We start from the raw sequence: 144179 nt of genomic DNA, 5'->3' as shown, positions 1-144179 counted from the left end.
CTTAAATAGGAGACAGAAACAAGATAATGAACTAAACGCATCTGAACAGAACTTAACTAACGAGGGTAACCTAGGAATAAAAAAAGGCCTAACCGGACTGGAGACGGAAGGCGGAGCCCACTCTGGACTGGAGACGGGAGGCAAAGCCCCCACTGGACACTGGTTGCAGGCTGGAGCCCTCACTGGACTCCGGTCGTGGACAAGGGTCGTCACTGGGCTCTGGACAGAGATAGGAGGACTTTCTGGGCACCAAGACATCCCCTCAAATTCAATCCGTACCCCTAGGGGTATCTGTACAGTAGGACACTCAACAGAGACGTCATGGGACTCTGTATGGAGACAGGAGATGTCAAAGGACTAAGGAGGAGGACTGAACATACTGGTGCCAACCAAAAGTCTAATAAACAGTTTTCCTCTGCTGGTTTCTTCACATCTGGTGACGTTGCTGCAGGCATGGCGGCGGCCATCTTGGCTGAAGTGCAATGGGGCGACTGAGGCTGAGTGGTCTTCTCAATGTCGTATGTGGAGGGTGCAGGTTTAGGGTGAGTTGGAGCGCCCAAGCACCCTTGAGATGGGACTGGATGAAGGATGTTATGTTCTTTAATTTCTTTAACAACGAAATCAGAACCATTAAGCCAGAGGATGAAATTAATGGACTCGACCAAGGACAAACAAGTCTCAGGAGACGGAAAACAAATAACTTCCTCATCCAGTCCCATTTGATAGTAAGCAGTGAGCGTAGAATCGCTCCAACTCACCAGATGGGAAAACTTTACAAACTCCTCCACATACTGTTCCAGAGAACGACCACCCTGCTGGAGGGAGAAGAGAAATTCTTCAGCCAGTTTTGGCGTGGGTCTAGTCATCTGTAACGGTTGGTGTGCACAGGAACAGGCTGAAGACTCAGGAGATAAGCAAACATAAACTTTAATCCAAACTTCTCAAAGAACTCAAACAAGACGACAGGAATCCAACTTAAACAGGTTAACACAACAGTGACTAGACAAAGACTGAAGGTGAAAAAGAGGAACTTAAATAGGAGACAGAAACAAGATAATTAACTAAACACATCTGAACAGAACTTAATTAATGAGGGTAACCTAGGAATCAAAACACAACTGAAAGACCTAACAAACAGACAGACATGTGACAATAGCAAAGCTGATGCACGTTTTTTCGGATTCTTTAATGAATAAAAAGTAAAAAAATAAATAAAAAAAAAACATATGAAGAGTTCAGATGCAAAAGCCTCTAATAGCCACTTCCGTCAAAAATGAGATAAAGATAATGAGTGAATGCTTTCTGCATATAGTATACCTTCATAAAATACTTTCACTTCAAACCCAGTAAATCCCAGCCTCAGCCCATTCAGAAGTACCAAAAATGCTTATTTTAAAGAAAAACGTACATATTGGAGTATATATAGGAAGTTGATCTGTTTATTGCATCCTTGCTGAAAAGTATTAATTCATTTAACAGTAGTATATAAACAGTACAAATTATATGATCTATAAGTTGACAACATATGTTCTTTTTTTACATTACTTTAACTCATTAAAATAAGCTTAGCAATTTTCAACTTTTTAAAAGTTAGACAAGATTCAACTCTTTTTTTAAAAGTCAGTTGAATGTAATTTCAGTTGAAATAACTATATATATATATATATATAGTATGGTATATATACTATATAGTATATAGTATATATATTTATTGTTTCCATCAAAATATGTATATCTGCCACATAGTAAGTGTGCATTCAGCAAGGAGAAGTGAAAACACCGAAGGCCAAAAAACATACATTATTTGAAAAGAATGGCTAACAAGTGGAAGTTGACATCTGCTTTTTGTTGTAAAGCCATTTTTCACACATATTTTTGTGAAGGACACAAATGGCTCCCGTTTTGTAGAGTGACCCGAATATGTTAAGGCTTTGCTGCATTTTTATGACTGACAAAACAGCACAAACCCGACCATTGCCAGATGGTGACATATTGAATGTGAATGTTTTTCCGTGCTTGTTGAAATCCAGGCGGAGGGAAATACCATGTCTCCGACCGAAGCTCAGATAGAGTGTGTCAGAGACTTGACAGAGGGACAGGAACCTTGTTTGTGTCTCGCCGGCTGATCAGCATGTGTTTTTACACAGCTGTGGGTCCCCAAGGTGGAAGAGTAGAGAGGTGTGCCCTTCATGCATCGCGGCGCACGTCTTTCTGGAGAACCTGCCTTGACTCCTGAATGGGTCTTTCCGTAAATCGCCTAAAACAAAATGGGTGTTAAGAGCAAACAAAAGCTATTCGATTTGGGATTTGTGAGTTTTATTTGTTATACTGTTGTATTCCAGTGTCGTTTTATAGATGTGCTTACGGCGGTTATGTCTGGGATTTCAGACGTCCCGATTCTAGTCGTCATAGCTTATGCGCTGATGTCTGGAGAGAAGAAAGCAAATCTCATTTGAGCTTTGAGTGGAGTGGAATCGGATTGGTTGCAGTGGTCTACACACGGGGAGTATGTCTGAGAGAGGGCACCAAATCCTTATGATTAATGTCACACCATAATATTTATCCCTTAGGTATGCGCCTCTGACTGCCACAGCTGAAAAGCGTGTTTGGTGTGACCGGGTAATGTAGATAAGCTACAGTTGGGGGGAAAACTCAATGTGGAAGTAGGTGCTATTGAATCTTTCCCAAAAGAATATAGCTTTCATTTGTTTTTATGGATTCTGGTCCTTCTTTAATAGAATTCTTATCGCTTTAGTAGCGCATTGAGTCCCAGCGATTGTACGGTTGATCTTTAGCAAAGACCTAACCCAACATCGCCTTAAAGACAATGTTTACCCGGGTAAAAACTGCCCCACTGTCAATTGTTCATTGACCGGTTTTAACCTTAGTATTGTTGTGATATGAATTTAATGACGGCCAGATGAGGTGTCTTTGTTGGCTGACAAACCGAGCTCTCCCTCAGCCTGCATGGTATCCGTAATACTGAAGTAGATGTGTTTGATTTGATCCTGAAAGTACTAAAGTTAGTTTGCTCAATTTGCAATTCAAATAAATTCAGTCTCTGGGAATGCACTCACCCTATATATAATATGAAGGGGCAAATGGGAAGACTTATAACTTCTTTCAGATTTACATTTATACATTTAATTATTTCCTGTTCATAATGTTCTGTATTTGTGTATGTATTTAGATTAATATAGTTCTTATGAATATACTATATGGATGTATTATAATTTCAGTTAATTTTAATCCACCCAATTATCCATAGATCCATCCATCCATCCGTTCACCCATTTATCCATCCATCCACTTATCCATCCATCCATCCACTTATCTACCCATCCATCCACTTATCAATCCATTCATCCATCCATCATCCATTCATCCACTTATCCATCAATCCATCCACTTATTCATCCATCCACTTTTCTATCCACTTATCCATCCATCATCCACTTACCCATCCATCCACTTATTCATCCATCCACTTTTCTATCCACTTATCCATCATCCATCCACTTTTCTATCCACTTATCCCCCCATGCACTTTTACATCCATTCATTCATCTACCTATTCATCCATCCATCCATACATCACTCCATCCATTTATCCCTCACTTATCCATCCATCCATCATCCATTCCTCCGGCCAGCCATCCATCCACTTATACATCCATCCATCCAGTTATCCATCCACTTATGCATCCATCCATACACTTATCCATCCATTCATCCAACATATCGTCTTCTCTAGGGTCGCAGGGTTGCTGGAGCCTATCCCAGCATCTCGGCCCCCAGGTGCGAAACACCCTGGGCAGATGGCCAGTTCAATTCTGCTTCTTTCCAATCGATTTTGAATTGCAGTTCTGCACCCTGTTTTCTTCAAATTCATGAATTTAAAGGCATTCTCAATTCACTTCTAAATGACGCACAACCCTTCCATTGATCTTTGTAGAGATCTTATCACACATTGCTTTAAAGACAGTGTTTACACAGTTGAATCTGCACCACCGTTAAATGTCCATTGACCCATATTGTCTCAATACTGGAGTGATGCACGGTTAATGACTCTGAGATGAGGTGTGCTGTTTGCAGACAAACCGAGTTGTCTGGAATCTCGTAAAGACGACCGAGGGGGGCGAGTTAGAGCGGGAAAGCTAAAAGAATTCATCGAGAGAGGTAAAGAGTGCGGGTCAAAGGAAAAGACGTGTCTGAAGGCGTCTACAGCGTGTTTCTAATTGAGCGGCTTGTAGTTAATTGTTTGTACGTAGGAGGGGAGAAATCAATCTGTTTTCTCACTGCTGTGACTCCTGGGCCCCGAGGTGATAGACTAGAGCTGGCAGACACTAGGACGGAGCGCTGCCAAATACAGCCCCGAAAGCAAAGACTTCCCCTTTCTGCACACACTCGAGGCTGACGCGTATGCTTGCACGCTCTTCACCTACACGCGCGCACACACATGCATGCAGAACAGGGTTCACGGGATAGCTTCAATGTCACGTTGAAGGCGGATTAATCGATCCATCCTCTGTTTGTGGAAGAGTAAGGCATACCAGGTCAGAGAGTGGAGTGCTAAAGAGAGAGGGAAACAGCGAGAGCATCTCGAGACGGGCAAAGAGAGAGTTTAGAGAGATGCAATAGAAATGTTTTCTAGGTTAAACCCCTCCAGCTTTTGACAAAGTCTGGCTGCTGTGTATGAGGCAGCGATATTAAATAAAGGAGAATATTGCATTAGTCCCAGCTCTCGCCGTCAGTCGAATCCTCTCCCACACAACCAGCTGCAACTTTCTGCTGTTGCAGATTTTTAATTTAGCATCAAGCCTGGAGTAAATCCTTTTGAACTTTAATACATCAGCATAGCAAAGTCAATGAATCACGTACATTAGCATGGAATGAATGACCGTTGTCTTAATTAGTACATAAACACAACCCATTAATAATTTGCAGTCAAATTCGTTCATTTAACGAATTGATTTGCATTTGTTTACTCACAACAGACGCTGCAAAACTGCATCTTAGCCACGCTGCCCTCGTTTTTAATATTTTGTCTTCCCAACCAGACTTCCTCAGTTCCCGGGCCTCAATGCGCAGCCAAAAGGAGGCGTGGCCAGGCCTCGTTTTTGCTTTCAAAGCATGTCCTCTAAATTATTCATCTCCCATTTTTAACAGAGATCAGAGCGGCCCGGTCTTTTGATCATCGCAGTTGTCCCTCGCTCCACCCTGATTGGTTTTGCTGCACTCACTCCCACATGTGAGCGCCACTCGTGTTTGCTGGCAATATATATTCCTTCCAGCTTTGTCCGCATCGCATCGCACCGCATTCATTATTTATTTAAACGAAGGAGTAAAGAGGTTGAGTGAGGATAGGAAGAGGGAGGATTAGATGAAGCTGTCAGGATGCAGTATGGGTGGGCGTAATATCTAAAATCTTGTATCACAGTATGAATCATTTTATCTCATGCTAATGTGTACTGTATTATTCACTATCATTCAAAAGTTTAGCAACAGTGATATTATAAGAAATTAATGCTTTCAGAAAGGGCATTACATTGATTAAAAGTGATGGTAAACATTTATTACGTTAGATAACATTTCTATTTCAAACAAATACTGTTCTTTTCAACATTCTAGTCAAAGAAGCCTGAAAAACACGGTTTACACAGAAATATGAAGCAGCAACTGTTTTCAACATTAATAATAATAAGAAATGTTTCTTGAGCATCAAATCAGCATATTGGAGTGATTTCTGAAGGATCGTGTGACACTGAAGACTGGAGGAATGATGCTGGAAATTCAGCTTTGCATAATAAATTTCACTTTGTGCCATGTGCCATACAAATCTTCTCGTTGCTATATTTTGAAGAAGAAAAGTGTAAGTTAGTTACTGTGATTTTATGTTTTATTTGGAGCCAGTGGAATTCAGTTCTTGAGTCATAAATGTGTTGCTGCTGTCTGGCAGGGACTGTTCAAGGATCTCTTCAAAGACGCTATTTTCTTTTGAAAGAGATTAAACCAAGTTTGACCTGCATGATTTTTGTCTTGGCATTTAAAAGCAATATTTGAAGAGACATATTGAACACACTGCCTGAGTGACACTTGCAACGATGCAGTAGAACAACAAAATGAATAAAGACTGTTGATAACCTTATTGAACGAAAACCTTTTTAGAAACTTCTAGAGTCGAAATAAGATTTAATGCTTCGTCTGTAATTATAAGCCAGAAATATAACTTTTTATGTTGGCTCTATTGAGCACTCTTGTTCCTATTAGACCCAGCAAGCTCAGAACACATTTATCCTCTTGAAAACAGCTTTAATGGAATTAATTATTTCGTTTTAATTATAAACTGATCGTTTGAATCAGGCACATATGAAACAGGGAGATACACTATATTGCCAAAAGTATTGGGACACCCCTCCAAATCATTGAATGCAGGTGTTCCAATCACTTCCATGGCCACATGTGTATAAAACCAAGCACCTAGGCATGCAGACTCTTCTACAAACATTTGTGAAAGAATGGGTCTCTCTCCGGAGCTCAGTGAATTCAAGCGTGGTACTGTGATAGGTTGCCATCTGTGCAATAAGTCCATTCGGGAAATTTCCTCACTACTAAATATTCCACGGTCAACTGTTAGTGGTATTATAACAAAGTGGAAGCAATTGAGAACAACAGCAACTCAGAAGTTCTGAGGAAATTTAATGAATTAACTTATTGCACAGGTGGCAACCTATTTGTAGAAGTGTTTGTGTGCCTAGGTGCTTGACTTTATACACCTGGGGCAATGGAAGTGATTGGAACACCTGAATTCAATGATTTGGAGGGGTGTCCTGATACTTGTGGCAATATAGTGTACCTGTTTTAATTTCCAGTCTCTCATTGCTTGTATACCATTATACCAGCAGCCATAGGAAGCAGGTTCAGGGTGGGCTGCACACAATGTTCACCGACAGGCCCTCAGGAGGAATAAGCACAAATTCTTTCTCTATCTGCTACCATCCTTTTCTTTCAGTTATTTGGTGACAAAGGCGACAGAGCAGTCTCGTCAGACTGCCCGCTCTGAAAGACCACAAGAAAAAGGTCACCTGAAACACGAAGACTGCTGGCCAAAAAAGATCGCGTGGATGAAGCAATGCGCTCACTCCCCTGGGGGGGACGGGGAAAGATAGAAAGAAAATGAGAAATAGACAGAGCGAGCGGAGTGTAACTGTGTGTGTGTGTTTTCCTATTGTAAGTAGCCTAACAGACCCTCTGGATTCACTCTATGCTCTAATGACCAGTCACAAGGCAGCGGCCACGCTAAGCCAGAGTCTTCCTGTAGCAGACTGTTCCTAATTAACAGATGCAGCGAGTGGAAAGCAGCACCTGCTAAGGTATAACTGCAGGTTTGAGCCAGGGGCTTTTTCACACGCTTGTACACACACACATGCGCGGCTACTTTATAAGGACTCGTATCGTTATGACATCCTTCTCTGGGGAGCAAGTGTTTGTGGGAGAGTGTGTTAGCTCAGAAAGAGTAATGTGTGGTGTGGAAAATATCCTGTCTGTGCTCTGGGGCGGTATGGTTGTAAAGTAATTGTGTGTGTCCGTGAGTTGTGCGCTGCTGTAGTTTTATGAGGCGGCTAATGTTCATCCTTCAGGTTCCAGCTTAAAGCGATAGTTCGCTCAAAAATGAAAAGTCTGTCATTATTTAGTCTTCTGCATGTTGTTCCAAACATGTATGACGTTGGTTCATCTTCGAAATACAAGTTAAGATATTTTTGAATGAAACCTGAGAGGTTTCTGTCCCTCCATTGAAAGGTAACCAAAACTTAGATGATCTAAAAAAAAGTCATGAAGGCATTGTAAAACGAATCCATATGAATCGAGTGACTTAACCCAAGTCTTGTGAAGAGATTCAATCAATTTGGAGAACAGATTTAATTTAGGCTTTTATTCAGATATAAACACATAGAGCACAGCAAATGGTCTATGTATGTGTCAATGGTGTGCGGTGGTGTTTTAAAATGAGGAGGCAAATTCCTCATAGATATATATATAGATATATATATATATATATATGTGTGTGTGTGTAAAATGTAAATGTCCCTGAAACACTTAATTTTCATGGTTAAATGAACATTACATACAAAAAGAGACCAAATTCAATTCTATTTTGCATTTTTACACTATGTAATGTTCTATTAAAAGTATGCATTTCATCAAGTTAGTGTTTTTACGCATTTTTACATCCATTCCATTTTAATAACTAAAGGCAGTAACAATTTAAACAATATATTTTATTTGTGAACTAATGTTCAGCTTTTCTTTTTAATAGTCTACTTATTTTCAAATCATCAGCCATCAAGCTTGTACACACTGGTCACAGACGCGAAGATGTACATTTAATTTCTCCAAGCTGATTGGTCACTAAAAACCCCTACAATCATCATGTTTTCAGGCTATTTCAAGTTTGATTTTGACGTGACATAAAGCAATGATATCTTAATGGCTGAGTTGCTTTGAGCTTCACGATTAATCGAAATTAAAAAATCGAAATTATTTCAGGCGAGGTTCAAAGATAATACAAAGTTTTTCATTAAAATTTATTTAAACCCACAAAACTTTTTTAACAGTATGAACATTTGGAAAATAATATATTAATAACGAAAATAATAATAAAAAAATTAAATCACATTCATAACGGAAAAGACGGGGCACGGATTAGATTATAGCTTACTCACCAAAATAGGCTATGATTATTTGTACACAAAACATGCCAATGCGTGCAGCTGACCCATGCTCTCAAATAAATCAAGGAGATCCGCGGGACTTCAAAATCAGTGATGGCAGTTCATTCATTTTTAGCCGGGAGAGATCAAATAGCGTTCCGTGACTGTGCGATAAGCTGGAGAAGGCTGTATGCTGCAATTTTGAAATGGCTTTGTAAGTATGTTAATTAATAGATTCCTTTATTCTCCTCTGTCAGCCATTGGGGTTTGAAAAAAACGCTATTAAAACTACAGATTTTTTATCTTGTGCAGTTTGCTAGTTATTCTGACTAGGCCACTAGTTATAGTAAACTCTCTTACCATCCAATCAAAGGACCAAATGCCAACGTTAATGTACGCCTGCTAGATGCCCCCGGTCTCGTCAAGTCAAAATCTGATTGGCTGTTTAAATCTGAGTGATTATCTGATTGGTTAAAGCGCACAGTTTCATTGCCATTCATTTTAACCTAGAGGTGCCCGCAATATTGATTCTGAAGGCCTCAAGGCAGATTTATTTGACCCTGGCAAGATATGATGCCTGAAATATGATTGGATAAAAGCTCTAACATAAATAAACACTACTGGAAGCAGCGCAACCAAGAGAAAAGCTATGAAATTAAGAAATTAGACTATTGGGAATAATTTAACACACATTCATGGAAAAAATATATAAACATTTTAAGTCAGAGATTCTGATAGTGATTAGGCCAGCAGAGAAGGCCTTGCTGGCCCTGACTCCCCACCAGTGACTTTAATGGTAATCGGCATAGCCTTTATCAAACTCGCAGTGATTTCAGATGGAGCAGAATTTACTACTGATCACAGAGCCGTGCTTCACTGACAAGCTGTGCATAAAAATAAATGCAATAAGCCAAATCGGTTTAACCGCAATTTCAGGTTAATTGGGATTAATCGTGCAGTCCTAGTTGTTTACTTACTTTTTCATTAGTCTTCCCATTAATGACATCATTGTCTTCATTCAGGCCAATTCGAGAACACGCACAAAAACAAGAGGCGAGATTTATCGCACAAACCAATCATATCCAATCATAACTAGCCATAGCTCGAGGCATTACCTCATCTCACGTGACTTCCCCCCATTAATTCTAAATTACCCAACACCAAACCCACCGCACACTTTAGGGGGTCTGTTAAAAGTCAATGGGCTCAGGGGAGGCAAGAGAGGCCCTGTGTCCCGCTGTAACTTTACCTGCTGGTGTCGCTGTTGGACAGTGTTACTTTAGAAAAACAAGTGACTTTTACACTTTTTAATGTCACATTTTGTAATGTGTGTTGATCACTGTTTAGATGTAAATAAAAGCCTTAATTAAAACTATTCATCATATAAAGCAACCATATCTCTTCACAAAACTTAACCAAAGTCTCACAGGTTAGAAACGACTTGAGGGTGAGTAAACAATGAAATAACGCTCTTGTTTGGGTGAACTATCCCTTTAAACCTGCAGGTCACATGCATGTAGGCTAAAGAGATGGATCTCACGTTGTCCATTTCCGACCGGCTTTGTTTTAATCCTTTTTATGTGCCTTGGATCAGGGATATGGATTTGTATCTCTGTAACAATATGGTGCATATTGTTATTGACATAATGATGCTCCGCGCTTTAATATTCTAATCTTGTATCTTCTTTCAGAGGTAAAAATGCGAGTCAGCGAAACTCTCCGCTTGCAGCTGGAAGGGAGATTATGCCCGTTGTGACATTACTGCCCTTCTTCTTCTGTGTAAAGCTTGACTGATCGTTGGCCGTTGTGCTCAGGGATGTTTTCGTGTGTGTGTGTGAGAGAGAGGCTGGGTGAGTAGCAGGCGTGTGGGAGTTCAAGCCTGGAGATTTGGAGACCCTTCGAGACTTGGCCCATCTCGTCGTTGGGTAACCGCAGACGGCAGAATGGGGTCACTGCCATCAAACTCAATACATCACATTTGAGCACGTGCTCGTACGTTTATGTGTGCACGTAGGTCTATAATGTTGTGTTCGGTCGTCTTGGCTTTCACTTTGTGGAACTAATCAGACGCGGGGTGCAGCCTGGCAGGCCAATTTAATGGAGAAGTCATGCATCTATTTGTTTGTAAGGGGGCACCAGTTATGGTGCCTTTGGTGAGATAAGACGTGATCCCAGCATAAGATGTGCTATTGTGGTGGTATAGAGTGTAATGTACATTTATAAATCAGTTGAAAAAGACATTCTCACATTGTGTTTAGAAAGTTTTAAATTGATCGCACCAATGACATAATTGTCATATTTAAGTGAACTATTCCTTAACTCCTTTACATGTACAGCTACATGTTTATGACAGTTAATATGTGTCCAGAGTAACATTACACTCATTCAAACAGCTATATTCAAATCGAGTATCGCATTGAATCGAAGAGATGTGCGTATATCATAGTTAAGCTTATGATAATGATACATTTTATGTCGCAGACATCCAAATAATCACATAATTACCATAACATTCAAATGTTTGAGGTTGGTAAGATTTAAAAGACGATAATTTTGTATGCATTTATTGGATCAAAAATACATTTATACCTAGAATTGTGAAGAATTATGCATTTAAAATAACTGTTTTCTATTTATATATATTTTAAAATGCCATTTATTTCTGTGATTTGAATTTTCAGCATCATTACTCTTCAGTGTCACATGATCCTTCAGAAATCATTCTAATTATGATTTGCTGCTCAAGAAACATTTCTGATTATTGTTGTTTAAAACAGCTGTGCTGATTAATATTTTTGTTTAAACCGTGATACAATCAGGATTCTTTCTTAAACAGAAAGTTTAAAGGAACATTGGTTATTTAGAATACAAATCTTTGGTAATATTATTAATTTCTTTACTCTCACTTTTGATCAATTTAATATTAATATTAATTTCAAATCAATCTTACTGACCCCAAACCTGAGAATGGTAGTGTGTGTACACACAAACTAAAAATGTATTATTGTAAATTAATGTATTAACTTTCAGGTTGTTCTGACATTACCATTTAGCAGTGGTATTAATTGAACAGATTATGCTTCTTTTTTGTATTTTTATATATATACTTGAAACTGAAAACACGTTGGAATTTAAGTGTAAAATGAATATTTCCATGTGAAGCCAAGTAATCAGAAGGTAAAAAATAAGACTTGATTTTATCACTTGGAATTATAGGAATGCTACAATACTTTGGCCAACATTAATTTCCCTGCTCACACATGATTAAATTTAGTTTTTTTTTTTTCTTAAACACTTTTAATTATTCTGCTTGAAACTCTCTTCACATCCTGATAGATATCTAAATATTTTATATATTATATTCTGTGGAAGTCACAATGATTGGAATGTTCGTCCAATCACTGTGTTCGGTCATGTTCAGTCATTCAATAAAAGGTTATGGAAACTCTTTGTTGCTTAGAATAGTATGCGTTGATGCGTTGTGCATAATCAAATGAGGGACATTTGTTAAGAAACTAAATAGGGATCAATTTTAATCATGTGTGAAGTACCATTTTGAAGTACCTGCACGTGATTTATGTTTATGTGGCATCAATAACCTGCATATCAAAATGCCCTTTAATGTCATATGCATTACATCTGCTATACACACACAAACAAACATGCGTTTACGAGTCTTGATGTGCGCGTAATGAAGATGAATCTGTCAAGGTCTGGCTCGGTCAGGGCACACAACGTGGCAGTCTGCCAGTCTGAGCCATCCTGTGTCTCCTGTTAAAGTGCAGGTAGCACACAAACAGAGACCTCGCGATTCATTTCATTATTATGTCTTCACCATCTATTGTTGCTGGCACATAAGATTAATGTCAGGGTGACTACTGCACAGCTTACTTATATACGTGGTAAATTAAGATGCTGCCGCGATGTGCTCTAGCATAGATGTTTACAAACACATCTCTAATTTGAATTAAGTGAGTGTCAAGCAAAGGAAGTGTGACAGAGAGACAATGACAGTGACAAAGCAGGGGAGAGAGAGACAGTTTACCGACTCAATGAGCAGTAAATTTACTCACGGGCCTCCAGTGGAGATACCAGCAGGGCCAGTCACTACAATTCATGGAGGCTGAGATAAAAAGTTTATAGGTGGGCCCCTTTTTTTTCCCATGGACCAATGAGTAGGCTATATACCATAGAGGACATTAGCGGGGCCCTCATCGTGGGGCCAAGGACAACGGCCCTGGGTACAGTAAATAGACTTTTCCTTAAGTTTCTTTCTTCTCAGATACAAAAAATCTGAATGTGCCACATTTTCCCTGTGCAATTCACTGTAGTATAGTACCAATCATATATTATTATAGAATGTATTCATATTTTGAATTATAATTTTTTCATTCAATTATATTTTCATTGCTACTGCTATTCCTGCAGTTCCCAGATGTGAACTGTTGAATTTTCTGTCGAATTTGAACCACTGAATTTGTGGAAGCGAATTTGTAAAGCGAAATAAAATGGACCAAAAATTGCCTGTCGAATATTATAGGCTGTATTTTTAAACAAAAATGAATATTTTGGAAGTGAAATCTGAGAGTTGAATATGGATTATTGAATTTGTAATAATGAAAATGTGTGTGAAATGTTTTGAATTGAAATATTAACATCTTAAATATACAACCATGTTGAATTTCAGCCCGTAAAAATGCAATGCATTAAAATGCAAGCACGGTTAATGCAATGCATATTTTTTCAAGTTGTGCAATTCGGTTGTTTCAAAAACATTTGGCATTATTTTACTTTCATACCATTACATTATTCCTTGTTTACAAAAACACAAATGCTTTGACCAAACATAAAATCCTCAGACGCAATGTTGGTATCCTTCTGAAGTCATGTACAGAGACGCAAGTGAGCTGTTTAAACTGGAATGCTCTTTCACTCTTCCATTTGCCCTGATGTCGACGGCAGCGTGTGGAGTCATATAAACTGAACGCACATCTGTATCCAGTGTAGACAGCGTCAGTGATTATAATGGGTTTCATTTGCTCATTTGACGCAACCGGTGTAGGCAAGTGCCAGCCGTTAAGTGACTGAATGCCAGTGGGTGGGGCCTATGGTGTGATAATATATAAATATTCCTCGATGTCTTGTTGGAGGCAGTCATATGAAAATGTATTTGCATGTGACGTCACAAATCATACAATATCCAAACAAGTCATTTTTTTTAGCTTTTAATGCTTTGTACCATTGATGAACATCCTGATTCATAGCTTAAAATGTCCTCCTCATTATGAACAAATACCTCTAAAATGTCAAAAGATTTGATTGGATTTTGCATGTCAATTTAAATGAAACGCATCTGATAATAATAATAATAATGGCAAACAATCCTTAAAATAAATCTCATCACTCAATGGTGCTGAGACAAATGGCAAGTCAGTAAAACATTCTTAGATGGCAAACATTTTGATGAAGCAATAAAAAATGTATATGCCATTACAACGAAAGTAATTGTGTGGAGCACTGAGCTAATAATGAAACTGAAATGCAAATAAATTAGTATGTTATACGAGTCTAAAGAGAAAAGAACTAGGGCTACTAGACAACTCGGGTTGTCAGAGCTGCAGAATAGAGACAGATCCGAGTGCAGGGTCAGTGACCATAGGCTAGCCATTGAAAAGGGCAGACACAAACAGACCAGATTATCAGGATAAAAAAGTTTGTGGTCGCTGTATGACAGGTAAGGTTGAGACGGTGACAGTTGAGAGGTGAACTTTCTTCTCGGCTGTGAAGAATTTCCTGCAAATGGAGACATTTTCTAAAGGCTAACTCTAGGAAGCCCAGTTTAACCAGATGACAGATAAGATATAACAGGATGTAGCTCTGGAAAAAAAATGTTATTAGAGCTGTTATATAAGCACGATGCTACAGTATGGGTTACATGCTTTAGCACTCAAGTTAATGAATATATTCAGAGGGAAATGTTATTACTCAGCTGTTGCTCTTTCATAGCTCAGGAGACTTAATGAAGATCTTAGTTTCATTCGAATGTAAACTTTGTCTCAATCATTTCCGCTAAAGTTCAGAGGAGAAATAAAGACACAAATGAGCCATTTGTTGGCAAGGTAAGAGTATGTTTGAGATCATATTGGGACCTCTGACTTTGGGTTACAGACAATCTCGTTGAGATCTTTTTGAAAGCGCTAGTGGAGAGAGGAGAGGTGTAACTACACTCTTAAAGGGTTCTATATATTTAGTGACCCGTGACGTCATTCACTACTTTCATCCTCATTCATTTTTTAAAGTTAGACATCAACCTTCTTAGTATTCCTTAATAAATTCATTATAAACAATATAGCAAGAAAAAATAATATATAATTATAAAATAATGCCTATTTTCCCATTTATTTTTAGTAAAAAATGTATGTAGGGTCGCTAACGACCCGATGTGGGAACAGTGTAAGTATATTTTTTTCTGCACAACAATAATTGAATCTTTGATGACTGAATAAGTGCAATTCACCTTTATTCCTCAAGGTGGCAATGTCTGATACACAATGATGAAGCGACGTTTCACTCATAGTTACCGCAGGCAGAAAACAAAAGAATTGGAAGAATCATCAGCACAACTTGAAATGACTCTGCAAAATGATTTACTGCAGAGCAAGAACTGAACGCAATCAAATATTACTGTCACTGTCACTTGATGCTGGATCTGGTCAAGAAACTGTCTGCGTTCAAAACATTGATTTTGAAGATGTTGAAAATGATAGTTTTGAGAATATGTTTGAGAAGGTGAATATGAGGCAGATGCTGAATGTACTGGGAAATTAGCTCTGACGAGGACAGAGATGATGGTATAAAACATTTGCTCAAACTGAACCCTTACAAGCTCAAAGGTAACAAAATATGCTTTCATTTATTCTTCTATAATTGTTACTGTAATATCAGGAGCGTTTTATATTAGCGCGACAGGTAGAGATCCATCCATGTTAGATATAGATCCGGGTCGCTAAAGGCCCGAATATGTATTAATGATTAGTGAAACATTCATACATTTAAGGGTTAAAGGGCACTTCATTTAAGGGGCTTTTGCACCGAGTAGTTAAAGGAACTAAGTTATAGGAATTAGCCAATATGGTGGGCAATACCGCTAGCTGAGCATAAATACTTTGACTTTGTCCTTATTTTCACCTCTGTGGCAAAAAGGTTGAGAAGTGCCTGGACTTTGGCGTCGGCCCATCTATTGCTGTTTTCCATTTTTGTGGAGTTAGTTAGTGGAGTAAGTATATGTAAACTGTGTGTTTACACTGCTTTTTAAAAATGGCGTACTTGTGTTTCGTAACGTATGTGTTCGGCCAATCAGCGTACACTTACATCACTGGTAGTTCCTATTATGCTGGATTAGCCCCTACTCTGAAGTAGGATCTAATTTATTCCCCCAAAAGGCGTTCCTAGAACTAAAATCATTCCCAGTTCCAGCGGTGCGATCAGCGAGTACTTCCGCCAGTAGTTATGGGAACTATGAAAACGTTCCTCTGGTGCGAAAGCCCCTATATAGAGCCATTTTATAGATTTAGTTTTAATTAATTCATTTAAAATTGAGTTAAGGACCCCTGGTGTTCAATATAGATCTTTTACGCAAGAGAAAAAAACTCTTCAATCGCTCTCAATGTTACCTCATTTCTATCTTGGAGAAGAAATTGAGATTTTAAAGAGATCTCAACCGTGATTTTTCTTTCTTACAAGTATGATTGCTCATCTTTATGTTCTCTCATTGCTGTCTAGAAGAAGTAATTGAGATATTAAAGAGATCTCATTTATTTTTTCCTCCCTTTTTCCATTGTACATTAATGATTGCTCATCTTCATTTGCTCGCCATGCTGTCTAGGAGAAACAGTTTCTATATTAAAGACTTATCCACCATGATTTTTCTTTCCTATATTGCTATGATTGCTCATGAGCATTTGCTCTCCATTTCTTCTTAAAGCTTTCTGGGAGAAACAGCGAAGACATTTCTTCTTTTGTTTTCGGGTGTATTTGCTCTATTTGTTCCTCATAGAGTTAACTTTGTTCTGTCATATTTTTCACACACGTATTAGTTATTAACTGCTGCCATCACTGTCGGTGTAGTAATTAGTGTTACCTTAATCTAATTTTAATGTGCTCATAACCTTTTCCAAGAATGTGTTCTCAGATTACCGGGGTATGTGTTGTGGTAAGATTGTGCTATGCATACTATGCAGTTATGTTCTAATAGAGCAGAATCTATGATGAATTTCAAGAGGGAGAGAGGTGACAGAACGCAAACAGAGCCACATGTTAGCGAGACGAGACAGCAGGGTGAGGTAAGGTGACTGGCGCTCTTGCACTTTGGGCCGTACAGGGCCGCCAGTGATGGCTGATGCCGTGGCCCCCTGTTGCATCAGTAAAATAAGCAGTGACAAGCTCGCTTCCCTCATACGATGAATTACCACACACCCCCATCCCTCACACGCACACATAAATTGGGCTCATTTCAAATCACATGTAATTCCCTGCTAGCATGTAGACTCCCTGTGTGACTTCTTATTTGCTTGAGCCTGGTGAGAAAATTGAGATGCAGTAGTGAGTGAAGGACACTAGGGAACGCGTTCATTGGAAAGACTTCATAATTAACGCAGTGATGCTGGATGTCAGACCTCCTCCCTCAACGGGAGCACAGGTGAAGGAGTGTGTTTATGATTATGTGACATTCTCAAGAGAAGAGGATATACTGCAGAGGATATATGATAATACACTCCGCCGTGACTGACCTTCATAAACAAGTGAAAACATGGCCAGGTCACAGGTCATTTTAGTTTTTTTGTTGTCATTCTTACATATTGCTGAAATGCTTTAATTTTAAAGAAATGCTTTTTTATCACTCACATTAGTCAGAATAGTACGTTGTATAAATACATTATACTATATATATATATATATATATATATATATATATATATATATATATATATATACACACTGAACAAAATTATAAATGCAACACTTTTGTTTTTGCCCCCATTTTTCATGAGCTGAACTCAAAGATCTAAGACTTTTTCTATGTACACAAAAGGCCTATTTTTCTCGAATATTGTTCACAAATCTGTCTAAATCTGTGTTAGTGAGCACTTCTCTTTTGCAGAGATAATCCATCCACCTCACAGGTGTGGCATCAAGATGCTGATTAGACAGCATGATTATTGCACAGGTGTGCCTTAGGCTGGCCACAATAAAAGAACACTCTAAAATGTGTTTTATTACACAGCACAATGCCGCAGATGTCACAAGTTTTGAGGAAGCGTGTAATTGGCATGCTGACTGCAGGAATGTCCACCAGAGCTGTTGCCCATGAATTGAATGTTCATTTCTCTACCTGGTAGAGTCTACCATAAGCCGTCTCCAAAGGCGTTTCAGAGAATTTGGTTGTACATCCAACTGGCCTCACAACCGCAGACCACGGGTAACCACACCAGCCCAGGACCTCCACATCCAGCATCTTGACCTCCAAGATCGTCTGAGACCAGCCACCGGGACTGCTGCTGCAAAAATCGGTTTGCATAACCAAATAATTTCTGCACAAACTGTCTCAGGGAAGCTCATCTGCATGCTCTTTGTCCTCATCGGGGTCTCGACCTGACTGCAGTTCGTCGTCGTAACCGAATTGAGGGGGGAAATGCTCACATTCGATGGTGTCTGGCACTTTGGAGAGGTGTTCTCTTCATGGATGAATCCTGATTTTTCACAGACAGTGTGTGTGGTGTTGTGTGGGTGAGCGGTTTGCTGATGTCAACGTTGTGGATCGAGTGGCTCATGGTGGCGGTGGGGTTATGGTATGGGCAGCCGTATGTACAGGCCACAATCGACAACCTGATCAACTCTATGCGAAGGAGATGTGTTGCACTGTGTGAGGCAAATGGTGGTCACACCAGATACTGACTGGTTTTCGGAACCCCCCGGACCCCCCAATACAGTAAAACTGCACATTTTAGAGTGTCCTTTTATAGTGGCCAGCCTAAGGCACACCTGTGCAATAATCATGCTGTCTAATCAGCATCTTGATATGCCACACCTGTGAGGTGGATGGATTATCTCGGCAAAGGAGAAGTGCTCACTAACACAGATTTAGACAGATTTGTGAACAATATTTGAGAGAAATAGGCCTTTTGTGTACATAGAAAAAGTCTTAGATCTTTGAGTTCAGCTCATAAAAAATGGGGACAAAAACAAAAGTGTTGCGTTTATAATTTTGTTCAGTGTATTATACGTTTTTACTGTCTGATCTCTTTCTACAGTATGTCCATTATAAAAATGATCAGGGTGGTACCATGGTACCATTATGATCAGTTGGTTTTACCTTGATACTTTACAAACTATGGTATATCCATGGTACTGCAGTGTACCTGAGAGAACACACAAACTTGGTTTTGTGAGATTCACTCATTCGTCTTGATTCTCCTCAGCCCCTCATTTGCATTCACTTTAAGTACTGGTAAAACCAACTGATCATAATTGTACCATGGTAACACCTTGATCGTTTTTGTAACAGACATACTACAAACCAATAAGCAGCTAATTAGGAGTTTGTTGAGGGAAAACTCCTAGTTAATAGTGAAGATGTGTACCCTAATCTAAAGTGTGACCGCACTCTTTTCTTAATTTTTTTTTTGTATCCCTGTTCCTACTCCCTGCTCTTTCTAATGTCTTTCTTCTGCTTTTTTCTCTTCTGTGCGGTTTGAGATGAGCTCGTGTTTGCTCTCGGCTGCACCTCTCTCTCAGACCCAGTAATCAAACACATTCTGCCTGATACATGGCCCATTACAGCCACTCTCATGTTCCATTTGCCCACCGCTCGCACAATGGTGTCATTATGATGGTAGAAAACTAGCAGCGCTACTGTAGCCGCACACAGTGCTTAACACAGTCAGCACCCTGAAATGAAGGATGCGGTAGAATTATTGGCACTGAGCATAAAGCAGTGCTCATCTTAGCTGAGCAGCATACGCTTGTGTCAATATGCGCTACACAGTTAGCGTAGCTAGCATAGAGAGTGAGACATTAGAAAATGTTTGTTCAAGCACAAATGGTTCATAATTTTGTTTGTGTGAAGAGTCAGATGTGTTAACTTAGCTGTGTGGAATAATGTATGATTTGCGATTTGCTTGAGTTGGATGTGTGATGTTGTATTAATGTTGTGGATTATAGTTTTTCAGTCATCAAAGAAAAAGAAAACAAGGGCTGAATGTAACATGAAGCATGCTGAAATTAACTATTGTTGTTTTCAGATTGAGTGCGGATTTCTACCCTGTGTTGATTGAAACAGGAAGTGGAGGCAGTGTATATTGAAGGCCTCTGCTATAGTTACGTAGTATAGTTGGTAGTAGTTGGAGACATGCTCATTCTAGAGAGTATTTTATTAGCCAGACATTGGGGTAATCCTGTCATTACAATGTGAGTCATCAGTATTTGTGTATTGTTGTGTTGGAAGAGTTTACATGTAAAATGCATGTATTTGCTAAGTGTGTATTATTTTTTTATTTTTTTTAACTACACTACATGAACTCAACACTTACAAAAATTTATTAAAAGTCACTAACATCTAATTTTAAGTTAATTTAAAGATGGTCAGTTATTATTTGTTTTACCTAGTTAACGTTAATTTAAGTAGTTACGTTTTGAAAGCTAACTCTAAGTTAAGCAAATTTCAACTTTTTTATGTTATACAAGATTCAACTCATTCTTTAAGTTTAATGTAATTTAAGTTGAATGTACTTAAAAATTTAAGGCAGCAACTTTTTTTTTTTACTGTCTAACTTCACACAATGCTCTCTGTGTCCTCTGTGGATGCATGCATGAAAGCTTTTTAATGCAGTCATATCATACGATTTTCCTTGATCTTGTAAAAGATTTTTGAAACATTCAGAACTCAAAACTGTCTCCCCAGTCTGCCGGTTTCATTTATTAATGCCAAACTGCAGAAGTGGCTCGTTCTGAAATCAGTGGATTTCTTGTCTGCAGCTCTTATTCAGGGTTTCATGACATGAAGTGAAAATGGCTCATAAAAATAAATTATGACTGCTTTCGGCACAAATAAACCGTAGGCATGCAAAAAATGCAATAGAAAATAATAAATAATAAAATGTATAATGTTGTTTCATTTCAATTTAGATTTGAGATTTTGATTCAGATTCCGTGTTTATAATTTTAACAGATTATAATTATTTAATTAAATATCTGATGAAAAGTGTTATTTGGGAACTGCATTTTCAAATAACATGTATCTACTTTTTAAATGAAATGGCAAAACTGAGCAGTTCTTTCTCAGCACATTAAGTACCTCAAAAGGGAAAAGGAAATAGAATTTAGCTATGGTAAATCATGTAAATGTTAGATTTTTATTCATTTGTGGATTGGCTTCTGGCAAACTGGTGTTTATTTTAATTATGACAATGTAGTCTTCAAGAAATAACAGTGTTTTTGTATAACTCTTTATCAATTATGTAAATATTAAAATTTTCTTGAAAAATATAAACATAGATAAACGCAAACAGTAACATTATAAATGATGTTCTACTTCTTATTTTGTGGAAATTAAAGTCTAGTCAGTTCTTCTTGTGTATATGAATAAGGTGACTTACATTAAACTGTTGGTTGCGTTTCTTATTATTAATATAATTTAAGTCCTAAGCTAAGTCCTGTTGAGAATAATGAGGCTGGTAAGGACAAGTGGAACAGCATTCACATACCATTATAACAATTACTGCATTTCATCATAATTATAAATTATATATTTGCAGTGCTCCAAATGTTTAGAAATTTGCAAACGATTATGAAGTCTACAGTGTTGCTTAATTTTTTGTCACCGCAAAATCATAAATAAATGTATTGTGAATATTCAATATTTCCACAAAGTAAATCAAATGTTACTTGAGGAAATTTTTTTTGACATTAAGCGCAATATATTTTCCTATATTCAGGTCGTTCAAATGAATGCCTATTCTTTATAGCTATGGCACGTGCATGTTTCTTTATGTAAGTAATGTTGTCCAATGAATTGTTTGCATTGTTTATGCATTTATTGTCAGGCAATAGATGGTTTATATATTTACAAAGTAAGTTGGCTTTAGAAATGTAAGATCATTTTAAAAGTTAAGGGTTCAAAGCAGGGTACATTTGAGATTTTGGGATCTCTTTCTGTGAAAAGAAATTATGTTTTCTTTGCAGTTTGTTTGTTTTCTCTATTTTTGGTTTAATCTGAAGTTTTGGGGCTCACAAATCATATATCAAGGCTTAGATTTATTTGCCAATATATCAGTTATCAGCTTCCAAATATAAAGACTTATTGATTATCCTTTCGTCCAAAAAAAATGGCGTTATTGTTCTGATCCGCTTTGCCATGAGTTGCATGAGTAACACTGCAGCACCGAGCTCACGGAAAATCCGTTTCACCACACTTTTGAGGGTTTCTCTTCCCATACACCTCATAACTAAATAAACAGGCAGTGTGCAACAGTTAAGAGGCAGATGCAATGCAAAATGCACAATAACAACATGTAATATTAATCTCTCCCGCTCTCTTTCAGCTCACGTACCAATGATTATCCCTCCGTCCACCATTGTCCTCCATTGGCACGTGCACCAAAGGTTGCCGAGCCCTGTGTTAAACCATTGCTGTTCCCCAGGGAAGGGTCTGAGGCTTTCAGAAGTGCAATTTATTGTGGATTATGCAGAGGAATTATTGAGCCCCACTCCATAAAGGAAAGCTTAGTGACAAATGAGACACTGTCGGCTGGAGTGCCAATGTAAATTGCACCTCCACAACAGAGCAGGGGACCGCGATGCTCGCTTATGGGAGAATTAGAGTAATACGTCTCCAGAAGCTTTGTGTCATGCTCAGTGTAAGAAACAGGGAGTATTATTACCATTAAGAGAGCATGTGAGCTTGCCGTGTGAGGACACATTCATAGGCGGCGTCTATAAGATGCGCCACGAAGGACACGCTTTATTACTCTTGATGTAAATGGCAGTACGACGAACCACAGTGTCAGAGTAGATTTACAGATCAATTATGGAGATCAGGAGCTAATTCGGGGCAATGCACCAGTCCACCACACCAGTCTGCTGAGCTTTAACTGAATCACCTTGCGCATTAGACAGGATGAATACATTGGACACAGATAAAGCCCTCTGTCAAATTCGGTGGAAAGATTGAGGCTAACACACCCTCATTATTCAGTAATCCGATTCATAGGCGTCTGCTAATGAGGGATTTTTGACATGCATAACGACATCAACCTGAGCGGCCCAAATTGTCCTTTTACCAAATTTGCATCTCATTAAATTGAATTTACCGGTGACTGTCATAATTTGGTCTGGTAAAACAGGAGTTTGATGGTAAAGGGCATAGAACGATACGGAGACTTGCGGTGGCAGAGGTGTGCTGGAGACAATGGTAATGATATTTCACGGCATGTCTCCGGATTTTAAAAAGGAGGAATGTGCCGATTATCTCCATTTGAGAGGCGATTACTTTAAAGGGGTCAAGAGGCTAATAAATGAATTACATCTCTGGAAGCTCAGTTCCCAGTCATGAGCTAACGGCTCGAACGACGAATTGTTGGAATTTAATCTAGGGTTCCTGGTTGGTCCGAGTGAACGATCCAGCTCTCTCTGCTCTCTAAGAGATGAAGCTGCTGTCATTATTCTTGCACTGTGCTTGCCTGAAACCCAAATAACCACAAAATGCCTGACCGCCAAACTAGATAAGCATTAGCTAACTTTACGTAGCGCTAATGTAGCCGCTGATAACCACAAACAGGGAGCCACAACATTACTCAAAAGCAAACAAGAAAAAAAATTCACTAAAAATGAATTGGTAAAGCTGATAGCGTTGTTTATTTTCACACGCTGTTTACATTAGTGCCCGAATTGAATTAGCGCTACATGAATTATGCTAATAGGGTAACAGTGCGTTATGTTGTTACGATGCTATATGCTTTCATATATTAGGGTGAACTAACCCTTTAAGCCATACAATTCCCTTAATTGTTGATATTGTATTTTCCATGTTGTATTTCACCATGTGATTTTGCGATAAAAATAGGCATTGTTTTTCTGCTGATCTTATCAGGCATAATTTCCTGCTTTATTTTTGTCAGACGAGAGCTTGCTATGTATTGGGCAATTGCCTCTTGCCTCAAAATAAATGAACATACATTATCGAACGAAGCAGTGAGTGGTTCTGAGCAACCTGCGGCATGTGTAAAATAGATGTATGGCGCGTCGTGCTAGATGAGTGTGTCTGCTAAGCAAATAGATAATAATGATCGTGGTGATTATAGTAATGATTTAATGTAACTGGATAATTAGGTTATTTGCCTTGGATCAAGGCTGTCTCCAGATAAATAGATGTTCAAATGCACATCGTTCATACAGCTCATGTTCCTCTCTTAGTTTCTTTTTTTCCTTTATCCATTTTATAATGAAGAGGTTGTTTTGTAGCTCAGGAGTCTTTAAGAACTCTGAAATCTGAAATCTGAAATCTCTTTTATAGCCTATATATATATATAATATTATTATTATTATTATTATTACCCTTATTATGCATGAATGTTTTGCCAATCATTATTACATATTCGGGTCTTTAGCGACCCGAGTCTATATCTAACAATATAGATAATATAAAACTCTCTTTATAGTAGAGCAACAATTACAGAAAAATAAAATAAAGCATGTTTTGTTATCTTTTGGAGCTTGTAAGGGTTCAGTTTGAGCAGATGTTTTATACCATCATCACTGTCCTCGTCAGAGCTAATTTCTCAGTACATTTAGCATCTGCCTCATATTCAGCATCTTAAACATTTTCTCAAAACTATAATTTTCAGCATCTTCAAAATCAATATTTTGAGCGCTGTCAGCTTCTTCACCAGATCCACCATCGAGTGACAGTGACAGTAATATTTGATTGCATTCAGTTCTTGCTCTGCAGTAAATCTCTGAGCCATTTCAAGTTTTGATGTCGAATTAAAAATAAATAAATAAATAAATGAGGAGGGTAGTGAATGACGTCCCGGGTCACTAAAGACCCGAGGTATGCGTTTAAGGGTTAAACGTTGAAACTTCTCTCTAGTGATGTTTACCAGACTTCTCCAGTCATTTTGTTCTGTTTAAACCCGCCCCATTCTTTCATTCAACTATAAGCTCACATTAAAAACGGCCTCCATCCAAACAGCTGGTGGAGTGAACCAAGTACCCGCCCTACATTTTTTCAATAATTTGTTTCACTTTGATGTGTCACAATATGTAAGAAAATATCTGTCGCTACTTACGTTTCATCGCAACTTTAAGAAGGAACTTTCATTTCACGTCTAGGGGAAACATTCATATTAAAGAGATTACATAAGTGATTTTTTCTTTCCCATGGGATCCTCTGTATAAGAGCAAGAGCTTATCTTCCTATCTCTCTGTACTGGGAGAAATATTACCATCCTCTTCACTGGAACAGCAACACTGATGATAATGGCAGATCAGATCAGAGCAAAAGGTCAGTCACTGCCCTAAGGCAAGCTTATAGTGAATACCCACGCTGCACTGCTCCCCTCTCAACCAGCACAGCCTCCCAAGACCGCCTGCTGTACCTCTTTCTTTTGCTCTCTACCTTTCTCCCTCTCTTTCCCATCCATCCTCTATCAGCTGGGACCGCGAGAGAGCCATTGTGCCGAGTGCAGACGGAGGCAAGATCAAAAGAGAGAGGTTGAAAGACATTTTTTTTTCTTATTAACAGCTACAAAAGTGAGGAGGAAAAAATAGAGACGGTGGAGCCTCCCAGGAGGGGAGTATTTTTTGACCATTAGTAACATGCAGACAGCAGGAGGAAGGGCTCTGTGCATACTTCCATGTTTGTTTTCCCTATTTTACCTCCTGGACTTTGATGCTTTGACTTGACCGCATGCATTTTATTGGTCACTCTCTTCTCTTGTGCCAGTGGCTATGGGTTTTTGCTGTGCCACAGGAGAGGAGGGTAAATATCAGAGAAGGTCATGGGGAGGAGAGAGGGAGGATGGAGTGATGGCTGGAATAACGAAGGAGAGGGTAGGAAGAGAGAACAGAATGGATGGGAGCTGGGAGGAATCAAAGGGTGTGCGAACGGCTGCCAAGCTTGATGTTCGACGGGGACTGCAAGAACACGAAAAAATTGTCCAATTAACTCTTAAATGCATGAATGTTTCGCCAAATCATTATTACATATTCGGGTCTTTAGCGACCCAGATCTATATCTAACATGGATGGATGTTTACCTGTCGCGATAGTATAAAACTCTCCACTGTCCTCGTCAGAGCTCATTTCCCAGTACATTCAGCATCTGCCTCATATTCACCATCTCAAACATATTCTCAAAACTATCATTTTCAACATCTTCAAAATCAATATTTTGATCGCTGGCAGCTTCTTCAACAGATCCAAGTGACAGTGACAGTAATATTTGATTGCATTCAGTTCTTGCTCTGCAGTAAATCTCTGAGCCATTTCAAGTTGTGCTGATGATTCTTCATATTCTTTTGTTTTCTGCCTGCGGTAACTATGAGTGAAACATCACTCCATCATTGTGTATCAGACATTGCCACCTTGACGAATAAAGGTGAATTGCACTTATTCAGTCATCAAAGATTCAATTATTGCTGTGCAGCAAATAAATATACTTACATCAGGGGTGTCCAACCCTGGTCTTGGAGAGCTACCACCCTGCAGATGTTAGCTCCAATCATGGTGTTCAGGGTGCTAGATAATTACAGACAGGTGTGTTGGAGCAGGGTTGGAACTGAAATCTGCAGGACAGAAGCTCTCCAGGAGCAGGGTTGGACACCCCTTACTTACATATGACCCGAGGTTACACACCTACATAGCGACCCTGTACAATTTTTATATTGTACATAATTAATTGATTGAGGAATAGAAGGTTGTCTTACTTTAAAAAAAATAATAATAATGAGGAGGAGGAGGGTAGTGGATGACGTCCTGGGTCACTAAAGACCAGAGAAATCTGTTTAATAAATTACATTTTAAAACATATTAAAATAGAAAACATTTATTTTAAATTATAATAATATTTCACAATATTAAAGTTTTAACTGTATTTTAATCAAATAAATGCAGCCTTGTTGAGCATAAGAGACTTTTCTCAAAGACTTTCAAAATCAAAATGTCCATGGTCTAATCATGCATGATTCATCAGAACAATATATTCCTTTTTTTTCTTTTCTTTCCTTTTCTTTTTTTACTCTAACCACTTTTTCTGCCTGTAAATTGATTTTCTGATGTAACCAAGGCCGTGCAGGAGAGTAATTAACAAAACTATATTATTTATCTACTTTCAATGATCCAGTGAAATTCTAATGAATAAAATCAAGTGCCGCATTACTTTGTTTCCCACTGAATATTCTGTTTTAATTGGAAGTTTGTCCAATTATGAAAGTTAAATAGATTGCAAGCTTGGCTCAACCTCGTTTTGCCATACACAGTCATTGTATCTGAAAAAATGTGTGTACTGGTTTGGCCAACATTATGGGGCCAAAATTGTTCGAACACTTTCCCACGTGAGGGGGAAAGCACATAAAGTTTTCTGTGAGGGTTAAGTTTAACGGTTTATATAGGGTTATGGGATAGTAAATATCATCAGCTCAGTATTAAAATGATTTTGCTAATGGAAAGTCACTGTAATGTTTGGAGTTCCATTGTGCGAGTGGACATCCTTGTTTCAATAATATCCCTGTATTATTGGCCATCTATTTTTCACATCTATGACTAGGAAGATCAATGAAAAGAGAGGGTTATGAGGATCAAAGCAAATCCCCTTGAAGAGACACACATGCACACACACACACACACACACACACACACACACACACACACACACACACACACACACACACACACACACAGTTTCTCCTCCCAATAAATACGCAGTACGGTCTGTCTGTTCTTTCTGAACGCACAGCAGGGGCAGCATTAGCTCTAATAATTCAACGCATTTCTGTCGTTTTTTCCTTTCAGCCCTGAAGGAAGAGCAGCCTCCAAGAACAAATGAAAGAAACTTCTAGACTGTGATTTATTTCATTAGGCAAATGAGATGTGTGAGCCCTCTGGCAGTACTGACTCGAAACTGTCCACTCTCTCGCTCTTTCTCTCTCACTCTCTCTCTCTCTCTCACTCACTCACTCTCACTTCCTGAGCCTCTTTATACCTTTGCATCTCTCTCTCATCTAAATGTGCATAGAATTGCCACTCTTGGTGTTTGCATGGTGCATGTCCTGCGGTGGGCCGTACGTTCACATCCATGCATATGTAGCATGTCACGTCCAATCAAGCTCTGGAATGACTGGAACTGAAGTGTTTGCCAGGGAACAGCTGTTGCTGTGTTAGTGCAGAACAAAATGGCCGCCGTTCAGCTCTAGCCGGCTAACTGTACTTGACCGCCGTCAAGTGTGCGCCGAGAGCTCCTCTCAATTATTTTGACTAAGTGTGATGTGAAATAGGACGTGTAGAGCCAGAAAACATGGATCTGGTCAAAGCAACAGTGGGCATCTGGCTTCAAAGGAATAGGTATATTTATAGTACTGCTGGTAGTTTACCTGAATGAGAAAAAGTTTTTTTTGACACATTTTGGAATATAACAACATGTGAAATAGATCTTTCCTAGTTAGAAGGGTTTGTTTTCAAGTAATTGCATAGAGTATGTTTTGGGCCTCAATCCAAACAATTCATTTGAATTCACAGAACAGCATACGTTTTGCTTTTGTTTACTTGGTTACTACTGAATTATTGGCGAACAACAACACCAGGGAACAGATGTTGATGTGTTAGCGCAGAACAAAATGGCCACCCTTCAGCTCTAACAGACTCCACCTGACCGCCACCAAGTTGCACATCTCAGGTATTTTGAATAAGTGATATAAAATGGGGAAAGACAGGCCACTACTGCTTTTCTATTTACCTCAAATTATCTTCAAACGATGGCTCCACCATTACAATAGTCAACCTAAAAGAGTAAATTGACCGTAGGCGGGGACAGATTACACTAATACCTGGTAATGGATTGTATTTGGACACATTTTGAAATGCAGCAGCTTGTGTGAAAAATCAAGATTGCTTATCATTTGGATGTTTCTGGCTTCAGTTTGAAAAATTCATTTGAGTTCTTATAACAGCATATGTTTTGATTTGTTTACTTACTACTAATTTATTGGCAAACAGCAACACAGGATAGTTGTGTTGGGCAGGGAACAGATGTTGTCATGTTAGTTCAAGAACAAAATGGCCACCATTCAGCTCTAGTCATCTAACTCCACATGACAGCTGCCAAGTTTGCACCTAGAGAAAAGTTATTTTGACTTAGACTGATATAAAATGGGCATCTTGTGTAGACAGAATTACATGAAACCTACTGTTTTTCTATATTACCCATGATCTCTTCAAACCATCCCAGCAAGCAATTTTGTCTTTAAAAGATGTCTAATAGCCGTCCAAACACAGCCCCCCGACATCTAGGCTAAAATTTGGGCTTTCAGTGAAAATTTAGACGTCTAACCATAGCCCAAGCATAGACCAGTCATCAAACATCTTTTAATCACTGTTGACTTTGCTTACATGATGGAATATCATACATTGGTTATTTTGGCTAGAAGTGGGTTACTCATAGCCGGACTGTATCGGGTCTAGTTAACTGAGACAGTGAAATGACGGCTATTGATTGCTGGTATTGCTCCAACATGACAAACGTCGCCCTAAAAGAGTAAACTGACCATAAACGGGGATGGGTTACTCTAACACCTGTTAATGAATTGCATTTGGACTCATTTAACAACACATGAAATCGAACTAGTATTGTATTGTTTGCATGTTTCTGGGCTCAGTCTGGAAAATGTTTCGGAATTTATATTCAAACAGCATGTTTTGCTTTTGTTTACCTGGTTACTACTAAATTATTGGCAAACAGCAACACAGAATATTTTTGTTGAACAGGGAACAGATGTTGATGTGTTAGCGAAATAACAAAATGGCCGCTCTAGCACGTCTAACTCCACCTAACCTGCGCCAAGTGTGTGCCTAGAGCTCCACTCAATTATGTTGAATAAGTGCGACATGAAAAGGGCCTTGCTGAGCCAGAAAACATGGAACTGATTGGAGCAACAGTGGGCATCTCTCTTTGACAGAATGAACAGAATTACAGGCCACAGAAGGGAAAGGCAGACAGTAAGAATTTAGGTCCTGCTATTAGTATTGATCTCTCTTTCTCATTTGTCTCTCTGGTTCTCTTCTCACCAGGTTCTCCATCAGTGAGAGGGCGTGAGGGAAGGAGTGCCCCACATTCAAGCGCCCGCTGACCGCACTCCCCCCACCACCCTTCGCTCCATCCACAGCATGGCTCTCTCTCTCTGGATCCTCTTTACGTGCACCATCGCCCTGAGCAACATCAGCCCCTCTGCACAGGGTTTGTACACTACCTACATCTCTTCAGATCATTGCAAAGCGAGCTGCTGAATTTGTTGTTGCTGTTGTCTAATGTAGTTGCAGACATGGTGCATTTACATAAGGCCAGGCGAGTACACCAAGGTAGATTCAGATGTTTGGCCGTCACATTGGAAGCTTACATTCTCATTGTGCATACATTTTCTGTTACAATGGAGGTAAAGTCCGTACTCAAGGGGCCAGTCTATTGTGTTTGCCATTGAGCCAGATGTGTTATCATTGAGGTAGAAAGAGTCTTAAAAAGATTGGCTGCGTTTAATTCCACTTTTAGACAAACTTCCCTAAGCACTTCCCCTCGGGGGAATCCCCGGCGCCATTTTGGGTTCAACTTCGTTCCTATAAAATAATAAATCAATGCCGGTAACCAATCAGTAATCAATAACTATTGATTTCGGTATTGCATTCACATCAACAACTTGAGTGTGATCCCATGGTACTTACCTGAGCTAAAAACATAACTTTAAATAAAGAAACGTCATGGTCAAAATGTAATCAATAGCAGTACAGGATTGCATTCACATCAACATCAAATCCAATAGGGCTGGGTCGATAATAGTAATTAATCGATTTCTATCTTCATTTTGATGAACAAATATTGAATCTTAAATTCCAAAATCAACCTTTTAGTCTTTGCTAATGTCTGCTGATGCAAAAAAAAAAAAACAAGCACTTCACTTAACATTATTTGTAGCATGCATACCTACTAATAATCACAATAAGCTTTGTGCTTTAATACGTTTGATATGAACTCTGAGCTTTCAAATTCTGTCCAGTTTTGATTGTTATATCTAAAAACAAGTAGCAATTGAATTTTGACTTTGTTGTTAAATTTAACCTTTAATACTAAACTAAATTAACCAACTTACAGGTATATTTACCCTGTATATTTACAGCATTAAAGGGGGCATATTATGCCCCTTTTCACAATGTTATATAAATCTCTGGGGTCCCCAGAATGTGTCTGTGAAGTTTCAGCTCAAAATACCCCCAGATCATTTTGTTCTCACTCAGACAAAATGTCAGAAATAACCAGTCGTGGAGTGCAGTTACATGTTTGAACCAGAGTCGGACATAGATGAGAGACTCGAGAAGAGGTTGAAACTTTTAGACTGCATTTGGACATTTCTAAATGGTTAGTGGATATATTTATGTAACGTTAGTTGTTGCAGAGTTGCCTTGATTCAACTCATCGACTAGCATGTACCGTCATGTTAATCTATAAATTGTTGTATAGTCGCTTGTGTAGAATTGCAACATCCATCAACCAACTATACGATTCATAATAAATGTGTGTTTATGAATTACGCAGATGTTGGTGATGCAGTCATGCGTAAAGATATTTGCACAAAAATATATTTTATAGACATTCTTTGGCACATTTCCTTCAAAAAATACATTTAACCATGGTGTCCTCAGTGGCTCAGATACCAGGAGTCTATGGAGACTCGTATGTTCGTTGGTACATACAGCAAAAGAACATTTGTAATGTTTTTATGGCACAGACATTGTAATACTCTAACTGATACAGCGAGTAAACAGAGATGACGTTCTCTGTGCTTCTCACTCAGGGGTGTGTCTATGATAAAAGGGCAGATCATGTCAGGATCTCTGAGAGAGGACTCAAATGCTGAAAGAGTGTTAACGGGTTTATTGATAAAACAGCAGACACGACAAGAGATTGAGGGAGAGAAGGTGATAACAGTCCAAACGATAGGCAGGGACAATGCACGATGACAGGCAAGCTGAGGGAAACTTTTGCAATATTTTCTAAATGTCGATAAAAAACTATTGCGAAATAACTGCGTTTCCTTTAACCGATGTAATGCAACTAAAACTTATTTTTAGAATTATGCCCTGTATGTTGGTAGGTTTATGTATATCCCAGCTACCACACTCGATATTATTTTTAATCAAAAGAGACGTAGGCTTGTTATCCAAGCATTTTTGGCAAGGAAAGCCCCTTATACTTGGGAGTGGGGCGGTGCTTCTGGGTGCTTCTCTCTCATATCTGCTTCGAGGTCTTGATAAATTGTGGCATTTCTTTGTTGCTTAGAATCCAGTATTCCCACAATTTTGTCTCTTATGATTTTAATAAAGAACTCTCTCGTGTTCTGTCCAAACAAACAAGCGTCATCTGTAAAGAATGATATGTGACTTTTACGTACGCCAGGTGACCTGTAAATGTGAAAAAAAAGGTTTCCATTGCAGTTTTGCGAAAATTTACTTTTTTCAAATTGCCTGAAAAACCACCTCATGCGAACGTAAAAACTTTTTTTGTGATATATGGGAGTTTCCGCGAAATTGACGCATTTCCATTGGGCATATTTTCAATTTCAATTTGCGCAATTTGAAGGGTAATGGAAACGCGGCAAGTCATGGGAAGGGTTTCCCTACTCTTACGTAGGAGTAGGGGTAAATAAGAAACTATTATTGAGAGATAATGAGATTATGCATTATGAGATGATTATTTGGGATTATAAAATAATCAGTAAAAAAACTCAATACCCAGCTCTATAATCAAACTTGAGCATGTTTCTTTGGTGTGGACCTCAGTTTGTAACACAACTTTCGCACAAAAAAAACAACAACAACAACTAAAAACTTTATGGTCTTATCTTTTACCAATAAACCAGTTATTAAAACAATAATATTATTGACTACAGACACAGATACTTTTAAGTTATAAGTGCCATTTGAAGTTATACTGGTATGTACTGGTCTCCTCTCCCTCTGTAAACGGGCCAGTGTGGATGTGTGTGAGTTGACCGTGTGCGGTGGATGAAGGGACCCGTGTGGCAATAAAGCTGGTGTAAATGCGATGGGCCTGAGGTCTGTGGACGGGGGATGTAGCGGGGGTCTGTCCAGCTAGTGCCCTTCCACTCCGACACCACCGCACCATCTGCTGCTCTGCGGGACCCGGGCCAGGCCTAGAGAGCAGGGAAGCGTGCAGCGTTTGCTTGTCCAGGTGTATTTGGTGGCTGCTGTATTTCCTGTGTTTAATTTGCCTGGTTCTGCCGCTGTGAATTGATGTGATGTACTCAGTGTTCCATTGGACACGTTTTGGCCCCGAGCTCGGAGCTGCTTCATCAATGTGTTGTACGCGTGCGTGTGTGTGTGTGTGTGTGTGTGTGCATGAGTGCCTCCAGCTGTCTCTGTGACCTGGCTCTGGATTAATAATGCATTAATAATCAATTGAATGTTATCAAGGTTGTGCTGCTAGTGCAGGCAATTTGGAGAAATAAGGAAGCCTTCGTTCCTCTATGGGCTCATTGATCGCCTTGTGTTGCCATTAAAGCGTGCCACAAATAACACACACTCACACACAACACATAATTCTGTTTCTCATTTCTGCTGTTCTCGCCTTCTTTGTGCGTGTGCGTGTGTGTGCATGTGCGTGAATGTGTGTGTATGTGTGTGTGTGTGTGTGTGTGTGTGGTAAATGTCCCCACAAAGATAGTAATACCAGTACATTTTGAGAAAAAATTGCTTTACATAAAGTTTTCTGTTGTGTGTGTGTGATTGTGGATGGATGCATACTGTTTATATAAGGGAGACTGAAGCTAATTATCATAACTTTATACTCACAGATTACAGATCACAGTTTCAACAAATACATTCTGTTCTTTTGAACGCAAAAATACTAAGCATCACAACTATTTTCAACATTGATAATAATAAGACAATTTTGTTTCTTGAGCATCAAATCATCATAGAATGATTTTTGAAGGATCATGTGACACTGAAGTACTGGAGTAATGGTGCTGAAAATTCAGCTTTGACGTCACATGAATAAAATATTTGAAAAATATTTAATATATTTAAATAGTAAACTGTTATTTTACATTTTAACAATATTTCACAATATTATTGTTGTACTATATTGGTGAGCATGAGAGACTTCTTTAAAAATAATAATAATAAAAAACAGCCCCAAAGTTTCGAATGGTATTGAGATAGAAATCAATAAATATGTACACATTTTGGATTTGATTCATTGGTTCAAGTACTTATTCAAATTCGGTGTCTGTAGGTTAGTTATAGTATACTACATATTATGTTCTAATTTGTGGTCACTAATCAAATGTTAATTTGCAATATTAGATGATCATGTGAACTCCTTTGTAAAGTTTTTCTCTGCTTCATTTGAAGCTACAAGATAATTACGTATATATATTATGAAATTCACATTAATTTGATAAATTATGATAATTTATTGGTGATGGAAAAAAAAACAAGCCTTTCTGACCCTACTGTATATATGTAGTTGTCAAATACATACACTATATATATATATACTGATATACTGTATATATGTTTTTTTTAATTACTGTTTATTTTGTCAGAATGTTTTTTTTTTTTTTAATGGGTGTTGACATGCCCTTATTAAAAAGATCAACACATACTCTAATTAATGCACATAATCAAAACTTGAGTCAGTAGATTGGATATGAGTGTTTTCTTATTCGATTATTTTAATCATTTTTGTTTTGCTTGTTTGTTTACTTATTTTTCCTCCCCTCAATTTTTACAGATTATATCATCTGTCACTTGTATGACAATTTCAGGGTTTCACCTTGGGAAATGTGACAAATTAGATTTGAAATGCTAAGTAAAAAATTATTATATATATTTTCTAAGTATTGACTCAAATTCATGGAATAGTTACATGATTTTATGTTACATTTTTTTCACCCCAACTTCCAGTGTTTAAATGTCAAAACTAATGATCATAAATTGCTCGTAGGCATGCTTGTGGGACGGTGTTTGTGTGTGTGTGTTTGGACCGAACACATTCTGGTTCCCTTAATACTTCCTTTTGTCCACATTTTCACAGTCTAATTTCTTCCTTTCGTCTAACACCGTCTGGTACTCTAACAGCTCACTGAAACATTCTCCAGCGTGTATCATTCTTTTAACTCAGTCTAATACTCTGACGCCTCCATCTAACACTCTCACATCTCGCATAAAATCACTTCTCAGTCTCACCCCTTGATCTCACACTCCTGAATTCCCACTCTGTAGCCTAGTATTGTCACTCTTCACTCTAATGCTCACTCATTTGTCAAATATTCTCCCTCAAAGACTTAATTTATGGCTTTTCGATTGAGTGAGACCTTGAGATGTTGAGTGACACAAATTAATGTTGAACATCGCTCACCGTTGATGCCGGCAGCGTAGATGGTTTCATTCCGCTCTGAAATGTCGTAGGGTAAGCAGCACTGCCAGTGATTGCCGTACCGTTTGATTGGTTCGCTGACAGGAAGGATTTTTATTGTACTTTCTAACGGTGTAATCAGTTTGAAGTCAACACAAAGTGCTTTTTGCATCCCATTTTACTTTTGAAATCTGATGTGTTTCTGAGTGAAACAGGATGTTCAACAACAGTAGAAAATGTAGCGTAAGACATCAAACCCTTCAGTTATTGATTTGATGGTGAAAAATTGGTATTACTCATGTGCCTTAATGAGCACCACGGCTCAATGTGTCAGAGAATATACTAACGAGTGACAGTCATTTAGCGTTTCAAGTTCTGTTTTGTATATTAATGTTTTAAAGGGTTAGTTCACCCAAAAATGAAAATTCTGTCATTAATTACTTACCCTCATGTCGTTCGACACCCGTCAGACCTCCGTTCATCTTCGGAACAGAAATGAAGATATTTTAGTTGAAATCTGATGGCTCTGAAAGGCCTCCATTGACACAATGGCACGGTTCACTCTCAAGACCCTTAAAAGGTACTAAAGACGTCGTTACAAAGTCCATCTCACTACAGTGTTTCTAAAATAACTTTATGAATCGGCGACAATAGTTTTTGTGCGCAAAAAAACACTAAATAACGACTTACATAGTGATGACGATTTCAAAACACGGCCTCATGAAGCTTCGAAGCGTTATGAATCAGTGAGCCGAATGATGATTCGGATCGCGTGTCAAACCGCCAAACTGCTGAAATTTGGCGATTCAAACTGCTGAATCGACTCGCTGATTCATAACGCTTCGAAGCTTCATGATGCCTTGTTTTGAAATCGTCATCACTAAGTAAGTCGTTATTTAGGTTTTTTTTGCGCACAAAAACTATTGTCGCCGATTCATAAAGTTATTTTAGAACCACTGTAGTGAGATGGACTTTGTAACGACGTCTTTAGTACCTTTTAGGGGTCTTGAGAGTGAACCGTGCCATTGTGTCAATGGAGGCCTTTCAGAGCCATCAGATTTCAACTAAAATATCTTAATTTCTGTTCCGAAGATGAACGGAGGTCTGACGGGTGTCGAACGACATGAGGGTAAGTAATTAATGACAGCATTTTCATTTTTGGGTGAACTAACCCTTTAACTCTTAAATGCATGAATGTTTCGCCAATCATTATTACATATTTGGTTCTTTAGCGACCCAGATCCATATCTAACACGGATGAATCTCTACCTGTCGCGGTAGACAGTAAGAATTACATAAGAATAAAATAAAGCATATTTTGTTTCCTTTTAGAGCTTGTAAGGGTTCAGTTTGAGCAGATGTTTTACACCATCATCACTGTCCTCGTCAGAGCTCATTTCCCAGTACATTCAGCATCTGCCTCATATTCACCATCTCAAACATATTCTCAAAACTATCATTTTCAACATCTTCAAAATCAATATTTTGAGCTCTGACAGCTTCTTCACCAGATCCAGCATCAAGTGACAGTGACAGTAATATTTGATTGCGTTCAGTTCTTGCTCTGCAGTAAATCTCTGAGCCATTTAAAGTTTTGCAGATGATTCTTCCTATTCTTTTGTTTTCTGCCTGCGGTAACTATGAGTGAAACGTCACTTCATCATTGTGTATCAGACATTGCCACCTTGAGGAATAAAGGTGAATTGCACTTATTCAGTCATCAAAAATTCAATTATTGTTTTGCAGATAAAAATATACTTACACTGTTACACACCACGGGTCGTTAGCAACCCTGTACAAAAAAAAAGACACAAGAAAATGAATGGGAAAACAGGCATTCTTTTATAATGTTTTTCTTGTTATATTGTATATAATTAATTGATTGAGGAATAGAAGATTGTCTAACTTAAAGATAATAATAATAATGAGGAGGAGGAGGAGGGTAGTGAATGATGTCCCGGGTCACTAAAGACATGAGGTATGCATTTAAGGGTTAAATATGAATTTTCTGATCATAAGCGGATGGTTGAACCAACTGCAGGGCATTTCTAAGGAGATACACTTCCCATTTAAATATTTCCTTGAAATTGTTTAAAGTTACTTGTCACCACACAAACTACACATCCCAACATACACACTGCTGATAAATTATTTGTTAATAATGCATCTACGTTCACAATTTAACAGATTACATACTGTATGCAGGATTTGGCTTGGCAGAAAGCATGCAAGAGTGTTCCCTTTATAATCACTAAAAAGCTCACTCATCTTAATTCATCGCAATCTCAAGAAGTTCTGTTACAATAAATGAAGCTGACTGCACAATGAATCTCTTATTTGCATAATTGTTTGATATAATGAGGGGATATTTGCAAGTGTGCAGAACTTAGAATCCACTCACTGCTCAAAACACTAGAGTTTTTGTTCAGTGCTAACTTAAACACCTCTGATTGGTCATTGTGTTAAAGAAATCAACAGATATGTTCGTGATTGCCTACATTGCTCAACACTGCAAAAACACGTTGCAAACATGGATACTCACTGGATTGTTTGCCAAAAATGTTCGCCAATTTGCTATTATTGCGATGAAAATTGATCCTAGACCAGTAGTTATGGGCAGATTTTTCCTCTAAAAGCATTCAGAAGCGGCAAGTTTCACACTAGTCTCAAGTCCGTGGCCATGGGAAGGTAAGCCTTGCCCAGCCTTACACACACTCTGCCTAAATTATGAGATAATATGTTATTTAAAGGTACCGTTGTAGAGATTAGTTCCTGTGAGCTAAATGCTGCTGAAGACATTTGGTTAAGGAATACGTGAATCCACAGAAATAAGGTTTTTGCTCTCAATCATAAGTTTGGGGGGGGGGGGTTACCATACGAATAGGGGGGCACGTTGTGTCATCTTGGGGAACACTGCCCCCCAATGATGACGGACCTGTAACCACTACATTACAGCCCTGACAGACACATTTGCCTAGTATCTTTAGCCTAGCTGCCTATAATAGATGTCACAATGGATTTATTGATTTGGCAGTAGTGTTCAAGTATCACTCTCTGTGGCTTTTCCATCATCCACTCAAGAAACATGACTTAGACTTGGTACTCAGCACAGTCCAAAGGAATTATTTCTCAGATTTGTACTTTTTAAAGCTGCTGCGTCATGTTTGATGCTAAAATGCAAAAACATGCAGTTTATTGTGCAGAGACAACTATAAAAAAGCCAGCTTTACTTTCTGAAACACTGTGGCATTTTTAAAGATCACCCTTGAGAGAGACGTCAACTTCTGGTTCAACCAATAGCAATAGGTAGTCTGACTACCCCTCAAAACCAAGTGTCAAAGACATGTCTTTCTCAATTGATGACCATTAATACATCAGCTGTGCATTCTGACAAAACAAAATGTTTGGAATCTGCATATAAATCACAAATATCTACACTGTAAAAAAAGTTGCTGCCTTAAACTTTTAAAGGGGGCATAAGACAGTTTCTGCCAATCTCATGTTAAGTACCTATAGAGTAATATCCTTCATATGTCTGACGAGGCTTTAGTTTTATCATATTTATAAATATACAGATACGTTGTACCGAAAATAGCAAACTTGTGAAGGCGTGCAGTGGGCGGAGCAAAATAATCTTGAGCACACACACACACTCCCTGGATAACTTTCGACTCACTATGCGTTCGTGTTGATGACATTATTCGCATTTATGCTCGCCGATTGCCAACAAAACAGACATTTGATGAAGTTTCACTCATTGCCTGTGGTTTCGAAACAAAATGAAAAACAAAATGATCGTGGTCTAAAAACAAAATGATAGCACTGCCGACGGCTCCCGTAACCTGAACAAAGCTTGTGGATGGGCGTGCTTTCGCTCTCGCTCTGGTTGATGTGCGCATGCGCTCATCCGGGAAAAGTGCCCATACAAGGAATTCCGCCCTTTATGACGTCACACAGGGCCACACTCGACCTGTGTGTATTTGGGACAGAAATACTAAAAAATAATGTAATTTTAGCATGAAAATCAAACTCTTTAACAGTGTAAATAAGTCACGATGCATGAAATAGCATTAGACCCCTCCTTTAAGTACAATCAACTTCAGACGTTTAAGTCATCTCAACTTAAATTTCATTAAACTGACTTGTAAATAACTTCTAAATTTTTTTTTTTGAAAATTGTTATTTAAAAACTTATTTTGATGAGTTGCGTTGTCATAACTTATTGATCATATAAGTTTTTACAGTGTAATTATAATGTAGTAGATGTTTTACCAGTATTAAAAAAGTAGTATCATTACTTTTGTAGAAGAGAATTAAAAAGTGTTATGTCCCCCCCCAAAAAAAGAAAAACAAGTTATGATTTGCCACAAGAATGTTTTGGTTATTGAGGTGGAAGAACTCAGAGATTTCTGGAACGTAGCATGACTGAAACACTTTGAAGTCAGATGAGGGAAATCTCAAGCATTCCCACCTTTGTCTGGAATGCAGCATTAGTCACATTGCTTTTATGGCTCAGGTAATTGACTAAAAAGCCTAGCCGCAGAACTGAACACCCATGAGCAAACATGACAGATTTCACATCATATGGTCCTGTGGCACTCGAACAACTGCTGTTGAGATGAATGGGAATGCTAACGGATAGCTTTCTTCAGGTATAATACGCCTCCTTCATCTGAACATTGGTAGACGGGGAAGTGTTTGGGAAACCTCTTCAGAGACAGCCATTATTTCTGCGATTCCATTTGGTGACTTTACACACTGCAACTTTAAATAGCCTCATTCGGCTCAGGTAATGCTGTTCAACAACATCACACTGCAATACAGCACTTTGTAGTCAAGAACGTAGTCGTTGAGTTGCATTAATGTCTCATCTGGAGCATGTCTCAGATTCAGCCTGCAGATTCTCAAAGACACAGACACACACCTCTCGTAAACAGACAGCCAAAGTAGCCCCTTCCTTTGCTGCTTGTAAATGTGCAGATAGGCTGTGAAACAGCATTAGTGCTCTTTAATGGGCTGGTGTATTGACCACTCATGGGTGCATGATGAAGTCTTGACATAGCGGCTTCATTTAGTGCGTGTGTGTTTATTTATCTGTGTGTGTGTGTGTGTGTGTGTGTGTTTGTGTGTGATTGCAGCAGCAGCCCTCTGACTGCTCCAATCTGTCCTAATCTTACACACACTTAAGTCCTCACTTCATGGTCGCTCTTGTGGAAAGACCTGCGGTCTTGAAGTGCGCACATGCACACTTTTTCTCTCTTTCTTTCTTTTTCCTCCTCTTCTTGAGTTCTCATTCAGCTCTAGAGGACCAGCTGTTTTGCCTTATTTTTCTCCGAGCTCTTTCCTGCCTGAATGTTTAATGAGATAGGAATTTGTTTGGGCTGCATGGATGCAGCATTCATGGGCTTTTGAAGCAGTGAGGATTGAATTCATGCATGTATTGGCTGATTTTAATGCATAAATAAAGCCGCAGCTCTGGCGCTTAATCAGAGCCGGGATGCAGTTGGAAGGGGAGTCTTACTGTTTGCTCAAAGTGTGATGTTTGTATTTATTTATTTATTTTCACATTTTTGATGTTAACTTTTAGTCTGATGCTGTTGCTATGATCCACACCACTCATCTCTAGCGTATGCAGTTACAGTATATACTCTTTTTTCTCTTCCTATTGTTTTCGAATGCATTCCATCTATCATCACATTTACATTTTGTTATATTTTTGTTTTTTTCTCTCATCTCGCCTAGTGTCTTGTTTCTCCTTTCCTACCCTCCTCTTGTTTCTCCTCTCCTCTCATTTCTCCTCACCTCTCCTACTCTCCTCTTTCTCCTCTATTCTCCTCTTGTTTCTCCTCTCATTTCTACTCTCCTCTCATTTATCTCCTCTCCTCCCATTTCTCCTCTATTCGCCCCTCCTCTTGTTTCTCCTCTCCTACTCTCCTCGTTTCTCATCTCTTCTTGTTTCTCCTCTCCTCTTGTTTCTCCTTTCCTCTTGTTTTTCCTCTCCTCTCCTCTCCTCTCATCTTGTTTCTCCTCTCCTCTCCTCTCATTTCTCCTCTCCTCTCCTCTCATCTTGTTTCTCCTCTCCTCTCATTTCTCCTCTCCTCTCCTCTTGTTTCTCCTCTATTCTCCTCTCCTCTTGTTTCTCCTCTCGTCTCCTCTCCTCTTGTTTCTCCCCTCCTCTTGTTTCTCCTCTCCTACTCTCCTCGTTTCTCCTTTTCTCTTGTTTCTCCTCTCTTCTCCTCTCCTCTCTTCTTGTTTCTCCTCTCCTCTTGTTTCTCCTCTCCTCTCCTCTCCTCTCCTCTCCTCTCCTCTCCTCTCCTCTCCTCTCCTCTCCTCTCCTCTCCTCTCCTCTCCTCTCCTCTCCTCTCCTCTCCTCTTGTTTATCCCCTCCTGTTTCCCCTCTCCTCTTCTACTCCCCTCTGGTTTCTCCCCTCTCCTCTCCTCTCCTCTCCTCTCCTCTCCTCTCCTCTCCTCTCCTCTCCTCTCCTCTCCTCTCCTCTCCTCTCCTCTCCTCTCCTCTTGTTTCTCCTCTCCTCTCATTTCTCTCCTCTCATGTATCCTCTCCTTTCCTCTTGTTTCTCCTCTCTCCTCTCCTCTCCTCTCCTCTCCTCTCCTCTCCTCTCCTCTCCTCTCCTCTTGTTTCTCCCCTCCTCTTGTTTCTCCTCTCTTCTCCTACTCTCCTCTTGTTTCTCCTCTCTTCTTGTTTCTCATCTCCTCTTGTTTCTCCTCTCCTACTCTCCTCTTGTTTCTCCTCTCTTCTTGTTTCTCCTCTCCTTTCCTCTTGTTTCTCCTCTCTTCTCCTCTCATTTCTCCTCTCCTATCCTACTCTCCTCTCCTACTCTCCTCTTGTTTCTCCTCTCCTCTCATTTATCTCACCTCCTCTCATCTACTCTCCTCTCCTTTTGTTTATCCTCTCCTCTCCTTTCTCCTCTCTTCTTGTTTCTCCCCTCCTCTTGTTTCTCCTCTCCTCTTGTTTCTCCCCTCTTGTTTCTCTCCTCTTGTTTCTCCTCTCCTCTCCTACTCTCCTCTTGTTTCTCCTCTCTTCTTGTTTCTCCTCTACTGTCCTCTTGTTTCTCCTCTCCTCTCATACTCTCTCCTTGTTTCTCCTCTCCTCTCCACTTGTTTCTCCTCTCCTCTTGTTTCTCCTCTCCTACTCTCCTCTTGTTTCTCCTCTCTTGTTGTTTCTCATCTCCTCTCCTACTTTCCTCTTGTTTCTCCTCTCCTCCCCTCTTGCTTCTCCTCTCCTCTCAACTCCTCTCATTTCTCCTCTACTCTCCTCTCCTCTTGTTTCTCCTCTCCTCTTGTTTCTCCTCTCCTCTCCTTTCTCCTCTCTTCTTGTTTCTCCCCTCCTCTTGTTTCTCCTCTCCTCTTGTTTATCCTCTCCTCTCCTCTTGTTTCTCCCCTCCTCTTGTTTATCCTCTCCTCTCCTACTCTCCTCTTGTTTATCCTCTCTTCTTGTTTCTCCTCTACTCTCCCTTTGTTTATCCTCTCCACTTGTTTCTCCCCTCCTCTTGTTTCTCCTCTCATCTCCTCTTGCTTCTCATCTCATTTCTCCTCTTGTTTCTCCTCTCTTCTTGTTTCTCCTCTCCTACTCTCCTCTTGTTTCTCCTATCTTCTTGTTTCTCCTCTCATCTCCTCTTGTTTCTCCTCTCCTCTCCTACTCTCCTTTTGTTTCTCCTCTCCTTTCTCCTCTCATTTCTCTCCTCTCACCTCCTCTCATTTCTCATCTCCTCTTGTTTCTCCTCTCCTTTTGTTTATCCTCTCCTCTCCTACTCTCCTCTTGTTTCTCCTCCCTTTCTCCTTTCTCCTCTCATTTCTCTCCTCTCACCTCCTCTCATTTCTCATCTCCTCTTGTTTCTCCTCTCCTTTTGTTTATCCTCTCCTCTCCTTTCTCCTCTCTTCTTGTTTCTCCCCTCCTCTTGTTTCTCCTCTCCTCTTGTTTATCCTCTCCTCTTGTTTCTCCCCTCCTCTTGTTTCTCTCCTCCTGTTGTTTCTCCTCTCCTCTTGTTTCTCCTCTCCTCTCCTACTATCCCCTTGTTTCTCCTCTCCTCTCCTCTCCTATCCACTTGTTTCTCCCCTCCTCTTGTTTCTCCTACTCTCCTCTTGTTTCTCCTCTCTTCTTGTTTCTCATCTCCTCTCCTAATTTTCTCTTGTTTCTCCTCTCCTCTCCTCTTGCTTCTCCTCTCCTCTCATTTCTCCTCTCCTCTCCTCTCCTCTCCTCTCCTCTCCTCTCCTCTCCTCTCCTCTCCTCTCCTCTCCTCTCCTCTCCTCTCCTCTCCTCTCCTCTCCTCTCCTCTCCTCTCCTCTCCTCTCCTCTCCTCTCCTCTCCTCTCCTCTCCTCTCCTCTCCCCTCATACTCTCCTCTTGTTTCTCCTCTCCTCTTTCATGGCTGTTGGTGGTGCCGTGTTCTTCAAAGTGTGAGCTGAGAGCAGTAGATCACAGACAGGTCTGTGCGAGTGAAAGGTTAATGGATGGCCTTTGAATATATATTGGGAGTGTGGGAGGAGGGGGAGGGAGCGAGAGTGGCGGCGGTGTGTTCTTTCAAATGGGCCTTTGAAGATGCTTCTCTCTCCTGTCTGTGTGTCTGTGTGTGTGTGTCTCCACTGATGAGAGACAGAGGCAGTGTCTGAAGCCCTGAATTATCTACTGTCTGGTCTGGTCTGGCACATTTTCTTTTATTCATTTTGTGCGTGTGTGTGTTGTGGGATGGACATTATGGAGACATCTGGTTTTTACACCAGTGTGTGATTGTGTCATCACTTTGTACTGGTATGTACTGATGTTGCATTTCCACATGTGCACATGTGTTCATTGAGTGTGTGTCTGCGTGTGTGTGCGTGTGTGTTGTCACCTTGAAGCACAGTTATTTGGGACAGGAGTAAACAAGAGACACTTTTGTGAACACACGTGCATTACCTAGATTGTTTGTGCAAGAGTGCATTTTCTGGTGCATTACAGTATTTTTTTTTTTACACTTCATAGGTGCAGTAAAAGGTATTATACCTAAATAAATATATAATACTTTTGATAGAGATATTTAAATGTATGTACACTCTCATAAGATGAAGACTAGAGTCATATCAGTGACCTAGTATTTTATTCTATATAAGGCAGGGTGGATCACATGGCTGGCTGATGCTACTGCATTTATCTTTGTAACCCTCTATTATCAGACACATTTAAAATAATAATACGAATAAACTACTTATGAGTGACAATTGCATAGGATATCTTTACAATGGCATTGGTACTAGAAACATTCAGTATACAATTCAGTATAAAATCCAAGACCTCCATTTTACTTTGTACAAAAATACTTTGTGCATGTTAAGTGTCATATTTGTGTACAAATAGCTGACGCAAATACAGCATCAAAGAACCCTGCAAATCCTTTTTTTTTATTTTCAATGTGAATGGTGCTTCACAATTTACAGAGATTTGTGAAAGTAACATAACTTTCATCTAGTAGTTATCACATCTGGGTGCTAGCCACATTCAAATGACTGCTTACTGATTCTGCATTCATTAGCCTCAGATTGGTTTTACATGTTTTTTCCCCAAGCAAAGTGAAGATCTTGATTATTCCTCCCAAAATGGGGGAAAGAACATAGACATTTCTAAAAGCCTTTGCTCCGTTTATCTTATATAGAGTCCCTTAAAAAGATCGGATTTGTATGCATTTTAATCACGAATGTTACAAAAACTGCTGAATGTCATTCAGACAACAGACAGAGAATGTTTTACAAATGGCTTACAGATTTCACTCAACAACAATGGCATCTAGATGAAAACGCAAGTGTCAAATAGGCATTGTGGCATTGTAGCTACTTCTGCTTTCAGGGTTAGAGAGTGGAGAAACAACTCTATTTAAAGACATGGATTTGATGAATCCAACTTTATTTCTCCTTGACTTACACACTCCACTCTCCCCTCTTGGCCTACTTGCTCCCTCCCTCTCCTCTTTTTGATTAGGGAAGGCAGTATTGAGTTTCCATTTATATCCGTTTATAATGCGGCTGCCATTAGCTTATGACAGGTCGGACTAACCAAAGTCTCTGGTGGCATTATGCCGCTGGTTTTATCCTTTGCCCTATGAAGTAGTTTTATTACCGCTACACAAATGAAATCACAAGACTCAGAGACTGTAGAGTTCCCTGAATTACTCTCTCTCTCACACACACACACACACACACACACACACACTCTCTCACACTGGCTATTTGAAGAAAAAGAAAAAAAACACTGAGGCACTGGTCTCTGAAAGGCTTTAGTCTCAAGGTGAGACATTGTTTGGGATAAATGTATTTTAACACAAGGTTAGGTCGACAAAGCATGTTGCGTCAGTCATGTTGCGCGAGTTGCATCCTATCCTCAACGGGCAACGCATGGAGCTCTGTGTGGTCGGCCGATTCTCATTAGTCTCTCGCTCTGACTGAGTCCTAATCTTAATCCTAGTCGTTCCAATCGTCATTCTCTCTCAGCCTGGCCATGAGGCTGATGGAGTGTGCAGAGACGCTGAGTGTGGGGTGTGATGTGTCGCGCCGGGAGAGGCGTGTGGTGTGATGTGGACACATGGGTGTGTGAGTGAGACGTGGGATGCAGTGCTGGGCTGTAATTGGGTTCGGTGCGGGTGGTTGTGATAGCCGGAGAGCTGGGGACAGACTGTAGAGAGAGAAACAGGCGTCGATTGGGGAGGAGAGACACAAAGTGACCTTCAGCCTTTTCTGCTCAAGGTAAAAGTTTTTGTTGTTTGTTTTTAAATTTGTTTTCTCAGCTTCTATCCATCAGATTCACTATGGAATATGCATGCATAGGCCTCTGCTTCTATTTGACTTTCTCTTCATGTGTTTTGGGGCATTTGCCATGTTTATCAATAGAACAGAAGAGAGGAGACGGGTCACTAGTTTTTTAAGTTTTCTGAAGAAAATGTGAATGGTGATTTTCTCTCCAAAACTCTCTGCCATGATTCTAGGATGATAGCCATGGTGTTTTGCTAAGCTGGTGGCTTTCTAGCTCCTCCTCTTTACACAAATATTTTCACCTTTTGACGTGTATGATGACGGTCACGTGATTAGCACTTAGCCAGAGACGAACGTTCTCAACAGTCGGGTTCCGGAAGTAAAAACGTCTCGGTTACGCATGCAACCCTTGTTCCCTGAAGGAGGGAATGGAGACGTACGTCGAACGTGACTGACTGAAGGGGTGCTCATTTTCTCTATAGGGAAATTGATTTTTAATGAGAACTTATAAACCTTTAAAGACAAACCTACTGTAGGTTATGAGGCTGTTAATCAATGGTATTTGCTTCCATCAGACTGCATTATTTAAACTTATTTTTAAAATTATTGTTTTACAGTGGAATTCCTGGTGAAAAACTACATTACCCATGATGCTGTACAGAAAATTATACCAATCAGAGAGTCGAAAAAAGCAACAGGCTCTAAAACCTCTTGTTAGCTCCGCCCACTCACATGAAGCACTGCTAAAGACGTAACCGAGTCGATCTCCCTATGCTCTCAAAATACTGAAATGTTAGTGTATTTGTGTATCAGTTGATTATGATGTTTGCAATGTTTCATGGGATTGTAGTTAGTGAGTCCCTCACTAACGCCATTAAGTAGACAGTCTTAAACATTAGTATTTTCGTTCGATTTTCAAAAACTTTTTTTCTGCAAATCAAAGTTTGTAGTGTTGTGATTCATGTCTTAAGCCGGGTGCACACTGTGCGATTTTGGCCACGATTTGGCCGTCTGAGACAAATTTTGAAATCCTAAAAGATTTCTCTGATCCTAGGCTAAAATCGGAAGTCTTTGATCCTTAGTTTGACATGTGCACCGACAACAGATTAATGACCGTTGCGATCAAATTTTACCTCGGACAAAATTCTGGCAGTGTCAGAAGATTTGAGGCACAATCCTGCATTGTGACTTCTCCTTGGACGACCGTCAAATCAAGAACCAATAAGAGCGCAGAACCTGATGACGCATTTCGTGCGACAACATCAAATCACAACAGGGAACATGTCGAAAAGAGTCAGGTGAATGAAAAATGCCACCACTTGTTTTTGTTGTTTGTTGAATGCTACCATTGTGTCTGTGAATGCGGCTCACCGTTACCGAACGTGTCACGGATTGATGACGTAAAACTCAGTCCGTGAGTTTCTTGCTTGCGTCCGTTTTTTCCGCGTCTGACTGTCGTACAGTCTGACATAATGACAACTGAGATCCTATAGTGTGACATGTATTACATCGGGGATCATGTTCATACAGTCTGACAAGCAACATTCGCAGAGGATTTTGAAAAATCGCACCGTGTGCAGGACCCTTTAGCTGTTTGTCTTGCTTCATGTCTTATAACTATTTAACCAAGACTATTTTAAAATCCTTATGGGAGAAATGAATTGAAAGCTTAATCTGTCGCCATTTAAATATTATGGTGATACAGTCTAAAATAACAGTTGCCTCAAAAAAATTATTTTAAACTTGCATGTGAAAGGGTTAAATTGTTGTATAAACACCTGTCAAAATAACTGTGCAAAAATGCTATCAAACCAATTGCAATGCATGTTAAAAACATGCTACGAAAAGTAATACATGATAAAGACATGGAGTGGGAGTCAAACTCAATTTAGATTTACAAACTCGATTAAATGTATTGCTCTAGATTATTGATAGGCTTATGCTCTGTGATATTCAGTGGCACAGTAATAAAATATAATGGAGCAATTATTTGATATATGATTAATTGCATATTTTGAATTATTAATCAGTATATTGTAAGTAATTTGTAATTGACTGTCCTAATATTAATGTTTTATTCAAATACAGTTGCTTTAGTTACAGTAATCGCTACAGTCTTGGAAAAGTTTGTTACTGAATGTTCATTTGGCCATTTAAACGGACTAAAGAAGTGGACTGATTAGAATTGTTTGGTTGTATACAACTCATTTAAGAGAGGCCAAACTTGCTGACACATGGGCACTGGTCCACTCTCTGAACTCTTCACATCACTGAAGTGGCGTTTCCAAAGCTTGAGCCATGTGCTAATGAGCAACTGAGTGATTAAGTGGTGCCTTGAGATGCACTGAAAGAGGAAGAAGAAGCTAATGGCGTCCACACTCAACCCTTTATCCCTCACAACCTGCTTCACAGACCTGCCTCTCACTGTTAGAGCTCCTAATTGCTTAATCAATCATTGCTTCATTAATTGATAGGCAGCTCTGATAATCAGGTATTTTAAGCTCAATTCAATTGATTGACTTGAATTTTTTTTAAAGCTTTTGGAGTTCACCGGCAGATGAATTATTTAGTGGGAATCGTTCCTTGTCATAGAGCAAAGCACAGAGGACTCATGTGACACGTGACAAATGAATGATCTGTGCGTAGATGAGTGCTAATGTATCACACATAATTAGAAGACAGTTGTATTGTATCTCTTTCTCATTCTTGTTTGAGTTTTTTATATATGTAAATGTTAAGCGGTTTCTGAACGCATTTGTTTTCAATATTAATATATTTATTCATTGAAATATTTGTTTTTATAAATTTTTATTTAAACTTGCAGACTTTTCAGGATCTGAATATGCCGTTCCTACTATATAGTAGGTGAGAAACGGTACATGAAAAGAGTAGTATGCTTGAATTCATAGTATTCATAAAACAGTAGGCAAAAATTACCCAGATGACCTACTACTTACAATGAGATTCTAAAGTATGCATTTGATGGACCCGTTACTATCCCATGAGGACACGGGTAGAGGATTCGTGAATGGAGGTGAAGTGACACAAATGATACTGCAGGTCCCATGGTGGAGGTGGTATGCCTGGTTTCATTCATACTACATACTTTTATTTATCAAATGTAGTAGCTATTCAGACAGTATGCAATTGTTTGTAGTTTCTCATGAAAATTAGATCACATTAGAACACAAGATTAGATCAGGTTATAAATATTGTGGTGTGACTGGCCAAAAATGGTATAATATGAATTTGATTTATTATTATTTTTAAATAATATATGATAGCCTGACGTCGTCATACCCTGAAGTAATGCGTTACTTTTAAATTTACAATAAAATATCTGAGTTTTCAAATTTTCAAATTTTCAAATAAGTTACGCAACTTACTTTGTTTGCCCATTGTTTGACTGACAGTTCTCCTGTCCCCATGTTGAGAGAAACTGGGAGTAAGTGCAGATGTGTTGTGTGTGAACATGATGGTTATTGTAGTTCTAGACTAAATGTGAACATGCATTTACTCATCTCACTTGCACAAAAACAGATTCAGTATTCCTCAAAATGAATAAAAACAAAGCAATGCAAACTCAGACTATTTCACAAACCTGCAATAATTAAATGTTAAATTCAACAAATGACCTACCTTATGTATTTATTATCACTTTATTAACACTAGAATCGCCAGAGGTCGCTGTATACCTAAAACCCCCAGTGGGTAAAATTTACCCATGCAGATTAATACTGTCTTGATATGGCTAAAACACGTAATATGTCACTGTATTATGCCACTGTCTTCACAAAGTAATGTATAGAGTCATGAAATTATTATTTTTAGTCATCAACTATGTTTTTGTCCCGTTGTTTTATGCTATTTTAAGCAGGCTACACTAATCACTTTTTGGTGGCTATAGGCTAAACCACAATGACGACGAGAATTAGATGGAAATAAATACATTTGGGTGGTGTAATATTATAATAAAATGTCATTAATCCCATATTAAGATAACCCATGTTATTTAAATTACTAAAATACCCTAAATAGACAATGAAGAGCAATAATAATTCACAGCACTGCATAAGATGTATGACAACTTACGATAAGGATAACATACGAATTAAAGTGCACAGTTTGACCTAATTAATTATTCATTTGTATAGTTATATCATTTATAATTTGAATACGAGAACAACAGCAATAAACTTGGGATAATCATGAAAATTGTTTTATTCATTCCATCATATCAGATTTTTTTTTTCAGGAAACGGGCAGACTTGAATAAATAGCAACACAGTTGCAAACAATACTCAATACAAAATTGCAAAACAAAAATTTATAATTATTCCAAAGTTTGAACATTTATAAATAGGCCAAAACATCTTTATTTGACCGTGCGTTGTGTGACTGTTTACAGTAAGCCGACGCGTTGCTCAAACACAGTGTGAAAATAGAGGAATTATATAGGGGTAAATTTGACCCGCTGGGACTTATAGGTATAAATGCCCCGTTTTTAAATCTGGTTTTATCTAAACAATTTTTAACAACAGGGGATTGTAAAGAACACAGTTTTAGTAAAAGTCAGTGACTGGGAGACTTGGATATTTTATTGGAAATCTGTTATGTACATTTGAAAAACAGCCATGGGTAAATTTTACCCCGTGGCGGTTCTAGTGTCTTTGCTGCTAACCTTCGATTATCCAATTCAACTATACTTATAAGCAAAAATGACTTAAGTTAGATAAGCAAGCCCAGCCCCAGGTGAGAAAAAGTAATACAAATGTAATGTGACAAATTACTTTCCATTAAAAAGTAACTAAGTAATGCACTTAGTTACTTTTTTAGGGCGTTACACAATATTGTTACACATGACTTTTAAAAGTTACTTTCCCCAGCGCTGATGAACACAGAGAGTACAAAGAACTTCTGGTTTTTTTTATCTTAGACACTGAGTGTGTTTACATGCACGTTCTTAAACCTATTATGCTTAATAAGCCGACAATGCGCATTAAACCATTTTCCTTTATCAGCGTCCTAAATGGCTTAATAATAAACTGATCGACAGAGCAAGATTTTTGCCCCTTATCCTGATTTTGCCCAGCATGTAAACTGCGTTCTGTCTGCTTATTGAAGTGCGCATGTGTGACATGTGACAGGAAAGTGTCCTTGTACGGCAGATTTAAGCACATCCAGCAACAGCGAATGTTTTGCAGTATGGGAGGTGAAATATATTGCAAACTCTTGACTTTTTCTTGACCCAAGAAATATCTCGTGTTCTCATCTTGAGCAGTCCAAGGACAAGTGGTACAGTTGTAGAAACTTCAAATATGAGAGGAGAGTCTGTGCAAGTTTTCCGCTGACATTTTGAAACACTCTGGGGTTTTTAATGCTTTATTTAACATCACAACTCACATAATGAATATAGAATACTCTAAGTGAAATACATGGATGCTTTAGTTTAGACAGCACCACCAGGGAATAACATGTTTTTTATGTCTTGTAACGGTTTACTTGCATTTCAAGGTTATTGATTCACATGTAAACCGGTAAATCGGGTTATTTCAATAAACTGATTCTTGGTAGTTATCAGCGTTTTGATGTGCATGTAAATGTACTCACTGTTATGTGGTTTCCGACCAGGCTGTACAGATGCGGCCCGATATGTTTCTCTTTTTCTCCTTATTTCTATTGGCTCTTGAGTAATTGTGAAGCACTTGAAATAGTGTTGGAACCCTGTGGACCTTTAATGAGCCAATCAATGGCATATTTGACCATCTACAAGACTAGATACGAGTGTCTCCATTTCTTTTTCCCTGCTGAGTTCATTCCACCCTTCTTTCCAACTGTCTCACCCCATTTGCGTCTTGCCTGTCCTGTCTACCTCTGTCCGTGTCCTTGTCTGTCTGTGTCGGTCAGTGTGCGTGTGTGTGTGTGTGTGTTCAAGACTGAGGGCACGGCCTCTCTTCTCTGCTCTCTAAACCTCCCCCAGGCTTTAATTACTGCATTTGGATAATGAGTCAAATCCAATCACTCTTCTCCACTGTTCTGAATTAGTATACAGTTCCTATTATGGCAGCACCAGCCCCAGTTTCTTCACACCAGCTGCCCCTCAGTGACACGTCTTCATTTCTCGCCCCTCTTTCTTTCACTTCACTTAGAGAAAGACAGAGGATGGTATGAGGAAACAAGAGGGAAAGAATGTGATGGAAAAATCATTCAAGGGGGGAAATATGAATATGGAGCAGAAGGACCTGTTGATAGGGAAAAAGAAGGTTACGCACGGTACACATGCATAGGTGCTTTTTGAATGAAAGACAGTGATATTGAAATGATATTTCCATTTCATGCAGTGTATTATATTTATAAAGTCAGAGAAGTGGCGTACAGGCAATGCTGAGGGAGGTGCTTTAATAGCCTGTCATACAAGCTACTTATCTTTTAGATTACAATAAACTACAATTTATAAAAAGTAGTTAGATATGACAGGTTACAATGAAGAAATAGAAAAATTGCATGGAAACCCTTTAAAAAAAAAAAGAGCACTTAATTTAATGTGTGCTTTGTGTCTTAAAAGTCAATTAAAAAAAATTGTTCTTGCATTTTAAATTATTGTTTTAATAATCTTTTGTCATTTTAAAGAAGTACACTTATTTGTATGTGTTGACTTACATGCTAAAGCACATGACAAGTACTTGATTATAATTTGTACTTTAGTGTGTTATTTGATATTACAACTATTTTAAATATAATTGTTTCTGTCATGTCTGTATGAACTCTCGTTTGTTACTATGGTTTTTGATTTGTTCATCTTCTTCCAGCTGTTTCTGTTTAATTCCCTCATTTACTATGTGTATTTATACTCCCTGTTCGGTTCAATCCGTTGTCGGCTATTGTTTCGTGTATGTGGAGTCCTTCTTGTGAGTTACCAGTAAAGTCTACTTTGATGTGTTTATCTTCTTCATTCCTCTACTAACCATGCCAGTACTAAATTATAAATTCACTCTGTAAACTAGAGGTCTTCACGGGTCCAAAAATTAGTACCCGAACCCGAAGAGAACCGTAATGTGCTAAACGGAACCGACCCGGACCCGTCTATTATTTCAAAAACTGGACCCGGACCCGTGCAGATCCGAGAAATGGCAAAAATGTAGTACCCGGAACCGACCTGGACCCGTCTATTATTTAAAAGCTGGAACCGAACCCGGCGTGAAGACACAGACCCGACTGGACCCGATTGTCACATATTCCATAATAAACTGATATTAACAAGTCAATGAACAAGTTGCGAAAAATATAACTTTTTGTCTTACCTAACGTTATAACGTTAGCCGTCGTCTCCCTTCCTTGTAACGTAACTTGATTGTGAAGCATTACATAAAAAGTTAAATCCATGTTATCCCTCTCTTGTTATTCCAAGCATGCTTAATTCACTCATCATTTCAGCTTTAAAAGTCCACTTTATGTCACGGTGACGGATGACAAATGCGTCTTTGCAGATTTGCATTTCGACTCTAGTTAACTCGCATAATAACTTTGACTGTTTGCCTTTTTGAACTATAATAACGATTGCTCGTTCGGTGGCCGCTGACGTCAGCATTATTAATTTGCTATAATCTCTGTGAGCCGAGTCTGTTCACCAAAACTTTAAGATTAAATAAGACGGTTCATTCATATTATTATTAAAGTCAGTCACACTCACAGCGGAAGCTCGGGTTGCCATAGAAACATGACGCACTTGAGACCGCACATGCGTGTTAGCTGGAGCAACCTGAAATATTAGCTTTTTTACGCAATTTGAACGTCATAGAAAACATTTATGTGACAGTTTACCTGAGATTTTGTTGCTGATTTGAAATATATTATTTAAATATAAATTCAAATCAAACTTCAACAGTGCGTCACACGTAGGCTAATACACTTGACAGCACTTACTTTTTTTCTCATGTTTGTCCACAATATGCATGAATGATGCCCAGACAGAAGATGTGCCCGTGGGTTTAACTTCTTTATATTCGTTGTTTTTTAGCTTTTTTCACACATCATTCATGAAGGGAACCATTATTACTGTGTGCTTGCAACGTCTGAGAGCGAGCGCGAGCGCGAGCGAGAGAGAGAGATTGCTCGTGTTTTTCTTCTTTCTTTTTTTTAAACCTTATTTCCCGGCTCACACTTTTCTTATCCTAATTTTACAAGTTGCAAGTTACAAAAAACACACAAGCAGTGCTGACTGACTCTGATCACGGGCAGGTGTTCTCCGAGTCCGGATCGACTCGGGTATTACACACAAATGTTAAACAGACCCAGGACCTGAAGTAATAGATTAGGACCCGGCCCGGACCCGGCTGATCATTTGAAATATAGACCCTAACCCGTACGGGTCCTGGGTCGGGTCCCGGGTCTACGGATCTCGGGGGTTCCATGAAGACCTCTACTGTAAACCCTAATGTTTAAATTAATTATTCGGTTTAAGAAGGATAAACTTAAATTAAACAAATTAGTTCAATCAAATGAACTTTTATGAGTATTTAAAACTTCCTTTTCCTGTTAAGTTCACAAAACTGACATATTTAAGTAATTTGAAGTTTGTTCATTATTTTGTGTTTTGTGAACTTCTTTTATTTAGACAAACTTAAATATAACTGAAACTGGGCTGGGATTTCTATTTCCCAGCATGTTTTGCCATGACATTCGAAAAGGAGAAAAAATGCTAAAATTAAGTGTTATATAATGTTTTTGTGTGTGTGTGTGTGTGTGTGTGTGTGTGTGTGTGTGTGTGTGTGTGTGTGTGTGTGTGTGTGTGTGTGTGTGTGTGTGTGTGTGTGCACAAGATTAATGTTATTTGGTAGATTTAGTAGTGTTTAATGCTTTGATATGCTAATTTAGAAGAGTATATAACATATTTTTTGGACGAGTGGAGCATGAGCTTGTTTTGAGAACAGATATATGCTAAATGTTTTATATTGCCATACTCTTTCAACAATTGTTATGCTATGCCAATGCTAGCAAGGCATTGTGTTAGCATTTACTGAATTAGCTAGTTATAGCCAAGTTTCCACTACTTGAGTTGAGATTACATGATCATTTTAAGTTAAATGTATAAACAGAGGCGGTGTCATGGGGGTGCAAATGATCAGACAGGGCAGAGGATCTAAACGCAAGAATATTTTTATAAAACATGGAGAAACACTAGTAACGGGTACACGAGAGGAAACACCAAACATAACATCCACAATGACTAACAAAACACAAAGTACTGTATACTTTTACTCCAGTAAAATTAATTCAAAGTAAGAAAGTACTTCATTTTTAATGTAATTAAGTATTAAAGGTAAACAAAAAACAGTAAAAAAGGAGGACATATTATGCTTTGGAATGTAGTGAAGCAAGTTTTTCAAGGAAAAACACTGATAAAGTACATATACTTGAAAAATGTACTTGAGAAAGTAAAAATACTTCACTACTGTCCGCCTATGTGTATAAATGAGCTCACTCAAATATTTCAAGTTAAGAGTAATTAAAATGTTTGAGTACAAATTTAAAATCTGCCAGTTTACCATAAATGCTTGTCAATACATTTGACAGTACAGTGTAACCATATTTCAAACACAATTTAAGTAATTATGCAATAAATGTAATTTTAAACTATTATACATTTTAATTTAATTGTAAATATCATGCCGGTAACTGTCTTAATTATTTTAATTATATTCTTGTACAGTATATTATTTCCGAAAGTTAAAAAGTATGCTAAAATGTGCTACTTTTTCACATGATTTAAGGCAACACCATTAAAAAATCTTCATCTTCAAATAATCTTAAATTTACACACAGTTTTGTTTTGCAAAAAAAATAAAAATAAAATGATAATAATAATTTTGACCCTAAGGCTGGTCATGAACAGCCATTCCCAGTTACTTATAAAAAATAAAAATAAAAGATATAAACAATTGTACAATTACTTGCTGTGAACTTTTTTGAACCATTTTACTGAAATGAATCAGCAGAGTGCACTGATCCACTATAATTAATCAGACTTGTTAGCTCTACATATGAGAGGGAGAGAGATAGAGAGATGACTGTTTAGAAGAGTGTGTTTGATTTACCTTAGTTCGCTCAGTTATAAAGCTGCCCACACAATATAATATGACTTTAAAAACCTGTGATGGAGTGTTGTGCCACACTGAACCGATACTCTGGAAATAACTTGTTAATGGCTACTTGCTAAAGCGAATGTATTTTGGAAACGGCAATGCTGCTGTAACACTACTGAAGAAAAATGTGGTTAAGTAAGTATTGCTACTTGTAGTTACTCTTCATTATTGGTGAGGAATGGTGCTCATGGAGGCAATGCCAGTTTGATTCTGGCTAGCCTCATTCCATTTTCCCTTCCCCATCCGATTCTACCAATCATTTCCGGTCTACAAGTTTAGCAATTAAACAAAAGTGGCACAGTCAAAAACATTAATTCTATAAGTACACACAGAAAGAGACTGAATGAGAGTCAGGTTTGTACAGAGACTGTTACAGTTGGTTAAGGTTGCAGGGCTTTAGAGGCAGAGGATCCGTGATTCATCTGTTACAGCTACATATACCGTACACTCATTGATAAAATCACATATCATACAATGACTATCTGCTCCATTTCGCCCTGTGAAAATACAATGAGCAATGTGATAAGCAAACTGTAGGGCAAACTTCTAAGATGAAGGGCCCTATCAGGGCCCTAACAGTTTTTTGCTAGTTTCAGCCCAACGCAATTCTCATTTCAACGTCCAGCACCACGTTGTTTAAATAGCAAATGCCCTCACGCCCATCTGTTCGCCCATGGGCGTGTTGGTCTGAAAACAAGGTGTGTTCAGGCACATTGTTGGCGTTGCTATTTTGAGGAACTGAAAACACCATTGACCAACACCAATCCTGGTCTAAAGTCAATAGTGCAGTATTTTTTGTGTAAATGGGAGATGAGACTCTGATTGGTTTATTGCACGTTATGCCCAAAACACACCCATTACTCATTGAGAGACTAGGTACAACCCTTTTAGACCATACATCTGGCGCACCGACTGTTTTTTTCCATCATTGAACTAGCAAAAGTGGATTAATGTGCTTAGATCATTAAAATAGGTCCCGAACTGTGTTTGATTAGTGTTGGGAGAAAATACCTAAACGTAGTGAGTAGGGGTGTAACGGTACACAAAACTGACGGTTCGGTACGTACCTCGGTTTTGAAGTCACGGTTCGGTACAGCAGTTTTAAAAAATTGCTTTTTTTTTTTTTTTTTTTTTTATAAACAGTGGTTTACTGAAAAAATTGTGTGTGACCTTAAATTAATTCAGTTATAACTAAAAGTTTCTTAAGGATAATGCTGTAAACTATATAGGGAGCCCTTAACTTGCACATTATTACTATAATATTAAAGGTTAACAACAGAGCCCAAACTATGAGCCTAGATTCAGCTGATATTCATGTTTAGATATAATAATCAACACTCAAATAACACATTGTGTGCAAACATGTAAACTTTAAGGCAGTTTTTGCATTAACTCCTAAATCGAATTATAAAATTACGTTTTTTTCTCCAATTCGTTGTTGAAATATAATCATTTATACACAGTGGCTCATGACATTTTCATGACAGATTTATCTAAACATACATTAAATAATCAAGATATCACTAAGATGTTAAGTAGAAAAAAAAAATATATAGGCTAATATTGTGCATATATTTAGTGAAAGTTGATTTCTCTAGTGAATTAACAGGTGTGGAATGACTTCCGAGGTAAATGATGCTGCTATATTTTTTACAAGCTGTTTGACGTCTTTCCGCAGTTGAAACACGGATTGAGCGATTACACGACATATTATACGTTTTAGTAAGTGTTAATGTATCCTCAACATACCTTAAGTTAATAATTCATGTTTATTCTTCTGGAAGAGCTGATCGCGTTCACTCGTGCGCGCGCGCCACGGCCGCTTGAATTGACGCGCCTATACAGTGATCAGTCATCACATTAAAGAGCGTCAAAACGGCATTTTTCGTTTGAATTTCATGATGAAATGGACTGAATACTTAATATGTTCGAGTGGAAACTAGGATTGAAGTGTGTTCCACGCTTAAAACAAGCCAACTGTTAACTGTTAAAGATTGCATTCGGAACTGCATTCGCCCTGTTCCGAAACGGTTCGGTACGAATACGTGTACCGTTACACCCCTAGTAGTGAGTCACTAACTTATAGTTTGATAGTAGTTCAGTATTTTAAAAATGGCATAGCTTTTCCAGTAACACTTTTAAGTTTTTTTTTCCAAATTATTTGTTTAAATCCAAATGTATTAGTCATTCTGTGTCAGTTTATCTGTTCAACTGTATTGCTGTCACCCTAATTGACCGTTCGCATAGACCCGCCCCCTTTAGTTACTGTTGCTTTGTCTGACAAGCCATGGCGCTCTCACACCACACACATGTTCTGACGTAGAGAAAATACATCGCGGAGCAAAGAGGACACTGACAACACACCGACAGACAGGACAGAGCAAGTTACTTTTGATATGAAACAAAGTCTCAACTTTGAAATTGTCATTTTATAAAGACATTTAAACAATAAATACCGTTTTGTGGCTCTTTAATGTGTCGTGATCGCTGGAGCACCTCAGTTAAAGCTGCTCGTGAACCGATTAACTCTTCCTTCTAGTTCATTGATAAGCACGAAATAAACATGAATGAACACTAAAAGAAATGTTGTTTCAACCGCGGAAAGACGTCAGTATACACTGTTTTTCCAAGTTCAAGTCCACCAACGTTAATCTACGAACTCTCCTGACTGCTTTGTCGGACAAACTGGCAGATACGGCGATGTGATTGGTCAGATCGCCTGTCAATCAAACTTGCGGCGAAGGGTGAATTGATCATTTTTGATGCAGTAGAATCAGGGGTTCTCAACTCTGGCCCTCAAGGTCCAGTTTCAGAGTTTAGCTCCAACCCTAATCAAACACACCTGAACGAGCTAATCAAGGTCTTCAGGATTGCTACAAAGTTGCAGGTAGGCGAGTTTAATTAAGGTTGGAGGTAAACTCTGCAGGAAAGTGGACCTCGACGGCCAGAGTAGAGAAACAGTCATATTATGCCATTTATCAGGACACTGCAAGCTTTGATTTCTCCCTCACATCATTTCAGTTGTGCAGGACACACTCAGCCACCAGACGCCTGATACTGCATAATGTGATATTTACATAGGTAAACACTGATCCATTGACTAGTCAACTGTTTCTGGATCACTGATCGACTATTCAAATTACATAGTTGTGAAAGCCCTGATTTTTTGAATACACTAGATGAACTTCAGTCCATTTGTTGAAATGCTATGTATCTCAAATACACCTACTTGGGGTAGCATCTGGAAGTTACCTATGGCATTTTCAAAATCTACTAACCTGCACATAATAGGCATGCTAGAGCATGTGGCCACATTTCGGAACACATTGCAATTACACATCCCAAAAACTGACCCTGAACAAAGATTTCCTAGATAATTCTCTTTCAGATATTTACTTACCCAAGGTCATTTCCCTAATCATCTGTAGACCTGCTTATATCAAACAAAATGAAAATACAACCATCCTATCTTTTAAATGGGTTCCATCCATTAGCTCTAGACTTTCGTTTTAATTCGGATTATGAAGATTATTCCCTTCAGTCCAATTTCCCCTTCCGATTGGAGATAATGTCTGTGGGAGCAGAATACACTCATAAATGAGGGAATGAGCCTATTAATCCAGTAGCCGTAGTCGAGTTTGGGAGATAACTGGGTGGTTAGAGTTTGGAGATGTAGGCAGATAGAAAGGATAAATTATTGGGCTGACGCATTTGGCGTAGCTTGCGGGATGGCAACGTGCAGTGTGGGACGGACAAGCCTGCTGAAACTATATGAACATGTGGGTGGGTGGGTGATTGGTTGGCTGTGTGATTGGCCTCCTGTGGCGAGGCAGTGCCGAGCCCAGAGTAATGGTTTAATCAGTGACCAGCAGTATGGAGCTATGCGTTTGCTCCACGGGAATACTGCGGAAACAAGACTGCATGCTGGCACACTCTAATCCCACTTTGCTTCTTTATATATGTGTGTGTGTCATGTAGGCACAGGGAGTGAATGTACACCGGAACAGCCTTGTATGAAGCATGTTTACCTATAGCAAATCTCCCAATCATCTGAACAGGTTTGAACCCTCAAACCTACACATTTTACGGCAAGATTACGCCATCCATCCCGGCAAGCATGACTTGCCAGGTTGTCTGACAGCTACATGACTGTGTGATGTATGATGCAGTTACGTATGTCCACGTTCCATGGCAGCCACTAAGTGCTCAGGGTATATAAGAGAACAGGACAAGGATTACAGTGTGGAAACAGCTTAGAGAGTCACAAGCATCTTCAAGTGCGCTGGGATGAATGGTTGACATTTGCAGACAACAGAGCACGCTTTGGAACATGTGCGGCTCTATGTAACATCTGACTTTCACATTGACCTTGTGGTGAAAAGGGGTGGCTCAAAACAGGAGAACTTTACATTTTAGTCCCTCCGTCTCTTGTGCAAAGAAAAGGCAATTTCGTGTCCGAAGCTGCATGGATGTACTTATTCCGTTTGTCCGTACAACAGAGTCTACAGATTACTTACAGAAGCATGCATCGACTAAGCAGGTTTTCCAGTGCATGGCTTTTCGTGAAAATGTTCCCAATATTTGATTGCAAAGTCTTTGAAGCTGCAAGAGATGAAGGAATGAATTTCAACAGTACTGAGTGCTTCATTGATCAGTTTTTCCTGTGCATGGAACTCTGTGGGTCAGATCCACCCCCTCATCTTTCAGCACAATGGACAGCTCCACAGGTTCCCCCCTCTCTGTTTGTCAGCACCATGGAGAGCTCCGCTGCCTGGTTTTTGTCCTTCTGTGAGTGGAGGCGGCTGCCGGCCATTTTACGTGGCTGGGATCTTCAAACTCTTTGAAAGCTCTTGTTCAGATAAAGTATGCCACTCAGGGACACTCTCGGGCCCTCTCAGCCAGGCACAATGATTAACCCTACAGCACCTGCAGCCCTCTTAACGTCTCTCTCTCGCTCTCTTAAATTGAGTGTAAATGGCAGATGCCACGTGTGGGCAGAAAGGGTCGGTGATGCGTCTGGGGTCGGTTCTCTCCTCTTGGTGCTGGTTCTGCTCAGGTGTTTGGTTGTTGGCTCCCGAAGGGATTAGGACACATGGGAGCTTGTTTTCTATTCTCGAGCCTTGCACTAGGGTGGCGGATGGCACCCGGCGGAGAGCTGTGCGAAGGAGTGGGAGGATGTTAACAGCGTGTGTACGTAACTCTCACAGTTTGCTTGAGCGAGAGGGTAAATAGTTTGCTCCTCAGGACTAGGAAGTCTGAAAATATGATCACTGGCTTTTAAAAAAAAAAAAAACCCTTAACCCCCGCACTTCTGATTACTTTTCTTCCCATTTTTTATTATGTATTTTTATGTCTTTTCTCTTTTTATATTTTGAGTGTGTCTGTGTGTGTGGGTCATTACGGTTTGCTGTATTGAACAGTTCCATATGCTGTAATGCCAAGAGTTATTCTTAATTAACAGGTAACTTCATGACCTGGTGATAATCCATGCAAATGTTAGGCTCATTTTAAAATCAACATGAAGTCAAAGTTGACCCTGTATATTTTACTCATAATATTTTGTAAAAATGTCTTGCTCTGCCTCTGAAATAATGTTTCCTATTACTTTGTAAACCCATCCTTTCTATCCACCTAGTATGTAACATCTACTTTTCACAGTTCAATCATGTCCCGCTCTACAATTTTCCTCGCTGAATATCCCGTTTCACTCTGAAATGTGCCAAATTACAGAAGTAAAATGAGTTGTCAACAGTGTTGACTTGAACGATTCATACTAAATGTACATCTCTCTTTCTTCATGTAGCATTAAGTCGCTCTGCAATGCCATTTGGTCTGATGCGGAGGGAGCTGGCATGCGAGGGGTACCCCATCGAGCTCCGCTGCCCCGGCAGTGATGTCATCATGATCGAGACAGCCAACTACGGTCGCACGGACGACAAGATCTGTGACGCCGACCCCTTTCAGATGGAGAATGTACAGTGCTACCTGCCAGACGCCTTCAAGATCATGTCACAAAGGTAAATTGGAGCAGTATTTACCTCATAGTTTTGATGAAAAGTCATAATTCCTTTCTTCTGAATAAATGACAGCTGACAAAGATTACATTTTAGCCGATTAAAAATGTGCAAAATGACAAAAATGTGTTAAACTGAAACAGAACAATTCAAACATTTTGAAAAATGCAAATGTTATATTACACTAACATTCAAAAGTTTATACATACGGTCAAACCAAAAATTATTCAGACACCAGATATATATTTTTTACTAGTGGGTGCAGGACACTATAGTTAATTTATGTAAGTGAGGATAGCAAAATAAAGTAAACTGTGACACATTATACCCAAAAATTCTTCATACAGTGGATTACCAGTAAAATTGATAAAAATGTGGGACCAAAATTCTTCAGACACTTTGACCTGACCATGTTTTGCTTAAGTGTTTTTTTTTTTTCTTGAATTGCTAATGTGACCTTTTACACCACAGATTGAACAAAATGAAGCATTGCTTGGTCATTGGTTGACCTAAATTGGTATTGTCTAAATGTGTACTTAAATTGAACAGCTGAAAGCTGATTGGTTGATTGTAATCCATTATATACCTTTCTATCAAAGTTATCTGACATTATCAAGATTAATTTGTTCTGACACAGCTTAACTCTGAATTCTTGTCATATTGTATTACCATTTTCTAAACTATAGCGAATAAACTGTGATAATGTGAGAAAATGTTGAATACATTTTGGTTTGACTTAAATATTTAAAATAATAATAATACTACTTTTGTTTAGCAATGAAGCAAAAATGGCTTTCCCTACACATTTATGTCTGCCTGCATTTTACAGGGAACAGTGAATACAGTTTACTCAGCAGGGACAATTGATCAAAAGTGAAAGTAAAGTCATTCATAATGTTACAAAAGCTTTATGTTTCAAATAAGCACTGTTCTTTAGAAATTTCTCAAAGAATCCTAAAATAAATTTGTCACGATTTCCACAAAAATATGAAGCAGCAGAGCTGTTTTGAACCAACATGTTCTCACTCCCAACTTGTCACATATTGAGGCTTGGTCAGGACCCCTTGGCGTCACTTTTTAACGCACAGGGTACCCCTTTAGCATTATTTTACTCCATTGATTTCAGTTGTTTGCCCAATGCGTCAGATCAAGACGCATTTAATTCTTTGCATTTGTAAAAGTAGACATAATTTTATGAATATTTATAGGCTATTTTTATATTTTGGAGCAATTAACCCAACTCCTACCCTAAACCTACCCACTTCTAAACAATATAAAACACGTAACAGGCAAATAAAGTACAGTCACAGGTATTTATTGCAAAAACTGACCAAAAACAGTATAAAAGTATTAACTCATGTTGCATTCCAAGTCTTCTGAAGTCATACGATATCTTCATATAAAGAACAGAGTTGATCTTAATGTTTTAATCGCTGAAATGATGATCCCGCCGCTCCATGAATGCATGCACGCACTCAGTCATATCTCATTCAGAAGATACACATGACTCTTTAGCATGACCCAATCGGTCACAAGACACACGAGAGCCAAAGCTGACGTAATGACGCAATTGGTCATGAGATATACGAGAGCCAATGCAATTTCACTATCAAAGCTGACGTAACGTTTCTTCGAATGGCAACTTTTGAAATGTGTGCATGATCTTCGGCGGACGGAGACGCTGATCGTTTTTGGGGATTTTCTTCGCGCAAATCAATCGTTTGGCCTCGTAACACTTGAAATACTATTTGTACTTTTTTTAATAAATTGTGCCTGCAGTCGTATCTGCCTGTTATATCCTGTGTTTTTGGGTAGGTTTAGGGATGGGATGGGGTTGGGTTACATGTTCAAACGTGTAATAGCGTAACTAAAAAAATAAAAGTAACGTTATGTTGGCTGATTAAATTGAGAATCACACTCCAATATGTCATAATGGCAAAATCATACCCGAATATATAATTTCATCATGACGATAACATGTCCATGACCAACGCGTCTGTGTATGACGCCAAATGTTTCTTAATGAAATCAATGGAGTACCCTGCGCGTCGGTAAAATGACGCTAAAGGGGTACCCTGTGAGTTAAAAAGTGACGCCGAGGGGTCCTAACCAAGTGTCAATATGTGACGAGTTGGGGGTGAGAACGGGTTGACATTGATTACAATCAGAAATGTTTCAAACCATCATATTAGAATGATTTCTGAAGGATCATGTGACACTGAAGACTGGAGTAATGATGCTGAAAATTCAGCTTTGATCACAGGAATAAATGCAATTTTACAATACATTAACATAAAAAACAGTTCCCTTTCAGTCGGTCACGTCCGACGTACGTCTACGTTCCCTCCTTCAGGGAACGAGGGTTACATACGTAACCGAGACATTATTTTAAATTGTAATAATAGTTTACAGTATGACTGTAATACCGCCTTGAACATAACCAAACAAATTCCTTCCGACCCCAAACATTTGAACAGTATCATCAACAGTATGTTGTAATTAAAATAATTTCATTATCATCATGATGCATATCCAAAGGGTTTTTTGAACATTTTGTCAGTGCTATAAATGTTACAAATGACTCTGACTGTTCATGTCACTGTTTTGTTTGCATGCACTGTGTATTCCAGAGTGTATTGATACGGTTGAGTGGTTAAGTGACTGTTTAGCGTGTGTGTTTGAATAATGTGAGCATAACAGTTGTGTGTGTGTGTGTCCCGCCTGCAGTTCCAGTCCCTGTCTGTGCTCAGCATTTGCTTCCTCCCAGACGAGATCAATGATTCCCTATTCTAGCTATCCATCAGCCTTGTAATAGAGAGAGAGAGAGAGAGAGAGAGAGAGAGGGAGAGAGAGGGAGGGAGAAAGAACAGAGGATGCATGTGGGAGGGATGAGTAGATTGAAAGAGGGATTGGACTGGGAATGATGCTGCGCTAGTATAGAGAGAGGGATTTGAAAAGAGAAGTGTCCCTGCATCTGTTTGAGAGAGACTAAATCTTTACTGTGCTAGATCTGTGTTTGCATTTCATACCGATAACAGCCCTGCATTCATACATTTATCTGCTTTAGTCTTGAGGCAATATAGCTCTAAGTAGGTTTGAGCTGGAGGAATAGTCGCTGCCTCCGCACCCCTTCGACTGACGCCGTCTGTCACATGATCATGCTTACTGACACATTATTACCTTGCTTAGGCTCATAATTACGTCTAGACATTTGAGCAAACCCCTAACCCTAACCATTACATTTCAACATGTAGCCTATGTCACACCTACAAACATGAATGACACCTCAAATCAGGCATCTTGTTGAGGAGAGGTGTGATATTACTTTTCCAAGCTATCAGACTTGTGAGAGAGACTTCGGCCAGTAAGCTATCATGATAAAAAACACACTCATAATAACACCTTAGATACCAGTGTTCAATCGATATATTATCCTATACTAAAGATTTATTCTACAAACCTTGCAAACTTGGGGTTATTAGATCTCCAGAAGATGTGCTCTGTGCATCTCCAGCTTATTAAAGTTGTGTAATGATGCATCTGTGCAAAGAATAGGGGAAAAAGGGGAAATGGTCAAGACATTTCTACTGTGTTTGATCATAATCATTTAGGAAATACCTGTAAAATAACAGTGTTTTTCTGTTAAAGTTTTAATATGTTTTTGCACTTTATTTAAAGTAGGATATTTTAGTCTAATTTTGTTTTAAAGGGTTTATTTTTTTAGGGTTAACTCGGAGCGGACTGCAAGCCAAGTTCATTTTACTAGTATCCGTTAAGACTGAATGGGCAGGCAAACTTATGATTTTTTTTGTTTTTGTTACTGGACACACACACACACACACACACACACACACACACACACACACACCCCTTACATTCTTGATCTCAAACACTGCTGTTGTTACAGTATAAAATGTATAAATCTATTTTTACGGATTTATTTGATATTTCATTGTTTTATGTTTATTAATTGATTGATTTTTTTTAATTTTTTAATTGATTGATTGATTTTCAAATTATTTAAGTACATTTGAAAATAAATATTAATTGAATTTTATTGGAGCAATGTTGTGTTCTTTGTTGACTCTCTTTATTTGTACACTAATGTTTGGGGTCATTGCAATTTCTTTTTTTAAGTCTGTAATGCTCACCAAGACTGCATTTGTTTGACAATAAAAATACAGTTAAAACATTACTATTGTAAAATGTAATTACAATTTAAATTAGCTTTTTTTCTATGTTAATATATTTTAAAATGCCATTTTTTACAATGATGCAGAGCTGAATTTTCAGCATCATTACTCCAGTGTCTTCAGTGTCACATGATCCTTCAGAAATTAGAAAATTAGGAAATGATTATATTATATTAATTATATTATATTATATTATATTATATTATATTATATTATATTATATTATATTATATTATATTATATTATATTATATTATATTATATTATATTATATTAATTATATTATATTATATTATATTATATTATATTATATTATATTATATTATATTATATTATATTATATTATATTATATTATATTATATTAATTATATTATATTATAATTCAAACGCATTAAATTGACATTTAATTTTAGTGGTTTTAGTTTCTCTGTAGAAAAAATGTATTTAAAAAAATCACTCACACACACCTACACGCATTATGATCATCACATACATATATAATTCAAATTAACAAAAATTTTGTAGAAAGAACTATGTAAACATGCCATTGTGTATTTGTAAGACAGCACGTTTATACATATAAATATAATGAACAAGTATAGTGTATTCTTTAATCCCTATATCCTTCTATTGACTGAAGGAATGACCCTTGACTTTGCTTTTTTTGTCTTTCTCTCTCTCTCTCTCTCTCTCTCTCTCTCTCTCTCTCTCTCTCTCTCTCTCTCTCTCTCTCTCTCTCTCTCTCTCTCTCTCTCTCTCTCTCTCTCTCTCTCGTCTTCTCAGGTGTAATAATCGGACTCAGTGTGTGGTGGTGGCTGGGTCTGATGTTTTTCCTGACCCCTGTCCAGGAACCTACAAGTACCTGGAGATCCAGTATGAATGTGTGCCATACAGTGAGTAACCATACAGACACTCCATCCCAACAGTCCAACCCCTCGCCTCTCCTGTCCCGTCCCTTCACCTCCCCAACCCCACCCCACCTAAACCCCACCCCCTCAACCAGCTACTGCCATCCACACACACACTCATGCTCAGTCACGCACACACACACTCACGAGTGCGTTCTCTCTTTCACGCACACACATGCTCACACACTCACATCCTCTCCGTTCTCTCTCTCTTTCTTACACTCACATGCACACACTCTCTCTCTCACACTTTAAACCGGTTTTTTTTTCCATCGACAGTGCACCGTTCCAGAGGCTGAGGGAGATTTTCACATCGGGGAGGTGCTTCATCGTACACAAACAAACACACAAACCGGGGCAGATAAGCATTCGATATCCCCAGCGCTGTGCAGACTCAGCCTTTATTGGTGATCATAAGCACACCAACACACTCGTGCACAGCCTCACACAGTAACAAAATGACCCCGAGGGTGCTTTATCTGGCATTAAACACCTTTACCTCCCCTCTGACAGACAATCAAAATGAAAATTGGGCCGCGGCGAGGCTGCGAGAGAGAGTCAGGGCGCCGTGTGCGTGCGTTGCACAATGGGAATGTTAACACAAACCTCAAATTTATTTCAGACAGCACAACCTAAAGTCGCACACATGCTAATATTCCCATGGCAACGCTCGGCTTTCCGTGGCGCTGCTTCACTCAGGAATGAGAGGCAGGTGTGAATTTCGAGAGAGCCAACGCCAACTCGAACGTGTTCGGGAGCTGGACTCATGTGAAAATCTCCCGTCAGACGGTAAACCCCCCCACCCCACCCCCTATCCTCCTCCCCCTCATGAGCGCTGACTTTACGTGTGCAGGTGGTCCAGACGGGGCCGTGATTCAGCGGAGGGTGGGTCTGTGGGGCTTTAGGTGTGTAGTTTGGTTTTAGGGGGAAGTTAATGGTTTTTACTGTGAGCGGGAAGGGGGTTATTAACTCTAATCTATAATCCTGGGGTCAGTTTCTCTGCTCTTCCCACAGGAAATAAAGAGGATGGACTACAACCTGCCAGATTGCTCTGCTCACTAATCCTCCTTTCACTTTTTTCTCTCTTTCAGCCTTTTGCTTACGCCGTGTGCTCTTCTCATTCGAAATCACTCTTCTGACATTTTCATTTCTTGTCCAGTCCTTTGTTTCACTCACTCGCTTTTTTTTTTTCTTTTTTTTTTCCTCGTTTCTCTTTGGATTCACCTGCTGCATTCTCTTTTTGTCTCGTACGCACACACGCTCTTTAGCTTTCATCTCTTTTGTTTTTTTCTTTGACATGCTTTTATTCGATCTCCACTATCACTTCCCCCTTTTCTGTCTCTTTCTCTTTCTTTTCCAGGTTTTGGGAGGCGCCCAGAAGAGTTGAGCGTTTATCTTTTAAAGCTCTCAAACTCTCTCTCTCTCTCTCTCTCTCTCTCTCTCTCTCTCTCTCTCTCACACTGACACACACACACACACTTGTACAGATTGAACAGGACTCTTCAGCCTGCGCTCTTTGACCACCTTTGCTCAGCGACTGTAATCCTCAATCCGCTTCTGCACAAACACATCAAAACACAGAGTGCAAATACTCTTCCTCGCTTTCCTCTTTCGAGTGTTCAGCGAGACTCAGATTTGCCTCAGAGTTAGCGGCTATAGACTCTCCCTCTCTCTCAAAAACTCAATGTATTTCTTTATTTCATATTTTAACAGTATTCTAGGTAACACTTTGTTTTAAGGTGACAGTTACATGTACTTGCTAGTAATGATACTAAATGATGCATAATTACACATGCCACTAACCCCACACCAAACTGTAAGCCTACCCTTAATCCTTAAGTAATAACATGTAGTTAATAAAGTGGTAATAAAGTGTCATTGTTACAGTGTAATTATATATTTAAGTACAGAGTAACATGTTGTTAATATTAATTAACAACATGTATTTACTATAGGGTTTGGGTAGAATTAGGGTTTGGTTGAGGGTTAGTAATTATACATAATTTACTGTTTCTATAGTAGTTCATGTAATTTTTTCTCCATTTATTTGTAATTTTGACTGTATTTAGTCTTTGTTCTTTTGTTTCTTCATTATTTTGCCAGTATACCACTTTAGTTCTTTCAACATTATTCTGTTATTTTGTCTTATTTTTTAGTTATGTTTCTTTTCTTTATTTTTGACTATTTCATGTTGTCTTTGTTATTTTATGTCTTCATTGTTTTAACTCTTAAACGCATACCTCGTCGTCATTCACTACCCTTCCCCTCATTCATGTATTAAAGTTAGTTTTAGTTTTTGTAAAAAGTGTATAGGGTCGCTAGTGACCCGAGTTATGAAATAGTGTAAGTATATATTTTTTTGCACAAAAAATTATTGAATCTTTGATGACTGAATAAGTGTAGTTCACCTTTATTCCTCAAGGTGGCAATGTCTGATACACAATGATGAAATGACGTTTCACTCATAGTTACCGCAGGCAGAAAACAAAAGAATAGGAAGAATCATCAGCAAAACTTGAAATGGCTCAGAGATTTAGATTTCGATATAGATCCGGGTCACTAAAGACCCGAATATGTAATAATGATTGCCGAAACATTCATGAATTTAAGGGTTAAGAATATTTTGTTTGATAATATTTTCTGCTGTTTACATTTTTTTTGTGTGTGTTTCGACAGTTTTAAGTAAAATTTCAATTTTATTGTTTATTCATTTTTTAGACAGAATCTTTTTTCTTCGTTGTTAAAAAAGCCTATTATTTTGTATTATTTATTGTTTCTTTATTTTTTTCGTAATAATAATTTGGTCTTTAGTTTTTATATACAGTAAATATTTTTATAGTATTTCAAAAGCTTTAATTATGTCATCTTTGTTGTTTCAGCATTACTTTATTTTGTTCCGTTATTATTTTAGCAATGTTTTGCTCTTTTGTGTTCATTCTGGCAATATTTATGTTTGTTTTGGCCGTTATTTTGTTTCTGCAATATTTCATTATTAAATTGTCGTATTCCTTTCATGCAGCAGCAAAAAACAATGGCTTGACTTGGTTCTCTCCTGTTTTCTCTTGTACTCTCTCGCTATTTATAGTAGGATAGACGGTTTAGATTGTTTCTGGTGGAGTAAGTGTGTAGGGCAGGCTAGTTTGCGGCTGCTAAGTCGGTGCGTTAGCATGACATATGTTGGCACGCGGCATGCAGGTGAGTCACAGTTGAAACGCTAGCACGCCTCACCACTCTACTCACCGCTTCATTTAGCCTGTCATAGTTATTTTTCCTCCTTTTTTTTCTTCCTCCCCAGTTGCCATCTCTAGGATGTTGGTTTGAAATAGCACTGTGTGCAGAGGTGAGAGGAATGCGTGATTAACTAGCTGCTGACTTGCATTTTACCTCCTATTTTTAAAAACTTTGTTTATTATGTTTGAGGAATAGAAAGGTGAGGAAAATTGGGACCTGATTCCTCTATGATGAAAAGTTTGGTTGTCTGAAGTGACAAAAAACAGCCAATTATCGGAATCCTCCGTCAGTCTCATCTCCCCCGAGAGACTGTGGGCACGGAAGGGACGCGCTCCGCTACTCTCCGGGCTCCACATGTTGTTGGCTAGCGTGGTGGAATAAATAGAAACGTGCCTCAATTATATCCAGACATCACGCCCCTCGAACGGCGAACCAATTCGGCCATTTTTAATTACCGGGGGATGGTGGCATCACGCAGGCCTCTGTGGAGATTTGTCGAGATTAATTGAATTTACTGCGCCTAATTGCTCTGATAATGCCCCATCTTTCACGGCTGCTGGAGAACACGTTCCGCGCCGTTATTGGCGTGTTTACCACCGACATATGTCCATTTGTTTGTTTATTTAATATGTAAGGAAGAAGGAATAAGGGCTACTGCGTTTAAGGACATAGCTTGGCTTGCGGCGCTTCTGACAGAATCCATGATAACAGCCACCCGAGACAGAACGGCGACAGATTCAGCCAAACTGTCTTACAGCCTCGCACACACAAACACACTTTAGGGCAGAGTCAGTATGCCCGCCAACACACACACAAAGGCTCGCACACAAACGCGAATGTAGGCAACATGTCAATGTCGGCTGCTGAGTGCCAGCAGGAGTCAAACTTTCTGGCCCTCATATCCACAGAGCTCAATGTCTCAGAGGACATGACAAACGGGCAGCGCCTCATAAAGACAAACAGCAGCGCCTGACTCAGTCAGTGGAGAGTCGCTCGAACTCCATACAGCCCGAGGCTATGTTGGCCAAGAAGCATTAATGCATCGACGACCTCTGCAATACGTCCTCATTTGCTCTTGTGGCAGAAATCTGTTTAGTCGTGACGGTTGGCATCTTTCCTCGGTGTCCACTGTCGTTCTGCATTATATAACAAGACCACACGCACTTGATACTTGCGCTGATCTGATAAACTTAGCCAGGTCAAAAAAAGGCAATTAGATGCATTTAAAAGTATGGTATCTTAAGTTAGTCTTCACAATAGGCAGTATGCTCAAAATCTGTCCATGTACATCGTCAGGTCAGAATGACAGTAATTACAAGATGACAATTACTCTCTGCTGTTCACATCCTTGCAAACAGACATTAATCATTTCTTTGGCGTTGCTATTCATGCCAAAAAAAGTGGAGTGGGTGGCTTGTCATCTCTTTTATGCTAAGAAAGTAACCATATTTAAAATCTTTGATTTATTTTTGTTTGATCAAACTTTGCCTTATTGATGTTATCATTATTGTTTGAATTATAAGAATTAAACCCAAATTTAATTATTATTATTATTAATTTAATTAAATATTAATATAATGAACAAATATAGTGTGTAATTTAATCATTTTATTCTGTTTGATTTTCAAGTTCAGGTATGTGTATACAGTGCTGCTTGAAAGTTTGTGAACCCCTTGCAGAATCTGTGAAAATGTGACTAATTTTAACAGAATAAAAGAGATCATACAAAATGCATGTTATTTTTTATTTAGTACTGTCCTGAATAAGATATTTTACATAAAAGATATTTACGTATACAAGACAAAAAAATTGCCATTGATTCTTAATACTGTGTGCTGTTCCCTGAATGATACACAGCTGTTCTTGAGTATCTTGTTTGTCCTGAACAGTTAAACTGCCCAATGTTCTTCAGAAAAATCCTTCAGGTCTGGCAATATCTTCGGTTTTCCGGCATCTTTGCATATTTGAACCCTCTCCAGCAGTGACTGTATGATTTTGAGATGCATCTTTTCACACTGAGGACAATTGAGGGACTCAACTATTAAAAAGAGTTCAAACATTCACTGATGCTCCAGAAGGAGCCCCACTCGCAACAAACTGCAATGCACTGTGTATTCTAACACCTTTCTATCAGAACCAGCATTAATTTCTTGAGCAATTTGAGCTACAGTAGCTCGTCTGTTTGATTGGACCACACGGGCCAGCCTTCACTCTCCACCTGCATCAATGAGCCTTGTATATATATACCATATATAATCAAGGAAATATATATTTTTTTCTCACTAGGAAATACATGCCATTTGGTTTGATATGTAATACAGTGACATTCATACATTATAAGCGTGGCTTAAGTATCCAAATACTTTTTGCTCATTGTACTGCACATAATGTTATACACATAGCCAGCCGCCTGCCATGCCACTATATGATTGCATTCCTTCACCAGAACCTAAGAAAAGAAAATGCAGTTGTTTATATTCACTGCACATCCTGACTGCATTTGCTTGTTTTATTTTGGCCTCATAAATCCTTAGAAGAGTTTTTTTTTTTTTTTTTTTTTTGCAAGGATGTAAATGTGAGAGAACATATTTTAGTGGTATTCCAGCCCAAACTCTTCTGGAAGTGTTAAACAGTGGGAGTATATACGAGCACTAGGTGTTTTGGTGTAATTTGGTCTTTGTGAGAGAGACGGAGAGCTTTGAAACCGCTGCAGCTGAGAGTCATTAATATGTATTAGGCCTACATTATTCGTGAATCTCATGAATGTTCGTGGAGTGACATGTGCAAACTGTTTGCCGCTGGGTTTGTCTCCAACTCCACCTCTTGATGCCAGAGAGAGGTATGAGAAATATTAGCGTGGAGACACGCTCTGGTGGCGATGCGTTCTAGCTGCGCTCCTCAGGTGTGCGTTCATTAGCGCCCCTCATTACCACATGAGTAATTGATAGCATTGCGGAGACCGCTGGGCTGAGGGGCCTCAAGGGCCACGATACCTGTTCACAATGACAGCCAAATAAAGCAGGAAGCCACTGAAACGATCACAATGAATCCGCATGCAGAAGCTGTCTATGTGTTTCTAATGCGCGAGTGTTTATGTTTGTACGAACGTGTGTGTGTGTTTTTTTCTTTACAGGTGGAAGAGGAAACATGAATTAATCAAGTAACACTTTCCTTTTCTCTTTCTTCCCTCATTTTCATTACAGCCCTTTGAGATCGTCCTACCGTTCCATCCATCCATCCATCCATCCATCCATCCATCCATCCATCCATCCATCCATCATCCATCATCCATCATCTATCTATCTATCTATCTATCTATCTATCTATCTATCTATCTATCTATCTATCTATCTATCTATCTATCTATCTATCTATCTATCTATCTATCGATCGATCGATCGATCATTTGTTCTATTTACCAGTCTATCTACCAGTTTTTCTATCGTTTTGTCTTTGTGCTTCTGTCTTTCTCACTCTCTATCTGTCTATCATTCTATCTTTGTGCTTCTGTCTTTCTCACTCTCTTTCTCTCTGGATCAAGGGGAAAACACTTTTGGTATGACTCATATCCAGGTCACACAGAGCCATGGCACATATGCCACAGCCCCTCAATGAAGTCTCATATGAATCAACATTGTTGAGGCTTCCGTACAGAGAAGAGAGAGCGCTTATTCCTTCATGCAAAGACCAGCGCATAATGTTCTTGTCAGATTTCATCACCCTGTTAAACAAGAGATGAAATCACACACACAGAGGGACGTCTCTGCCTGCTTTATATATATATATATATATATATAAAATGAAGCTCATTGTCAGTATATTTCATGTGCCTGGAGTGCCACAGTATAATAAATTATACAGTTCTGAATCGGTCAAAATGACTCCTTCAATACAAACTGAGAACTGTCTCTGTATTATGTGTACTATAGTTCTCTGTGTTGTAATTGAGTGGTTGCTCATATTACAACATAAAAGTTTATGTTAAAACGTAGATAAAACGTAGATAAAAGTTTACTTTCAAAACCAGATTTTCCTACTGTTCAAAAGTTTGGGTTGGTATGATTTTTTTTAATTGTTTTTATTTTTATTTTATGTTTTTGAAAGAAGTCTCTTATGCTCACCAAGGCTGCATTTATTTGATCAAAATACAGTTAAAACAGTAATATTGTAAAATATCATTACAATTTAAATTAGATTAGATTAGATTAGATTCAACTTTATTGTCATTACACAAGTACAGGTACAAGGCAACGAAATGCAGTTTAGGTCTAATCAGAAGTGCAATAGCAGCAAGTGCAGGATATACAACGTTTGCATAAGTGCAGGACATGGATATGTACTGAATATATATAAATATATCTATAAATATTCAGTACATATCCATGTCCTGCACTTATGCAAACGTTGTATATAGGCCCTACATGTTGTGTACTTGAATATTTTAAAATGTAATTTATTCCTGTATTCCAAAGCTGAAATTTTAGCACCATTACTCCAGTCTTCAGTGTCACATGATCCTTCAGAAATCATATAATATGATGATTTGATGCTCAAACTTTTCTTATTACAGTTTTTCTCAATCACGTTCTATAAACAGTAGATGTAATTATCACAGATCTCAAAATCTAGTTATTGTGTCAGTTTGCCCAGTGCCACCAAAATAAAAAAGTGTTCTTGTCATTGTGTGAGCCACACTGGTCAAAATGTTTAGATGTTTTTTCACCATGGAAATATTTGTTATATACAAATTTCATGTTTGTTTGTTTTTTCTTTTCACTTTTTGGTTGACACTAACTGCTTTTATTCTATACAAGTCTAGTCTAGCTGAATGCTCTTGTGGATCACACTGAGCTTTTTGTTGTAAATACATATTCAGTAGGTAAAAATTTACTGGAAAAAGTCTATAATGTAGTACATGAAAAGTCTGACGGATTTTGATCACTGAATGGATCATTTTGCATGTGATGGCTTACACACAATGAAAGAATATTTGTATGTTTTGAAGAGTTTGACAGTTTCACAGAGAATCAGCTCATCAGTTGATCAACAAATTATGTGCATTTAGCCATTGTGCAAATTGTAGACAATTGTACTAACTCTTTTGTACACATGTGCCAAAACAAATACAATTAGTGAAAAATAATCTAATTGTTCAGAGATCTGAACTTATGAGAAAAAAAGTCTAATTCGAGAATTGAGCCAAAGCGATTAAGAAAAACTTTTTTTGGAAACTGATAAATTTTTTTCAGAACTATTTGATGTATAGAAAGTTAAAAAGAACATATTTTATTTGAAGTTTATATTTTTTTGTTATATATATATATATATATATATGTTTTACTTTCACGTTTGATCAATTAAATGTGTTATTTCTGGATATATAACCATTAGTCTCTTCAAAAAAAAATCTTACTGACCCAAAACTGTTATAAAGTAGTTGGTTTGATGGTCTTGGCTTGTTTAAAATGGTCTTTTTGCCTGGCCAAATGGATGTTTAGTAGGACGGCCAGCTGGTCTCCCAGTCTGACAGTTAAATAAAATGGCGAGATCACCTCTTAAACCAGCTTATGTCAGGAAGCAGAGAAGAATTCAATAGTGAGTGAAAGTAAAGATGTTTATTCAAACACAAACAGCAGTGATGAAATAGTTGGTCAGAGTCTATGGCAGGTGGTTCACAGAGCCTCCAGGCAGTGCAGGGACGCAATGGACAAAACCAGGTCCACGGAAAGAAGTATGACAGATGAACCGGGAAACCGGAGACAGAATCCAGCAGGACTAGGCCACGGGAGACAACCAAACGATCTGACAAACACAGGACGGAAACACAGATATTAAATAGACCTGCTGATGAGCCGCAGCTGGCGCTGATAAGCTGATCAGCCACAATCAGCAGACACACCCACAGCCCCACACACGAATGAGTCAATGAATCCATGAACCGTGATAGCTTAAGCTTTTTTTTTTTCCTTATCAGCAGGGTTGTTGTTTTGTACCAAAAGTACTAAAAGTACTGCTAATAGAACCATTATAGAACAAGAATCATTAAGTGGAATCCCTTAAGTAACCGAAATTCCTTTTGATTCCCATTCTTATTCCCCCTGCTTTTCATCTCAAATGGCGTGAGTGAGTTTGACAGTGACGACTGACCGCTGCCTTTTATACAGACAGTGTAAGTGTGTCTGTATGTGTGAGATCACTTCAAAGACCTCAACTTCAGAACCTTAAACCCTCACAGGCTCAGAAAAGAGAGTCTCTTCCCATTTTTTTCTTCTTTACTGATTGCTCCATCCTACTGTCCCCTGAGATCCCCGTCTTCAGATACTCTAGTTTGTCTTTTAAGAGACACAATGGGTGGGGGGTGGGGGGTTGTGTTTCACACACCGCTTGCGTGTGGCTGGCTACAGGCAGACGCATGTCACTAACACGTTAGTGGTTGCCCGATCGCTTATATGTGTCAGCCACGGGTACAGGCTAACACTGCTAGCACATCCAGATCGGCGAGAAAGACAAGCTGTCACTCACATGTCACACGCTCACTGTCTATCTGTCATACACACCAATGCTATTCTCTTCACACACCGCCAGAAAGAGAGCGAAACCATGCAATAGCCGAACATGTAGTAATTCTGTATTGTGTGCCTGTACCTGGGTCTCCGGCATGGGAAGTGGGCGCTCTAACAAGGAGGCTAAAGACTGCAGCCTCTAGCATCAGCCACTAGAGCTCCTCTTGAGATCAGAGGAGTGAGGTTTACCTGAACAGCTCTCACTAGCTGGCCTCCATTACATATTGACAATAGACAATTTGCTTGACCTTTTTGCTTGTAAACTTTCACTGAAATATTTCGCGAAACGCACCTTAATCCTTAATCTCCTAGTCATAAAAAAGCTGCCAAATGTAACAGAATTTACGCTGATAGTCAAAAGTCCTGTTATGTGAGACTTGGCTAAGGTCAACCTGGCAGACCATGTTTGATAAGTTGGTCAGAGTGAAAAAACCATCTTAGCTTGGCTGACCTCTAACCAACGACAAACCTAGCAGTATTCCCAAAACCAGACTGACCACCTCAAACCTTTTCTAAATGTTCCTCTGTTGTGCTTCTCTCCATCTTTCTCAATTATTTTCTCTCTAACTTCTTCCGTACTATAATGGCCTCTCTCCTCCTCCCAGCCTGTTTCTGGTTCTCAGAAAAGTAGCTCTGCCAAGCCGCATGGTCCCACGGACTGCAATCAGTGATTGGCAGCTGGATCTTGATGGATTCAGTGAGTAGAAGCGATAAGTGGTCAAGCTCTATGAGAGAGAAAGAACAGTTCGCTCACCCGATCCCAGCCAAGTCAAAACTAGCCCCTTCAGATACAGAGAGAAATCAGCCTTTACCTTACCGCCATTTTTTCTCTCTCTTTCTCTCTTCTTCATCAATGCATCAATCTGTCTCTTTTTAACCCTTTTTTCCTCCTTACAGCTGCAGAAGACTCCAGTGCACTTCAAAATATGTTCAAAATGGCATACTAGCATACATCTTACTGCATATACTCTAAAAAAAAAGGCTCATAATCATAGGGGAACCTTTTTTAGTGCTATATAGCACCAATTTTGGTGCTTCAGTGGTTCTTCAGAGGTGCTATATAGCACCTTAGTCAAAGAACCGGTGAAGAACCTCTGAAGAACCGCTGAAGAACCTCTGAAGAACCGCTGAAGAACCACTGAAGCACCAAAATTGGTGCTATATAGCACTAAAAAAGGTTCCCCTATGATTACGAGCCAAGAACCATTTTTGGTGCAATATAGAACCTTTTTTTTTTTAGAGTGTACGACATAGGCCTATAAACAAATATAGTATGCACACAGCTTTCAGTACACAACGATGATCATTTCAAACCTTAGCATGCCAAATCATGCCACTACAGACCACTACTTCACAAGTATGAAAATACAAAAGAAGACTGCTGTTCGCCAATGTTCTCTAATACGAACTTGTGTTGCTTTATGAATTGCAGCCTGACAAATTTTGCAATGCATAACAAATAAAATAGATTTTGCGTACTAGAAGTGTTTGTGTAACCGGTCCCGCTCAACCCGTTCTGGGCGGGATTCGAACCGGAGTCTCCAGCGTGGGAGGTGGGCACACTTACAAGGTTGCTAAAGACTACAGCCTATAACAGCCAGGGGAGTGAGGTTTACAGGCACAGCTCTTATTGGCCTACATCCATTACACTCACCCCCCTAAACCTCACTCCCATCCAGGTCACGCCAACAAATGTAACCAGTCCTACTCAACCTGTTTCGAATGGGATTTGAACCAGGGTTCTCCAGTGTGGGAGGTGGGCGCACTAACAAGGACGCTAAAGACCGCAGCCTCTAACGTGCCTCTTGAGGCCAGGGGAGTGAGGTTTACATGCACAGCTCTTATTAGCCTACATCCATTACACTCACCCCCCTAAACCTCACTCCCATCCGGGTCACGGCACCAAATGTAACCAGTCATATTCGACCCATTCAGAGCGGGATTTGAACCAGGGGTCTCCAGAGTGGGAGGTGGGCGCACTGACAAGGATGCTAAAGACCGCAGCCTCTAACACGCCTCTTGAAGCCATGGGAGTGAGGTTTACACGCACAGCTCTTATTGGCCTACATTTGTTACACTCACCCCCCTAAACCTCACTCCCATCTGGGTCACGGCACCAAATTTAACTAGTCCTACTCGACCCGTTCCAAGCGTGAATGAACCGAGTCTCCAACATGGGAGGTGTGCTCGCTAACAAGGACGCTAAAGACCGCAGCCACTAATGTGCCTCTTGAAGCTAGGGGAGTGAGGTTTTCTCACAAAGCTCTTATTGGCCTACATCCATTACACCCACCCCCCTAGCATTGTAGCAGTTCTAAAAACTTGCGTTGCGTAATGAATTATAGCTTGACTCATTTCGAATGTGTGACAAATTAAACTTGTGTACTGGAAGCATTATGAGCGTTATGAATTGCGGTTTGACACATTTTGCAATGCGTGACAAATGAAGCAGTTGCAGTTAAATACTTGTGTATTGTACATTTTAGGCCTAAAAATCGAAAGTCAAGTCCAGTGTATTGCATTATGGAATACGCTATACCACACAATGTGTTCTGTTGCACACACTTTGGCAAATGAACCAGGACATCCAAATACTTCAAGTGTACATTTGTATACATACTGCACACTGCAAAACTAGTATGAGTACTATGCCATTTCGAACATACCTTGTTCTCTCTCTCACAGCAGCCCAAAGACGCAGAAGCGCAGATTGAGGAATGACAAATGGATGGAGGGGAGAGGGGGCGAAGGGGGCGGGGTCCGTGTGACTGGGGGAAGTGTATGTGTGTCATGTGACAGGAAGAATGTAAGGGGTTTCGTGAAACTTTGTGAAAGCAGTTGAGGCCATTCTCCCCTCTCATTACTCACTCGAGTCATCCTCTCTGTAAAGAGCCTACATCACACTGACAGAATGACATGATTTGAGAAAGGCTAGCCTTTTATTTAATCTCAATTTTCTCTTTTTTCCTGCACCTGTTTTTTCTTTCATTATCTTCACTCTCTCTCTCTCTTTCGCTCTTTCTTTTGCTCTCTCTGTCTTCTCTCTCTTTTTTTCCGATGCTTGAATAGAAGTGGACCAAAAAGGTAAAGACCACAATGACCATAAAAACCACAGCTCGCCCCGCCCGCCCTCCTCCTCCTCCTCCTCCTCCTCCTCCTCCCCTTCCTCTTCCGTTTCCTTTCCTTCCCTCATCCCCTTCTCCTAACCCAGCACCTTGTGTAGTGCTCATGTTTGTTGATGTTTATATCCCTCCTTCTCTCTTTCTTTCTCTCTCTCTCTTGTTTTCTCTCTTTCTTTTCTCTGGCTTATAACCGAACCTCCTTCCAGATTTGGTTCTTGTTTCAGATAACACCGACACGCGTCATCATACGTACGGTCCTGCATACACGCACTAATCCCTGTGCACAGAAGACTTCATGCATGCATATCGAACGTGCACGCACGCAATTCTCACTTAAGGAAAAACAGCAGATCTCCACCAGCTGTCCTGCTAAAAGTTCCATTGAAGTCTATTTGAGAAATTAATAACATCCTTTAATCTGATCACTTCTACCCCAAGGGAAACACGCTCCCCGACTAAATGCGGCACATGTACATGTGCACGCGCTCTATTCTTTCTCTCTCGCACGCACTCGCACGAGCCACTTTACGTCGAACGCTTCTCCGTTCCACTTTTCTGTTGGACAGGAAGTCATTTCTCCCACTAAACCCATATCCTCCGCCAACACGCGCACCCATCTGTGCAATTCCACCCTCTCTCATGCACCATCATTTATTCATTCTTCTATTGTTTGCGATTAATTTTGTATCTGTCCTTCCAGATCCAAAGTGACTCCTCCATACAGTTTGAGACATTTTAGTTTTTTTTTCTTCCAGACCCCTTTTTTTGTTTTGTTTATGTCTTCCTTCCTTCCTTCCTTCCTTCCTTCCTTCCTTCCTTCAGGATAATCCCTATGTTTTGTCTGTATGTTATTTTGGATTAGAGTAACGATTTGTAGAGCTGGTAACTGTCCGACCCCCTGCCAAATGCTCTCTCCCATTTCCAGGTGCTTCAATGTCTCTCTTTTCAAGCTTTCTCTTTTTCGCCATGTCACGTTCGCTCTCTTTTTCATCTGTATTCTGTTTCCTCTCCTCTCGGTTGATATCCTTCCAAATTCTCATGTGTTCATCACAAGCAGCCACAGGTTTTCTGAGCCTACCTCCCATTTTATCCTTTCTTCCTCCGGTCCCTCCTCTCTAATTTGTCATCTGCCAGTGGCATCATTCTTCTTTTTAATCCCTTCTGTTTTGTTGTCTGCTTTTGGACGCTGCTCAGTGGCGTCTGTAGCAGTCGCTCCCTCCCTGTGGTGTGTCCACACGTGTCCAAAGGGGAGGGTACGGTGACAGTTGGCGTTTCTGTAAGATGGCTGCTTTGTTAGGCAGAGCCGGCTCCACTCACACGGCCTCTCTCTGTGGTGCCAATCAGCTCGCAGTCTGATTCAGTTCAGCCAGCCAATCACAGTGATTCGGGGCTGCCGTACTTGATCCTCTTGCCAGTCTCTTGAGTATTCAGTTTCAAACTTTTACAAGATTTGAACTGAGCTTGAATCAGGTATAATTCAGCCTCATATCATCTACCGTTTGCAATAAGATTTGACCGATCTGTTCCAAACCCAAGTGAGCTGTTTCGTATCTGCTAAGGTTAAGTGACAGTTTTTAATTAGTCTCCACATAGGCAGCAACTGTAGTAAAGATGTGGTCATTAAATGGCTTAAAGACTGCAGTTTTGTTTTGTGTGTTGACAGATTTCCTGTTTGAAAGTTGGAGCAGAGCATATGGGAGGGGTCACTGCTTTTAAAAATAATCAATAGCCCTGACATTACATCACAGCCTGCTTTCCGTTGTAAGTCAATTGCAGGTGGTATTAGGAGGGTATATATCAGGGATTGGCAATGTCGGTCCTGGAGGGCTGCTGTCCTGCAGAGTTTAGCTCCAACCCTAATTAAACACCCCTGAACCAGCTAATCAAGGTCTTTAGAATTACTAAGGCCAAAGCCACTTGAAGACAAGCCTTAGCCGTTGCAATTACGAGTTGTAAAGCCAGAATTGCGTGATATAAACTCGCAATTGTGAGAAATTAAGTCTGAATGTTGTAATACAGCAATTCTGACATTATAACTCGCAATTGTGACTTTATATCACTCAATTCTGGCTTTATAACACACAATTGCAACTTTATATCTAGCAAGTCTGGCTTTATAACACACAATTTCAACTTTATATCACTCAACTCTGGCTTTATAACTCGCAATTGTGACTTTATTTCACTCAATTGCAACTTTATATCATGCAAGTGCTAAAAAAAAGTCTATTTTTATATAAAAAGTCACAATTACCTTTTTTTATTTTTGATTCTGTGGCAGAAACAAGCTTCCATATTTTTTGGAGTTTACACAGAGAGAAAAAAAAAAGGTTTTATAAGAGCAGTCATGGACAATTGCATGACAGGTATGATTCAGTTTACAGCACTTATCACTCATTTCTATGGTATCCGCAACCTATAATTGACTGTCACACAACTTTGAACCAAATTATATACCGTCAAGGCTGTAATGTGATTGGTTATCAAGACACACGAGATCCAAGTTAGCTGTTACACTTTCTCGAATGGTAGAGCCACAGATCCCTCGTATATTTCAATAATAAGACCATCTCTGCTGAGGCTACAGGCAGGTGTTTTTTTTTTTTTTTTTATCAGAGTTGGAGCTAAACTCTACAGGACAGCGGCACTCCAGAACATGTGTTGCTCATTTGGTATATATTAATTCTAAACAGGATGTAACGGGTACCTTACAATAATCCTACCGACCCCTGACTTTAGAACAGTTGAATCAGCTTGTAAGAGCCCAGCAAACAATTTTGCATTTAAAAGATGTCTATTAGCCATCCAAACACAGCCCTGACATCTAGGCTAAAACAAAATTTGGGCTGTCAGTGAAAATGTAATAGATGTCTGACCAAAGCCCAAGAATAGACTAATCATCTAGAACATGAACATGTCAAAGAAATGAAACCAAACACCTTGTAATCACTGTTGACTTTGCTTACATGGTGGAATATCTTTCTTCATCTCGCAAGTTATTTTGAAAAAAAAGACATGTAACCAAATTCAAGGTTATTTTGGCTAGAATTGGGTTACTCATAGCCGGACTATATCGGGTCTATAGTTATTCGAGATGGTGAAAAGACGGATATTGCAAAAGTACGTTTTTAAGTAAGCAAAATGATTTTGGACTCCTCAATGAATACGGCCAACAGGGTGTAATGCCATGCTCTAGGACTTCTGTTTTAAATAATTTATAAATCGCAAATATTACATTCAAAAATCTTCACTTTCACATTACCATTAAACTTTGAAGTTTGTATTCTGTGTATTGAGCCAAGAGGTCAATTTATGACCTCGATTGTTTAAACTCCTTTTTGTTATACGAATTGGCTGATCAGAGTTCAGCGAACCTCCTTTGCATTTGATTGCATTCCCACTCACCCACATATGCATGGATATGAATGGAAATGAACATGAAGTCCAGTGTGGTTGCACATTAACATTCACTCACACATACAGTACCATGCAGATATCACTTGAGACTTTCACAGTCCTACAAAGTTTACCGTTAGCATTTTTGCTAAGCTAATAACTCAATACTCATAAGAATACTTTTCAGATCTATAACTGTATTTATTACTCAGGTATCTGGTTTACTCGACTCTGATTGGTGAACTGTGATATTCTGTGGTCAACTATTTTTGTGTAATTATGCTAAACTGAATAATTGACTTGCTCCAGGCAACTGATTTCCTACATAGCTGTGCTAGTTTTGTCTCTCGTAGCACTTCGCAGTCAATACTTCATGTCCATTTATTGATGTATTTGTTCAGTGTAATAAGCTGAATATTGTAATCTGTAGTTAGCCGGTCATTATCAAAAAATAAACCCTGACAGGACCCTGACACAAATGTCACAAAAATAAAGTCTAAAAATGTAGCTTAGATTGGCAGCTCACTTAGGGTGTGGGACAGAGCAAATCTGTTTCTTCCTGACAGTTTTTTTTTTTTTTTTTTTTGGACCCTTTACATGTGTATTTTCCTGACTGCACCATTCTGAAACGCACACGTATGTATGTGTGTGTGTATGTCTGTGTGTGTGCGCACCCTGTTCTGTTTTTGTGGGAATGAGTACTAAACCTGTTCTGAGACCTACACCTCAGTGTGAATCTTCCACTCCGCTGACGCTGACATCAGTTTACACATCTTCGATGTCGGCCCTCCATTTTGTTTCCTCCCCATGGTGCTGTTGGCGACTGTTGTGAGAGTTCTGCCCTACATTTCAGAGTGTTTCTTACCTGCAATCATGCCACAGCGGACAGCCGGCCCCCCTCCTTTCCCCTCTCCCGCCGCTTTATCTGTCTTTCCACTCTGCTGCTAATTATTTTCTCTATCCTCTATCTATTTCATTAACAGTTAACAATTATTTTCATTAACAACATTGTCTTGACCACCCACCCGCCCAGTCTTTGTTTATTAACACTCGTTAGATTAAGGATCGATTAATTGTCTGATTATGGAGTCTTGGGAAGTGCCTCGATGCTGTTGTGCTCAGGGTTTGTCTTTGTTTGAGACACACACCGACACACACACACACACACACACTTTTTTCTCCTCTTGGCTAGTGATAAAGGGATAGCCCAGCTAAAAATAAAGAGGAGTTATCTAGCAGAATGTCCAAGATTCTCTTCTCCATAAGAAACTGAATGGTGACCACGACTTTCCATTGGACCCCATTCACATTTCATTCACACTCACAAAAAGCAGCTTGGACATTCTGCTAAACATATTTTATGTTCCAGGTTTTGGATTTATTTATTTATTTATGTTACTGAACATGAGTTTCAATTAGTGCTCTCAATCAATTAAAAACTATGAACTAATAAATTATTTTTTTCTGTAAACGATAAATACTGATTAAAAACTTCTGAGTTTTTAATATTTTTATATTTTAATAATTCCACAGTTCAAATAAAATGTAGAAACAACTTAAAGACAGTATATTGTAAATATTTGTTTAATGGGATCTTTTTATAAATGAAGGCCAGAATCACTGATACAAATACTGCCACTGATGTCTCTATAAAATATATCTAGGACATTTAACATAAATGATAGACATTCAACATAACAGTATAATTAAAAGCTATCAATTTCAACATTTATTAGGCTTTAAAAATCTCTTAATTAACGTGAACTTAGAACAATCTTTACATAAACCCTTTATAATAAATGTCATATAGTCTTAAGTGCTTGAATTCTAAATTAAATATAGAGTAATTCTTATTAAAGCTGCAATTATCTCTGTTACCTTTGTTGTTTGATTAACATTAATGACAGACATCACAGCAACTGGTTTATTAGGCTGCTGTCACTTTAAGATCTGCCGAAAATGATGCGGATCTGACGCGCATCTCATTTTCTTACAACTCTTTATGTTCATTTAGGATGTTGTTTAACTCATTTAAGACTGCTCTTATGAGAATACTCGAGAAAAAAAAGGCATTTTGGAATAATTGTGTTATTGTCTGTTCAAGCGCGAGAGAACTTGATTTGTCGATTTGTCACTTTTTTCTTGTTGCGCTTGATTATTTTAAAAAAATTGGCCTGAACAAGAGATAAACTGAAAAAATGAATCGCATGCGTTAACGCTCTAATATTGACAGCACTAGTTTTAATAGTTTTACTTTTAGTTAAAGATAACCACTGGTTTCAACATGGTGATTAAATGATGACAGAATTATAATTTTTGGGTGAACTATCCCTTTAATACCGGCCAACATATCAAGTGTAATCCATACACATATGTTGTCACATAACCTGGACAGCCGTTCGGCTCGGCAGTAAGAGAGATAGGAGACTGTGTCTGTGCACTTGTGCGTGTGTATTGTTAAAGTTAAAGAGGCAAAGCGTACGCAGGTGGTCACGCATTTCAATAAGGGTGTAATGTGATGTAATTCAGGTACAGATAGATTGTTCTGGACAGACAGCACTGCTGGGATAGCAGACCTAGGGGACAGAAAGCATACCCTACAGGGTACCTCTAAAAGGACGTCCCAACTGCCCCCGTATTTCAAATTTAAAATATTTTTCACGTTTTCTGTGAGGGTTATGTTTAAGGGTTTATATAGGGTTATGCGATAGAAAATAACCTTAGTTCAGTATAAAAAGCCTATGTATCTGTGTGTTATTAAGGTGAGTGTATGTTTTAGCGTGCATCTGTGTTTGCTTGTACATGTGCGTGGAATAAACGTAGCACATGTTTCTGTCTTGCTGCTAACCTCTTGCTGTCCAGGACACAATCCGGGAGCCCTTCTAGCCTTTATCAAATTAACTCAATCCTAATTCTCATTTCACAGGAATAACCTTCAACCCTTCGCCTTTTTCCATCCCTCTCTCTGCTTCCAAGCACACAGCAACACTTCTTACAACCTTTAACTGTCTTTCTCTCTTTCTCGCTCACATTCAGATGCACAAAACGGCAGTGTTTTACACCTACCTCTCTGTCTACATCTGTCTCTCTCTTTTAAAAACACACTGATGATCATCCACATGCTTAACGCGTCGCTGACGTAGAATCAGCTCACAATAACCCATTCAGCTTTGAAGAGGATGCCCAGTGCCACACAGCGCTCTGCCCCCTGTTGGCAGCACTTTGTACCTGCCAGTAACAGGTGTAGGATTCAATTAAGCAGCATGATCTCAGCAGTGAGGCCAGACAGTTAGACGCCACGGCGGGACGGCCTGGAGGAGCCCTGACTCTCACACAAACGCACACGCACACCAGACTATACGCAGCAGTGGATGTAGTACATTTTCCTCCTTCATTGGTAGATTCTGCTTTAGCCAAAGCTGCTTTTCAATTTTAGACTCAAGTATTGTCTTTAAAGATAATGAATAACAATTAATGTATCAGAGGCTGGCCATCCTGCCCAGAGTGCTGAGGAAACTTCTGAGTAATGTGTCAGTAAAGTATCAACTTTGCCTCAGATGTTTCTCAGAAGTTAAGAAAGAACATTTGAGACAATTATGTACACACAGTAAGAGTTTAGATCTAGAATGTGTAAAAGCTTAGCTCAGATGTTTTAGTCTTGGGAGAATTTGCCGTCTTCCCAAAAGAAAATTTTAATGTCTCCGGAGGCTTAATTGAGTTCTCGCATTTGTTTTAACATGTCTTGAATTTTTCAGCTAAAATTGAAAGTGGAGATATTGAGAAATATTTGAGTTGATATTGAGTTCATTTCTGATTGCTATGTCAGATGTTGCAGACATCTTTTTTTAAAGTTTTATTTCTGAGAGGTCACTCTTTCATATGTCAGGAGGCATATAGGGATAGTTCATCCAAAAATGAAACGTACCCTCATGTCTTCCAAAACTGTATTTGACTTTCTTCTGTGTAATATGAACTATTTTAACGATCTGAGCGCATTGTGCAGGTGCACTTAGGGCGTGTCCGAATCCACTTCCAAATTGCTAGTTTAACGACGGAAAAAACGGTCTGCGCGTGCCAGACGCATGATCCAAAAGGATTATACCTAGTCTCTCAATGAGTCATGGGTGTGTTTTGGGCGTAACGTGCAATAAACCAATTAGAGTCTCACCATTCCCTTTAAAAGCCAGTTGCACTTGCACCATGGCAAATTTGCTATTTACATGTCAGAATTTGTGAGTGGAAAGACTGAACGCTTCCATTTATTTTTAATATTTAAAAATGTTTGTGTGCTGCTGCGCATCCCTGTGTGTGTAATGCGTGTATGAGTGCTGTGCAACCACCTATAGGTGCATACTAACACCCCCATTAAATAACACAAAAAATACTGCGAACACACCTCGTTTTCAGACCAGCGAACAGATGGAGCGAGTGCATTTGCTATTTAAACAACGTGGCGCAGGACGTGGAAACTAGCAAAAAATTCTTGCGTCGCACCTGGAGTCGCATTGCGCTGGGTGTATGATAGGGCCCTAAGAAAGATATTTTGAGAACAGTCTTAGCTATTTTTTTCCCCATACAATGGAATTCAGTGGTCACCAAAGCACAAAAAAATATATAATAAATATTTAGAGGTCATAAAGAGGTCATAAATATAAAAAAAAAGAAAGTCATTCATGTTTGGAACAACATGAAGGTGATGAATTTTCTTTTTTGTGTGAGCTGTCCTTTTGATGAGGTTTTCAGTTGTGTATCCTTTTTGTTTTTGTTTTCTATAATAGCAGACATAAATGAGACATACATTTCATAAACAGTATCAGTATAAAGCTAAAAATGAATGTGGATCATTTTCAGCTATTGGATCAGAAATGTTTGAATTCATATTGATATCTTTGTCTTTTTTGACTTCGGTATCTGAGCACAGTTTGAGACACTATTGAGATGTCTGAAATGTATAAACTGTAGGACAAGTGTGAGATTTCCGAGTTATTTTGTTTAAGTGAAATGTCAAATCCCTAAACAGATGTCTCCATTTCATCTATTTACTTTCTAGGACAATGTTTCTCAACTGGTGGGTCGCTGAGTGTGCAGTCAAAGAAACAACAACAACAAAGCGTATTTCTAAACTTTGTTCTGATGCGAGACTTTTATTTTGAAAGATGTTAAAGCCGTTGACTCTTCTGTCAGAAGCAGTTTAAGTAAGTTGTCCCGATTCAGTATCTGCTGTCAGATGAGATGTTTTCAGACTATGTGTCAGTGTCATTATTCTAATGTTATTGTCACCTCTGAAAATTAACTTTCTTGCCCTGTCAGATGTATACTGTGCTCGTAGCGCACACTCTTCAATTGCAATGTCATAGTTACATTGTCAATTATTAAGCCATTAAATTACCAAAAAGTACCAACTAATAATGTAACCGGTACTTTGTGTGTTAGCTGGGAAGGATTTGCATTCATGAATGATGTTCATTCTATTCATCAGGAGCAGCTTCCATATGTTTCATAAACAGTTCATGTTAGTTGGCCTATTGTGTATTTATTATGGTAACCCTAAAATACCACTTTATTTTAACTTTGTATTATTTTTATGTTTTTAAATGACTGGCTCATACCAATTTACTAACTGTATGGTATTAACAGATTTTGGGACTGCTAGGCCTCCTTAACAGCCTTACTTTATGCTGTTTATTAATCAGTGTTAGTCATATTCTTGCTATTTATGTGTATGAAAAATTGTGTCACAGCTTAATGGGAAGATGTGGGTCCCATGGCCAAACCAGTTGAGAAACACTGTTCTAGAAGACACAATTGAGATGATAGATGTCTTTTGTGATGTTTATTTCATAGGGGTGGGTAAAGGGAACAGTAAAGGTGACTATGAAACAACTGTAATTTCATTAAATTTCATTAATTTCATTTAATAATTTCATTAACTATTAATAATAGTTCTGTCTATGGGGAAAAATCTAAAACAAAACTCTAGCACTACAAAAAGCCCTGCCGGGGTTGGGTCTTTTAGTGTTTCATAGAGATAGAGGTGCTAATTCTTTTCTTACTCAGGGTTTAAAAACAGTAGGAAGTTGGTTTCAGCCCGTAAGTGACTTACCAGGACATTATTTTTGCAGCGAACACCACAAGATACCAAGGTGAGAGCAATTTAGTGACCTCAGCCTGGTGTAGATTGGCAAGGATAATTGCACACTGTTAGGCTGGTCATTTTTCCAATAGTTTGGAAGGATTGTGTTAAAATTCTTGTTTAAGAAAGAAAGCGAGCTAGAGTCAAGTATACAGTAGGGAACCGAGCTGCCAGAGAGCACAGGTCAGGTTTAATGAATTCTCTCAGGTCACACTGTGTGTGTGGGAGTGTGTGTTACTGTGGACTGAAAAGTCCCACACATGCACACTCATTCCTATCTCGAGCCTCTGTAATTATCATATTCACCATAATAAGCCCTTCGTTACATCCCTAATAAAGGAAATAAAGAAGCTCTAGTCTATAAAGACATTCAGAAAGAGAGCCGCAGCCTTTATCTTAAATTAGAGTAAGCTGAGCTGTTTGTGGACAGCAGTCGCTTCAGCATTGAGAGTGCAGGTGCATCGTGTGCATTGTGTGTGTATGTGTGTTTGTGGGTGAGTTGCTTGTATCACCCTCCATTTAGTTGAGCAGACACTTGGACGGGCCTCCGGGAGCTTTTCTCAGTGTAACCTAGATTACAGCCCCTGACATTAATACTGCATAAAGAAAGCTTTAACCCTGTGACACAGCATGGAGTTTTCAGCTCAACGTGCAATGCTCAAATATTACTTCCTCCATAGACTGACTCATGGTCTATATAGGAACGACCCTTCTTAGCCTGTTCTGTTCAGTGACTGTTTGTGGAAAGCGTGTACTTGTGTGTGTCTGAGGGTGTGTTGAATTTGTCCCAATTTCCTTTGAAACTCAGGGCGCTCGTTCTTTGTTTTATGGGTCACCCATATAGAACGGGTCAATATAGTGTGTTGCCGTTCCTCTCAGGAAGGCACTGCCTCTCTGCTCTTAGATGAGTCTATTAATATGCTTTATTTCAGAGATGCTGATTTGTTTGCTCCTCTTTATAGTGCCTCTTGTAGATTGACATTTTTCAGTGACAATGGTATTAGTAGTCTAACTACTGGTGTATGTAAGAGGATTGTCTCTGCATTTGTTGAGAAATTGTCAGACGGAGCTGGTTTAAATTCCACTGTATTGGACGTGTAGAGAAACAGTGGAATTTAAAACACCTTAATGCCGAACACAAGCTGCTTTAGTGTTGGCGTAGTGTGAGGATAAGCATATCCATATTGTTTAACAGCAAAACTGGTGTAGCTGGATGACCATTAGGATCATTCAGGTAATGTTGACCAAGATTGTTTAAGCTAGTCTGTTGGGATCACCAAACCATGTGTGAAGGTTGCAGCTGTCTTTTGTATATGACTAGCATTCTATTAACACATTTGTTTGCCCATATAATCTTTAAGATATTATGTCAAACTTATTTGGCTTGCTGCCCACTGATGAGGGGATCGATGAAGCAGCTTCAACTTAAGCTCTGATACCCCCCACAGTGGTTAAATATAGTATGTGATTGCAAAGGGCAAGGTACCTAAGATGTAGGTGGAATTTGGGGAGGTGCAGGGAAGCTGGAACAGCTGAGACTGAAGAGAGGTAAGCAGCTGCTTATATACAGTACTCTGGCTTTTTATTGGAAGATAAGATGGGCTCGCTCCTCCCTAACTTACGTTTAGGAACTTCATATTTGCCCAGTTTGACAGAACTTTGTATTCAAGTAAATGTCATCTTCACACATTAACATAGGAAAGCCATGCTAAAAAAAAAAATAAATAAAAAAAAAAAACAGGTCATACCATCTTACGGTGGTCCATCAGTTTTGTTTATCATCTTGACCAAGATGGTCTACCAGGGCAAAAGCAGTTTCTCTGACTATCTAAACCAGTGTTTCCCAACCCTGTTCCCAGGGGCACACCAACAATACATGTTTTTTAAACTCAACCACACCTGATTCAACTCATCAACTACTTAGAAACTCCAAGACCTGAAATGGATGGGTCAGATTAGACAAAATGTGACAAAATATACTGTTGATGTGCCTCCAGGAATGGGGTTGGGAAACAAAATTTAAACTACCTTGAATAGCTTGGACCATAGCCATGCAGTTTACCAGTTATTGAAACATGATCTTTCATACAACATGATCTTTCTGGTTAATCTGACTGACGAAACAGTAACGCTGGTCAAGTTATTAATAAAGCTTGGTGAGATTATTACCAAAATGGCAAAGCTATATTCATTTTCTCAGTAGGGAATTTCAGAAGGAGAATTAGCGCTCATTTCTTCTACATTATGATTATGGAATTTGTTACCGCTACTTCAAGATGAAGACTGCACTTGATAGGTTCATAAATATACAGTAGCTATGACTATAGCTTTGATATATATATATATATATATATATATATATATATATATATATATATATATATATATATATATATATATATATATATATATCGACCAAATTATAACAATTATCTGTAATATGGTGTGCATGAATGTGTGTCTCTGTGTGCATGTGTATAATTTACTAATTACAAAAAGCCTTTCAGTTTGGATTTCAGTTTCTCATGTTTGGTGTATATGTGTGTGAGTGTGTAGCAACAGTAAGTACTGGCTGTCTGGCACACACATAGCCTATGGCAGGAAAACCCCACTAGCTTATTTTTCCCTCCTGAGATGTCTTCACCATCTGCACATGCTCACAGCTGTCCCTTGTGACGTCACAGTACTGTTGATGTCTGCTTTATTTTTCCATAGATACCCCCAGCTCCCTTTCCCCACACCCCCTAGCTGTAGATATATTCTCTCAGGTCCCATGCCCTCTCAGTCTGGGAGAGAGAAACTGCGTCAGCCAGTTAATTCACACCAATCCCAGGTGAACAACCTTCTTCAGTGGACAGATATACAGATTGGTGTGTGTATGAGTGTGTGTGTCTTGATCAAGTACTCCTAGCAGATAAAAGTTGAGCACTGCAGTTGTTTTTGTACATGACTGGCATCCCAACATTCGTCCTTATTCAACATTAAACACAAAAACTCATTTTGACATTACAGCAGCTCTTTGTGTCAGAGCAAATGCCAACTTTATACAGAGGCCCAGTCTCAAATGGCACACTTAATGTGGACTTGTATTATTGTGGCTATCCCATTGGTAATTTTAAGTTTCAAAAGGGTTACAATGCGTGCTCCCTTTGCGGCTGCCAGGAGCCCTCAGTGCATACTTTTGCAGAGCCTCCCTGCACTGGTGTGGACTTCCCAGTGGAATATTACCCAACAGCCAATGTGTTCACATGTATACTCAAAGGAGGACTGCGGGTACTATTTGGACCACTGATGTAAGAAAACCCTGCTGGAAATTCAGTGCCATACCAGCTGAAGGTGGTCAAGCTGGTTTGTTGCTGGATTAAGGTGGTCTACTAGGTCTAACTCTCTTGTCCAAGATGGTCTTCCGAGTTAAAACCCGGTATAATTGATGATGGTGTATCTGCTATTGCTACTGTTTCCCAACTCTGGTCATGGGCAACCCCCATCACTGCACATTTTGTATCTCTAGGTCAAAACACCTCATTCAACTCAGCTCATTGGTAGAGACTCCAAGACCTGAAATGGGTGTGTTAGATTAAGATGACATCAAAAATGTGTACTATTGTGGATAATCCACAGGACTATGGTTGGTAAACAATGTGCAAAACAATCTAGACCAGCTTGGACCAGCTAATGACCATAAATTATCAACTTGGTCCAGCTTGAACAATTTGAAATCAGTTGGCATCAGAACCTAATTTCCCTGCTGGTTTGTGGAACATGGTAACTGGCTTGCTGCAATTCTAAGGTGGTCTACCAGCTTGAAACCAGGTACACAAGTCAGAAGCCCAGCTAGCAAACTGTCTATGTCAATTTGGACTAGTTAATGACCACAATTGATTGGTCAATCTTGAGACAATGTAAAATCAGCTACCATCAGAAGCTGGTGATTTCCCAGCAGGGAAGATGAAGTGGGACAGGGTAAAAAAATGATTCCCAGCAATAATTGAGCACCAGCAGCCAGGATTGTGTCATCTCCCCTCACCAGCCTTTAGTCCAGTGTGCAGATGCTTGACTAATGAACATTAACACTCTTTCATTAGAAGAATGGTCATTTATTTCATGTCCTCTCTCCCATTTCTCTCTTCCTCTTTCTTGCTGCCTCATTCTCATTTCATATTATCGTCCCTCATGGCCTCACACCAACTCCCCTTATTTCTTTACCCTCCATCTCTCCATTTGTCTTTCCATCAAATTTCTCCTCTTATTAATCCTATCACACCATCATTCTGTGAATTCTTGCTGTCCCCTCCTTGTTATTTCATCTCTCCCTCTCTTTCTCTCCCTTTCTCTCTCACTCCTGCTCTTCCACATCTCCAGTCTTTGTATGTCCTGGGACTCTATTAAGAGTGCAGGCAGCAAGTTTGCTGCAGGAGGCGGAGCATCAGTCGGGGGCATGGTGTAAGGATCCCCTGCAGTCTGGTGACCGTCTTTACGTCATGCCCTGGACTCCGTACCGCACAGATATGCTGTACGAGTATGCTTCATGGGAAGACTTCAAGCAGAATCGAGCAACAACCACCTACAAGTGAGTGAGGACCACAGCTTGGGTATACAACCAATAACGATCTCTGTGTATAGTCTATACAATAATGATTTTTGTAAAAGCAAAGTGCTTTTGTTGAGTTCTTTAGAAGGCTTCTTTAGTTTCTTCTTGATGTTAAGTTGATTTCATTTCAGTTTACCATCTTTTTTCTACGTATCATTCCTTGACAAGTATATAAGAATGTTGAATCCTGATTTCAGATGAAATGTCAGATCAAATGTATCAGAAATTACAGAGTTATAAGTAATCTCAAATAACGTACTCTTCTCTCACAGGCTGCCAAATCGTGTGGATGGAACAGGTTTTGTTGTGTATGATGGTGCTGTTTTTTACAACAAGGAACGCACACGCAATATTGTGAAATATGACTTGCGCACACGTATCAAGAGTGGAGAAGCCATAGTCAATAATGCCAACTACCATGACACCTCACCATACCGCTGGGGGGGCAAGTCGGATATTGACCTAGCGGTGGATGAAAACGGTCTATGGGTCATCTACGCTACCGAGGCCAACAATGGACGACTGGTGGTCAGCCAGGTCAGTGTCACTGAACAGTGCAATTTAACATATTGGATTACAGCTGAGATCAGATCAGAATTTTCCATTTTCCAGAACTGTAAAGTAATCAAATTGTTTTGTTGTATCAGACAAACACAACCCTTTTCTTTTTGCTGTCTTTCAGGTTAACCCCTACACCCTGCGCTTTGAAGGAACCTGGGAGACCACCTTTGACAAGCGACTGGCATCCAACGCTTTCATGGCATGTGGTGTTTTGTATGCCGTGCGCTCTGTTTATCAGGATGACGACAGCGAAGCGGGTGGAGATCTGGTGCTGTACGCGTACAACACCAATCGAGCCCGGGAAGAGTCTGTCCACATTCCCTTCCCCAACCCCTACCAGTATGTGTCCTCTGTGGACTACAATCCAAGAGACAATCAACTTTACGTCTGGAATAATTACAATGTTCTGCGCTACCCCCTAGAGTTCGGCCCACCGGATCCCACCGCTGGTAAGTGACAGAGAAAGAGCAAAATCAGCGGGAGGCAGAGGCTAACAGACAGTTTGATCTGTTATGTGTCAATGTTCTGTTAGTGTTCCCCTCTGTGTCTTCAATACATTGTCTTTATGGTTTAATTAGCAGTGGTCATTAGCGTTTTGTCAGATCAGAAAAAGATTTCTAATCAATTATTCATTCTCATCTTCTTGCCATGAACATTCTCTGTCTGTCTTTCTCTCTCCCTTTCTCCTCCTATATTTCACTCTATCCAGTTCTCAAGGGGACTGAGGGAGCATATAGTCGTGCATTAAAGACTAACAAATGCTCCTGCTGCTTTGGTTATCTTCTTACCAACTTTCTCATATTCCTTTTGCAATACACATCAAATGTTTAGGATTTATTTTCTTCTATTTTGTATTCTTTTTTCATCTTCATCAATAATTTGCCGACATTCTCGCTGACTCTATAGGTGTTCAGAATCTGCTTCTCTGCCTCTTACGCTCTTGTTTCCTCAGTTTCAATTTTCTTTGCATTCTTGTCTTTCATTCTCTCTTGCTCTCAGGTCCACTCGTCACCACCCAGATGAGCAGCAGCACCACCACCGCAGCAAGACCCGTCACTTCCAGCTCCATCCCCTCAACCATGCGACCTCTTCCCCCCACCGCTCACCCGATAGGGGCCATCAACAAGGCACCAGATCTGCGACCTATCACAGCCACCGTACCGGTGACCCGCAGACCCCTGCGTGTCCCACCCCAGGGCCCTGAGCTCCAAGTGTGCGAAGCCAGAGTATCCAGAGGGGTGCAGTGGCCTGCCACCCAGAGGGGGGAGACCGTAGACAGACCGTGCCCTAAAGGATCACTAGGTTAGTAATAGATGATGGGGTGACTGTTTATTGAGAGATTATAAGTATAGATACTTTCACAAATGCTGCCCTTTCCATAAAATTAATGGCTTTTTCAGTTTGAGGTCATATCGTCCCCTTGGAATTATAAGGTTCTATCTGCGTTCTGAGCAGTTTTGAGATATTGAGCTTCAAAGTTTTTGCATTACATATAGGAAAATGTATATGGGGAACAAGTTTCTTTCAAACATGAAAATAACAGGGACCCTAAATGTATTCTAAATATACAATATCAAAATCCTCTCAAAATTGTAAATGGGGATTTTTGGAATGGGTCAAATGCAGATAGAACCTTCTAATTCTAAAAAAACACTTTTCGCTTAGAATTATAAGGTTCTATCTGCCAAACCATTATTTGAACATTAAATATAAAAAATAATGTTGTAACAATGTCTCAACATGTGTTGGAATGTAAAATTGTATCCTTTCTTATGACATTTATTTCATATTTTTAGCACTTCCATGTATTTAGGACATTTCAAATTAAGCTAGGCAGGTCTAAATATTTTGTCCAGTGCAGATGTAAATTTTTGGTACCAATTTGGTGGGTAATTAAACACATTATTGCAGAAATTGTTCATCTTTCTTTTGTTTAGACAGAAAGCAGCTACTGTAATACATCTGAGCAGGATTTTATTCCACCTAAAGTGGGCCAGGTAAAATGTCTTTCTCTCTAGACATCAGTATGGCTGAAATAACATGCTAACGTTTATTGTTGTAATTAAGACCCCATCAATTAAACTTTTTACTATTTGACCTTTAAGGCTTAATATTGTAAAAATTAAGACATTTTAAGACTTTAAAAACGGCAAGAAAACAGACATGCTTCAGCAAATTAATTCATAAAGTTTAATAATCATTGAAAAATGATTCACTGACTATATGTGATGCCTGGAATTCGGGCTGCTGTCCTTGACAAGATCGTCAATAAAATTGTCGATCTTGAGGTTTCTTAAAAACTTTGCATTGTGTGCCATAATCCTCACAGATATTGTGTGTCTGCGATCTTTCCTGTCAAGGAAAAAGCCGGCGACACAACCTATAAAGTTGATCCTGATTGGTCCTCTTCTGTGCATTCGAAGTGCTGATTGGCTCACGCAGATAGAACCTTATAGAGCCAAGTCAGAGTTCGACTTTGTAGATAGAACCTTTTTGTTTTTCAATAAAAAGTCCCAAAATGTACACAACTTTAAAAAAAAAACATCACATAATGTAAATAAGTTGTCACAGAATAAGAATATGTGAATAACTCAATTTTGACAAAAATGTCAGATAGAACCTTATAATTCCAAGGGGACGATATGTATAAAATGATAATTATGGAAAATACAGGTCTAGGAATTTCTCAGGATGAGAAGTATTAACATTAGCAGTGGAGTTTGAATTGTGTGTGTGAACAAAGGCATAAAAAAAACATTTGAGTATGTACAAGGTTATGATGCTCCGATTGCTTTTAAACATCATGTCTATACCGGACACAAGCAGCAAAATTAGATTTCTCTATTTATGCTCTATCCAGGCAAATTACATCAAGTTTAATGCCATTTTGATGCTGATGTGTGAGTGGTAACAATACAGAAAAATTACGGAAAGTGTGGCTTTGTAGTATATTTACCAGAAAAGTCTGAAAAAAATGTGGCAGTTTACCAGGCGGCTTTATGTGTGAAAGTGTATTGTGGTTGAATGTGGTGGGTGTCCTAACCGGGTGTCATGTGACTAGTTTTGTATGATTAAAATTTGTCTGTGAAAATGCTGGAAGTAGCCACAAAATCAAGTAACATTTAATTTTGATGGTCCACTTTAGACATTCTACTAACTATAAGTAACTTTGCAACTACATGTTAACTAGCTCTCATTAGAGTAGTAGTAGACTGTCTGCTTAATATCTGCTAATACGTTATATCAATGCTCCCCAACAGACATTCTACTGATAATAAGTAACTTTGCAACTACATGTCAACTTATTCTACTTACAATCTACTAATAATCTAATGAGAGTTAGTTGACATGTAGTTGGCAAGTTACTTACAGTTAGTAGAATGTCTAAAGTTGACCATCGAGTGTAACTCAAAACCACAGCCCATAACAACATATCTAATTTACAGCTATAGAGAAACAGCTATGTGGAGAAGGTTTTTAACCAATTAAATTTTGCTATGGGTGGGGCAATCCAAAGAATCCATCACTTATCTCTTCTATAGCAATCTGAGTCCTTGGTCTAGCCTTGGTAATAACAACGACTCAGATTGCCATAGAAGAAATAAGATTTATTGCTTGACACAAGGGACGGGTTTCGACCAAAATCCTCAAGTTATGAGTAATAACTAATTCTATATAAAAAAGGTTCCACCCACTGATAGTTGCACGGATATCTAGCAGGCTATAAACATTACAACAGAATGTCTCAGTGCTGCTTGATGTTTTACCTTGTTGCACTAGATTACAACATGACGTTATGGCAGAGGGAATCACAGCTTTACAGGAAGGAAGGGTGCATGATGTGTATGACATAAAGGTCATGTAATGTTTGCTGAAACGGCTTTTCATAGAAGTGTTTATTTTGTGGTATCTGGTATCTGTATTGTGTATATGTCTCGGTTTATGTAAACATCTATGTTTATACGCCCATTTCTTTGTATGGAGAGCTTGCTTCCCTTTCCTCCTCATCTCTATATTCTCTCCAGCTGGCAGGTCCTCTTAGGAGTCATAGATAAAAGGCAGTCCCTTGCAAATGAAGGAGTGATCTTCAAACTCAGCATGGGTTAGCCCTGCGAAACTGCCAAATTAAAAAATGAGCCACTAGACAGGATACAGATGACAACAACCATTGCACCCCCCCCCCCCCCCCCCCCCCTCTCCGTACAACTGCTGCAGCAAATGCCTCTTTCTTGTCGTGGGAGAAAATCGTTTCCTCCCTCTGTTAGCATCTCTCTCTCCTAGCCACCAAAAAAATGCTGTCTTTCTTCTGTCACCTTTTTTTTCCATCACTGAAATGACAGACAAGTTAAATTAGGAGCGGCTTTAATTGGTGAATCCTGGCAGATCCTTCAAAGCCAATCTATAGTGGATGAAGGAGTGGAGAGGAAAGAAAAGCAGACAGCGGCTGAGAGTAAGAGAGAGAGAGAGAGAGAGACTTAGAGAAAGAAAACTCCTGGAGTCTCTGATCTTGCTGAAGCTGCTGTAGTGCTGCTTCACTCCTCCCTAGCTTTTCCTCTCTCTTTATTCTCTTTCTCCCTCTCTTCTTTTGAGCTATTTGTGTTGTGGTTGCTGGAAAGGCCTGCCGTTTGTTTGATCCCAGCATGTTGTTCTCTCTGTGAACTCGGCTAACTAAACAGCCCAACTTAACTGAAAATGAGGAGTGGCAGAAGGTGTCTCCCTCAAGGTGTTTTCTCAGCATTCAGAGGTGCTGATGGGATGGCCGTGCCTGGTGTGTGATCTTACACATGTGTGTGCAAGAGTGTGTGATGGCGTTCATGTGTCAGCAAACTCATTTCCACAGAAAAAAAAGTGTTTTTTGTGCAAGCTTTCAAAGTGAAGCTATGAGCTTGCGTGTCAGAAAGTTCAAACCCCAGAGCAGCACTCTCACTCTTTCTTAATTTTAGTTTCTTATTTTCCATGCTAACGCAAGATTTATATCCTATATATTGTATATATTTAGATAAACTATATTGCCAAAAGTATTTGGGCACCCCTCAAAATCATTGAATTCAGGACATTAAAAAAGACAATGATCAAAAAGACATTATCTCCCTCAGCATCTGGTCTTGTGTTTCCAGGCATCGCCTCCTTCCAGTGTCTACCCTCTCCTGTGCTGTGGAACCCTCGCGGCCCTGATCTAAGTAACTGCACCTCGCCGTGGGTCAACCAGGTGGCCCAGAAGGTGAGATCACTAAAAAGTTAAAGCTTGCTCTGACCCCCCAATCCCTGTTCTGCTCTGTCCGCTACCTCAGCTATTATCATTCCGGCCTCAGCTCACATTACCACACACAGGTCATTCTTTTGACATGATTTGGAACAAAATCTCTCTATTTTATCTAGTTCTAAAAGAGAGTTTCAAAGCATCTCAGGTGAAAGTCACATTGCACGTACACATCAAGGACTATTTTTTCTGCTTTTTACATTTTACAAAACTTGCAGTTTTTATTTTAAAGGCATCATATAACATTTGTTGGGCATTTTTCATTGTTGTCTACTTTCTAATATATTAGTCAAAAGTTTTTGCACCAAAAAAGGTTACAATTTAGTTTTTTAGTCCGTCTTTCTCTCATGGCGTACCAAACGCGCCCTGCTCCCTGCTGCCCCAGCCCAGCCCTGGCCCATTGTTGAGGGCACAACAGCAATGTCCTTATGTCACAAAACTAAATTCTTCCTTGACATTTGATTAAATTATGTTTTATTAGCCAAGTTCAGGAGGAACACGTTCAAATTGCCTATCCAATCAGTACGAGATGAGGCCTTAGCCGCCTCAACTATGTTTCTCGACAGTTTCCTGCATCCCACCACCCCCTCCTCACACTCGGATTATTTGTAAGTGTGAAATAGTAATTAAGGGTGTAACGGTACACAATTCGACATGCACATTTTCGGTACATGTCTTATGTGTACACGACGAATACAGTGATGAAGCCTAACCACCAATAATCACAATAAGCTCCGCATTTTGTTACTTTCGATAAGAGTGTCATCTTTCAAATGCTGTCCTTTTTATCACGGAATCAAACAAAAAATGCAGTTTTGACGCTCTTTGATGTGGCGTGACAGATCACTGTATAGATTCCTCAGTTCAAGCAGCAACACGGAGCGTGAGTGAACACATCTCAATCATCGCTTCCTCTTCAATACTAGTTACAGAATAAACATGAATGAACATCTGAAGGTGTGTTGAAAGATACAGTACAACTGACTGAAACGTTTAATATCTCGTGTAGTCGCTCAATCAGTGTTTCAATAGCGGGAAGACATCAATAAAACAGCTTGAGAACAATATGTCACGTAGCATTACATTTACCTCAGGCAAGTCATTCAGTGTCCACAGCTTGTAAGCTAGAGAAATGAACTATTTTGCTAAATATACGCACTATATTATATTATTATAATATTACTAATACTATATTAATATTATATCTATAAAAAAATGCAGCTGAATTCAGGCAAATACAGTAGTTTGGGCTCTGTTGTTAACCTTTAATATTATAGTAACGTGCAATAAGGGCTCTGCATATAGTTTGCAGCATTAGCAGATATATTTTTTATCCTTAATAAACTTTTAATTATCATTCATTTAAAGACGCAATTTATTCAGTATATAAAAATTTTAAAAAATATATTGTTTAGTTTTCTCCTCGGTACTACACAGTTACATGGATCAAAGAAAGGCCGACTAAAAAACTAAATTGTTACTGTTTTTGGTGCAACAATTTTTTTTTAAATTTGAATTTAGAATGGAATTAAGTAATTTTGATATCTCAGACTATAAATATGGATGGTACCAATTAAACCCCTTTATTGGGATTTTTTGTTGTTGTTGACCCAAGCAATGTTAGCGATCACAGATATATTATTGTCCTGCAGTTATTAGCAATCTGCTGCTCCAGTAGTGTACTTTAATGTACCTTCAAGTACCTTAAAGGGATAGTTCACCCAACAAAAAAAAGATTTACTCACCCTCAAGCCACCCTAGGTGTATATGACATTCTTCTTTCAGACGAATACAACTGGAGTATGTGTATAGAGTACACAAAAAAATGTCCTGGCTAATCCAAGCATTATAATGGCAGTGAATCGCAGCCCAAAATTTGGAAACCAAAAAAGTGCATCCACCCATTATAAAAGTAATCCACACGGCTCCCGGGGGTTATAAAGGCCTTCTGAAGCGAAGCGATGAGTTTTTGTAAGAAAAATATCCATATTTAACACGTTATAAAGTAAAATATCTAGCATCTTTTTTCGTAAGTTGAATACGGAAGGCGGTCTGCCAGAATCTAGATATTTTACTTTATAATGTGTTAAAAAAGGATTTTTTTTTCTTACAACAACCCTATTTATAGAGTAAATCATGGGGTAATTTTCATTGTTGGGTGAACTATCCCTTTAAAAACACAATAGTATATGTTATTTTTCTTTTACTAAACGCTAAGTGACACATTTACAATTACAGGCATATGTTTCTCCTTTCAAATCAAGTAATTTTATCACGTTTCACGCTTTCGTTTTCCCCTTTTTGTGTTTTTTGTAATAGCTTGATTTAGAGCGTCATTAAAGATTTGCTGTCTTTTGTCTGTGTATTCAGCAGAATAAACCCAGAAACCCCCAGCTTACACCCCCACAGCGCACAGCAGGAGTTTGAGCTTTAGAGACCAGACTGTGTATGTGTGAATATGTGTGTGTGTTCACTGTGTAGATAAAAAGCGGAGAGAATGCTGCAAACATCGCTGCCGAGCTGGTGAACCACACGCAGGGCCGCATTCACGCCGGTGATGTCAGTTCCTCTGTCAGACTCATCGAGCAGCTATTGGATATATTAGACGCACAGCTGCAAGCACTCAGACCCGGGAATAAGGAATCGGCGGCCAGGAACTATAATAAGGTGACAAATGCACACTCGTACTCACACACACATTTGCCCTTTAAACACAAACCCTTCATGTTCTGTTTGCTGCCACATCAGTGTGCACAGGAATACACTCTCAACTCATAGCCTTGACATGAATGGAGGCTATTTCTGCCTCACTTCTTTCCCCATTTTTATTGCGTTTGTAGCTCATTTTTAATTGAAAAATAAATGGAAAAAGTTATTATTAGGGATCTAAAATGAAAAAAAAGTATTATTAAAAATAAATTTGAATCCATTATTTTAAACAATGTTATTACACATCTTGCCCAATGCTGTCCTCCAAACAACATCTAATATAAAGCCTATGAAACATTACATGCTAAACCCAAAAACAACTGATTGCTTACTATTTTAAAGCAGAAATGATTAATAACGTGTAAAATATTTGAGCAAAATGTGTATTTTAGTCAGAATTATTGTGCTCCATCTGTTTGACGTGCATGCGCCACCAGCGCTCGTTCACTGAAGTCTGTGAAGTTTAACAGAATGTGCAACATGGAAATACTCTCGGGACTTTCTGACAGTTACAGATAAGGATATATCCTTAAAATGTAAGTTATGTGCTGAGGAAAACACGTGTCAGAGGCATTAAACACAAACAGCACACACATCTGTCAGAGCATGGCAGAGCAAGATGCGGTAAATGCTTATGCTTTTGTTTGAAGTGCTTATAAATACACAAAGCATTCTCATGTTTCGGACAACTTGGATCATGTATTTTTCCCACAGCTGTGTCCTCCACAGTTTTCCATATGCGTTTTGTTGCTTATTCACTATTGTTAATTGACGTGACTAATGGATTCTGAGCACAGCGTGCAGACGCGACTGATTGATAATCAAATTCATTGTCAATTATTTGTATTATTGATTTGTTGTTACAGCTCTAGTTATCATATAAATGATGTAAGGAATAATTGCATATTTGCAACACCTCCTTTAAGCCCCCTCTCCGGCGCAGCCTCAAGCCGGACACTCATTTGTCCTCCTTTTTGGAGTTGCGCTGAAATGCTGCTTCTTTATTGGGAAGCAGCAGCATAGCGTCTAATGCCGTAAGATCTCTGGTCAAACAAACTATTGGCTGAAAGCAGTGTAAAAATAAATATCTGATATATAATTTTTTTTAAACGTAAACAAGCCACCACAACACGCTGGCTACGGCATATCATAATGTTAACATGCTGAAACGTCAGACCTCTTTTTATCCGGAATGGACAAAAGAGCACAAATTTATATCTAAAAGCGGTAGAGACGCTTTTCATGGATTTGGCACTGTGCCAGATTGTTTGTTTATTTATGTATTTGTTTTATTTTCAGAAGTCTAGGAATGTTATGTTTTCAGGCACTGTACACTTTGCAAGACAGGTTCATCTCAGTGGTCAGTTTTTGAAACAGACATCACATTGTCTTGAATAAATACAAATACTATGAACAAACACTTTTTTGCCTCTAACACATAGGTCTACTTCAAGATATATCGTAGATCAAATGGTCTGGCAATGAATAGAGTAGGCTATTTCAGAATCACTGTATCATGATACCATCGATATGATGGACAAAATTGTATTGTACACCAGAGTCCTATGCAATTATTCTTGCTTCTCTAAATGCCGCAAAGTGTCCTCCTTTTTGGTGTTATGGAAATGGTCACCCTAGTCTGTACTGTATGTGTGTGCGTTTTTATGAAGAGAGAGAGAGCAGCTACTGGAGAAAGAGAGCATGCTTTCCATAAATAACTATACAGAATTTCATGGGGAAAACATGGAAATAGTTTGACATTTGTATCACATTGTTTGTTGTTTGCTTAGTCGGTGTCTATGTGGGATATGGTTCTTTTGCTGATGTAGGCTGTAAGGACCTCACTGATATTAAATTAATTAAAAATAGTATGAATTTTATATTAATGTATATAACTTTTTTATTAGTATGAATATATATATATATATATATATATATATATATATATATATATATATATATATATATATATATATATATATATATATATATATATATATATATATATATATATATATATATATATATATATATATATATATATATATATATATATATATATATATATATATATATATATATATATATATATATATATATATATATATATATTCATACTAATAAAAAAAGTTATATATATCAATCATATAGATCCATATATCCATATATATATATATATATATATATACACACTCATCTAAAGGATTATTAGGAACACCATACTAATACTGTGTTTGACCCCCTTTCGCCTTCAGAACTGCCTTATTTCTACGTGGCATTGATTCAACAAGGTGCTGAAAGCATTCTTTAGAAATGTTGGCCCATATTGATAGGATAGCATCTTGCAGTTGATGGAGATTTGTGGGATGCTCATCCAGGACACGAAGCTCCCGTTCAACCACATCCCAAAGATGCTCTATTGGGTTGAGATCTGGTGACTGTGGGGGCCATTTTAGTACAATGAACTCATTGTCATGTTCAAGAAACCAATTTGAAATGATTTGAGCTTTGTGACATGGAGCATTATCCTGCTGGAAGTAGCCATCAGAGGATGGGTACATGGTGGTCATAAAGGGATGGACATGGTCAGGAACAATGCTCAGGTAGGCCGTGGCATTTAAACGATGCCCAATTGGCACTAAGGGGCCTAAAGTGTGCCAAGAAAACATCTCCCACACCATTACACCACCACCACCGGCCTGCACAGTGGTAACAAGGCATGATGGATCCATGTTCTCATTCCGTTTACACCAAATTCTGACTCTAACATCTGAATGTCTCAACAGAAATCGAGACTCATCAGACCAGTCTTCAACTGTCCAATTTTGGTGAGCTTGTGCAAATTGTAGCCTCTTTTTCCTATTTGTAGTGGAGATGAGTGGTACCCGGTGGGGTCTTCTGCTGTTGTAGCCCATCCGCCTCAAGGTTGTGCGTGTTTTGGCTTCACAAATGCTTTGCTGCATACCTCGGTTGTAACGAGTGGTTATTTCAGTCAAAGTTGCTCTTCTATCAGCTTGAATCAGTCGGCCCATTCTCCTCTGACCTCTAGCATCAACAAGGCATTTTCACCCACAGGACTGCCGCATACTGGATGTTTTTCCCTTTTCACACCATTCTTTGTAAACCCTAGAAATGGTTGTGCGTGAAAATCCCAGTAACTGAGCAGATTGTGAAATACTCAGACCGGCCTGTCTGGCACTAACAACCATGCCACGCTCAAAATTGCTTAAATCACCTTTCTTTCCCATTCTGACATTCAGTTTGGAGTTCAGGAGATTGTCTTGACCAGGACCACACCCCTAAATGCATTGAAGCAACTGCCATATGATTGGTTGATTAGATAATTGCATTAATGAGAAATTGAACAGGTGTTCCTAATAATCCTTTAGGTGAGTATATATATATATATATATATATATATATATATATATATATATATATATATATATATATATATATATATATATATATATATATATATATATATATATATATATGGGAGTGCAGAATTATTAGGCACGTTGATTTTCTGATCATATTTTTTTTCCAGGCACATTTGACCAATTCCAAACCACAGAAATCCTAATAACTACTATTGATTTAGTATTTAATAATGTATAAGTGATATATAATTGTTCATGAAGGCTGGAAATGAAAATCACCTTATATTCAGGTGTGCAGAATTATTAGGCATGTTTTCTTTTACAGATAAATTGAGCCAAAAAAGAGATTTAACTCAGACTGAAAAGTCAAAAAGTATTAAATGCCCATGAGAAGGATGCAATACTAAAGCAATACTAGACATTGCAGTTAAGGCATGACCATTGGACAGTGAAATGCTCTTTGGGTCAGCAGGATCTGACAAAAACAGGTGGTGAAGAAAAGACACCTGTTAACTGCAAAAGAATTAAGAATTAAGGTGAAGAATTAAGGGTGAAACCATCAGGAACCCTTTAGTCTCCAGCGCCACCATTTTCCAGAGCTGCAACCTACCTGGAGTCTCCAGAAGTGCAAGGTGTCAGGATCTCAGAGACTTCAGTTAGGTAAAGAATCCTAAAAAATGACCCTGGCAGTCATTTTGGGAGTTCATTTTAGTCCATCTCTGCAAAACGGACTTCAGGATGGACTAAAATGAACTCCCAAAACGTACTGCCAGATTCTGGAAGATGAATTCTTCAAACAGTGGTACTAGAGGATGTGGTGCTGGTCCTTCAAGAGTCACTCTCAACCTATCTGTCCATAAAGCCTATAAAAAAACCTTCTTCATGTATTTTACAACACTTCAGCTTATGATTCTTATCTAGTGGGGGTCATTTTTTAGGATTCTTTACCTAACTGAAGTCTCTGAGATCCTGACACCTTGCACTTCTGGAGACTCCAGGTAGGTTGCAGCTCTGGAAAATGGTGGCGCTGGAGACTAAAGGGTTCCTGATGGTTTCACCCTTAGTTCTTCACCTTAATTCTTCATTCTTTTGCGGTTAATAGGTGTCTTTTCTCCGCCACATGTTTTTGTCAGATCCTGCTGACCCAACGAGCATTTCACTGTCCAATGGTCATGCCTTAACTGCAATGTCTAGTATTGCATTAGTATTGCATCCTTCTCATGGGCATTTAATAATTTTTAAGTTAAATCTCTTTTTTGGCTCAATTTATCTGTAAAAGAAAACATGCCTAATAATTCTGCACACCTGAATATAAGGTGTTTTTCATTTCCTTCATGAACAATTATATATCACTTATACATTATTAAATACTAAATTAATAGTAGTTATTAGGATTACTGTGGTTTGGAATTGGTCAAATGTGCCTGGAAAAAAAATATGATCAGAAAATCAACGTGCCTAATAATTCTGCACTCCCTGTATATATACATTTTATATCGGTCAGGTCCTTACAGCCTACAACAGCAGCCTATAAGCCTATGAACTAATATTGAATCGGAACTTGACAGCTACTGATCATCATGCATTAATTCCTTATTTAAAAAACAAACAAAAAAAAAAACATAGAAATTAAGAATCATAGATTGATTTTGTTGGCTGCATTATAGATTACCCAAAATCATGGACATGACTCTTCTACATGAATGTGTGTGCGTAACTGAAAGCTGTTTTATTGTGTCTTGCAGTGGCAGAAGCGAGAGAGGACCTGCCGGGCTTATGTTCAGGTATTGTGAAGCGTTATCTGTATGAGTTCACAGACACACTTCACCTCTCATACCTCTTCTTATCCTCCGTTTCACTGTGCACATGCTCGACTCCTATCCCGCGCTTGACACGTTCTATGAAGCTTGTATATAAAATGCTTTTTAAAGATGTTAAGATACAGTCATATATTCCTTATGTATCTGGGCTTTCTTTACACATCTTTACTGTTCAGCTGTGGTCCTGAAGGGTTACTGTACTAAAAAACTCTAAAGAATCAAAATAAAAAATAAATAGCCTATGTCCAATAGTATGGTGTAATACTTCTGCTTAACACATCAACATCAACAAACCATGATTTTCTACTTGCTAGTTAGTTGCTGGTGGTATTATTACACTATTTATTGTCTCAGTTTCCTTTAAGATGCTGTACATTTTAAATGCATATACACCTCCGATCCAATGTTTGGGGTCAGTTAAATTTGACTTAAAAAATGTTTTTCAATAAATTTGTTTAATTCAGCAAGACTGTATTACATTGATCAAATGTGAAAGTAAAGATTTATAATGTTTAAAAAGTTTTTTTGAATCAACATATCCTGAAAATATGTCAGTTTTCATGAAAATCTTGAGTAGCATAACTGTTCTCAACATTAATAAAAAAAAAGAAAGAAAATAGAATGATTTCTGAAGGATCATGTGACACTTAAGACGAGTAATGATGGTAAAAATTCAGCTTTAATCACAGGAATAAATACATTTTAAAATATATTCAAATAATACGAGAAATGTTGCTTTGGTGAGCATAAGAGACTTTCAAAAACATTTAAAAAAATGTATCTCCAACTTTTGAATGGCACTTTATCTGTTTATCTGAAGTTGCATATAGAGCAAAATGCTTACTTTGATTGCTTTTAACATTGTAACATGAAGTATGTTATTATATTGTAGTAATATATTATATTGGTGGTTACTTTTAATGAAAAGATATAATCCATTACAATGTGGCATTATGGCTGCATTCATAATGCATAACATATACAGGCTTCATAGAAAGTGCCATCCATATCTTTTATTGCATATGCCTACCTCAGAAGAATTTTAACTGCAGCCGGTTTGTTTTCGCGTGTGTGTGTGTGTGTGTGTGTGTGTGTGTGTGTGTGTGTGTGTGTGTGTGTGTGTGTGTGAGCGAGAGAGAGATAGAGAGAGAGAGAGAGACTTCTAGCAATGATAATAGTGTATGTCTTGCCCAAGGCTTTCTTTTAGCGCTCATGTCATTTATAATAGCCTATAAGATGTTGCTCCTTAGTAGAAATAAATTTCAGCCATTACATAAGATTCACAGAGAGCCATGTTTTGTGATATTTGATGTCAGATGTAATTATAATGAAGTGTAACTGTATGTTTATTTGTGTGTGTGTGCGCAGGCAGTTGTGCAGACTGTGGATAATCTCTTGCGTGCCGAGGCTTTAGAGTCATGGCAGGACATGAACAGTACAGAGCAGGCTCACACCGCCACCATGCTACTGGACGTCATGGAGAAAGGCGCCTTCCTCTTGGCCAATAACATGTACAATAATCACTTCTCAGACCATGCTGCCAATGTCGGTGAGTTTCTGTTGCGGTGTAACTAAATAAAAGTACTGAGGCTCTTTCAAAAATTTGACAATTTTGTGTTTTTCCAGTAACAAGCTATGTGTTCCTGAGTGATTTAGTAGCAGTGTGTTTGTTGTAGCTGTTGAGTCAAGCAAATGCACTGTCCTAGAATGTTGTCTTACCCTCAGGTAGCATTGGGAAGTCTGATTCATTATAGGAAATGATTCATTCTAATGCTTTTTTGTTAAATATTTATTAACTTTTTAGTTTTCATTTTGTTTTTAGTATGACTTTAAGTTCAAGACTTTCGTCAGGTTGGTATGATTTTTGTAATGTTTTTTAAAATGTCTCTTACATTCACCAAGGCCACATTTATTTGATCAAACATACAGTAAAGTATTACTACAATTTAAATACATATATTCTATGTTGTTAACATACTTTCAAATGTAATTTATTCCTGTGATGTCAAAGCTGAATTTTCAGCATCATTACGTCACATGATCCTTCAGAAATCATTCTAATATGATGATTTGATTCTCAAGAAACATTTCCGATTATTATAAATGGTGAAAACAGCTGTGCTGCTCCATATGTTTGTGTAAACTGGGACATTTCTTTCAGGATTCTTCCCAGCAAGCAATTTTGCGTTTAAAAGATGTCTTATAGCCGTCCAAACACAGCCCTGACGTCTAGGCTAAAATGAGGCAATATTTGGGCTGACAGTTAATATTTAATAGACGTCTAACCAAAGCCCAAGAATAGACTAGAACATGTCAAAGAAATGAAACCAAACACCTTGTAATCACTGTTGACTTTGCTTACATGATGGAACATCTCGCAAGTTATTTTAGTAAAAATTACATGTAACCAAATTTAAGGTTATTTTGGCTAGAAGTGGGTTACCCATAGCCGGACTATATCGGGTCTATAGTTAACCGAGGCAGTGAAATGATGGCTATTGCTTGCTGGGTTTGGGCCTGTGTACACCTGGTCACTTCATGCGTTTTCTCTGATCGGATATCTATCTGATCATGAAAAGACCAAGTGTAAGCTTTTGAGACAGATTTACTGTAAATCCGATCGCTCAAAACACTTCAGGTGGTCCAGACAAAACTGGACAAGTCTAAATGCCTCCACATATCCAAATATGTAAATTTCCTTCCTCCCAAAATGTATATTATATATATATTGCTACTGCAACAAGCATAGCCGCAGATTAGTAGCCAAGTATCTCTTCAGCAATCCAAACTGAATGTAAAATGAAACTGAATATGCTCAACACACAATAATTAAAAGTATTTAGACTGAAGGCCAGATTTACTAAATAGGGCAAATTTGCGTGAGAGCACAATTCCACAAAAGCGCTGATGGGAGTGGAAGGTTCTGCGCGGGATTTACTGATTTACGGTAAATTAAAGAACACAGATGCAGCCATATTTCCATAATAATCTACTACTAACCATCTCACTTCCCAATATTCCAGCCTAAATAAGCAACCGCTAGCTCCTTGCTGACATCTTGTTGGAACAGGGTGGCTAATCATCAACCATCCAGAAATCCATTCATCTAGACCATCCATTGTAGTACGGCATTCATCCATGAATAAAACTATTTAAAAATTAGTCTTCATGTATTTCTACACCCACTGTAAACGTTTCTCTTTGTGAGCTTTGGTATTATATTGCATGAGAACTGTGACTTGCTTAATGTGGAACAACCTCTTTAAGTAGGGTTTCCATTTACCCAAGTAGACCTGGAAAACTATTTAACTATTTAACAAACTATTTAACAAACCTGTCTGAGATTGACACCAGTTATCTAAAAAGATATGAACAAATAAAACAAACAAACACTTTCTTTGAAAAACTAAAATCTGAATGTTTATTGTACCGAAATCCTACTGATATGTCACTTATAATTTGGAACACTGTGCAGTTACCAACAAAAGTATTAATATCTTTCAAAAATTCTTAATGACCCCACACTTTTGAACAGTACTGTAATGTATAATACAAAAATATATGAAATTAATGGGGCCCTGTTAAGTAGCTTCAGTGTAGTTAGCTACTCTTTTAACATGCTTTAACTTTTTTCAAATGAGTAGCTTTATTGTAACCTTTCAAGTTTTTTTGCTGTGTTGTTACAGTTCAATCTCTCAAAGTGTGTGTTTTTGTGTGTCTTTAGATTTAGAGGTGCGTGTGTTGAACACAGAGACGGATTCTCAGGATTTGTCGTTCCCTCAAAATGGTCCCAGTGACAGCAGCATCCAGCTCTCGGCTTCCACTTTCAAACAGTACAGCCGCAACGGTCAGTCACAGAGCGTTTCTCTCTTTCTGTTCCCCTTTCATCACCATCCGCGTCTCTTGCCCGTGCAGTTTCACTGAAGCTTAGCGAAATTTCCACTTTGGTTTACGCGGTTATTGGTTGATAATAATAAACCTAATCAGATTAACAAAAGCGCTGAGACTATTTCTTCCCTGATGGTTTCTTAACGGCGCTCTTAATCGAACAGCCCGAGAGGCGAGTAGATTACTATCATTTTCAGGCTGACAGAGCAATCTTGGCTCTTTTCTCCTGCTTCTCTCCTTCCTGTCCCCTCCATCTCTTAACCATCTTATCCCGCCATCATCTCTCCCACTCTTCGCCTTTTCCGCCACTCCTGTGTTTTGCTTCATTTTGAAGGTGCGCCTTCTCAGCGGAGGCAGGTTTGGCGGGGGAAGTGAGATTAGTATGATTGAAACAAACGCACATGAAATATTCATACGGAAGAAACGGAGTGAGTGAGTGCTGAAGAGATGAATGTTACGTTGCCCTCCATATTAAAATTCCTTCATCCCCTGATCACTCACTCACCCCCTCCCAGTCAAAATCATTTTAACCTTCACTCATCTCGCTCCACCGCTCCCTTTTTCCTCTTAGTTGTTATTCATATCCTTCTGCCACTCAATAACTCTCTCTTTCTCTTTTGTGTCCTGTGTTTCTCCATAAAGGCCAGGTAAAAGTTGTTTTTGTGCTCTATAAGAATCTGGGCCCGTTCCTCTCCACTGAAAATGCCACTGTGAAGATGGAAATGGAGGCGGGGCCTGGTGGGCGGGGCCTGGCGGTGAATTCACACGTCATCGCAGCATCAATCAATAAAGAGTCCAGTCGAGTGTTTCTGACCGAACCTGTGGTGTTCACACTTAGACATTTACAGGTACAGGTACATTAAACTGCAATAAACTATCAAGCAATAAACTTGCATCTTGCATTAGCTACTCTCAAACATGGGTTCTCATTCATGAAACATCAGCAGAACGAGTGTAAAATCTTTTTTAATTTTTTTTATGCATTTATCTCGATTGTTATTATTTGATTATCACCCCTAAAACCACCTGTCCTCAGACCATAACATAGTACTTCATGTACATTACCGTTAAGAAGTTTGGGTTCAGTATTTTTATTTTTTACAAAAAAGCTCCATTTAATACATTTGTGATTTGCAAAATACTGTACGGGTATATTGTCAACACTTGTAAGCTGAAACTACCATCCTGTAGTCTCAATTCATTCAACAGTGTAACATAGTGTCTACATATTTATAATGAATATTTGCTGTGACAGAACAACACCCAATTGTAAGGAAATGAAAGCAGCAGGAAATTGCTCCTGCCCCTTAAACATGAATTCTTCTGAACATGTCGAACAGATGAATCCAAACATAATTCCTTTTGTCAGTTCTGTAACGTGTCTCACTACTCAAGAATCATTGAGAGATTTAGTGTTTATAATTCAGTCTAATTGTGCTGCCTTTGTAGTGCAGAAACTGCTATTTCAGACAATACAGTGAAAATCAACTTGTAAGAGCTAGATACATGGTTCCTGACCATAGGGACCCATACCTCACCATCACACATGATTCCTATCCCATGCATGGCCCCCAGTGAAGGCATGATATGGGCTTGAGGTATGGGCCCTATCTGAATTAACCCCAGTATGGGCCCTAAATTGATTTTTCCTCCGGTTCCACGTTGTCCTATCTGAATTACCACCAGTATGGGCCATAAATGTGGGTTTGTGCATGGGTTCCATGTTGACCCTATCTGAATTACCACCAGTATAGGCCATAAATGGGTTTGTGCATGGGTTCCATGTTGGCCCTGTCTGAATCAGCACCAGTATGGGCCCTCAATGGATTTAGCCATGGGTCCCAGTTGGCTCTATCTGAATTAGTGCCAGTTTGGGCCCTAAATGGGTTTATTCATTGGTTCCATGTCATTCCTATCTAAATTAGCCCCAGTATGGGCCCTAAATAGATTTGTCCATGGGTTAGAGTCGGCCCTATCTGAATTAGCCCGAGTATGGGCCCTAAATATATTTGTCCATGGGTTCCAGTCGGCCCTATCTGAATTAGCCCCAGTATTGGGCCCTAAATGGGTTTGTCCATGGGTTTCAGTCAGCCCTTTTTGAATTTGCCCCAGCATGGGCCCTAAATGCGTTTGTCCATGGGTTCTATGTTGGCCCTATCTGAATTAGCACAAGTTGGGTCCTAATTGGCTTGTCCAAGGCTAATTCAGTTAGGGCCTAAATAGAACCCATGGACAAACTCATGCAGGGCCCATACCGCAAGCCCATGTCTAGAAACATTATGCATGAAAGCCACTGATATTAAGTAATTCCCCATCTCTCTGTTGTTTTCTCATGTCCCCACATCTTTACAGCTGGATAATCATTTCAGCCCAAACTGTTCATTCTGGAACTACTCGGAGCGTTCAATGACGGGCCAGTGGTCATCTCAGGGCTGCAGGCTGATGGAAACCAACAGCACACACACAACCTGCTCTTGTAGTCATCTAACCAACTTCGCTGTGCTGATGGTACACCACGAACCGGATGTAAGCACGCGCACACACACACACACACACACATTCCTCTACATTTATCACAGGCTGATTTATCACAAATCTGAATATAGCTCTCATACACATAAACAACTTTTTTCGCTTGCATGCAACACACACACACACACATCTATACACAAGAGCAAAATACACAAATAAACAAACCGCAATTTCAGTTTGACATTTACTGGATTTTCATAAGTCACTCTCCCTCAGGCAGCCTATCCGTTTATACATTTACCTTATCCATCTCTCGCTCTCTCAGTATCCAGGAAGGATGCATGAGTTGATCCTCTTTGTGATCACGTGGGTGGGTATCGTCATTTCGCTGGTGTGTCTCGCCATCTGCATCTCCACCTTCTGCTTCCTGCGGGGTCTGCAGACAGACCGCAACACCATCCACAAGAACCTCTGCATCAACCTCTTCATCGCCGAGCTCCTCTTCCTCATTGGCATCGACAAGACGCAGTACCACGTGAGCAGTCTAATAATCTATATTAAGAGGAGAATGTATTGAGAATGAATTTCACATGCTGATTGGGACGTTTATGTGCACCCACTAAAAGTATGTGCTGTCTGCATTGTTTTTGCATTTGATTAATTAAAGGACTTAACTGCAAATTGCATTAAGTATAGGTAATTTGAAATCATTTGCATGCCACAATTCCCCATCTTTCAGATGAGTGCTTGCTCTGAGTGCTCGGTTGTTAGGGATGTAGAAGACTATCACTATCTGACATACTTTACTGGGACTGGTTTTCCATTCCTCATGTTCTTGCTCACTCACGTTGTATACCAATACACTGCTTTTGAAAAGTTTGGGGCCAGGAAGATTTATTTTCTTCAGGAAATTGATCAAAAGTGACAGTAAAGACATTTATTATGTTACAACAATATTCTATTTCAAATAAATGTTGTTCTAATGAACTTTCTCTTCATCAAAGAATTTTGAAGAATCTTAAAAAGCAGTACAACTTTTTCAACAATGATGTTAGTATACAAATTTGTATTTGAGCACCAAATCAGCATATTATAATGATTTCTGAAGGATCACGCGACACTGAAGTAATGATGCTGAAACTTCACATCACAGGAATAAATGCTATTTTGAAGGATCTTAATTTATTTTAGAAGTCTCCTAAAAAAAGGATTAAAAGGTCAAAAAACACTTAGATTTTCTCACTGCAGCCCCTCTCTCTTAAACCCCTCCTTTCCGAGAGTCTACTCTGCTCTGATTGGTCGGACGGCCCAGTCTCTTTGATGTGTCTACTCTGCTCTGATTGGTCAGATGGTCCAGTCTGTTGTGATTGATCTACTCTGCTCTGATTGGTCGGACGGCGCAGTCTGTTGTGATTGGTCTACTCTGCTCTGATTGGTCGGACGGCCCAGTCTCTTGTAATTGGCTTGCTCTGCTCTGATTGGTCTGTTGTGATTGTTTGACTACTTACAGTATGTGTCAGAAACTAAATGCGCATGACCATATCTGAATGTCAGCTCCGGATGCTTCTTCAGCACTTGATACACAGTGATACGAACCGTAATGATGGTGTAGATAGTACTCATCCTTTGGAAGTGCATGCAATGTGGATTTGTTTTCGCAAAACAGAAAACAGCGTCTTCTCAAACCAAACTCTTTCAGTCTAAGTTACAACAAAAGTGATTGAGGGTCAAAGTAGATGTTGTTCGTGGACAGGCAATGAAGACCATACTATGTATTAGTCAAATTAGTTATAAACCTACTTAGGTTTGAGCAGGAAATAAGACTGGAATTACTGACGACTTGTTTCCGGCAGTTCAAGCGCAAACTTTTTAAACTAGTAGTGTAAATTTAACAATACATTTTAGAAACACGAACATTATCCTGTTAGCTTTTGTTATGCACATGATAGTCTTGGAGCTAGAGAAAACACTTTCACTCTAACTTAAAAAAAAAAAAAAAAGGCCTCCATGCAATATTATGCAACTCTGCATATGTATTATATGTTGATTGTGCATTTTCTGTGCCTTTAACCAGCTGCTCCTGCATTTGTTGATTCTTTGGGGTGTAATTTTCACTTTGAACCAAGCAAAATGAAATAGGTCGGTTTTAAAGTAACTGTTTCTGGTGTATTCTGTACTCCTGCTCTACTGAAGTGTAATGTCTTGTCAGGGACAATGTCTTCTATTTTTGGTTGGCCAATTAAAACAGTACCCAGTGTGGTTCTTCTAGCATGGAACAGAGTTTAACATTGACCACTGGAAGTATATCTAATGATAGTAGATGTTGATGAGGCTTATGTTTTAGTCAGCCAACCAAAAATGAAAACCCTAGTGAAACAACACTTCAGCAGAACAGAACAACTGATTAAAACATTAACCACTGTGAACACTGCTGAGTTCAGATCGAAACTTACACATGCTTGCATGAATCAGCTCTTAAGTATCAACTCTTCTGTTTTTGGATTCAAGAGCAGCTGATTAAATGCATAATCAATATTTCATACAGCTCTTTTCAGAAATGAAAAATAGCATGGACACATTTTATCCAGCAAAAATATTTGGATATTGTGACCTTAGTTTTATGATCATACAAATTGTGATACCCTTCACATCAGTGTATTGACACCCAAAGTTTCCTGTTGAAAGCAGTGGTGGTTCAATACATCGTCCAGAGTTCAGGTTGCATCAGTATGTTGGGAATCAACATCATTTGACAAGATACCAAGGTTGCTTTAATGAGCTGTTCAGAAGAAGAACTGGATAATATTTGCAGGCTTTATGGCATTGATTTTTTTGTGAGATAAGAGTTTTGTTTGAAACACTTAAGTAAATGATAAATCCATGAGCAAATCTGTATCTTCTGCTTTGCAGGGCCGTACAACACGCAAAGTGTGTAGGGTGTATTATGAATCTCATCAGCCTCTCCTTGCAAATATGGTTGTTTAAATACCTAGTTGCCATGGATACACTTACATTATTTGAAAGCTTAAAAATCTAATTTTCCAGATTCAGCAGTCACTCTACAATACACATTCATAAAAGTTTAATTATTATGTGATGTAACATGGTGTGGAAGCTGTGCTGGGCAACGCTGGTAAAATGATGCTACCCTCTGATTCCCTCCCCGCTATCTTCTCACATGCTCTGATAATGAATTTTGTAGGCCTATACATTATTTGGATAATTGGTCAAAAAATAAATCTGTTAAATCTTATACTGATGCATAGAACTGAATAAACAATAATACATTGATATTTGATATTAATATATTTTCTGTCCAATTTTACTGTTGCTTTCAATAAAACTGTGGTTTCTTTAAATCCAGTATCTTTAAAATTAGTGAATTTCATTAAAAAGTACAATTACAATTACACTAAAAAAGCCAATTTAAAATAAATAAATAATTATTGAAAAGCATAGGTTTTCGGCCAAGTGCATCCTGAATTTGTATCACTATATTAGGACTTACGTAGCTCATCTTACATTTCATACAGTTGATGGTGACAAACATAAAGCAGGGCAATAACTCACTGTGTGAGGAGCCTGTAGAATGCAGTTAAAATGACCCAATAATTCAAGATATCAGGGAAAAAAGGCCCCTGTATGAGTTTTCTATCATTTTACGAAAAGCACAATTTCAAATGTGATATTGATTTTATACAACAGTTCAATAAATAAGAAGTTAATATTGTGTTACAGTCTGTCTCAAAAGTTTACACATCCATTGCAGAATATGTGAAAATGTGAATCATTTTAACAAAACAAGAGGGATCATACAAAATGCATATTTTTTTTTTATTTAGTACTGTCCTGAATAAAATATTTTACATAAAATATATTTTACAAAAAAATATAAAATGACCTGTTCAAAAGTTTATTCTTTATTCTTTATTCTTAATACTGTGTGTCATTCCCTGGATGGTACGGCTTTTTATTTTTTTGTGTATATGTGTGTGTGTGTGTGTGTGTGTGTGTGTGTGTGTGTGTGTGTGTGTGTGTGTGTGTGTGTGTGTGTGTGTGTGTGTGTGTGTGTGTGTGTGTGTGTGTGTGTGTGTGTGTGTGTGTGTGTGTGTGTGTGTGTGTGTGTTTTGTGATGGTTATTCTTCAGTTCTTCAGTTTTCCAGCATCTTTTGCATATTTGAACCCTCTCCAGCAGTGACTGAATTATTTTGAGATCAATCTTTTCACACTGATGACAATTGAGAGACTCAAATACAAATATTGAAACATTCACTGACTTTTTAAATTTATATATCAAGGTTTACTTAATTTGTCTTCTGGGAAACATGCTAGTATCTTCTGTTGCTTCTGAAGGGCAGTACTAAATAAAATAAAAATAATAATAATAATAATAATAAAACAAAATTATATATATATATATATATATATATATATATATATATATATATATATATATATATATATATATATATATATATATATATATATATATTGGACATCTTCATCCTGTTTGAAAGTTTTCACCCCCTCATTTAACACAATAATGGCTTTAACCCCTTAATTGTCTTTTTGAGAATAGTCATGAAAATTCTCTATCCAAACTTAAAGGGCTGTAATTCAAGAATGCAGATTATTGTTGAAGTGAAAGCATTTCAAAATATGAAAGTATGAAAAAGTTATGGAAGTTTAAATTGACTCTAAATGAAAAATACTGTAATACATATTTTTATTTTATATAAAATATATATTTTACAAAAAAAATGTGCTCTAAAATTACTATAAAATCAAAGCCATATGTCTAACCAAGTTCTGTTCCAAATTTGAAGTTGATATTACAAAAAGTCCCCATGATATTTTGTTTAGGCGCTATACCAAAATTAGCCACTGGGTGTCATCCACATTCCATTGATTGTTTTTTTGATGCAGTTTCCTGTAAATTTATGTCCAAATATCACTTCCATCACAAAACAGTTACCAAATATGGAACCTTGAGACTCAGACCTTTCCGACGATATGTGTTTTGTCAAGAGTAGAAAAGATTTTGATTATAAAGTAGTTAAAATACATTTTGTAATACGAAACATGATGCCGCCCACTAGGGGAGGAGCCTGCTAGAAGAATTTAGAGTACCGTTTCCATGGTAACGCAACGTCTGATTTCAAAACGGTTTTCACAGGATGAATTTTGAGTTTGTAAGCTTTCAAATGATACCTAATTTATGATAATTTCTAAAATATATGATACGAAAAAAGGCGATCAAAAAAAGAGCGCCAGGCGTCCCGCCGGCGGGACGGTGACTGGGGGTAATTTCTCTGCCAAATTTGATGTGTGATTAATTAGATTAATGAATCGCCACATTGTGTAATTAATTTGATTTTTAAAAATGTAATCGCTTGACATCCCTAATATATGTATATTATGTATATATACACTTATCTATACTTATCTTCTTTTGTTCACGTCTTCTCCCCTCAGAAATGTACTTCCTGTCAGGTTCAGCGCACAAATTGTGCTAAGCACGATTTGAGTCATGAATATTAATGTAGTTATGAGACGTTTGCAATAAGTGATTTGCTGAAAGGTAGATGTTTTTAGGTGAGTGCACTTGCAATAGTGGGATCACTGTTTACCGCCTGCACATTCATCCAGCCAATCGATTGGCAGATGTGTCTTCTTAGAGTCCTTTTATGCAGCGGCTACATTTTATTTTCCTTCTTACTTCATCTCAGCAAAATAAAACACTTTCAAATGTGATTGTCATCCAGAGAGGCAGGTGGATGAATTTGTATTTTTTAAAGTGCTGGGGGACAGAGTTCTATCCGAAGTCTCATATAAAAGCAAACTGTAATTTACATGTCAGTCCGCGGGTCTCCTCCTGTATAAGTACTGTAAGTGTTTCTGAGCCTAAACAAAGTGCAATGTGGGGTAACACTTTATTTTGATGATCCCCTTTAGACATTCTACTAAGTATAAGTAACTTTGCAACTACATGTTAACTAACTCTCATTAGAGTATTAGTAGACGGTCTGCTTAATATCTGCTAACAATTGATGCTCCCCAACAGACATTAACTGGCCATACTTATTCTACTAACCCTAACCTAACGGTCTACTAATACTATACTAACACTACGTCTAGTTCACATGTAGTTGTATGCTATTTATAGTTAGTAGAATGTCTAAAGTGGATTTAAATAAAGTGTAACCCAATGTGGACCAGATTTCAAAAGATAGTTCACCCAGAAATTAACATTCTGTCATAATTTCCTCACCCTTCATGTTGTTCCAAACCTGTATGACCTTCTTTCTTCTATGCAACACAAAAGAAGATTTTGAAGAATGTTGTTATTATTTTGTTTCCCATTGACTTCCATTGTGTTTTCTGTTCATACAATGAAAGTCAATGAGAAATTAAACTGTTTGGTTATCAACATTCTTCAAAGTATCTTCTTTTTTGTTCCTGAAAAGAAAGATAGTCATACAGGTTTGGAATGTGTTTCATTTCTGGGTGAACTGTCCCTTTCATAGCCACTAAGCGAGTATCATCAAATTTACTTCTGATATGTTTCTCGCTAACCTCCTCTTCCCTCTCTTTGTCCGAACGCAGATTGCATGCCCCATTTTTGCGGGCCTCCTGCATTTCTTCTTCCTGGCTGCGTTCTCCTGGATGTGTCTGGAGGGAATCCAGCTTTATCTGATGCTGGTGGAGGTCTTCGAGAGCGAGTACTCACGGAAGAAATACTACTACCTGTGCGGATACTGCTTTCCCGCCCTGGTGGTGGGCATCTCGGCAGCCATTGACTATCGCAGCTACGGGACTAAAAAAGCGTACGTGTGAAGCAGTCTATTTGCACTCGTCCATACAAGGGTCGTGGGTTTTTGAGCAGGGGATACGACCCCTCTTTAAACCATTTGTTTCATTGAAATGGATTCCAGCAAAATGGCTCTCTGGGAGTTTAAATTCCAATTGCAGAATCATCTTTCACTAGGAAACATATACTGGTATTATGTAGTTTGGAGTTCAGTTGGAGATTGGTTGCTGTCATGTGATCCTGGTCTAACCAAGGTCATCATGTGAATTATAAATGAAGTCAGTTAAAGGTGTTGCAAGCACTTTTTTTGGAATAGCATGCATAAATCTGTCAGATCTTGTTCTGATAAATTAAAAAAAAAAACACTTCTCAAGGGAGAATCCAACTATTTTTTTAGCAATCAGAAAACTAGCCAATTGGAGAACACTCTGAAAAACATGGAAATATTAGGGTTTTAAAATAGTAATTCCCAGACCTGGAAAACTTTTGGAAATAATTCAAATCTTAAAAAGTTAAATTTCTAAAGTGTTGTTTTATCTTTAAAATGTTTTGTGTGTGCTTTTGCTTATTATTTTGTTATACATATATACTAGTGCTGTCAATTGATTAAAAAATGTAATGTTTATTTTTTCACTAATTAGTCACAATTAAAAACATTTGTGTTTTTAATATTTTATATTGTAATAATTTCACAGTTACTCTCCAAATGAATGTAAAGACAGTATATTTTAAATATTTGTTGTAATGGCATCTTTTTATGAAGGCCAGTATCACTGATTCTAATACTGATACTGATGTCTCTATGAAATAGATTTTTTAAAAACATTAATGATAGACATTCAAGATTACAGTATAATGGAAAGCTATAATTTTCAACATTTATTAGGCTTTAAAAAATAACAACTTCTTATTTACCTGTGGCCTTCTGTCAAACAGGAAGGAAATATACAATTTGAATACATTTATCAAACAATGTACAGTCTTAACTGCATAAATTATAAATTAAATATAGATGAATCCTTATTAAAGTTACAATTTTCTCTGTTACCTTTGTTCTTTGATTAACATTAACTCTTTCCCCGCCAGCATAAAAAAAAAAAAAGTACACAAAATGTACAAAAATTTAATGGCCCACTATATGGCCAAATATTTTGTTGTATGAATATCTGAGCATGTCATATTTCAAAAGAGCAGACCCTCTACTTTAAAAGAAAAAAAAGTATTCTAGCTTTATGCATTTTTTTTTATCAACACTTAATTATGGGTAAGTTTCATAAAAAAAGCCACATTTTGAACAAAAAGCTGAGAAAATCACGGTTTTGTCAAATACTACATCCAGATCAGATTCAGAACGATGATCAAACACAGATGGAGTAGATCGAGTCCATCAACACCCTTAAAGCTTCACAGTCCTGTAGCTCGTCCTGGGTCGACATTTCATTCAGTAACATTAGGCAGTTTTGATTTATATGATGTTTAATGTTGATGATCACATTATTTTACATATGCATCTGCGTTTTTTTTTTTTTGCGTCTTCCTCGCCTGTGATTTGATCAGGAAATTCTGTACTCATTCAGAAGATGCGTAATAGCGCCCCCTAGTGTATAACAGGGGAAACCTGGAAAATTCAGTCTTTGGCGGGGAAGCGTTTTCTCACAAATAATGGAAAATTCTGAGTTTGGCGGGGAAAGAGTTAAAGACGATAACAATGTTTCTTTGATATTTGATGATAATGGTGCTCTGCTCTCGGTTACGGTCCTCATAAAGTTAAAGGTCCTGTTCTTCGTGATCCCATTTTTCAAACTTTAGTTAGTGTGTAATGTTGCTGTTAGAGCATAAATAATACCTGTAAAATTATAAAGCTCAAAGTTCAATGCCAAGCGAGATATTTTATTTAACAGAAGTTCCCTTTCAAAGCCTACAGCTAACGGCCGGTTTGGACTACATCTCTGTACATCCTGCTTTAATTACGTCAGTAGAACAGTTTGTTGACTGACCTCCGCCCACAAGAATACGCGAAAAAAGGGGGCGTGGTCTTGTTGCTCCCGCGTGGAGAAGAGGAATTGTTGCGTTTGTATAGTGTTTGTCGTCATGTCGTCGAGACGCTGTTATTTTCATCCCGGAGTCAAATCACCTTTGTTTGGCTTTCCCAGGGACGATGTACTTAGAGATCATTGAGCGCATGCATCCCCATTATGGTAAGAGGCGTGACCTTTCCGGTAACGTGCGCTCTGCATGCGCTAAGCTGCTGTCGAAACACAACACGGGAACCGCTGGCACAATCAGAACTTTCAAGCCGTTTTGAGGACAGTGAAAACAGCGGTATACAGACAAGTAAATTGTGTGAAAAATACTGTGTTTTTTTACACGTGAAACATGAACACATGTTATATTGCACACTGTAAACACAATCAAAGCTTCAAAAAAACGCGAAAAACGGGACCTTTAATGACAGACATCAAAGCAACTGGTTTATTAGGCTGCTGTCACTTTAAGATCTGCCGCTGCCGAACATGGCGCGGATCTGACGCGCATCTCATTTTCTCACAACTCTTTAAGTACTTTTAAGGCGTTATTTAACTAATTTAAGACGGCTCTTATGAGAACACTCAACAAAATTAAATGATTATGCATAAAACACCATTGCTTCCATTACACGTACCCCCCCCTACACCCATCCGGGTCACGACACCAAATGTAACCAGTCATATGTCTAATTTATTGTCTAGCAGAAGTTAACAAAATTACTTACAGCACCCTTAACTGAGCTGATTACTGCATGTGCGAGTGTGTGTCGCTCTGCGTGTTCGTGTGCATGCGAGTGTGTGTTGGTCTGTGTTAATGTGTGTGCGAGTGTGGAAAAATAGCACAGCTGCAGACTTTTGAATGTTGACTACAGTGCAGAAAATGAGACGCTGACTCAGTGTGCTAATGATTAAAAACTGAGCTTAACCTTCAACTAGACTTTTATTGCTTTTATTAGCTTGTTTTTATGCCCAAAAAAAATGTATCATGATGTTGATAGTAATAATATTTTAAGACAGTTTGCTATTATTTCAGTGCATTCCATGATAAATAATTAGCTACTTCATAAAGTGCATATGCGATTTTGCCTGTAATGAAGTGACCGTGCTTTGAACAGTGAAATGTTACCAATAAAGTTATTGTGTGTGTGTGTGTGTCTTGTATGTAGGTGCTGGTTGAGGGTGGATAACTACTTCATCTGGAGTTTTATCGGCCCTGTGTCCTTCATTATCATGGTATTGTTCTCTCCAAACATTCAGCGCTCTCTCTGCTTTGCTCACAGAGTTTGTTCTTTTTTTCCCCTCTGAAAAGTGCTGCGCTAGTCATATCAAACAAAGCACTTTTGTTCACCTATGGATCTGTTGCTGCTGACGACTATGTTTTGGCTGTAATATGCTTTATATGAGTGTGGAGTTTAGATTAGGTTTAGATACGGGAACTTGCTGACATTTTCATAATTACAATATATTTTACTAATGCGTTAGCTCTGTTTTTGTTGTTATTAGTTTGTGAGTAAAAAGTTAGTTTTTTGAGGGTTTTTTTCTAAAGTTGTTTTCTTTCTTGGATTAGGTCTCTTATCTAACACGAACAGAGCGAACTTCTGTGTAAATGTTCGTATTGCCATTCTCATGTAAATCGTTGAATTTAATTGCAGCAATTTAAGCTAGAATGGTTTCACAAGCTTTTTACACAGAAAGTCTTATGGATGAGCTCCATTGTTAGGAAGAAACCAGGGGTTTAAATTGTCTTTCCTGTGTAGACATTTTCTAAAGGGTTTTTGTCCCGTTTTAAGAAATTTTTGTCTATATGGAGTGTTTAAGTTACATTTCTAACACCTTTTTTTCCTTTCTCTTACCCTTTGGCCTTTAGTTAAACCTGGTGTTCCTTATGATAACACTTCACAAGATGATCCGTAACTCATCCGCGCTCAAACCTGACTCCAGCCGCCTGGACAACATCAAGTGAGTGTCTTTCATTGCAAAAATACATATTATAAATGTCTTTTTTTTGCTGTATGTTTATGTATTTGTGAATGTGTGCATGTTCTCACTCAGGTCCTGGGCTCTGGGGGCTATCGCACTGCTCTTCCTCTTGGGCCTGACCTGGGCCTTCGGCCTCCTCTTCATCAATGAGAACACCGTCATCATGGCGTACCTTTTCACCACCTTCAATGCCTTCCAGGGCATGTTCATCTTTATCTTCCACTGTGCTCTGCAGAAAAAGGTCAGTCCCATTAATGTTTCATACCCAGATAGTACTTTTGGGACACATTTTCTGCTAAATTTCCTCAGAAGTTAGCTAAATATGGAAAAAGAAAAAAAAAAGTGTGGTGTCATCACAGGAGTGGTCCAGATAAAAAACAATTAAAATAAAGTTTAAAATGATTTTCTTTGAGGAAGAGGGGAAAGATTTAGATTAGGATTCATCTGTATCATGATAATTGTCCTTATTATGAAGATAATTCATATAATTAGCTTTATTTAAAGGTGAAGGGTATAATTTCTGTTCGATTATTAGCACCAAAAGAAAAATACTGACTGTTTTCAAACAGGTTTTCAAGCACTCCATCTGCTATTGTTCAGCCAAAAATAGCCCAAACTCACACCAAACTCAAGCCCTGTGTTGGGGAAGCATTTTTGAAACTCTATTTTCCAAAGCTACTTACTGTATGATTTAAAGTAGTTATCAGCCAAGCTACACATTTGACTATCTGAGCTATTAACAAAAAGTAGCTGACAATTTATAAAAAATAATGTTAATGTATAGCTATATAATGATATAATTATTTTTATCTGACACAGTAAGGATGTTATTTAGGCTAACAGCATTAAACACATAAATGTATATAAAATAGAATTTATAATACTGGAAATAACTTTTTTTTATAACTGAGTCAAAAAAATTGTGTTGTCTAGCAGTGATGACAGTGAATTCAGGTCTCATTTCGGCATGCACCAAAAATTGCAACCAACTTTTCTTCTTGTTTTTGACGTATATCTGAGTAAAACAGCTTATGGAATGAGAGAAAAAAAGATTTATGGCAATTTTTTTTTTTTTCACATTGTACTAATATGTTAATGATGCTGTCGCATTACTGCAATAGGCTAAATAAAAAAAGTTAGAATGATGACCCTTGAATTAAAATTAATAAAAATAATATTAAAAAAACATACTTGCAGATAATATAATAATTAAATAAAATACCACTTAAAGGGTAAGTTTCTCCATATTCCAAAGACAATAGAAGTAATTATGGTAAGACTTTACTTAAAGCCTTTATGTATAATGCGTTATAAATGTATTCATAATGTACATTATAATGCATTATATCTATTCATAAATAATTGTAACCAGAGTTAAAATGCATTATAATATTCACAGATTCATTGTTAAATCTGAAATTGGTTGTTTGCTGTGTTTTAATGCATTATAATGACATCACACAATGCATTATAAGGCATAATTAATGCATTAAAATGCTACTAATACTAATACTTATACTGCATTAAAGTGTTACCGTAATTATGATATTACTATAAAGTGGGTCAAAAAAGAACTCTATAAACGCTATAAAAACACACATGTATTTCACCCCTGCAAAAACACATGTGCAACACATACTTTGCACATGGTAAATGTGGTTTTAGAAAACTCGCACGTGAAATCCGTGTAGTGGCATGTTGTCAACATGTGGAAAACGTGTTGGGAAATTCATGTGTTTTTTCTGTAAGGGTAAAGTTCAACTAATTGCATTTATTATTTATAATAAATATTTATAATTTATAATATAATTATTATAATAGCATTTATAATAATTGTTGATTTAATTGCTGTTAACATGCAATGGAGTGCCTGAAAACACTGCTAAATTTTTAACTTTTTCACAAGGGACATTTCACCTTAATAAATAATATAATAAAATTTTAATTAGCTGCATTACTGCATCAGTCAACATGTGTAGTGTGTGTAAGTGCCAATGCTATGTGTTTCAGGTGCATAAGGAGTACAGCAAGTGCCTGCGTCATTCATACTGCTGTAGTCGTGCCTCTACTACGAGCTCTCACGGATCGCTGAAGAATTCTGCCCTGCGTGCCAACAACCGCTACTACACCGGCAGCCAGGCACGTCATGCAGCGGTGCACCGACAGGTGACACACATTCACACTGACAGCATTACTATTTATAGACTGCTGTTCTATTCCATTTAACAGTACCGTCACCTCATTCACCTATTTCAGAGCCGAATTCGTCGTATGTGGAACGACACGGTGCGAAAGCAGACAGAGTCATCCTTCATGGCCGGAGACATCAACAGCACGCCTACCCTCAATCGTGGTGAGACACTCTTTCAGCCGTAGAATTTCCCAGCATGCACCACTCTACATATGTGTCTGTGCTTAAAGGGGTCATATTTTTTCTGAGGTCGCTTTCAAAGAAAAGTCAGTTCAATCAGCAGCCATATTTGCAATGACTCTATTGCAGGTCTACCTGAATGGGGAAATACTGAAATATAAGAAAGTGCTGGTTGTACTTTTTCCCATTCATTTTTAAAATTAGTTTTTCATGACCATTTTCTTCCCTCTCTTTAGCTCTTAGAATGAAACTGGCTATTTTTTATATGGCTACGCTTTTACATTGCTCAAACACAGGCTGTGGGTTTTGCTGTCGTGGTTATTTAAAGTTGTTGCTGCCATTTTTCCATAAACAGCTTTGTAATTACAGTACATTGAGACATATTTACCAGTAATCTAGGCTGAAATGTGCCACACAAAATGACTGGAAAGTTTAGTTACTTTAGCTGTTCTTTTCTAATGTTGGGATCCAAGATTTGGACGATTTTCCCATATTTTAATTAGTTAGTTATGGTGTTTAATAATAACAGTACTTCCTAATTATGTGAATGTGGTTATAGACCAGCGTTATTGTAGAATTATTTATATATTATTATAGAATGTATTAATTATTTTAATTAGCTTGCATTTTCATATTTTCAGTTTTCATTTTAAATGTTGTTTTAGTATTTCAACTTAGGCAACATTTCAAAGTTACACGTAGTAATATACCCTGTTAATTCTGCAATAAAAATATATTACTTTGCATTGATCTGACCAGACAGCCAAACTAAGGCAGCCTCCACCAGTGTTGGGGATACAATATTGTGTTACTCCCTGAAAAAGTAACTAATTGCGTTACTTAGTTACATTTCATGGAAAGTAATGTGTTACATTATTTTTGCGTTACTTTTTCTCACCTCTGCTGAGCTTGCTTTTTTAACAAAAAAAAATATATATATATATATAAGTTATATTTTTTACACCAAAAGGGACATGAATAAGCCTCAGGCTGAAGGAAATGCAAATTCACGCGTGTACAGTAGTTGATCAACGAAGGTCAGCAGCAAAGACATTGGTTAATAAAGTGAGATTAAATACATAAAGTATATTTGTGTAATTTAATATATTTAATTACTGCAGGTTTGCGTAATATTCTGAGAATCCATTTATGCTCACATTTATTCTAAAACTACAATAACCATCATGTTCACACAGTGCACACAACACCTCTGCATTTACGATTTCTCTCAACATAGGCTCTGTCCCAAATGGCCCATTTCATATGCACTTTCGGTCTAGTGGGCCGAGTGCAGGTGACCGTAGAAAAGTCCATGAGACCGTAGTGTGTCCCATTTGTCATTTTAGGTTTCAGAAGGGTGCTCGCGAGCGGCCTCTTTGCAGTTGATGTGCGCCCTTGATGCCCACTTTTGCTGAGCTCGCACTAGTGCAAGCTCCACAGCAGACTTCTTCCCGACAGTGAAAGCGGTGTTATGTCGAAAAGTGTGGACTCGTAGGAAGACCAAGTGTTTAAGGTGCCATTTGGGACAGGGACATAGGGACAAGAGAGCTGTCAGTCAATAAATGGAAAAACAAAGTAACTTGTGTTACTAAGAGTAACTCAGATATTTTGTTGTAAATTTTAAAGTAATGCGTTACTTTACTAGTTACTTGAAAAAGTAATCAGTTACTTGTAATGCGTTACCCACAACACTGGCCGCCACACCCTGCCATAACCAATTGACGGCCCTGCACTATGATCAGATGCTTTCTGAACTGCTGTTTTCTCACCGCTGTCATTTTTGTTGTGCGTTTATTTTATTAAAAAGAAAGTGCGCAAAACATATTCATATATTCATCTAAATGTCACTCTCAGTGGGCGGCGTCAAGATGTTCGCTAGCAGTATATCACTGCTCACATATTTTGAACTTCTTTTTACCCCAAAGCGAAGAACGGAAAATGTAATTTTATCGGGTCCTTAAGTAATAGTGAACAGAGAGAAGGTGGAGAGAATGTGAAAGGCATACTATTTCCAGCACCGGATCTGGATTGTGGCGTCACCACCATTGTGATCGTCCCAGGGATCAGTGTTTGTTGGAGGAGAGGGGGGTGATGACAGAGAAGCTGCAGCTAAATCAACTGCCACTCTTTATGCTAATTCTATCCATTTTGTTTTTAATGAAGTGATTAGCCGCCGAATGAACGGGGGGTAATTACTCTAATTGAGGAGAATGACAGTAGCGTCCTCACTGCAGTGTGCCGATTGTTGCTTTCCGGGGACTTTAATCAAGGCGAGAGAGAGAGACAGAGAATGTACGAGACGGAAAGGCAGATCTAAACCATATAGCGGCAAAAAAAAGAGAAGAATAGATTCTGGGGAGAGGAAACGGCAGGGTTTTGTGCCACGGGAGAAACGTTTTTAGATGTTACAAGAGTGAATGGCAGTCAGAAGTAGAGATAGAGGGTAATGAAAGGGCGTGTGTATGTGTACTCCGCTGTTTTTATCAGAGTCATCTCCTATCGCTCTCATTTCCCACTTCACCGCCGTGTGAAGTCTATTCTGTGCTTCCAAGAGTCTCCATCGTACCTCCACCTCCCTCCCGCTGGCCTAGATTCCCCCTCATGTTTAGACACTCCTGTGAGATGTTTACAGGAATTAAAGAAATGTTCCGGGTTTAATGCAAGTGAAGCTTATTGACAGGATTTGTGGCATAATGTAGATTCAATCCTTAAGACTGCTGGTAGCAACAGAGGACATTTACATTAATTCAGGGAAATCAAACTTTTAGGTGGGGCTATACTATAAAATTTGATTACCAACATAATTTGGGTGGGTGGAGTTTGTGTCAAGTAAACAGATCAGTCTTCGTCTGGTATCCGTATCGCCTATACGAAGTTAACAGGGTTTCTCAAGTCAAATCAAAATTAGTGCATCATTTGCACAGCTTAAATGGGATTGTGCGCTTTAGCGGCATTGCATCGTCATGACAGATTGAATAGGTCACACTAGTCTCATGTTTAAGGATTGTGGGTATGATTAACATTGTGTTTACTACATTGTACATTTCTGTCTTTTTTTAGTAGATCTGAGGAATGAGTCTAAATTATTTTCTGTGATAATCAATTTTATGCCACAAATGCTGATGGCACAGCTTTACTTTTATTCAACTTAGAACATTCCTGCAAGAGGTAAGAAATGTGCGTAGTATGTGTGTAAGAAAGGCGAGCGTGAGCGAGCGCACGTCTAAAATTAATTCTTGAGGCGGTCCTCTCTGATAGATGATAGCACGAGAGCGCAGGGTTGCACTTTGCCTCAGTCCACTCGATGTCATACTGGCCTCTTTTTAATTTCATGGCATTTCTGTCTGAAAGCCCCGGGCTGCAGCTCTGCGCCTGCATTATGGGCCATACTGAATGTTCCATTTCTCTGAGTCACATTTGTCTACTGCAAGCGTTCACATTTCACTGGGAAATGAACCCACATTTCAGTGGCTGCTCTGTGAAACTACATAATGGCAAATATTACCATTTCCCTCCCAATGACTCCATCTGACAGTGAGGCATGGAATTACGCTCCACAACTACTCTTCAAATACATTTCAGCTTCACTACAAATATAAACACTTCATCAAATCAGCCATTACAACACACGCCGACATTAAGGTTTTTCTATTTGGTGAAATGTCAAACACAATAAACATACTGTAGAGTGGCTTCTGCTTAACCTTAATGTGAAGTGCAAACAGCTATTCCATAATGTTCATATTACGTATTATTCCTCTTAAAACTGATAGTTCCTGCATCCTGGATGCTCACGATTAATATAGTGTTTCAGCACAATATAATGATTGATTGAATGTTTGATGCGATTATATCACTACAAAGCAAAGGCTAAATGTTAGCCTAAGGCTAACAAAGCTAAGGCTAACAAAGCAAAGGCTAAGATGGACATTGATTTTATTTACATGTCTACTACTGTATAATCTTAAGCAGAAGTATACCACTATTTTTTTAAACACAAATAACATTTTAACAAACAAAAAAAAATGTGATGAGGCAATTATGAAGTGACAATAGCCGTAAGAACAATAAGACAATCCCCTAACTAGTAATAACGTAACTAACTATTTCACGTGGTGATTTCATATGAATGTGAATCATACGAAAATGCTAAAATTTTTGCATGTCCTTCAGTACCTCACTGTTTAATGGCGGAATGAAATGGGAATTGCGATTGTCTTTTTTTCATCGTTATGCATATCTGAGTGAAATGGCTTCTCAAACAAGAAAAAAGTTGGGTGGGACTTGATTTTGTTTATGGGGAATTGATTGGGTGGTTGGATGGATTAATACATTGTTATAAATACTGCAAAATTCCATAACAAATAATTTACCATTTTGATTTCATGGTCTCTTCAAATAATGGTTATAAAATGATGATGTTTGTGTTAAGAAGTTTCTTTGCTTTTCCTTTTTAGGCACAATGGGGAACCATCTTCTCACTAACCCTGTGCTGCAAACTCGAACAGGAAGCTCTCCCTACAACACACTGCTGGCTGAGACGTTTACCCCACCCTCGCCTGGCGTCTTCAACTCTACCGGTAAGTGTGTGTAGGTTTTAGTATGTGCCTACTGAAAAGAAAAGATCCCTTTAATATCTAAATTGTTGTCAAGAGTTGTCAAACTGTGCTCTAAATTTGCCAAAATGCCATCCAGATTGTATCTATAAAAGTAGCATAGTTTAAGAGACTATGGGCCAGATTTACTAAACAGGGCAAATTAGCGTGAGGGCGCAATTCCATAAAAGCACAGATTGGAGCGGAAAGTTCTGCACATGATCTACTGATGACGTGGATCATTAAAGAACACAGACACAGCCGGATCATTTCCATAGTGACCAACACAATCTACTAAGAGCAGAGCAAATTAGCGTCTGGTTTAAAACATGCTTTTTTTGGGCAGTAAATAATGCTGCAAATACCGGTAAATTGACAAGCCACAAAAATAACTGTGTCCACGCCTTTTCAGCGTTAATTTATCACTGTGTCTTTTGTAAATCCTGACAGTAGTTTTTTTTTACGCCAAAAGAGGGTTTGCGCTGGAGCAAGCTGTTAGTAAATCTAGCCCTAAATCGAGTTTCCTTTATGTTGCACATACTGTGCTGTAGAGTTTAGATTCTCTGCCCGAGCCCGAACCCGAGCCGATATTTCCCGCCACTATCCTCGGGCCGGGTCGGGCCAGGCCCTTGATCAAGCATTTGGGTTTTTTTAATCATTACTTTATTAGCCTAATTGGGTGGGCAGAAAGCTATGCCATAATCAGAAATAATATATATATATATATATATATATTTAGCAACGTAAGAACTAATACTACAACTAAGAAACAAATGTGTACAAAGTTGCACAAGTCAGGATTAGTCTAAAATGCAGGTTAAACTCGCAGCACATGCAGTTATGGAGCGAGGCATTCTGAACAGAACCGCTCTGAGACGCCAGTCATGAGCTGCTCGCGTGAACACTGCGCATTGCTCAACTAGCCTATTTCTTTTCGTTTCAAATTCTTTTGTTTAAAAGTAGACATTTCAAGCTTTATATACACATATTTATCATGTCTGTGAGGCAAGTAGCCTGCTGATTTTCGGTTTATTTATGAGACGCGCTCCATTTCATGTGCAATGAAAATGATCGCTCTGGCGCCTTCATGTCACGTTTATTGTCTGCTATAGTCCATTTGCTTCTTATTTATAAAATCCAGGCAATTGGCTAACGAAACATTGATTAAAATTAAGATACAATTTATACAAAATGAAATTCACTTTAAAGAAAAGCTTTCTACAAAACAAAACTTAATTTAGTGGTCAAAATCATTTCTGACCCACTCACATCTTTGCACTTTTCATAATCAGATGAAATTAAAAAATAACATTATAATATTTAAACATAAATATGAAACAAAATACATTGTTTAATGGCTACAACAAGTATAGTAGGCTACAGTACAGATAAATGTCATGTCTGAGCGGGATTTGAGTGAACGTCATTTTACCAGTGAGCGGTTCATGAGTGGAGCGCACTGGCATAGAGCGGATTATTGAGCTGAGCATCACACCGGTCCGCTTCGCTCATTACAGGCTCCTTCTTGTCAGAACGCCCATGTATTAAAAAAATGGTCGGGTTTAAATAGGACTCGGGCTCTTAATTACAGAGCCCGAGTCCGATGTGTCGGGCCGGGCTGGGCTCGGACACAACGTGCACGGGCTCGGATAGGGTCGGGCTTGATTTTTTGAGCCCAATCTAAGCTCTACTGTGCTGTGGGTATCAACTTGTCTTGGATATCTCTCCTAAAACCTCTTAGGAAAAACTAAGACATATTTGTGACATGTGCTGGCAAAAGGAGTCGGAATGCGCACAAGCTAATTTCAAGCTACAGGCAAAACAAGTGAAAAATATAGATTTTGAGGTTTTCACAAAAATCAGTTCATCAAGCCCTTGTTTAGCGATACCAGTGTTTCAAATACAAATGAAACATCAAAAAATATCTTTATTTTTACGTTTTCTGGGAGGAGTACCTTTCCCTTGTCCATAAAAACGATCTTACTCGCACTGACTGACACATCCGAAGCGCACAAAAATGCCTCGCACAGCGCACGATATACACAGAATTACTGTACTTCAAAAGATCTGTCTTGGCGAGTATTCACACAAACATTATCTGTTATATCTTGTGAACGTTTGGTTAACTGTTGGGGAAAACATCTGATCTGTGACATTGTAAAACATCCGTGTTGATAAGTCAGTCTTAATATATAGACTGTCTGTTTCATTAATGGTGATCAAACAATTGTGGTACAATTGATTGGTGATTTTGATTTGGAACCTTCATAAAAAAAAAATCAAAATTGACTCTATCGACTTCAGACAGATCAAGGCCTGTTCACTGCAACAATTTTCACACACGTTTATCGCTGACGTTTAACGCCTCGTGACTAAACAAAGGACACCAATGTGAGTGTGCACACCGACGCGCTAAACGCTAGGCGTAAAATCCTCATTTAAAAAAAAAAGTTGCCTTGGGTTGTTTTGTTTTTTTGACGCGGCACGTTAAAAACTGGCTGACCTATGAAAAAAGTGTGTGAATGGTTTTGCACGTAAATACTGTCTCTCTTCTTCTGTGTGACAAGCAAGTGTCAGAAGCGTAAAGTGGCGCAGCACCACCTTATGTACCGGGAGCGCCATCTACTGAATTTGCATGGAACCTTCATAAAAAAAAAATCAAAATTGACTCTATCGACTTCAGACAGATCAAGGCCTGTTCACTGCAACAATTTTCGCACACGTTTATCGCTGACGTTTAACGCCTCGTGACTAAACAAAGGACACCAATGTGAGTGTGCACACCGACGCGCTAAACGCTAGGCGTAAAATCCTCATTTAAAAAAAAAAGTTGCCTTGGGTTGTTTTGTTTTTTTGACGCGGCACGTTAAAAACTGGCTGACCTATGAAAAAAGTGTGTGAATGGTTTTGCACGTAAATACTGTCTCTCTTCTTCTGTGTGACAAGCGAGTGTCAGAAGCGTAAAGTGGCGCAGCACCACCTTATGTACCGGGAGCGCCATCTACTGAATTTGCATGTTCACTCGGCAAATCGGCAGTGAAAAATGCTTGGGTGTGAACACAAAGACACGCCGAAAAAACGCTGGCGATAAGCGCGTGTGAATTTTTTTTAAATTGTATTTCCCTTAGGCAATATCAAGAGAAACATCTGAAATAAAGTAGATTATGCAAAATAAACGTTCTTTCTATGAACAAGCATCCTCTGAGCAATATAAAAATCCTATAGGATGTTTTATTATTATTACTATAATTAACATTGTATAAGCCATTTCTTCCACAGTGTATGTTAGTGTCACTAATGGTATTCATGTGCTGTGATCTGTGCACATATGCTGTGTGTATGGGTCTGTGCGTCTCCCTCTGTGTGTGAGTTTACACCCTGTCGGTCTGTCAGTGTGATTCAGAGGGGTGGACAGGGGCTGACCATCTGGCCAGCGTTTTAATCCCTCCTGCTGGAAAGACAGACCAGAGCATCGATTAAAGCTAGGGCTGAAGTTGAGTGACTGACAACGGAGCGAGAGAGGAAAGCATTCCCTGGAGATTCGCCGCAGAGTATCGGCATGGCTCTGCCCGTGCCGCACACACATAGGCTAGTGTGTAGGCTTCGCTCTCTTGCCATACCATTCGCCCCCATGTGCCGATTGAGAGACAGTGAGAGAGAAATATAGCTGCGGTTTCCATGTCAGTGGGATGAAATTTAAGACAGCGTCTCTGTTGAATATTTTAAACGTTCCCTCTCTGTGTAATGTGTCAGGCTGACGGTGCGCCGCTCAGCTCGGCTTGGCTGAGAGGACATTTTTAGAATGCTTATGGAGAGGAAGTAGGAGGAGGGCCTCATTAGAATGTCTAATTACTCTCTCTCTGCACAGAGGAGCGTTGATTAAAATCATACCGGGCATTAATATTTAAACCCCCGCACGCCTTGGCCTGTGCCACCACACGCATCTCCTGCGTTCAATGCACGCCGACGAGTTAAAAGAATATCACAACATCTCTGCCGTGTGAATGGGCGCGTGAAATAAACATCGTCTTGACTTTATGAGGTTGAAGTGTGAATAACGTCTCACCGAATAATGATTATGCCAAAACCAAACAATAAGGCTTTGAGAACCCGCTCCCCAGTTCCCAACTCCTCAGACAAAAAGACGGATGTTTTGATCTTAAACTCCTCCTCAATAGTGTGATAAAACACTATTAGCTGTTAGCTAACTCTGGTGCAATTACTATTAATTGTACATTGTCCCTGTAAAAATAAACAATAAAGTAAAGTAAAGTACATCACTGGTTTTAATGTCTAAGCTGAGGGAATAATCAAACTCACTCACCTATGTATAAACATTAGAAGTGAGCACTTTCTATCTTTTGTGTCTCTTTTTGTAGCATTGGAAAGTGAAATCTTAAACAAAAATTATTGTTGTATTTAGTATAAATTAATCTCTTTCTTCAGCATTTATACTGCATAGTAGCAGGGTCCACTTTTCTGGATTGCTGTCGCCATTTGATCCGATAGTCAGCTTGATCAGGATGCAAAGCTTGAGGTCGTTGTGCAGCGTGTCGGGCCACCGCTGCTTCGGTCGTCCCTTTGGTCGCTTTCCGATGACTTCCACCTGGAAGCCCATTTTGCTAAGCGTTGTATGGTCAGCACTCAAAACATGGCCATACCACCGAAGCATGGCTTCACGTAGCTTGTCAGATATTAAGGCAACACCAGGGGCACGGGAAGATGTTTTAGGTTGGGGGTGCTATGTTTTTTTTGGGGGGTCACCACATATGAATAAGAAACAATATCAAGCCTATAAAACACAAGGCACAACAAGCATATTGGTGAGAACACTCGTTTAAACAGCATACACCGGGACATTTGTCTGCACATCACATTTTTGACATTGTTGATCCTTCTTGCAATCGTAATGCAATGGACTATGGCCTACATTAAACCTTTAAATAAAATATTTTATTTATATACAGTAAAAGAGCCTGCACAGCGACAGGAAATAAAATTAACGCAAAAAACTGCCTACCTTACCAGAGCATGTGGGTGAAGCGGAGCAGAGTGAACCGCTAACCGGTAAAGCGATGTGCGCTCAAATCCCGCTTCTACATGAAATTTCTCTGTACTGTAGCGTAGCCTACTATACTTGTTGTAGCCATTAAAACACATATTTAGTTGCATATCTTTAAATATTATAATGTTATTTTTTTATTTAATTTATGTTGATTATGAAAAGTGAACAGGACACATAAGATGCAAAATATATCAGAAGACATGGGGGTCAGAAATGATTTTGACCACTTCGTTTTGTTGAAAGTTTTGCATTTTGAATTTCGTTTTGCATAAATTGTATCTTAATTTTAATCAATGTTTTATCAATCAATTGCCTTGATTTAATAAATAATATGCAAATAGCATAGCAGACAATGCATGGAGCCGCCGGAGCCACGTGAACAACGGCTTAAATGAACAACTACTAGAAAAAAAAAACTTTAGTTGAGGGCAGCCCTAGCTACTTATTTCAGATAGGCCTATTCGAACCAACATGTCACAAATGGCATTCTCGGTTGAGCGCGTGGCGCTGAGGGAATGAGCTTTAGAAATGAACGGAATCTTCAGAAAGACGCTCTCTGGAGGAAAAAGCCTAATACCGCTCTATGCATTCTTTCTACGCACACCGCAATGGTCACAATATGACCTCATGTATGTTTTAAAAACATAATTCAACATATAAATAATACTTTTTAATGGGCCTCTTAAAGTGTTAATTACAAATAAATTACTAAATGCAAAAAATGAATAAATGTGAATGAACAAAACTTTGCATTGCATTTGCTGCCTCTGTGTCATGGAAACAAACATGCTGCAGCACCCCCACTTCCCGCGGCCTTGGGCAACACCATACCGTTTCCGAATGTCACCATTACAGACGTAGTCGAAGCATGTGATGCCGAGATCCATCGCAGCATTTTTGTTTCCATGACACAGAGGCGGCGTTCTACATCTTTCGGGCCAACACTCAGCTTCATAAAGAGCAACAAATCCCCAGCAAAATAAGGCTCTAATTAAATTATAAATGATAAAATCAGATGGTTAAGTTTTTTTTGTTTGGTTTTTTTTCATAAAAACGATTGCCGACTCAAAACAATAGTTAATTTTTTTAAAAACATTTTTTTAAAAAGGATTTTTTTTTTTTTTGTATACTACCCCTTTAAATAATTGCATAATAGTTAGCATAATTGTAGCTGATATTGTTTTTAAAACAGATATTTTTAAAACAGTAATTGTCTTTTAAATACTTCCAATTAAGTTTAGCCTGTAGCATGCAATCTGCAGTTTCAAAGTAGCTTCCCCAACCCCGTAAATGAGGCACTGCTCTTAAACTTTCCAAATGTAAAAATTAGACACCCCTGTGGTTTTTTATTTTTATTTTAATGATGTCCATTGTTGTGTCTTTGTGGCTTTTAGAGTAATTCAACAATAGATTTCTTGTGTGTGACATTTTGCTGACATTAATTTTGTGGGGATTTCAAGAAAAGAAAGGCAGTTCCATGTAAAGCTCAATGTAGAAATATATCATTGATCACTTTTGTTGTCTTTATTTTGTCTAACTTTGCCCTCCATTGGCCTCACCATGGATCAACAGGAACTTTCCGTGACCCAAGTAAGACTCTTTTCACTTTCAGGCTTATGGTTATTTTCAATGTTTTATAGGCCAATTTTGCAGAATGATAACCTCTTCACGTGTGCAGTGAAGCCCGTGCTTCTATGTACACAATTTACGTCCCTGGTAATAACTTGCCTCTGTCCATAAGCCTATTAATCTTGTGATGGAAGTTGCTTTCTCCATTATTGATTTAATCCCATATTATGTTGCTGTGAATCCCCATCTTGATTAAAATAGGTAATGAAGTGCTCACTTCTCCCTTTTCTTTTTCATTTGCTTACCTCCTCTCATTTGCTCCCTCAACAGAGAGCACACTGTCTAAGAACCGAGACCATGGAGGCATGGAAACACTACCTCTGAATGGGAACTTCAACAACAGTTATTCTTTGCGCAGCGTCGGGGGTTCGGGTGCTCCAGGGGGAAGCTGTGACTTCCTGGGAGGTGGAGGTGGAGATAGCCCCCCTCCCCTTCTCAACCCCCGCGGTTCAGAAACTCTTGGCGGCATACGGAGAAACCTCTCGGATGCTGCAGCATTCGAGAAGATGATCATATCTGAACTTGTGCACAATAATCTACGAGGCGGTGGAGGGGCTGGGGGCGGTGACAGAACATGTGGCAGCCTTGTCAGAGGACATGGGCACATGGGCATGGGGCGGGTTGGAGGTGGGCCCGAGCCGGCGATAGGCATGGATGACGACGAAGACTTTTGTTCGAGAGAAGCGCGTCAGCGCACACCGCAAGACGTGGAACTGCTGTACAAAGCTCTGGAGGAGCCCTTGCTGCTTCAGCGCGGCAAATCTGTGCTCTACCAGAGTGACCCCGAAGAGTCCGAAAGCTACACGCCCGACCTGACCGAGAGTTTGGGCCACAGCGGTCACAGCGGCCAAAGTGCAGCAGGCCACGGGCACAACGGAGCTCCTGATTCGCCTGCGCGGGACTCCCTCTACACCAGCATCACCAACCTACGAGATTCACCCTACCCTGACAGCAGCCCAGAGCCACTAGAAGTGGTTCCGCGCTCAGCCCAGCCTCCTGAGGAGCTATACTACAGCTCGGGTAGGCCTGCCATAGGCTCCCGCGGAGCCCCCATGCAGACCTTTTACCAGGCTCCACCTAGGAGGCCGAGCACTGAAGCCCACCCCGCCCCTGAGCCCCCCCACAGCGAGGGAGATGGACAGATGCAGTTGGTCACAAGCCTGTGACTACAAGGGAGAGGTGGAGGAGTAAGAGCACCACAGGGTCTGATGCAAAGTGCCGATGCCGATGATGGACTCCTCTCCTGTCTCTGACGCCCTCCTTATGTCTGGTTGCCTTTTAGATATTTCATTTGTTTTGAAGTAAGAGGTAAGGAAAGCCTAAACAGGGAGAGCGACAGAGAGGTTTGTCTCCATGGCAGCAGGCTCTCTGAAGTGCTGTGTAACCACTCTGCTTTCTCATCAGCATCATTTTCTCCTCCCTCCTCACACACACACATACATACAGAAACAGCAAGTCCAACTATCTGCCTTCTCTCAATGGATGCCACCACCTTCAGCTCTCTCTGCTCCAAGAATACCATCAAGAATCACACCGGGCTTCTATTTCTGTCTTTTATTTCATGTCACATCTTTAAAATGTTACTTTGGCGCAACTCCTTACCTTCACTTTCCTTTCTCTGTCTTTCTCCATCATTATTTGATGAGAGCTGTTACGTGAGGAAATGGGGGTATGCCATTATACTGCAAGTGACAAAAATCTCTCTGAAAGCTCTTCGGTGTTGCCAAAAATAACTGTTTTTGAGCCAGGACACAAACTGGAATCTACACACACACACACACTCACAGAAGTGCTTGTTACTGAACATAAAGAGTGTGAACATATGCTCACGAAAAAGGAAAACAAGGACTATTGTTCAGACACAGGTAGCGGGAAGCTGCCTCAGTGGAGTTGCCTTTATTTCTCTCTCTGAACTGACTCTTCTGTACAGAACAACCACAGAGACTGGGAACTGGGGGAGGGGGGGGGGGCGTTAGGACACAACCCATCGTCAGCTGGGTCGTTTGAAGCAGCTCGACCATGGGACCTCTCATGAATGAAACTCTGTAGAGTGGATTAAGGAGTGAAGCTGCTCTCCGAATCACTGATGGATGTTGTAGGCGGACGTGCTGTATCACCTGTGTTATTGTGGCTAGAGGAATTTTTTTGCTACTGCTCCAGCCATTCTCCGAGTCCGACCTCTGTACATATGAACCACACGAAAGCGAAAGCAAGTCTTATTCTACTCGTCTCCTGTACATAGATGAACAAAAGCAACAAAAAAGTATCAAATACTATAAAAAACAGTTATTGTACTGCAACAGAAATTGAAAAGAGTCGGAAATAAAGATGTTTTGAAGTTTGTGACCTGAACACTAAACCAATCTCTCACTCTCTCTTTCTTTCGCTCTCCCTGGCCCTTGTTCGGTCCTGCCCTGGAGCACCATGGTGCCAGGAAATCTAATTGTCTGCCAAGAGACAGCGAGAGAGAGACAGAAAGAGAAGGATTTTACATACAAGCGAGATAAATCCTGGCACAATTTTTGTGTAATATAACCCATTACATTGTTGGTAATGTTTGACCTTCAACATTCCCAGACAGGAAGTGCTTGACATGAATGAAAGGGGAATACACTGTGCCTCAGGGGTGCACTGGTGCATTGTGTCTTGATTGACAGCAGCCATAATGTATTGCTGGTTATATTTTATCTGGAGGATGTAATAGATATCAGATGACTAGATGAATAGAATCTAAGATATTTAGGTGGAAAAAAAAATTGGGGGCATATTCGGAAAAGTTTCAGTCGCAAACCCTAGATTGTATTTGACTGTTTTTACATAACGATATCAGCAATTGTTTCTGAATCTGGTGTGACAGTTGATTTACAGTTTGTATGTGTATGTCTGAACGTGACCATTTGGATGCCTGCGAAACAGAGTGTGTGCGTGTGTGTCTCAGAGGCTATTTTTACTGGGTTACATGGACCCGCATTAGAAGGACAGGAAGCAGAGTAAATCTATATCTATATAAAAGCTCAGTATAAGCTTCCAGCTAAAAGACTTTGTTAAAGGTATTTTAAATGTTATTTTGCCAGTCAGGTGGGTCCCACTGAGATTTAAAACAAAACATAATTGCATTCATTGAGCGAAAGGAACATCTGACCAATGAAACAGCCTCTGCGGTTTAGAATCCCTATATGCAAATGAGCTGCATAGCCTATTGAACAAAAGAGAGGTATTCATGAGTGCTCCACCCCTGTGAAGTCTGCTCAATCTTCAACTCTTTCATGTCTGATGTTTTATTTATTAATATTTATTTGTCTGTTTCGATTATTTATGCACATATTCATTTATTCAGTGTGCTTTTCATTCTGTGTACAGAGCATATGTGAGGGTAACAAGAGTGTGCTATATTTTGAAGAGCATACTAACATACTACTCTTACTACTGCTGCAGTATATACTATGTATTCTGTGCAAAATATGCAGATTTTCTCCCAAATTACCTTGTACATTTGGCAGAATAAGTGGTAAACTACAGAGGCTGAATTCAGAATGGCATAGTACTCTTACTATTTCTGCAATCATAAGGTAGAAGAAATATTAAGAGTAAAATGCTAGTAAATAGAAATCTGCCCATTTACTGCATAAAATTCTGTGTCCCCTAGTGCAATGTGGTTTACTTGAACTTTCATTTCCTGAGTGATGGATGAGCTGAAAATGTCTTGTAATTATTTGATTGGACTGCCAAAACTAAAGACATTTTATTTGCCAAATAACTTATTTTATTCCCAATGTTATTTAGACATCAGGACATGAGGTCATGTGACAACAGTGTGCATGTTTGAAATGTATATTGTGGAACATTTGTCTACTGTTTCACTTGCTGTTGTTTTAAAACACAGTTTATACTATGCAGTAAGTAGTAAGCTAGTATGCCATTACAAACATAGCCATGGAGAGAAAGAGAGAGAGCAGGGTTGAGTATCCATGTTTAATGAAAGAGGTGATGTCAAACCTACTGTACATGAGTGTGCAGCTGGTTTAGAGAAGGTCTGCTACACTCACTGTCAGAGGTGGTGAATGTTGTGGATCCTGAATGTACTGTATGTCCTATCTGCACTCTCTCTTTCTCTGTCTCTTACTATGGTAAGTCTTCTAAGGGGACGAATGTGCAATCGATTGCATGGTAACTTGTACTGATTGACACAGGGTCAGTATGTTCACCGGTGTGCTGGCCAGAAGGTGGTTAGTACACCCGGTCCTATATTTAGCCCGAGGCATGTATGATCAGCTTTTATTTAAGCAATGACCTGAACATTTTTTTTTTCTCTTGCTTTTCTTGCAAAAATGTTCCATGTTGATAAGTAGGACCAGCTTCAACTGGTCAGCAGGTTTGACCGTTTGAATGTATTGTCATACACCATTGTGAACTGGCTCTCTTCGAGCTTAAGATGCTCTCTAAGGAGATCTGCTTCTGACTCATGGCCCTCTGCCCACCTGGCACCACACCGCTGCTGTTTTACCCTCTTACCCTGCTGCACCGGCCCGTGGGAGAGGCTGTTTACCTCTCCCCCTCCATCCCTGGAGACATCCGATGTGCGTCACGTTTTGTGCATCTCTCCGTTTTCTACCCTTGCTTGCTTTTATTTCCCATTGACCCTTCTTCCGCATTCCCCCTACCTACACCATTCTCTCCCTCCCTGCTTAGCTCACCAAATTATTTTTACATGGCTTTCCTAGCTGAGCATTAATGTTTGAAGATTTGTTATGTTAGTCAATGGCTTTGTTTACATGGGACTGAAGAGATAATGTAGTACAGTGTTGAATATGGTGATAATGACAGTGATTATGCACTGTAGTAAACTGCTAGACTAAAGCCCGCTCCGAGGGACTGCTACCACCTCCAAAATCCCCATACAACCCCTGATTATCATAATAATACTAAGAGCTATAATCTAGTGAAGTCAACCCACCATGTTCCCGCTCTTTGGGTTTCTCCCTTTGTCTTTCCCCCCTCTCGCTCTTTGAGAGCACTTGTGTTTGCTGTTCTGTAGATGTGAAAGGAATCACCCGGATCCACTCTCCATATCAGCCTCGTTTTCATGTCTTCACATTCAAATGGAGAGGCAACGAGTGCATGAGTAGGCCCAGACGGAATTTGCTGCTTTTCCCCCATTTTTATGCAGAATGAG

The 144179-nt window shown here is 38.8% G+C and overlaps 1 protein-coding gene across 1 annotated transcript; it reads left to right on the top strand.

Moving 5' to 3' along the window:
• Window positions 1-30143: 30143 nt before the first annotated feature.
• adgrl1a (adhesion G protein-coupled receptor L1a) lies at window positions 30144-141355 on the top strand (the record flags this gene model as incomplete). Its single annotated transcript, XM_079829380.1, has 25 exons — window positions 30144-30213; window positions 62088-62301; window positions 67275-67384; window positions 80263-80277; window positions 94207-94414; window positions 94708-94972; window positions 95118-95445; window positions 95996-96298; window positions 100114-100217; window positions 102738-102923; window positions 108094-108132; window positions 109537-109717; window positions 111893-112015; window positions 112699-112904; window positions 114409-114582; window positions 114854-115063; window positions 121135-121355; window positions 124533-124599; window positions 125234-125325; window positions 125419-125587; window positions 127357-127512; window positions 127603-127699; window positions 132175-132297; window positions 138950-138967; window positions 139277-141355. The coding sequence occupies 25 exons, from the start codon at window positions 30144-30146 to the stop codon at window positions 140170-140172; spliced, it is 4575 nt and encodes a 1524-aa protein (XP_079685506.1). The 3' UTR covers window positions 140173-141355.
• Window positions 141356-144179: the final 2824 nt, after the last annotated feature.

This window comes from Gobio gobio, assembly GCF_949357685.1.
Source record: "Gobio gobio genome assembly, chromosome: 1".
Classification (NCBI taxonomy): domain Eukaryota; kingdom Metazoa; phylum Chordata; class Actinopteri; order Cypriniformes; family Gobionidae; genus Gobio; species Gobio gobio.
The sequence above is the reverse complement of the archived record's forward strand: the minus strand, read 5'-3'. Positions and strand labels throughout refer to the sequence as shown.